The 144,179-nt window shown below is 45.5% G+C and overlaps 2 protein-coding genes across 2 annotated transcripts; one reads left to right on the forward strand and one right to left on the reverse strand.

Annotated features, from left to right (window-relative positions):
- The first annotated feature begins 25,379 nt into the window (after positions 1-25,379).
- Positions 25,380-51,959, forward strand: LOC142245320 (olfactory receptor 6B1-like). The gene is made up of 3 exons (XM_075317987.1): positions 25,380-26,296; positions 33,879-33,962; positions 51,866-51,959. Exons 1-3 carry the CDS (start codon positions 25,380-25,382, stop codon positions 51,957-51,959), a joined length of 1,095 nt encoding a protein of 364 aa, XP_075174102.1.
- A 449-nt stretch (positions 51,960-52,408) lies between these two features.
- On the reverse strand, positions 52,409-60,469 carry LOC142245398 (olfactory receptor 6F1-like). The gene is made up of 2 exons (XM_075318113.1): positions 59,567-60,469; positions 52,409-52,453 (listed from the first exon to the last, which is right to left on the reverse strand). The coding sequence occupies exons 1-2, from the start codon at positions 60,467-60,469 to the stop codon at positions 52,409-52,411; spliced, it is 948 nt and encodes a 315-aa protein (XP_075174228.1).
- Positions 60,470-144,179: the final 83,710 nt, after the last annotated feature.

Consider the following 144,179-nt stretch of genomic DNA (forward strand, 5'->3'; position numbering starts at 1 on the left):
TCAGACCAGTAAGAAAATGCCACTTTCATTGTCTGCAGGGGAAGAGAGGGGCCAAAGGAACTAAGTACTCACGCCTCCAGTAGAAATCTCAAAATCCCACACGGGGCCAAGTATTTCTCCACAAGCACCCATTTGTGAGTACTAGAATCATCATACCACTCCCTTAACGCTTCTAGAACTGCTGCTTTATGGTACAAATAAAAATTTGGGACCCCCAGACCACCATGTGAATAACTATAAAATAAGGTAGACATACCAACCCTAGGTTTCTTTCCTGCCCAAATAAATCTGCTCACAACTGCCTGCAGGAGATAGAGAAACCTCTTGGGGAACCTCAAGGGAAGACAGCGGAATAAATAGATAGTTTTTGGTAGGAACATCATCTTAACTATCTGAATGCGCGCCATCCAGGAAAGGGGTAAATTTATTTGATTGTCTATGTCCTTTCGAATGGAATCAAGCAGAGTATTAAAATTCTGTTTGACAATATTTGAAAGTTTACAAATCCTTAGCCCTAGGTACGAAAAGCCGTCCTGGGCCCAAGTATATGGGACAAGTGAGGAGATTCTATCTCTAACAGATTGTGGAACATTAACTGAGAAAAGAACCGATTTTCCTTTGTTTACCTTGTAATATGAAATCTTAGAAAATTCAAGGACAGCGTTTTTGATCCCTATCAATGAACTTTCACTATCAGTGCAAGAGAGTATTAGATCGTCTGCATATAGACCGATCTTATGTTCCACAGGGCCTATTTTAAGTCCAGAGATTTCTGGGTTGAGCCTAATGGACTCCGCCAGGGGCTCCATGACTAAAGCAAAAATTATAGGAGAAAGGGGGCATCCCTGGCGGGTCCCATTAGTCAGGTCAAATCTATCAGAATAGAAGCCTGCTGCACAGACTGAAGCATTTGTTTTTTTGTATAAGGCCATAATAGCATCCTTTATATTACCAGAGAAACCAAATGTGTTCAAAACGGCGTCCACATAGCCCCAATGTACCCTGTCAAACACTTTTTCCGCATCTAGAGACAGGAATACACCGGGGGTACCACTGGACTCAAGAAAATCCATCAAATCAATCACTCTTCTAGTGCCATCTCTAGCCTGCCTCCCTGGGACAAATCCCACTTAGTCAGGGGAGACCAGGGCTGGCAAAACAGAGAGGAGTCTATTAGCCCAGACTTTTGCATATAACTTCACATCACAATTCAAAAGAGAGATAGGTCTGAAGTTACCAGGAGAGGTTGGAGGCTTCCCCGGTTTAGGAATAGTAGTGATTGTCGCAGCCAAGCTTTCAGATTGGATATCGGATGAGTCCCTCCATAGTGAGAACGTTCTAACCAAAAATAGAGCCAAGATGTGCACAAACTGGCGGTAGTAAGAATTAGAAAAACCATCTGGCCCGGGGGCAGAAAGTCTCTTAGAGGAATTAATAACCCGAACTATTTTATCCTTAGTAAGGGGGGCATTAAGAGCAGCCAGAGCCGTGGGGGAATGTTTGGGCAAATTTAGTTTAGCAAGGAAAGAAGAAATTTTACCCTTCGTGGACTGGTGTGTTTTAGGATCTGACTTGAGATTTTATAGTTGGGAATAGTATTCTTTAAACTCACTAGCTATATGAGTAGGGTTTAAAACTTTGGATCCGTCGTGCTTAATCAAAAAGAGAATGGCCATCCGAGCCTCCCTTTTCTTCACACGACTTGCTAGGACCCTACCGGCTCTATCACCCAAGCTATAGAATTTGGATTTAAGCTTTTTTAGATTTTTTTCATAGGAATACAGCATAAATGATCTCATCTGATCTCTCAGTCCTCTAATAGAGTCAAGGAAAATGTCAGAGGGGTGGGCCTTGTTTGCCCTTTCCAGGAGCTGGAGTTTAGACAAAATATCATTAAATGTTTTTAACCTTTTCCTTTTCTTCATTGATGCAATTTTGATGAGGATACCTCTAGCAAAGGCCTTATGGGCCGCCCAAAGAGTTTCATCCGAGACCATTTGATTATTATTAATGGCAAAAAATTATTTTAATTGCAGAGCGATTTTATCGCCGGTATCTTGGTTAGTGAGGATATAATCATTCAGTTTCCATTTGGAAGGACACCGGGTAGGACCCTCGTCTGAAATTGATAACATAATGGGCACGTGGTCTGACCACGTAATGGGGCCAATGTTAATCTGGTCACAACCCAACAGTAACAAATCATCTACTAAGATATAATCTATTCTAGAGTAGGTATTAAACCTTAGGGAGTGAAAAGAGTAGTCTCTCTCTCCTGCATGAGCATATCGCCATATATCATGAAAACGAAACTCACGGATCAGGTGGCCCATCTCTTTTCTCGCCGGGGCTTGGTGGGAACAATCTAGGGATTTACACATAGGGACATTAAAGTCTCCGCATATCACCGAGGAACCCTTTGCCACTCCCCTAAAAGTTTCCAAAAATTTACGTATGAATTTTAATTGGCCCACATTGGTAGCATACACTGAAGCAATAGTGAATTGCACATTGTTTAGTAGACCAATTAAAATGACATATCTGCCCTCAATGTCCCCCACCACCCTCTCAAGCTGGAAGGCTACGGAGCTTTTAATGAGGACTCCCACTCCCGCCCTTTTGTGGACATTATTGGCAAAAAACTGATGAGGATAATTAACATTTTTCATTCTACCATTATTCTGGGCTAATAAATGTGATTCTTGAATGCCCAAAACATCACTACTCACCTTCCTTGCCTCCTTCCAGACCCATGACCTTTTATGCGGAGAATTTAATACCTTTACATTTAGAGACAAACCTTTAAACCCATGGTTTATATGGCCAGAAGTGGCTGTGATAGCCGAGAATCTGCTTCCTTTGGAGTATTAACCCTGCAGAAAGAAATGGTGCAAACAGGCAAGACCTATCAACAATTAACATGACAAAACAATTAAAGAAAAACTGAGAAACAAGTTGCTCCTCCCATAACATGACGGAGCTACACAAGGACTGACAAGCAGTCAAAACAGTAAGGCGAAAAAAGACGCTCGTGGGGCAGGAACTGCAGGTAGGCTGAATGCAGCCACAAAATTTAGTAGCCAGCACCCTCTGCAGAAACAAAAAAGAAAAAATCCGGAAAAATGGAGACCACGACCTCAAAAGGCAAAAGTTATGGGAACTTCAAGCTTTAAACCATTCAGGGTTAATTCTCCTGTTTTGGGATGAATCTTTATGCAAGGTAGATGGCGGAGGGGGTGGAATATCCCAGTCCTCAAACACTTTTCCAAGTTGCGCAGTAGAGAAGCAAACCGAGTATTACCATCTTTACTGACAATGAGCTTGATAGGCAAACCCCAATGATATATAATGCCTTTATCCCGTAGAATCTTTGTAAAAGGGGTGAATTCTCTCCTCCTCGCAAGCGTGCTAGCTGAGAGATCTGGGAACACCGAAAGGCGAGCAAATCTGTCTGGCAGGGAAGGTTTCTTCTTTAAACCAAGCAGGAAGGCATCCTTTGTTTTATAGAAGTGAATGCGGGCAATAGTATCTCTGGGAATCGAAGGGTTAAGTCCTTGAGGCTTAGGGATTCTGTGGATCTGGTCCACTAAGATATCTCTCCCTTTTGCTTCAGGCACAACAGCTTGAATAAAGTCCTGTAACAGAGGGAGCAAATCTTTATCATGTATTTCTTCTGGTATTCCTCTTATTCTAACATTATTTCCCCTGGATCTGTCCTCCAGGTCCAGCATTTTAGATGTTAACTTACGGACTTCAGCTTTAAGCTCTTCATGCTCATCTATCAGGGCATTTTGGGACCCTGTTAACTCCTCCATTTTGTTCTCCAAATGATCTGTGCGGTTCCCTATGGCTCCAACTTCCCCCTTCAGCGCTGCCAACATGCTCTTTATATCATTTTGCATAGATTTCCTGAAAGCTGCAAAGAGGGATTTCATCTCCTCCTTTGTGACAGGCTGTTTTTCAGGGCTTACCATTTCCACAGTGCCCGCAGTCTCCATGGAGCTTGTTCTGCTTGAGGTAGAGGAAGTAGCAGAGCGTGCAGGCCTTACAGGCTTTGCACCTTCAGGGGAGGCAGCAGCCATCTTAGAAATCCTCTCCAGCCTGGAGCCTCTGGCAAAGAAGTCAGATACCTTTCTGGGGGAGCTCCGGAGCCCAGTTTTGGACCACCTCATCTGATCCCAGGGTGATACTGAGTGCCTGGAAAAAGATTCACCACTGAAGGAACTGCCGGTAAGATGTGTGAGCCGCTTCACCACCTGAAGTCGTCAGAGCTCCTGGATTATGTGACCAGCACCATGCTCTGCTAGACCATGCCCCATACCCTTCTCCTTGAGGGCGCAACTGACCTTTGGTTATAGTGAAGGAAATCTTAGAGTACTCCGAGCCAGAAAGAAACAGATACCAGACCCCCGACCATCAAGACTATACCCCACTTCTGGGGACGCAGTTCGCCAAATCCCATTCCGGATCCTGCGCGTCACGTTCATAGGGGTGACCCTTAGGGTCAAAATTTACAAACGGGCTTCTTTATACTACTGCTACTGGGGGACTCTCCTGATCCCTACTTCCTATCTCTCCCTTTTATACATCTTACTCTCCTCTATATTAACTCTTTCCCTGCTCACCCAGGTGCCAGGACAGCTGTGATATAACACTGCCACCTGGTGGCTATTCACAATACACATTTATATTTTCCCATCAGACATAGACTAAATCATGTGCCGGCAACTTCTGCAGGGGGGGCATAACGCTGACCCACCTACAGAAGTACCGAATTTAAACTGGCTTTTGAAGAGTCTATAAAAATACTCCATTCATGAGGTCTTTGCTCTTGTCCCATTACATCTTGCAGAGAGTTTGCATTGTTGCAGTAAACTAGGTCCCCTTCCATTGAAAATAATTGTTCAAGCTCCTGCTACCTATGAAGGAAAGAAAATATATCAGTCCCCTTCTCCAGCAAGTGCCAGCCTTTGAGTCCCGAAGCTAAAAGCACCATCTAACTTTTGGATAGGTTCAGATCACAAACTGAGTGATTTAGATCAACTAAAGGGGGCTTTACACGCTACGACATCGCTAATGCGAACTCGTTGGGGTCACGGATTTGGTGATGCACATCCAGCAGCATTAGCGATGCCGTTGCATGTGACACCGATGAGCGATTTTGCATCGTTGCAAAAACGTGCAAAATCGCTCATCGGTGACATGGGGGTCCATTCTCAAAAATAGTTACTGCAGCAGTTACGAGGTTGTTCCTCGTTCCTGCGGCAGCACACATCGCTCCGTGTGACACCGCAGGAACGAGGAAGTTCTCCTTACCTGCCTCCCGGCCACAATGCGGAAGGAAGGAGGTGGGCGGGATGTTACGTCCCGCTCTTCTCCGCCCCTCCGCTTCTATTGGGCGCCCGCTCAGTGACGTCGCTGTGACGCCACATGGACCGCCCCCTTAGAAAGGAGGCGGTTCGCCGGTCACAGTAACGTCGCCGGGCAGGTAAGTATGTGTGACTGGTCTGGGCGATGTTGTGCGCCACGGGCAGCGATTTGCCCGTGTCGCGCAACAGATGGGGGCGGGTACCCATGCTAGCGATATCGGGACCGATATCGCAGTGTGTAAAGCCCGCTTTAGTTTAGTTTGTGAGGCTCCATGGACTCATGGCCTAGAAAATTAGGATCTTTTCGAACAGCATCTTCTTCAACCAAATCAGCGCCTGAATCTTCTTCTGGATCCAAGGTGTAAGATGTTGGTGGAGTGGGAACTGGCAGCTCTGAGCTATGTGAGACCGGCCTAATTGCTGAAGGAATGTTTGGATATTTCACTAAGTTTCTTATTTTACTTGTTATTCCAGCAGTCTTTGATATACAAAAATAGCAATCTGTAGAATGGTCTCTTGGCTCCCTCCATACCATTGGAACAGAAAATGCCATGTGCCGTGATTTACCACTGAGCCAACATTTTAGAAGTGTAACACAAATTGAGCAACAAATATGGGGGCAAAGTTTGCCTTGATCCCAAATTTTGCACTGAAAATGCAGGAAATAACTGTTCTTCACCAACAATGCTATGATTCTTCTTTGTGATTTTAAAGTCCCTTAACCACAAATATAGCGAAAGTTGTTGGGGCGGTTTACAGAACTGTGCGACATGTTTACCAGAATGTCCAACGGCACAAGAACAACAGAATTAAAATTACATTTATTTTACTACTACTAATAATAATAATTAGTAAAAGAAAACTTAGTAATAAAAATACAACTGATATTTACAAAAGATAGTGAGACAATGAAGCTTTTTGACACGTAACCCATGACACCCCAAATCGCGCAAATCCCTAACATTAGTCAGCCTTGGAAAAAACTCGGAGCTCTGTTTGTTACCAAAGTATAAGAACAAACTTGCTTTTTAAGAACAGTGCAAAGTTATTGTAATGCTTGGTATAGCAGACTCGCTAACAGGGTATGATGCAGCGGCGACTGGTATAGCAGACTTGGCCGATAGTGTATGATGCAGCAGTGGCGAGTATAACAGATTTGGCCAATAGAGTATGATGCAGCAGTGGCCGTATAGCAGACTTGGTAGATAGAGTATGATGCAGCAGCAGCTGGTATAGTAAACTTGGCCTACAGGGTACGATGCAGCAACAGCTGGTATAGTAGGTTCAGCAGGAGTGAATAGATGCAGCAGCAGGGGATACATCAGGTACTGGAACACAGACATGTATTAGCAATATGAAACACAGCACTAAACAGCAGCAGCAGTACTTAGGGACTAGAGAACTAGCAATGTATAGACCACTTTGCTGAGGCACCTCACTTATGAGGAGGATGCCTTAAATACCTGATGCCTCTCAGACATAGGCCATAGGCTGACAGGAACGTCTGAGTTAGGGCATATTGGCCCTTTAAGAAAAGGTGCATGTACCCTAAGAGAATTCCCAGGAGACCTATGCAGCATGCACAGGTCCCGGGAGATGGTGGCAGGAAACGGAGACAGAGCAGCCACTGCTGAGTGGCTGGGAGGGTGAGTGTGCCAGTGAAGGGAAGCAAGACAATGTGGAGATGCCAGTAAATAACCATCTCAGCACAAAAAAACAAAACAAAAGTAATTTACAAAGGGGCAAGATAAGCTAAATTTATTGTAAAGAAAACAAAATTATGGAAAGTTAGTGCCTGAATGGAAAATTCTGATAACAGATTAGGAATCAGCACACAAAAATACTTGAGGACAACCAGTGGCATAGCTAGGGTTTCAGCTCAGGTAGGGGGCAAAACATCTGAGTGGCCCCCTTACCAGGTAACCATGATACAGTCATATGAAAAAGTTTGGGCACCCCTATTAATGTTAACCTTTTTTTCTTTATAACAATTTGGGTTTTTGCAACAGCAATTTCAGTTTCATATATCTAATAACTGATGGACTGAGTAATATTTCTGGATTGAAATGAGGTTTATTGTACTCAGAGAAAATTTGCAATCTGCATTTAAACAAAATTTGACCGATGCAAAAGTATGGGCACCCTTATCAATTTCTTGATTTGAACACTCCTAACTACTTTTTACTGACTTACTAAAGCACTAAATTGGTTTTGTAACCTCATTGAGCTTTGAACTTCATAGGCAGGTGTATCCAATCATGAGAAAAGGTATTTAAGGTGGCCACTTGCAAGTTGTTCTCCTATTTGAATCTCCTATGAAGAATGGCATCATGGGCTCCTCAAAACAACTCTCAAATGATCTGAAAACAAAGATTATTCAACATAGTTGTTCAGGGGAAGGATACAAAAAGTTGTCTCAGAGATTTAAACTGTCAGTTTCCACTGTGAGGAACATAGTAAGGAAATGGAAGAACACAGGTACAGTTCTTGTTAAGCCCAGAAGTGGCAGGCCAAGAAAAATATCAGAAAGGTAGAGAAGAAGAATGGTGAGAACAGTCAAGGACAATCCACAGACCACCTCTAAAGACCTGCAGCTTCATCTTGCTGCAGATGGTGTCAATGTGCATCGGTCAACAATACAGCGCACGTTGCACAAGGAGAATCTGTATGGGAAAGTGATGGGAAAGAAGCCGTTTCTGCAAGCACGCCACAAACAGAGTCACCTGAGGTATGCAAAAGCACATTTGGGCAAGCCAGTTACATTTTGGAAGAAGGTCCTGTGGACTGATGAAACAAAGATTGAGTTGTTTGGTCATACAAAAAGGCGTTATGCATGGAGGCAAAAAAACACGGCATTCCAAGAAAAGCACTTGCTACCCACAATAAAATTTGGTGGAGGTTCCATCATGCTTCGGGGCTGTGTGGCCAATGCCGGCATCGGGAACCTTGTTAAAGTTGAGGATCGCATGGATTCAACTCAGTATCAGCAGATTCTTGACAATAATGTGCAAGAATCAGTGACGAAGTTGAAGTTACGCAGGGGATGGATATTTCAGCAAGACAATGATCCAAAACACCGCTCCAAATCTACTCAGGCATTTATGCAGAGGAACAATTACAATGTTCTGGAATGGCCATCCCAGTGCGCAGACCTGAATATCATTGAAAATCTGTGGGATGATTTGAAGCGTGCTGTCCATGCTCAGCGACCATCAAACTTAACTGAACTGGAATTGTTTTGTAAACAGGAATGGTCAAATATACCTTCATCCAGGATTCAGGAACTCATTAAAAGCTACAGGAAGTGACAAGAGGCTGTTATTTTTGCAAAAGGAGGATCTACAAAATATTAATGTCACTTTTATGTTGAGGTGCCTATACTTTTGCATCGGTCAAATTTTGTTTAAATGCAGATTGCACATTTTCTGTAAGTACAACAAACATCATTTCAATCCACAAATATTACTCAGTCCATCAGTTATTAGATATATGAAACTGAAATAGCTGTTGCAAAACCCCAAATTGTTATAAAGAAAAAAGGTTAACATTAATAGGGGTGCCCAAACTGTTTCATATGACTGTAACTACGGTGGTGCAGACTAATCGTGGGTATAGTGGAACCTCGGCAGATGACACTAATATTACCGCTGTATGTTGACTATACAGTGGTAGATATCGGTGCTGCAGCACATACAAGAGATCATAGTGCAGTTATAGATGGTGACTTACTGCTGACGTTCTTTCGGATGGAATTGTTCACCTTTTCTGTGTTTTCCATCTGGTCCAGACCGACATGACAACTTCTTCCAGCCACAACTCATCTACAGAAATTACAACAAAGACACATTTGACTCCTCACACTTCCGACACCGCACCCCATCTAATCCCAACCTGCACAAACTCCTCATCCTGACGTCACCCCAATACTGATCCACCACTGTTGTATGTGTTTTTATTACTGCCCCTGCTGTGTGGCACAAAAACCAACTCCTCTTACTGCCACACATAGTAATGCCACCACTGTGCCTCCACATAATAATGCCACCACTGTGCCTCGACATAATGCCACCACTGTGCCCTCCACATAGTAATGCCACCACTGTGCCCCCACATAATAATGCCCCCACTGTGCCCCCACATGGTATAATGCCACCACTGTGCCTCCCACATAATAATGATTATTGACGAAACAGGAAGTGAGTCATGTGAGCTACAGGAGTCATCAGATGACCCTGTGCTACCATGACAACCATTGGATCAACGTGATCACGTCACGTCACTTCTGGTGTCGGGCAGTGAGTAACGTTTAACCACGACCGCCATTACAATGGCGCTGTCACATCTTGACAGCGCCATTTAAGGGGTTAACAGGTACGGACAGATTTTGGATTTGCTCGTGTCTGCTAGGCATACATGTCAGCTGTAAGAATCAGCTGACATGTGCATGGATCCCCCCCGGCTGCCCGCGGCAACCGGGTGGGATTAACGCTATGACCGCTGGGACGTAGTTTTACTGCCTGCAGTCGTTAAGGGGTTAATAACTCCTGAATCACACTGCTATGTTGTTTTAAAAATGCAAGGGAAATGAATTTGAGGCACTATTTACTCCTAGTGGCGGCATCTAAAATCTGTTTTCTGACTTTAAGTGTGAACGAGAATTTAAGACTCAAGAAACCTGCTTTGCCTGATATGTCAAATTAATTTCCAAACAACTTAAAAATAAATATTGTGTCAAAAGTGACTAAACTGAAGGAGATGCAGAGAGAAGTTATTTCACTGACCTCGCAACCCCCTCATTTGGAAAATCATATCCTTCTTCCTTAAAACCCCCATAACTCAATATTCACTGTCACCACAATGAATAATAATTCTTGGAAAGTTACTTTTGTTTCACATAGGTGTATCTCTTCATTTTCTTTGCCCACATCTCCTCTCCGGAACACACTGAAACCGTTGCATATATCAGGAAACCAAAGTCTACCGAGTTGATATTATCCCATGCTGAAAAACACTTACCCCATTGTAGGAGTCCAAAAACCACTGACATACCACCAGATCAGGTGTGATATCCTTAGTGACTCAAATAAAGTGATGAGGTTCCCATACAGACATAGACGCCTTGTCCAAACATTGGGTTAAAACCCCTTTCCAGAAGATCACTTGACAATCCTACCTAAATTTACCTAAAAGAGTTTGAATTACCATTAAGGTGATTTTCTCAGACCCTAAAACCACCTAAATAAATAACTAAAGATTTAGCAATTTGTAGGTAAGCAAATGACCCCTGTGACCAAATCAAACACCAAATCTAAAAATGTAGCACTTGCGTAACCCACGGTTTTATCCACCACCATTGTAATGCCATAAACTCTAACCACCTAATAAACTCACCAAGTACTATCACCAGAAAGGTTATTGTAAGGGTACCATCTCACTAAATGACGTACCAGCGATTCCGGCCACGATATGACCTGGTCAGGATCACTGGTGCGTCGCTACATGGTCGCTGGTGAGCTGTCAATCAGGCAGACCTCACCAGTGACCAGCCACCAGCGAATTATGGAAACAATGCTGCGCTTGGTAACCAAGGTAAATATCGGGTAACTAAGCAAAATGCTTTGCTTGGTTACCCGATATTTGCCCTGGTTACCAGTGCACACCGCTTAGCGCTGGCTCCTTGCACTCGTAGCCAGGGTACACATCGGGTTACCAAGAAAGGCATAGTTACCCGATGTGTACCTTGGCTATGTGTGCAGGGAGCAGGGAGCTGGCTTCTAGAAGCTGCAGACGCTGGTAACCAAGGTAAATATCGGGTAACCAAGCAAAGCGCTTCGCTTAGTTACCCGATGTGTACCTTGGTTACCAGCATCCGCAGCTTCCAGACGCCGGCTCCCTGTTCCCTGCACATTCAGATCGTTGCTCTCTCGCTGTCAAACACAGCCATGTGTGCTTCACAGTGGGAGAGCAACGAGCAAAAAATGAACCATGTGTAACGATCAGTGATTTCACACCAGGGGCCAGGTCGCTGCTTAGTGTCACACACAGCGAGATCGCTGATGAGGTCACTGGTACGTCATAAAACCTGTGACTCAGCAGCGATCTCGCTATGTGAGAAGTACCCCTAAGACTACTTACTGATTCCAATTCTGTATAGGGTTTTTTTTTTTACTGTTGTTTTATCATCAAAAGTAAAGACTTTTCTATAGAAAAAAAATTTGATTCTTACTTGGATTTTTAAAAATTTTACTTGTTTTGATTGGTCATACTGGTAACACTCTAAAATACTTTAGTATTTCAATAAGTCTGACAGGCAGCCTACCAGCATCTGAACAAGGCAGGCCTAAAGCCCGCTTTACACGCTGCAATGTATCTTACAATGTGTCGGCGGGGTCACGTCGTAAGTGACGCACATCCGGCATCGTAAGGTACATTGCAGTGTGTGACAGGTATGTGCGATTGTGATTGAACGGTAAAACGTTCATCGCACGCACGTCGTTCATTTCTCTAGAATTGAACGTCAGCTTGTTCATCGTACCCGGGATAGCACACATCGCAGTGTGTGACACCCCGGGAACGATGAACAGATCTTACCTGCGTCCTGCGGCTCCCGGCCAGCAATGCGGAAGGAAGGAGGTGGGCGGGATGTTTACTTCCCGCTCAGCTCCGCCCCTCCGCTCTATTGGCCGGTTGCCGCGTGACATCGATGTGACGCCGAACGTCCCTCCCACTCCAGGAAGTGGACGTTCGCTGCCCACAGCGAGGTTGTATGGACGGGTAAGTACGTGTGACGGGGGTTAATTGTTTGTGCGGCACATTCAACAACTTGAACAAGCCGCACATACGATGGGGGCAGTTACGATCGCATACGATATCGTATGCTGGATCGTAAGGTGTAAAGCAGGCTTAAAAGTTAAACCTATGGAAGCTTTGGTAACTCTATCAGATTGTGGGGCTGGAGTGGAGGAAGGGGGGAGGCTATGTGGTGACATCATCAACAGAGCAGCCTAGTATGGTGGATTTCGGGAACAACATAGTTACTACATTTATGAGGTGGCAAGGGATTACAAGGATGTATTACTTACAGGGTTATTCCCATCTCCTATCCCATTACGTAGTAGGTATGATAATAATAATAATAATAATAATAATAATAACAATAATAATAGCAAGTAGCTCCAATTAGAAATGTAGTATAGTTCTCCTGAGTCGCTATGTTACTTAGCTCAAGTTCAGGGTATTGCAGGACCCTAGGTATCCATGGTTATGACCACACAAAAAAGATGCTTATGACATGACAAATCTTGAAAACTACTAAAAAACAAAAACAAAAAATAATAATAATTAAATAAACTATTATAAAAAATGTAATATAAATAATAATAATAATATCGTTAAATGTTTTGCATATCAAAACCACCATTCTCATTCCTGACCAGTAGCCATGTCACGGAAATCTTATTGTACCGGGTCGTACTCTATTTTGCTACCTCTCACTGGGTTTTAAAACCTACATGTATGGGCAAAGAGAGACCCCCATTAAAGGATAAAACACGTGTGGCTAATTGGGGAGGGGGCCTGGAAGCACAGTCAGTTAAATGGACATAATGCACACACACTACAAACAGACATAAAAGAGATTTACGTACCAAAGCTTGAAACGGCTAAAAAAAAAAAAAAACAAAACTAATAAAAAGTTCTGAGATGTTTTGCATATCAAAATAGCCATTTCATACCTGCCCAGTAGCCACGTCACGGCAATCTGATTGTATTGGGTCCTACTGGGTAGTTAGTTAGTTATTTGCTAGTGGTCATAACCATGGATACCTATGGTTCTGCAATGCCCCGAACATGATGTTAGAGACATTATGAATCAGGAGAACTATGCAACATTTCTAATTGGATGTGTTTGCTAATATTATTATTATTATTACTACTACTACTACAACTTCTACATATTGGGATAGGATCTTAAAGATGGGAATAATCCTTTAACTATAAAAATAACACCTTAACCCTTTGCTTACATTAACACCATTTCCATATCTGCTTTAGTAAAAATATTGATTTTAGCTGAAGAAAGTAGAAAGTTATTATGGGTCATGTATCAATAGTAAATTGTGCATTTTTTGTTTTCAGTATCTTCTCTAAGTATTTAATATACACGTACTTTTGAAATGTATTAGAACAGTTATAGTCATTTATAAATGTGTATTGTATATTATGTCTCAGTAGAAATATTATTTGTTAACTGTTTTCATTTTCCCACAGGAGAAAAGACTTTGCGAACAACTTAACTTACAGCCAATAACCAGTAACCTGAAGCTGTCACTGGATTAGTATAAACTGGATAAATATTCTTGTGGTTGATGTCCATGTCTTATTCCCTTATTGGAAATCTCAGCACAAGCATTTGATTTTCTTTTATGATTATATAAAGAGGAAATTTGCTTATATAGTGATACTCTATGAATACATCTTTTTGGTAAGTAATTTCTATTGTTCCCATACATAAAGCCTAAGTAAACTGTACGGAGGCGCGCCAAGTCCCTGCAAACACCCAATGTACTGCTGTATGGTGACTTTACATGCATCATATTACGAGCCATTTTCCTTTAGCCACAATATATTATTTACTTAAAATATTATATAATGTGGAACATAGCGAACATACACTGGTACAGTAAAGCCTTATAGACTTCTGTAGATTCTGCATTATTGCTAAGTATAACATGTAGCTTGTACAGAGCCATAATATATTGCTGTAATCTAAGGAAAAAACTGATGGCATATCCTACCTAGGTTTTTTCTTAGATTACAGGGTTATGCCTTCTGATTGGGCACTCGTGCTCTTCAGCTTCGGACGAGCATCGGACGATTTTGGTTCTCCATTTGTGGGTTCCTGTCCACCCATGAATTGTTGGTTTTTTTGTCCCAAAGAGAGGCATTAGTTTGATAGGTACCCAACAAAAATGAGGTTGCCTTGCTGCTGGCTGTTGGGCTCAATTTTGTGTGCTAAGTATCTCAATTTTTTACATGTTTTTTCATAGCAGTAATGCATGTCTATATCCTTATATATTCATTGTTCCACATATCTTAGCACTGCAGAGTGCTATTGTCTGTTTGACCTAATTGACCTAATTGTGATCACAATAAAACATCGTCATGTGTGGTTATTTTTAAAACCAGTTGCAAAAAACTAAATTTTAAGGTTACATTCGCCAGAATTTTTTGAGCTGGATTATTAAGTGAAACTGCACCACATCCGTCTTCAAATCCAATGGTAATTAGAATAACCAATTATTAATAACGTTTTTTTTTAATATTTAGAAACTTTAATATGCAAAAAAAAAAAGGTGAAATGTGATATCCAGAGCATTTTTCCCACAACAAAATATAAAAATCCACAGTGTTACCTAAAATCTGCGCAGTGTGATTGGGATTTATTAGGACTTGAATCCACCATATCTGAACAGTGCCAAAAATGGTTGAGAATGCTTCTTTAACACAAACATTGTACTCTTTTATGTTTCTCAACACTACTACTGATGCTCTATTATTGTGCTATGAAACCAGGCCACTAATAATCCATTAAATGGACAAAACGTTAATTCATGGAGTGAATGGATGCCTGCATGAATGTACCTTTACACTTGGCAGCCTGCTCCCATTAACACTTGAGAGTTTTTATTTCCTATTCATTTTTTTCTTTTTATTAATTTCTCCCTTTTACGACAGCCATGGTTTTGCTTTTTCTAGACAAGGGTCACCAAGCTTGTCACAGATGTCATCTCTGGAAAACCATTTTGAGGTTGAACCTTGATATGTCCAAAATGCTGTGCTGATGATTCTTTAACTATTACTGACATATTACTGAGACATAAGAAGGAAGAGTGGAACAGCGCATATATTATAGACTTGGATTGGTGTTACACCATGTCGATCAGATAATCCCCTCATCCATCCTCTGACCTCTTTAAATCATATTGACAGAAAACACATTCAATACAAAAAGATTGAATCATCCATATGCTGACAACATAGTAACAGGCCTGATCATATTGAGGGGGATCAACATGTTATAGATGTGTGGTAAATATGATATATATTGTATCATAGTATCATAGTATCATAGTTTTTAAGGTTGAAGGGAGACTCTAAGTCCATCTAGTTCAACCCATAGCCTAACATGTTGATCCAGAGGAAGGCAAAAAAAAAAAAAAAAAAACCCCAATGTGACAAACAAGTTCTAATGGGGAAAAAATGTCCTTCCTGACTCCACATCCGGCAATCAGACTAGTTCCCTGGATCAACACCCTGTCATAAAATCTAATATACATAACTGGTAATATTAAATTTTTCAAGAAAGGCGTCCAGGCTCTGCTTAAATGTTAGTAGTGAATCACTCATTACAACATCATGCGGCAGAGAGTTCCATAGTCTCACTGCTCGTACAGTAAAGAATCCTCGTCTGTGATTGTGATTTAAACCTTCTTTCCTCAAGACGTAGCGGATGCCCCCGTGTTCCAGTCGCAGGCCTAGGTGTAAAAAGATCTTTGGAAAGGTCTCTGTACTGTCCCCTCATATATTTATACATTGTGATTAGATCCCCCCTAAGCCTTCGTTTTTCCAGACTAAATCACCCCAAGTTTAATAACCTGTCTTGGTATTGCAGCCCACCCATTCCTCTAATAATCTTGGTCGCTCTTCTCTGCACCCTCTCCAGTTCAGCTATGTCCTTCTTATATATCGGTGACCAGAATTGTACACAGTATTCTAAGTGCGGTCGCACTAGTGACTTGTACAGAGGTAGAACTATATTTTTTTCATGAACACTTATACCTCTTTTAATACATCCCATTATTTTATTGGCCCTGGCAGCAGTTGCCTGACACTGTCCACTAAAGTTAAGTTTACCATCCACCCATACACCCAAGTCTTTTTCTGTGCCTGTTTTACCCAGTGTTCTACAATTAAGTACATAATCATACATTTTATTTCCTCTACCCAAGTGCATGACCTTACATTTATCTACATTAAACTTCAATTGCCACTTCTCAGCCCAATTCTCCAATTTACATAAATCTCCCTGTAATATAAACTTATCCTCCTCTGTATTGATTACCCTGCAGAGTTTAGTATCATCTGCAAATATTGAAATTCTACTCCGCATGCCCCCAACAAGGTTATTAATAAATATGTTGAAAAGAAGCGGGCCCAATACTGACCCCTGTGGTACCCCACTATGAACTGAGACCCAGTCCGAGTACGTACCATTAATAACCACCCTTTGTTTCCTATCACTGAGCCAGTTTTTAACCCAGTTACACATATTTTCCCCTATCCCCATTATTCTCATTTTATGTACCAACCTTTTGTGTGGCACCGTATCAAAAGCTTTTGAAAAGTCCATATACACAACATCCACTGCATTTCCCTGGTCCAGGCTTGAACTTACCTCTTCATAGAAGCTGATCAAATTAGTTTGACAGGATCGATCCCTCATAAACCCATGTTGATACTCTGTCATAAGGTTATTTTTCTTGAGATACTCCAGTATAGCATCTCTCAAGAACCCCTCAAGGATTTTACCAACCGTAGAGGTTAAACTTACCGGCCTATAATTTCCCGGCTCAGTTTTTGTTCCCTTTTTGAATATTGGCACCACATTTGCTATGCGCCAGTCCTGCGGTACTGACCCTGTTATTAAGGAATCTGTGAAGATTAAAAATAGTGGTCTATCTATCACAGAACTCAATTCCTGTAGTACTCTGGGGTGTATGCCATCCGGGCCCGGAGATTTGTCAACCTTAGTGATTTCGAGGCGGCGGCGTACTTCCTGCTGGGTTAAGCAGGTAATATTCAAGGGTGAATTTATGGCATCACTGGTCATGTCATCTGCCATGGCATTTTCTTGTATAAAAACCGTAGAAAAAAATTCATTCAGCAGGTTGGCTTTACCCTCATCCCCTTCCACCATTTCACCAAGACTATTTTTAAGGGGGCCAACACTATCGCTTTTCAGTTTTTTACTGTTTATGTAGTTAAAGAATATTTTAGGATTATTTTTACTTTCTGTTGCAATGAGTCTCTCTGTCTCAAACTTAGCTAACTTAATTTGCTTTTTACATATTTTATTTAATTTTCTATAATTATATAATGCCTCATCACTACCTACCCTCTTTAATTCTTTTAAGGCTTTCTGTTTTTCTTTTATTGCTTCCCTTACAGCTCTATTTAGCCATAGGGGTTTCTTCCTATTTCTAGCATGTTTGTTCCCATAGGGTATATTTTCTGCACAAGCCCTATTCAGGATGCTCATAAAAGTCTCCCATTTGCTTTGTGTACTTTTATTACTTAGTACATCATCCCAGTTTATTGCACTAAGATCATCTCTCAACCGTTTAAAATTTGCTTTCCTGAAGTTTAGTGTCCTTGTAGCCCCTCTACTATACATCTTACTAAAGAATACATGAAAACTTATTATTTTGTGATCACTATTCCCCAAGTAACCCCCAACTTGTATATTTGATATGCGGTCTGGCCAATTGGTTAGTACAAGGTCTAGTAGTGCTCCCCCTCTTGTGGGGTCATGTACCATTTGTGAAAGGTAATTATCTTTCATTGTTATCAAAAATCTATTTCCTTTGCTGGAACTGCAAGTTTCTGTTCCCCAATTTATATCAGGATAGTTAAAGTCCCCCATAATAATTACCTCTCCGAGACTCGCTGCTTTATCAATTTGCTTTATGAGGAGATTCTCAACCTCTTCCATAATATTCGGCATCTTATAACACACCCCTATCAGTATTTTATTATTCATTCTCCCCCCCTTATCTCCACCCATAGGGACTCTACATTCTCAGTACCCTCACATATTTTGTCACGCAGGATGGGTTTTAAGGATGATTTTACATATAGACACACACCTCCCCCTCGCTTATTTGTACGGTCATTCCTGAATAGGCTATAACCCTGTAAATTAACAGCCCAGTCATAGCTCTCATCCAGCCATGTCTCTGATATCCCCACTATATCATAATTTTCTTCCAACAATATTAATTCTAATTCCTCCACCTTATTTGTGAGGCTTCGGGCATTAGTGTACATGCACGTTACGTATGACTCTGTACCTGTATTCCTGCTTACTGTATTAACTGTCCTAACCCTTCCCCCCGTACCACCCCCAATTTCATTACTTGTGCCCTGGTCACTATCTGCACTACATTCCCCTTCTATAAAGTGAATACCCTCGCCCCCCATTCCTAGTTTAAACACTCCTCCAACCTTCTAGCCATTTTCTGCCCCAGTAGAGCTGCACCCTCCCCATTAAGATGCAGCCCATCCCTAGCATAGAATCTGTAGCCAACTGAAAAGTCGGCCCAATTCTCCAGGAACCCAAAACCCTCTTTCCTACACCAATTCCTGAGCCACCTGTTAACCTCCCTGATCTCCCTTTGCCTCTCTAGTGTGGCTCGTGGCACAGGTAGTATTTCCGAAAATACCACCTTGGAGGTCCATGCTTTAAGCTTACAACCTAATTCCCTGAAATCATCTTTAAGGACCTTCCACCTACCTCTAACTTTGTCATTTGTGCCAATGTGTACAATGACCGCTGGGTCCTCCCCAGCCCCTCCCAGTAATCTGTCAACGCGATCAGCGATGTGCCAAACTTGAGTGCCAGGAAGACAACATACTGTTCGGCGATCCCTGTCTTTGTGACAGATTGCCCTATCTGTCCCCCAAATAATTGAGTCCCCCACTACCAGTACCTGTCTTGCCTGCCCTGCACTCCTATTCCTCCCCTTACTGGAGCAGACACTCCTCTGGCATTCAGAGGTCATGCCTTGCTGCAGCAATGCTACCCCTGTAATGACATCCCCCTCATCTGCCAAGTTTGCAAACCTATTGGGGTGTGTCAGTTCAGGACTAGCCTTCCTAGCACTTTTCCCTTTACCCCCCTTTCTAACTGTCACCCAGCTACCTACCTCACCGTCCTGCCGCTCCCTACTACGATCCTCCCCCACATCTGACCCAGCAAGCTGCTGCTCAGTGAGCAGCAAACTCCTTTCCATATTGCTAACGCATCTCAGAGTTGCCAGCTGCTCATTTAGATCCAGTATCTGGGCTTCCAAATGTGCAACTTGCGCACATCTCGAACAACAGTATGCACCCTCGAACGGATTTGTCTTGGACATGTATGTTGTTGTTAATAAAATATAACAGACATTACTAAAAAATGTTAATATTTCCAACAAAAGCTAAATTAAGTCCCAAGTGCACTAGAATTTGTTTGGAGATATACTTATACCTTCTTAAAGGAAACCTATCACATGGATAAATACTATTAATCTGCAGGTACGGGGTTAATCTGCAGGTGAATAGCATTTAAATCCTACCTGGCGTCTGCACATTGAACCCCGCTACCGGGAGGAAATGATCTTTAATCCTCATGGCCACATTCCGATTTCAGTCTTTGGGGCGGAGCCAGTGATGCGCCCATGGGGCCAAAGGGCTACTCGTCACCGGGCCAGTGGTATTTGCTGTTGCTGGGAATGGCCTGACGCGGCTCCGTGGCCCCGTCGGTGTAAAAAAAATGGTGCAAGGTGACTGGTATGGGGGATGATGGGGGTTGGCTTTGCAGCGCCACCCGTGGTATGCGGCAAGCGATCAGCCACCGCTGCAAGATGTTGCTCTCTTCTGGGGCGGATGGTCATGCAGCTCAGATGGTCCAGCTCCCCACAGGTAGATCTTGGCCCCAGGGAGGACAATGGTGGGGGGTAGCGGCCATTGGCGCCGGAGCATGGGGTGACGGCGTCCGCAATGATGGGACGACACGAGGACTGCGGACAAAGTTCTTTTTACTCACTGTCAGGTCATCACCCTTGGAGTACTGTTTTTTGCCGTGATGGGCCCCAGCCGATCCTGGATGATTCATAGGCCACCACCGGTGTTGTGGAGTTTGAGACCTTCCTTCCTTGCACTTGTAGTATGGATCCCATGGCGTAGAGCTACTTGGAGACCCCAGTGTCCTTGGGTTTAGTTCCTGTCCTGTTTTCAGGTGGCATGAATCCCCTGTGGGGCCTGACTGTAATCACGACTCCAGACCCTATGTGCCACTGTGCCCCGGGACCTTTCTGGTGGGCAATGGGATGTGAAATCCCTCTTCCCTGCAGATTCTGATGGTGCAATGTGGTGTGTACGCCACCCTAGGGTTCTGCACCCTGACTGCGCCAGTCCCGAAGGGGCTGTTAGGCTCTCCCGTCGACTACCGTGTTGCTCCTCTGTCTCACCAGCTCGACCGGTCGTTTCCTGCTTCTTCCAGTCTGTTCGGTCCTAACTGTGGAAGTTCTCAAGCACTCTCCACAGCCATGGTGGTCCTGTAAGTCCGTAATCTTCTAGCACCCTCTCAGTCGGTCCCAGGAGAGCTCTTAAGCACTCCTCCTGGTCAGTCACTCTGAGGGGAGCTATGCAACACACCCCTCAGTGACCCTACTTCTGTGTCTCAGACTATTCTGAGGTAAAAACTGTGTGCTCTCTCACTTCCCCTGTGCTGCACACACCTTCCTGATGACTCACTGGTGGCTGAGAAAAACCCATTTTTATGGTGACCACCTTTACCCCAGTTTCTGTGTCTGGCTGCAAAGCTGGGAAAGCACCTAAACTGTGCGTGTGTTGTGTAAGTGATGAACACCAGTGGTTAACCTCTTCCTTACCCGGGATGAGTACTGCATCTTTAGTGAGATGCAATACCCTGTGATGACTGAGCCTTAGGGGCACCACATTCCCCCACAGTGAATCACAACACTCCTGGGCTGCAACAAAACATAAATGGTACAATGCAAAATTTTTGTTATGCATAGAAATACATGAACATTCTTCCCTTTATGGTAGGCAATATTACTTCAAACGTTTCAATGTTATGCAGAAAAACATGAATAGTCTTTCCTATATGGGAGGCAATATCACTTTAAACGTTTCAAACTTCATAGACTTTGCATTATGCAGGACATTTTTTTGCCACATTATGCTATAGAATTAAACATTATGCAGCATTATTTAATTATCTGTAAAACATTTACTTCAATACATCTTGTCTTGGCCGCTGGCTCCTGAGGGTCGGCTCCTGCCCCCAGGTACTGTCCATTTGTGAAAGCATCCTTGGCATAGTGTCCTGCTTTGTTACAGCGACAACAAACCGGTCTTAAGATGCTGATTATCTAGTCCTCCGTCAGGGGGTACACACGAAACAAGGTATACAGTCTCTCTTTAAAGTCAGTCAGGGTATGAGCCTCCTTAATGAACAAGTCCTTGTTTCCTGCCCTGGTTTCCGGCAGCGGGGCTCTCCTTTGTGCGATTGTCTAGGCTCCACCCACAATTGCACGCCTCCTCCTTTCCCTGTTCTGGACAGTCAATGGCAGTCATTGTTTGTTTTAGAAAACCTGGATCGCAGTCCTTAAACATTCAGTCAATTAAGCACGCAGTACCTGCAGTTTCGGGCACGAGACCCTGCTCGCAGTGCCAAGTTGATGCACCCACGGGGCCTCAGGGCTACTCGTCACTGGGACAGTGGTATTTGGGGTTACTGTGAATGGCCAGATCCGGCTCCGTGGCCCCATCAGTGTAAAGAAAAGGGTGCAAGGTGACCGGTATGGAGGATGATGGGGGTTTGCTTTGCAGCGCCACCCATGATATGGGGCCAACTATCAGCCGCCGCTGCGAGATGTTGCTCTCCTCCGGGGCGGATGGTCACGCAGCTCAATTGGTCCACCTCCTCACAGGTAAAGCTCGGCCCCAGGGAGGACTTTGGCGGGGGGTAGTGGCCATTGGCACCAGAGCGCGGGGTGATGGCACCGACAATGACAGGACGACACCAGGACTGTTGACAAAGTTCTTCTTACTCACTGTCAGGTCGTCAAACTTGGAGTGCCAGTTTCCGCTGTGATGGGCCCCAGCCAATCCCGGATGATGCAGAGGCCACCACCGGTATAGTGGAGTGTGAGACCTTCTTTCCTTGTGCTTCTAGTATGGGTCCCCATGGGGTGGAGCTACTTGGGGACCCCAGTGTCCTTGGGTTTAGTTCCCATCTCATTCGCAGGTGGTGCGGATCCGCTGTGGGGCCTGACTGTAATCACGACACCGGACCCTATGTGCCACTGTGCCCCGGGACCTTTCTGGTGGGCAATGGGATGTGAAATCCCACTTCCTTACAGATTCTGGTAGCGCAACGTGGTGTGTACGCCACCCCAGGGTTCTACACCCTGACTGCGCCAATCCTGAAGCTATGCAACACACTCCTCAGCAACCCTACTTCTTCTGTGTCTCAGACTATTCTGAAGTAAAAACTGTGTGTTCTCTCACTTCCCCTGTGCTGCCCTCACCTTCCTGATGACTCACTGGTGGCTGGGAAAAACACATTGCTATATGAGCACCTTTAGCCCAGTTTCTGTGTCTGGCTGCTAAGCTGGGAAACTAAACTAAACTGTCCGTGTATTGTGTAAGTGATGAACACCAGTGGTTAACCCCTTCCTTACCCGGGATGAGTACTGCATCTTAAGTGAGATGCAATACCCTATGGCGACTGAGCCTCAGGGGCACCACACAAGCACGAGTTCAGTCACCGCTCTGTGTTTAGAGAGTGTCGGCTTTAGCCACACCCCCTGCACTAACTGACAGCTTCATCTAATGCTGAGTGTCTGCCTGTCAATGTAGGGGGCGTGATTACAGCTGCCAATCTACATAGGGTGGTGACTGAACCCATTTCACCCCATAACTGAAATCGGAATGCTGCTAGTGGATAAAAGTTAATTTCCTCCCGGCAGTGGGGTTTAATGTATAGGCGCCAGGCAGGTTCAGAAGGCTATTAACCTGTAGATTAACCCCATACCTGCAGGCAAACAGCATTTTTATGGGTGACCAGTTCCCTTTAAAGTTTAATGAGTAGATGTACTAACCCTACTGATATATTTCCTGCCATGTTTTAATGATATGTCAGAAATGTGTTAAAAAGAATCTGTCTGCAGGTTTTTGCTCCACTATCTGAGAACAGAATGATGTAGTAGATAGACTATGATTCCAGCGATGTGTCACTTACTGAGCTGATTGCTGCAGTTTTAATAAAATCAGTATTTAAATATGCTGTAGATCCACCAGTTGTCTGAATGCTGAGCTCTGTATAACTAAATTAGAGCTTTTTGTTTACACTGTGCATACAAGGTGAACAAATATTCCCAATATTTAACAAATTTTATTACAATAAAAATTCACACCACAGTGTAAAGCAAACATATGACTGTATAAGTCATGTACATACAAATATTGTCAAATGACAGATTAATACAGGAAGGTAGCAGTGGTTCACACACAAGTAATAATGTTAGAGCATAGGACTTATCTTGTACCTGACTTCCATATCATTCTGGCCTCCTGATGAACCACACTCTCAGTGTGGGGAAACGCGTCGAGGTGGAGTTACTGAGGTGGAATTAATTTATTGGAATTATGAAGGCTGATGGTTCACTCCTACCATAAGGACCTCTGAAGAGCAATAGCATATAACTGCTTGGACTGTATGGACTGTTATGCCCCAAATCTTTTGGTACTGAACAAATAACTAATTACAGCCTACAAGATAAGTCCTATGCTCTAACATTATTACTTGTGTGTGAACCACTGCTACCTTCCTGTATTAATCTGTCATTTGACAATATTTGTATGTACATGACTTATACAGTCATATGTTTGCTTTACACTGTGGTGTGAATTTTTATTGTAATAAAATTTGTTAAATATTGGGAATATTTGTTCACCTTGTTAAACTGTAATATTCCCGGGACATTATTGATCCAATCTTATATACTTACACTGTGCATAGGCAGAAATCTATTAATCAGTGGTGGGGCAGAGTTATACAGAGCGCACGAATATCGAGGCAGGTGCACAGAATCTAAGCCATCGGTGTGTACCTAACCTTAGAGCCTTTCTTTAGGATATATCTTTGCTATTTACCAGATGTGTTAACTTATTGACTTAAATTTATCAGCACATACTGTATAATGGAATTTCTTATACTAGTACAGTCTAAGAATTATTTGGTATAATTATATTAAGCTAATTTGCAAAAAGTGTGTAAAAACAAGGAACGCAACCGACTCCAAGACTTCTCCCGAGCATCCCCAGTCTCCTGGAACTCACTGCCTCAACACGTCAGACTATCCCCTACCCTTGCAAACTTCAAACGGAACCTGAAAACCCACCTGTTCAGAAATGCCTACAATCTACAATGAACTCACTGCCGCCCAACCACCGTGCGGAGCTGCCGCCCGACCACCGTGCAGAGCTGCCACTCGACCACCGTGCGGAGCTGCCGCCCGACCACTGTGCGGAGCTGCTGCCCGACCACCGTGAGGAGCTGCCGCCCGACCACCATGAGGAGTTGCCGCCTGACCACCGTGCGGAGCCGCCGCCCTATCTACACCCCACCTACTGTCTCCTCCCCATAATCCTATAGAATGTAAGCCCGCAAGGGTAGGGCCCTCTTCCCTCTGTACTAGTCTGTCTACTGTAACTTGTGTATGTATTCTGTATGTAACCCCTTCTCATGTACAGCACCATGGAATCAATGGTGCTCTATAAATAAATAATAATAAATTATAATAATACATACATCAGCTACAAATGGGCAATGGTAGAAAAGAAAATCCTATGGTTCCCAAATATTGCAAATAGAGGTGAACAAATTTCTAACACAGTTACCATTTTACCCAACCACCTAATCTGAGAGGATATGTCAGGATAGAGATTTGCTATTGCCGAATGCATGAGGATAATGGCCAAAATGATTCTCCAGTAACATTCAATACACCAGTCCATCAGGCAAAGTGCAGAAACTAGGAGATCTACAGTAAATGTTCACCTCTCATTGCCAACATAGACGATAGAATAAAGAAAGTGAAGCTGTTAAGCACATACGACATTTATATTGTTATTATTGACAGGACTTGTTAAAGAATTATGGAAGACACCACCAATGAAACAAGAAGCGTCAGCACCTTAATCCTCCTCGGATTCCCCAGTTCTCGGCCAGTAGAAATTCTCCTCTTTTTAATTTTCTTTTTGATTTATCTTTTAACCATTGTGGAAAACCTACTCATAATAATTTTAGTCTGGACTAAATCCAAGTTGCATAAACCAATGTACTTTTTCCTCGGGCATCTCTCCTTCTTGGAAACATGGTATGTCACCGTCACTGTGCCCAAACTACTTTCCATATTTGCAGTTGAAAATCGTGAAATTTCTGTCAATTTGTGTATGTTACAGCTATACTTCTTCATTGCTTTGGTGTGCACTGAGTGTGTTTTGTTGACTGTCATGGCTTTTGATCGATATGTAGCCATCTGCAAACCCTTGCATTACGTCACCATTATGAATTGGAATATCTGTGTCCTCCTGGCATTAGGATCATGGTTCATTGGCTTCCTGATATCACTAATTAAAGTGTATTACATATCCCGCGTCACTTTTTGTAGCCTGAATGTTATAAATCACTTCTATTGTGATATCTCACCCATACTCAATCTGGCCTGTACAGGCATGAAGCTAGCTGAGCTTGTGGACTTCGTACTGGCCTTACTTATCCTTTTGATACCATTGCTGCTAACCTTTGTGTCTTACAGCTGCATTCTGAACAGTGTTCTTTCTATTCCAACCTCCAGTGGGAGAAAAAAGGCTTTTTCAACTTGTACATCTCATTTAGTTGTAGTTGTTATATTCTACGCAGCCACCCTCTTTATGTACGCAAGGCCGAATAGGGCCAAGTCTTTCAATTACAACAAGCTGGTATCTGTTATATATACAGTAATAACGCCTTTACTCAATCCAATCATATATTGTTTAAGGAATAAGGAAGTTCAGCAAATTTTAAGCAAAATGTTATTTTCCAAAAATTCAGAACCATAAAGAGTTATTTATATTTTTTTCTGATTGCTGTGGGTCAAACTGCTGGGATCCCCACAGATACCAGAAATGGGGCTCTGAAATTTCCCATCTGAATGCACCATTGGCCGGATATGAGTACCAATGTTATATTCATTCTCTATCAGAAAAATCAAAGCATTGTACTTGGCTATCTCTGGAAGGTCTCATAGCGAATGAATGGAGGAGTGATGCCCATGTCCAGCTACCATTCCATTCAGACAGGGCATTTCAGAGCCCATTTTTAGGATCAATGGTGATGTCTAAGTATGAGAATATACTTTGTATTTGTGAGAAAATACAAGCCATTTTATATTGTATAGAAACCATCTTGTCTTATAACTGAATGATATCATAGGGCTCAGCTAACACTGAAGGGCGGGGAAGTTTCACATTTCTACACACACCTGCAGCTCTTATTGGTGCATAGTAATTTCTTTGTTTGGGATACTATATAAGCTGGTCACATAATGTAATAAAACAGAAACTTTCAGTACACCACAAAGCAGTGTGTGCTGTATTGATTTCTCAAAGCGCTTATAAAACAAATCTTATGAATTTGGAGTTCCAATGGCATAGAAGGAGTGAATTTCAATTACATATTAAACTTTATTTTAATGAAGCATCTTGACTAAGGGGTACTTTGCACGCTGCGACATCGCTAGCTGATTGTAGCGATGCCGAGCGCAATAGTACCCGCCCCTGTCGCAGATGCGATATCTTGTGATACCTGCCGTAGCAAACATTATCGCTACAGCAGCTTCACACGCACTTGCCTGCCCTGCGACGTCGCTCTGGCCGGCGACCCGCCTCCTTCCTAAGGGGCGGGTCGTGTGGCGTCACAGCGATGTCACAGGCGGCCAATAAAAGTGGAGGAGCGGAGATGAGTGGGACGTAAACATCCCGCCCACCTCCTTCCTTCCTCATTGCAGGTGGGATGCAGGTAGGGAGATGTTCCTCGCTCCTGTGGCTTCATACACAGCGATGTGTGCTGCCGCAGGAACCAGGAACAACATCGTACCTGTCACTGCAGCGAAATTATGTAAATGACTTACACAACACAGATCACCGATTTTCGACGCTTTTGCGATCGTTTATCAGTGCTTCTAGGCTTTACACATTGCAACGTCATAACCGGCGCCGGGTGTGCGTCACTTTTGATTTGACCCAGATGAGATCGCAGTAGCGATGTCGCAACGTGCAAAGTACCCCTTAGACTTGGAAACTTGTTTTCCATTGCCTTTTATAAAAAGCTAGCAAAAAAAATATGTTGGCTTGCTCAGTTGCATATCTTATTATAGAGTGGTTCTACCTGAAAAGCATTTATTCGAAGGCAAAATATTTTCTATATGTAGCACCTGATGATATATCAATATGATGAGCTATGGAATCTCTCTCATTCTGGAGTGCCAAATCATAGTCCCTGTATAAGTCTTTAATGTGCGTCTGTATGCATAAAACTTTAATGTATAGGAAAGGACAATCTGAACAACTCATAACCTACAAGCCGAAAAGAATAATAAAAAAATGTGAAAATTCAAAAAAATATTTAAACTTAAAAGGTTTAAGATCAAGATTTAGAAATATTTCCAGGTTAATATTTTTTAAAGAAATTCATTTTTGACACACAACTTCATTAATGATAAATACATATTTAAAGTGAACCTGTCAGGTCCAATATGCACCCAGAACCATGAGCAGTCCTGGGTGCATATTGCTAATCCCTGCCTAACTGTTCCAGTATCTAGTAGAATACATAAAGAGATCTTTAGAAAAGTATTTCTAAAGATCTTTTAGGATATGCTAATGAGCGCAGGGACTGGTCACATGTGCGTTATTTCCCCCCGACTAGTCCATCTTCTTAGCATGTCCTGGCACTTCTGGTCATGCGCACTAGACAGACTAGACAGAATAGGTCAGAGCGAACAGCCATAGAACATGACTACCCACTGTGTGCTTCAGGCAGAGGCTGAATGAGCCGCATGATCAGTGGTGACATCACTCAGGTAAGTTGCGGTCACAGCTGGAGGTTCCCACGGTCCTCCACCTGTGATCGCAGGTAACCTGACCTTTGGGGACCTTCTGAGGTGGGGTCACTGAGTTCAGTGGGGTCATTCTGAGGTCAGGTTACTTGCAGACACACGTGGAAAGCCATGGGAATCTCCAACTGTGACCACAAAATAAACCGAGTGACATCACCGCTCATCGCTGCTGCTCAGTCTCTGCCTGAAGTTACAGCATGCGGACAAGTTTTATTGCCGCACTCTGTTAGTTCAGATGTAGCAGTGCAGGAATTGTCAAAGGACCTTGTGACCACATGGACTCTCATGGGTTAAAGTTTCTTAACATTCAGCCAGACTATTGTTCTTATGTGTGCTAAGTCATGTTTTCTTAGCTATTGCTCTCCAGACTTTTCCAGTAACCATTGTATTGTAGTTGTGTATTGATAATGTAATTACCTTAGTAGCCATTGTCTAGTCGGTGACTTGCCGACTCCATGTAGATATACTGAGTCTTTCTATGCACATCATTTAAATGAACATTATCCATGCAGCATGAAATTCATCCGATGGGAGAAGCAATCTTGTCCAACCAATCGATGAGGACGCAGTGTATCCTAAGGGACGGTTATGGCTATAAAAGGGACTTCTTTAAGCCACCAGGGTTGATGAAGGTTGATGGATGCTGATGGATCCAGTCTATGCTCTTTGGAGCTGACTAGAGGATTAGGGCATCTTATGGCTTCAATCTAAGAACTCCGGATCCGGTTGGAGACTATATCCACAGCCTAGGGATTTCGACTCCGGCTGCCAGGATTGTAACATCATACCAGGACTACCTAAGGAGGACACTCAGGTTGGGACAGTTCAGTCACCTGTTACAGACTTTGCAGACCTCACACAGCTTCCTAAATCTGGCGTTATTCCTTTCTCGGTGGGTGCCCACCAAAAGCGGGGTGCTGTTGGACTGGAGTAAGAGGCCCTGGAAGCTCTGAGGCATGGACATTCTAAATCCCTGGTGAGCCAGCGGAAGGGTGAGACTCTGTTTCCTGTTACATTTGTGTGTTTTGCTGGTTATGTGTTATGTGCCGTTAATTGTTTGGGGATCCAATAAAGTCTAATTATTGTGGTTCCCTCACCCTGTGTTGTCTGAGTAGTGTTACGCCTATGGTTAAGGAGGCCGGCGTTCAGTTGGGATGAGCCCTGAGCCACGCTGTCTTTCTAAAGGCGGCGGGTTTTAGTGGACGAGAGCACCCACTGAGCCCAGTGTCTCATGTGGATTATGTCAGATCTGGGTGCTTTTGGGGATTAATAAAGTGGTAAAGATCTTGTTTTGTTTGAATTTTATTTAAAACGAAGGATTTTTTTAGTGTTTGTGTTTATTTACAGTACTTTAACTTACAGATCAGTAATGGTGGTCTCATAGACATCTCCCATTACTAATCTAGGGCTTAGTGGCAGCTATGAGTTGCCATTAATCCTTATTATCTCCATTGCCATTGCACCAGGGTAATCAGCAAGAGTCAAGTAAAGTGCTGGAATTGTCACATCTAATGGATGCGATAATCCTGGGCAGCTGCATGCTGCTATTTCTAGGCTGGGGAGCTCAATCAGCATGGTTCTCCCAGCTTGAGAATACCAGCTCCCAGCTGCTGGGCTTTATCATGGCTGGATATCAAAATTGGGGGAGATTGCAAGCAGTTTTTTAAAATTATTTATTCAAATAATTAAAAAAAAAGCTGCATGCAGTTCCTCCTATTTTGATACATAGCTAAGATAAGCGCATGGCTGGGGGCTACAGCCTGTATCCATGGGCTTTATCTGTGCTTGTATCAGTAGATGGGGGGACCCTACGACAATTGTTTTCTTTATTTACGTATTTTATACCATGATAGTGACCCGCACACAGCGTCTGTGATTCCAATCAATCACAGACACTCTCTGGGGGTGGGGTCTGACTGCAGCCAATCAGTGATGCAGGTGGCTGGAGAAAGCAGTAAATATGGATGAGGGATAATTATCAGACCGAGAAGTACAGCCGCAGGGAGACTCAGTAAGTATATACTGCTTTAACTCTTTTGCCTCATTTTTTTTACAGTGGCTAATCACAGCCAAGCCGATACGTGACATGGCTGTGTTGGAATACAAGTAATGATTGGCATACACTCACTCAAGGTGGAGGTGCTGGTAGAGAGGACAATTATCCCACATAGTAGTTTCTTACAAATCACGCACTCTCAGGTGTAGTTTTGCAAAAGGTGCCCAAAGTAAATAGACCCAGTAATATGGGTACCATGAACCAGAGTATAACGTTAATGGCTTAGTAAGTAGGAAAAGAGGGAAGAGAAACAGAGGAAGAGCCAGAAAGTGTATACCTCAGGTATATAGTGTACAAAGTGCTTCTGTGCCTATGACCATCTGGAGTAGTCTATGTGGGCACCCTAGATAATAGAAATAAGCTAGATTTGAGGTAAGGAACATATGGAAAAGGTAACCATGGCATTGAGCGGTGGACACAAGGAAATACCTTATTATACTTGACTATAATAACTATACTTATTACACTTGCTGCTTATTTAAAGAAACACAGCAGATTTCCATTTCAGTCAGGGGAAAAATACGATTGTGTACATTAAATTAATGAAATCTCCTAACTTTTACTGGTACTGTAAAAATCAGCTTTTCATTTGTATAAAACTTATGGAAAAAACACTGCACAAAATGCAATGTATAAACATAGCCTTACTAACTATCTATCACCATATTTCGCCATTGCCTAAGACCAGGGCCACCACTAGGAATTTCAGGGGCCCATACTGGCAACATTTTTGGACCCCCTTGAGAATCTGCCCAGGCTCCACTCCAGATCCACCTCAACCCCTCTCAAACCTTCCAGTCTTATCAACTCTCTCGGAAAAATGTGAGTATGTGTATATATAAATAAATATACATATAGTGTGTGTGTATTTTATATATACAGTGCCTACAAGTAGTATTCAACCCCCTGCAGATTTAGCAGGATTGATAAGATGCAAATAAGTTAGAGCCTGCAAACTTAAAACAAGAGCAGGATTTATTAACAGATGCATAAATCTTACAAACCAACAAGTTATGTTGCTCAGTTAAATTTTAATAAATTTTCAACATAAAAGTGTGGGTCAATTATTATTCAACCCCTAGGTTTAATATTTTGTGGAATAACCCTTGTTTGCAATTACAGCTAATAATCGTCTTTTATAAGACCTGATCAGGCCGGCACAGGTCTCTGGAGTTATCTTGGCCCACTCCTCCATGCAGATCTTCTCCAAGTTATCTAGGTTCTTTGGGTGTCTCATGTGGACTTTAATCTTGAGCTCCTTCCACAAGTTTTCAATTGGGTTAAGGTCAGGAGACTGACTAGGCCACTGCAACACCTTGATTTTTTCCCTCTTGAACCAGGCCTTGGTTTTCTTGGCTGTGTGCTTTGGGTCGTTGTCTTGTTGGAAGATGAAATGACGACCCATTTTAAGATCCTTGATGGAGGAGCGGAGGTTCTTGGCCAAAATCTCCAGATAGGCCGTGCTATCCATCTTCCCATGAATGCGGACCAGATGGCCAGGCCCCTTGGCTGAGAAACAGCCCCACAGCATGATGCTGCCACCACCATGCTTGACTGTAGGGATGGTATTCTTGGGGTCGTATGCAGTGCCATCCAGTCTCCAAACGTCACCGTCTCGATCTTGGTCTCATCAGACCAGAGAACCTTGAACCAGTCTGTCTCAGAGTCCTCCAAGTGATCATGAGCAAACTGTAGACGAGCCTTGACATGACGCTTTGAAAGTAAAGATACCTTAAGGGCTCGTCTGGAACGGAGACCATTGCGGTGGAGTACGTTACTTATGGTATTGACTGAAACCAATGTCCCCACTGCCATGAGATCTTCCCGGAGCTCCTTCCTTGTTGTCCTTGGGTTAGCCTTGACTCTTCGGACAAGCCTAGCCTCAGCACGGGTGGAAACTTTCAAAGGCTGTCCAGGCCATGGAAGGCTAACAGTAGTTCCATAAGCCTTCCACTTCTGGATGATGCTCCCAACAGTGGAGACAGGTAGGCCCAACTCCTTGGAAAGGGTTTTGTACCCCTTGCCAGCCTTGTGACCCTCCACGATGTTGTCTCTGATGGCCTTGGAATGCTCCTTTGTCTTTCCCATGTTGACCAAGTATGAGTGCTGTTCACAAGTTTGGGGAGGGTCTTAATTAGTCAGAAAAGGCTGGAAAAAGAGATAATTAATCCAAACATGTGAAACTCATTGTTCTTTGTGCCTGAAATACTTCTTAATACTTTAGGGGAACCAAACAGAATTCTGGTGGTTTGAGGGGTTGAATAATAAATGACCCTCTGAATAAACTTTTCTTCACAATTTACAAAAAAAAAAAAAAAAAAAAAAAAGAAATAACATTCTTTTTTGCTGCAGTGCATTTCACACTTCCAGGCTGATCTACAGTCCAAATGTCACAATGCCAAGTTAATTCCGAATGTGTAAACCTGCTAAATCTGCAGGGGATTGAATACTACTTGTAGGCACTGTATATATATCTATATATATATATATATATATATTATGATATAATCACTGGTACTGTGCTGAGAGGGTTAAGGTGTGTTACCTGGGCCGGCTCTGTTGTGGACAGCTAATGAGATAGGTGGGACGGCTGTTCACCATATCTCCACCTCGGGGTGTGGTCCCAGGAATGAAAGTCAGGCCTCTGGACACACCCATGGCCCTGCTCTGAGTTTCCTGTGCTGGATGAAGTAGCCGGGTGTGTTTGTGGGTGGAGGTAAGGAAACAGCATCTGAGAAGGCTCTGCAGGGACTTATGGACTGAACATAATCTGAAGGGCTGAGGTTTGGGAATGTACCTGTTTTCCTGCCTGTACATGCCATGTGATATCCGTACCAGCGCGGTGCTTTATGGAGTTGAATAAAGCAGGCTGTGATCTTAAGAAACTGTGCCTCCTGTGTCTACCTGAAGCCCTCATGCTGAGCGAGTAACCCCCTATGTTGCAAGGTGCAACGTCACATATGGTGGAGAATGCGGGCAGCGTTCCCAGGAGCACGTGGTGGATATACACAGCTGTGGATCGGCAGGTCCACGAACAGTGACAGCGCCCTCAAGCACCTGGCGGCGAATCAGCAGGTGGCGGGGGTTCCGTGCTGCAGTGGCGAGAGTCCAGCGACTGGAGGTTCCAGGCCAGCCCGGAATTGCGGGGCCCTGCTTGGTGAGCAGTGATACACCACAAGCTGGAGATCCTGGTTGTACGGGCGGTACAACCCGGAAAGGTTAGTGGTTCTCTAATCCTCCCTGTCTTTGCCCACCGGGTATTACCCATTGGAGCGCCCCTCCTGTTCCTCTTCTCGTTGCAGCATGGAGGGGCTCCTGAAACAGCTGCTGCGGAGCCAGCAGCACCAACAGGATGTGCCAGGAGGTCCAGTGACAGCAGTGGGGGCTGAAAGCCGAAAAGAGGGAATGGGTCATGCAGACGTTGTGGAGGAGCTGTACCAGTTCCTGGTGCAGGGACAGCAGGAGCTGTCAGTGTGCAGCGATGTGGCAGCCATGGACCAGTTTGAGCGTTCCCTTTGGGGGCCGGTATGGACACTGGGTGCCCAGGGAGATAAGGGCGAACGGTGTGAACTGGGGGCTAAGGACATTGCATGGAAACCCCAAAAGGGGGCGGAGTCCCAAAAAGGGGTGGTTGCCCAAAAGGGGGCGGAGTCCCAAAAAGGGGTGGTTGCCCTAAAGGGGGCGGAGTCCCAAAAAGGGGTGGTTGCCCAAAAGGGGCGGAGTCCCAAAAAGGGGTGGTTGCCCAAAAGGGGGCGGAGTCCCAAAAAGGGGTGGTTGCCCAAAACAGGGCGGAGTCCCAAAAAGGGGTGGTTGCCCAAAAGGGGGCGGAGTCCCGGAACGGGGTGGTTGCCCAACAGGGGGCGGAGCCTCAGAAAGCGATGGTGATCCACAAGGGGGTGGAGCATTCACAAGCCAAACAGGTGGACTATAGCAAGGGGCAATGGGGTTCGCCTTACATATGTCCTACCTGCGGTATAGGCTATCCATCCAGTATGAGGCCACAGAAGTGCTCCGTGGACTTGAATGGGCTACGTGTGTCTGGTCTGTTAGACCCGGGGAGCCAGTTGACCTTAGTTAGACCCATGCCTGATCTCCATGTGATGGTGGGTAGGACGATAGAAGGAAGTTGTGTGCATGGGACCACTAAAGTATATCCTCTGGCCAGGGTGATGATTCAGACGGCCAAACGTTTGGGACGCCCTGATGTGGGTGTAGCGCCAGATCTGTTATATCCAGTTATCATAGGACGGGACTTTGAGCTCTTTCAGGATTTATGGAAGACAGAGGCCGGGACCAATTGCACAGGAATGAGTCGGCCCTCGCCTAAGAAAGCCTCTTTTCCGTATGAGGTTATACAGATTCCCTGTGGGATATTGGGGTGCAATGAGGAGATGGTACCTCCACATAAGGACTGTCAAGAGTTAGGGGTGACCATGACGTCTCCAAAAGGAAGTGACAGTGTGACCACTACAGTTATAGTAGCTCCAGAAAAGGGGGCCGACACCTGGTTAAGTGGGGACGTGTTAGTCCAGGACACCAGGGGGAGTGACGATGACTCCAGGAAAGACACTGACTCCAGAAAGGTGACAAACAAGTACAGTGAGGTACAGAAGTGTGAGAAGGGGAAAACTTCCTCCCGACGCCGAAGACGTAATAAGCGCCGAGAGGTGGCACAGTGTATGTCGCCTGAGGGTGCAGAGAAAGTGAAATACTTGGGTAATGAAAACACGTTGCCAGTAGCAACTGCTACGGTAGAGTCAGACAGTGATATCCTACAAAAGAAAGAGGAATCAAAGACTGAACTGACACATTGTCACGACAAAAATCAGCAGGGTGAAATTGCAGGGAAGGAACCGACCAAAGAAGTAATGGCGGTGTCTCCTATAATTTCCAAGCATGAAGCTGGTGGTCTGTCGGATGAAAGCACTGTAGGAGATGAAATCCAACAGAGTAATACAGGAGACGGAATCCTGGACAGTATTGGTGGAGTACAAATCCTCAAAGGTCCTGGTGAGCAGACCGGTAAGCCACCCAGTGTTGAAGTGATATATGTTGAAAATAGTGCCAAGGTTCTAAGAAGAACAGAGTGCCGTGCTGAAGGGCGTAACACCCTGGTAGAAGGCGATGCTGTAAACTCCCAAGAGAAGGCAGAGGGTGACACTGCAGAGAACCAAGTGGAAGGTGGAGGGAATGCAGTGAAGTCCCAAGACACAGCTGGTGCTGTAAAAGTGGAAAGAGCCTCTGAGGAAGAGGTGAAGTCTGGACGTGAGGTCTCATCAGAAGCTGAGAGCCTGACTGACTCAGTGGGTAAGACCAAGATCGCAGACAAGAAGATTGGCTCAGCTAAGAGCCTGAAACCCGAAGTCTCTGAGGCCGGGGCGGAACCCGAGGCGTGTGTAACTCAACAGGTGAAGCCTTTGGTGGAGAATATGGAGGAAGGCAAGAGACCTCAGGAACAGTCTGGTGTCCTTGACAGTGAAGGAAGCAGACCAGTCTTCAAGTGCCGGATAGACGTGCCGGAAGACTTAAGAGAAGCCTGTGCCAGTGAGAAGGTACATGAGAGATTCCAGAAGGCAGTAGGAGCCTGTAAAATGTACTTTGCCGCAGAGACTAATCAGTTGGTGGTGTGCTCTTTCCGTGATGTCACAAAGAAGCGAGTGGCAATCCTGGGTGACATGCACCTACGGTGTCTTCGTACGAAGTGGATCATCACTGCAAAGAAGGATGAAGACACCAGACGCTTGGCGCAGCTGACCGCAGGCTTTCAAGAAGTGGTGGTTGTGAAGAAAGCATTAATTGGACTGGCATTGAGAGCACTAAGAAATAATATTAAGCAAGCCAGGAAGGTTCCAGGTGTCACAGCTGTGCATTTAGATAAAGACAGTGGAACATTTTGTATCTATGGGACAACTGCAGAAGCGGTGAAGACAGCTCGACGGTTGTTGGAGTTTGTGGAAGAGATCATGCAAGTGCCCAGAGAGATGGTCTTGAAACTTATTGGACGACATGGAAGAGCCATGCAGGAGATGGTTGATAAGACCGGTGTGACGACATTAAGAATTGATATTCATAACGAAGCCAGGAGGCCCTGTGAAGTCGGTATGGTTCCATGTGCCATTGTGGGCACAACTGGGTGTGTTGAAGATATACGAGCCCTCCTAGAATACTGTTTGGGATACCTGGAAGAGTTAAAACAATTGAATCGAGAAAGACGGAGGATTGCAAACCAACTTCGCCACGTTGGTGTGGGATGGCGACCATATAGGGGCTATGGCCCCGAAGAGAAAGGTGGCCCGCTCTATGAACGTGTTGCTTCAGAGGGCAAAAGCAAGTCCAATGGTAAAAGGAGCCAGGGTCATAGAGGACCTTGGTATTCATCGGGCTATAGCACAGACTCTGAACTGTCTCAGGCCTGTGAGACACAATCCAGAGGACTGAACGAAAGTAGCGATGTGTCGTTAGCCAATGTCGTTGACAAGAGAGTGCACAATCCGAGAAACAGACGACGATGCCCGGGTAGAAGAGCCCACGATAGATTTATACACAGACCCTGCGGAGGGCCTGGATATGGCGCCTCTTCTGGCAGTTCACCGCTGAGACCCCTCGATAGTGACCCCTCTAGTGGTCGGGATAGCTCAGGGTTGGACGGAACGGTAGTATCGACTGGGAGAGAGACTCCCTCCTACACTGACCGTGGGTGGCAGCCTTGGAGAGCTGGGACTGACCAGGGGGCGTATGAGAGAGTTCGCTGGGGAGGGTCCGGTGACTGTGGTGGACGGTACATCAAGGGCTGTAGTCCGGGGCGGACAGAGCGGGTGCTATTGTCCGCTATGTCAAGGTGCCAAAACCCCCCGGCTTTGGGCAGAGGGGGAGGATATGTGATATTTTCACTGGTACTGTGCTGAGAGGGTTAAGGTGTGTTACCTGGGCCGGCTCTGTTGTGGACAGCTAATGAGATAGGTGGGACGGCTGTTCACCATATCTCCACCTCGGGGTGTGGTCCCAGGAATGAAAGTCAGGCCTCTGGACACACCCATGGCCCTGCTCTGAGTTTCCTGTGCTGGATGAAATAGCCGGGTGTGTTTGTGGGTGGAGGTAAGGAAACAGCATCTGAGAAGGCTCTGCAGGGACTTATGGACTGAACATAATCTGAAGGGCTGAGGTTTGGGAATGTACCTGTTTTCCTGCCTGTACATGCCATGTGATATCCGTACCAGCGCGGTGCTTTATGGAGTTGAATAAAGCAGGCTGTGATCTTAAGAAACTGTGCCTCCTGTGTCTACCTGAAGCCCTCATGCTGAGCGAGTAACCCCCTATGTTGCAAGGTGCAACGTCACAATATATATATATATATATATATATATATATATATATATATATATATATATATACACATACACACAGTCATGGCCAAAAGTGTCAGTGCCCTTGAATTCCCTCAGAAAATTTATAATACACCTCCTACACTGCCCCTCTCCATAATATCTCTCCCACACTGCTCCATGTATAATATCCCCCTACACACTGATCTTCTGTATAATATCCCCCCAGACACACTGATCCTCTGTTTAGCGCTACTACACACACTGCTCTTTTGTATAATATACCCCTACACAAATATCCTCTGTATAATATCCCCCCCACACACTGCTTCTCTGTATAATATTCCCCCACACACACTGCTCCTCTGTATATCTATTCTTTACCACACATACTGCTCCTGTATAATATCTCTCCACACACTGCTCCTCTGTGTAACATCCCCACACACAAACTGCTCCTCTGTATATCTCTCCACACACTGCTCCTCTGTATACTATCTCCCCCACACACTGCTCCTCTGTATATCTCTACCACACACTGTTTCTTTATATAATATACACCCACACACTCTGCTTCTCTGTATAACATCCCCAACACACAAAGTGCTCTTCTGTATCTGTCCACACACACACACACTGCTCCTCTATATATTATCCCACCCCACACTTTTCCTTTATATAATATCCCCCCACACACTGCTCCTCTGTATATCTTTACCACACACACATAAACCCACACATAAACTTGTCCTCTTTATATCTATGCACAAAAACTGCTCCTCTGTATACTATTCCCCCACACACTGCTCCTCTGTATATCTCTACCATACACACACTGCTCCTTTGTATAATATACATAGGAGCTCTCCCAAGCTGCACCAATCTTCTGGAACGCTGTACCCCAAGAAGCTAGGATGAATCACAACTTACTCAGCTTCAGATGCTCCCTAAAAACGTATCTTTTAGGGTGGCCTATCACACTTAGTAGCCGAATTAAATTCACATAGTCCCTCCACGACCTCTCAAAACATAACTCCATGTCAAACTCCACCGCACCCAAATGCATCTCAAGGTGCTGACTGGTAAAGGCATTCTTTATCTATCCCCCATTTCCTTGAGATGGCTGGATTATCATTGTAAATAAGCACTTGTACCTTGTTCCCCCCTATCTTATTGTAGATTGTAAGTTCTCACGAGCAGGGTTTTCTCTCTTCTTTTTTTTTCTCTAATTATTGTATTTTCTATAACTGTTACTTGTTTGCATATGATCCTCCTGAATTGTAAAGCACTGCAGAATATGTTGGCGTTATAGAAATAAATATTTATTATTATTATTATTCCCCCCACATACTGCTTCTCAGTATAACATACCCCCACACACTGCTCCTTTGTATAATATCCCCCCCCACACACTGCTCCTCTATGTATCTCTATCACACACACTATATATATATCCTCCCATATAAACTGCCCCTCTGTATATCACGCCACACACACAAATACACACACACACACACACACACACACACACACACAGTGCCCCTCTGTATAATATCCTCTTGGTACATATCTCCCTCTCCTGGGCCCATCCTGCTATATATTTCCTCATCCTTGTTTATTTGCGCCCTTCCTAGCATATATGTCATCCTCCTGGACGACATATATGCTACCTCTGTTACCTGCCACTCTGTTAGCTGCTGCAGTGTGCTGAACTCGCAGAGTGATGAACTCATTACAATGCTGCACGCTGGGAAGCAAGATGACATGCCTGTGCCCTGCTCTGCTCCACTTACCTTGCCTGCAGCACACATGGCTAATTTGCGTGTGATGCCTGTGAAGGGCTTCACCTGCAATCTAACAATGTGTTGTAGTAACTTAAGCTACACTGCCGGACGCCTCTGCTGCGGTTTGACTGGTGCCCGGTGAAGAGGGGAACCTGGCCGCCAGGGGCTTAATAAAGCTAAGTAATTACCCCAGGCTTGGACGAGTCCCCCCTCTTCACCGGGCCCCCTACAACAGTCATGGTTGTGATGCCCTGATAGCAGTCCTGCCTAAAGGCTACTTTACACACTTCGATATCGGTACCGATATCGCTAGCGTGGGTACCCGCCCCCATCTGTTGTGCGACACGGCAAATCGCTGCCCGTGCCGCACAACATCGCCCAGACATGTCACACATACTTACCTGCCCGGCGACGTCACTGTGACCGGCGAACCGCCTCATTTCTAAGGGGGCGGTTCGTTCATCGTCACAGCGATGTCACAGCTGCGTCACTGAACCGTCGCCTAATCGAAGCGGAGGGGCGGAGATGAGCGGGACGAACATCCCGCCCACCTCCTTCCCTCCGCATAGCGGCCGGGAGGCAGGTAAGGAGAGCTTCCTCGTTCCTGCGGCGTCACACGGAGCGATGTGTGCTGCTGCAGGAACGAGGAACAACCTCGCTACTGCTGCAGTAACGATTTTTGAGAATGGACCCCCATTTCACCGATGAGCGATTTTGCACGTTTTTGCAACGATGCAAAATCGCTCATAGGTGTCACATGCAACGGCATCGCTAATGCGGCCGGATGTGCGTCACCAATTCCGTGACCCCAACGAGTTCGCATTAGCGATGTCGTAGCGTGTAAAGTCCCCTTAAGACTACAATAGATGACATAGTAGAGGGGGAAATAAAGCTACTCCTGACCAGTAAATGTAATGTTAACTAGAGTTGAGCGCGGTTCGCGGTTCGAGGTTCTCCAGTTCGCGGCTCGAGTGATTTTGGGGGCTGTTCTAGATCGAACTAGAACTCGAGCTTTCTTGCTAAAGCTCGATAGTTCTAGATACGTTTGAGAACGGTTCTAGCAGCAAAAAAAACCAGCTAATTCCTAGCTGGCTTTCCGCTGTAATAGTGTAAGTCACTCTGTGACTCACAATATTATGACATTTCAGTGTATAGTGTGCGGGAACAGCGCATTCAGATCACTGCTGTATGTATAATGGCGATCGCCATTTTTTTTTTTTTTTCCTTGTCTTCCTTCCCTAAGCGCGCACGTGTAGTGGGGCGGGCCAGCATGTCAGCCAATCCCAGACACACATACAGCTAAGTGGACTTTTAGCCAGAGAAGCAACGGCATGTGTGATAGGATGTCCATGTCACATGTCCCTGCATTATAAAACCGGACATTTTCCTCCAGCACGCCATTATCTGCCTTCTGCGTCCTTGGTGTCAGACATCACTGGCGCAGCTCCTATCGTCGATACTGCTGTATACGCTCCATACACAGCGCTGGACAGCATAGGGATAGCACTTTCTATCATTCCTTTTAAGGGCTCATACCGGCAGGGTCAGAGCCATAGGTGACAGGTCCGTGAAAACAGAGTTTAACAGCTACACAAGATGACAGCGTCTGTGTAGCTAAGGTCAGGGATTTCCTCGCTGCATTTCCCCATTAGGAGGGATAGAAAGGCAGGCTTCCTTTCCTCTACCCAGAGACCCACAACCCTGCCACTGTACCCTCCTGCCCTTTGCACACTCAAACTCATTGTTACTAAGCCATTATACTAGCAAACACTGAGTGAACTTAGTGGCATCCTAAACGTGGCTGTTGGACTGCTGTATTGCCCCAGTAGTGCAAAGATATTTGTAGCACGTCTGCCTGCATTGCACACTAAAACTCATTGTTACTAAGCCATTATATTAGCAAACACTGAGTGAACTTAGTGGCATCCTAAATGTGGCTGTTGGACTGCTGTATTGCCCTAGTAGTGCAAAGATATTTGCAGCACGTCTGCCTGCATTGCACACTAAAACTCATTGTTACTAAGCCATTATACTAGCAAACACTGAGTGAACTTAGTGGCATCCTAACCTTGGCTGTTGGACTTCTGTATCGTCTCACAAGTGCAAAGATATTTGCAGCACCTCTGCCTGCATTGCACACTCAAACTCATTGTTACTAAGCCATTATACTAGCAAACACTGAGTGAACTTAGTGGCATCCTAAACGTGGCTGTTGGACTGCTGTATTGCCCCAGTAGTGCAAAGATATTTGCAGCACGTCTGCCTGCATTGCACACTCAAACTCATTGTTACTAAGCCATTATACTAGCAATTTATGCTGCCAGTTTAAGGGCCGTAGCTGCATTGTCAGGGATAATTATTCTTTATTATTCTGCTGTTAATAAAGCTAGACCACCGCTGCAATCTACACCACCTCTCAATTTTTACTACCACATTTTAAGTGCACAATCTTGTCGCAATCAACATGAGTGGCAAAATGACAGATGCTGGTAGAAAGGGGAAGAGGCGTGTTGGAAAAGGAAAAAAAGGGTTTGTCCGTGGGGAAGGTGGCAAAGGTCCATTAACATCTGCTGAAGATAGACCATCTACCAGCAAAAGTAAGATGTCTACTACTTACCGTGGACAATCCGATGTGCTCCCTTTTTTACGGACACGAACAACAGGAACAAAGTTAGATGATGGCCAAAAAAGGAAAATGCTTGAATGGATCTCAAGTGGTCCAACAAGTGCCCTCTCAGCCACCTCAACTACCGCATCCAAAAAATACCAGTCCTCTGAGTTGTCATCCCAATCAAACTTGCTTTCTCCCAGCTCTGAAGTCTCCATCAGCCCTGCACAGTATGGTGGAACTGAGATGGCTGAGTCTGCAGAGCTGTTCAGTCACACTATAGCCTGGGAATCAGAGGTCTGCTCCCAAGCTACAGTGAGTACAGACCAGGAAATGGTCTGCAGTGATGCCCAGAACCTTTGTGACTCTGTTTTTTAATGTTTCGCCGGGAAAGGAGATTTGTGGTCGGGAGGAGAGAGAGAGGTTACCGCAAATCCCCTGAGTGACTGCAGTGAGCTGCACGATCAGCGGTGCCGTCACTCAAGTGACCCATGGCCACTGCTGAAGTCCTCCACCTGAGAGCGGTGGCCGCGGGTAACCTGAATGAGGGCACAGCTGATCACGCGGCTCACTTCAATTGCTGTGTGAAGCTGACAGAGAGCGGTTGTGTTCTACGGCCGCTCCTGTCCACTTCATGAAGCAGAGCTGGATGCGTCGTGGGGCATCGTGGCGATTACTCCGTACCTGGAGAGGTATTTGGGGATTAATAAATTGGTGAAAAAGAGTGTTTTTTTTGTCTTTTATTCTAAATGAAGGATTTTTTTGTGTGTTCTTGTTTATTTACTTTCACTTACAGGTTAATCATTGGGGGTGTCTCATAGATGCCTGCCATGATTAACCTAGGACTTAGCGGCAGCTATGGGCTGCTGCCATTAACTCCTTATTACCCCGATTGCCATAGCACCAGGGCAATTCGGGATGAGCCGGGACTGTCACATCTAATGGATGCGGCAATTCCAGGCGGCTGCTGGCTGATATTTTTAGGCGGGGGGGCTACCCATAATGTGGGGCTCCCCATCCTGAGAATACCAGCCTTTAGCCGTGTGGGTTTATCTTGGCTGGTATCAAAATTGGGGGGGACCACATGCCGGTTTTTAAAATTATTTATTTATTTATTGTACTGCACTACATAGATCCGCCCACTGGTGGTTGTGATTGGTTTCAGTGAGGCAGCTGTCACTCAGCGTGGGGGCAGGTCTGACTGCAACCAATTATAGGTGCCGGTGGGCGGGGAAGCAGGGTATTCAAGATGGAATAATGAGCGGCCGGCATTTTCAAAAGCAGGAGAAGCCGCCAGAGCAGTGTGACAGCTGTGCAGCGCCATGCCAGTGATCGGTGAGTATGAGAGAGAGGGTGAGAGGGAGAGACCAACCGACAGAGACAGATAGAGAGAACAGGTGTGATTTTAAACGATTTAGACCTTTCTGCTGGACATGCTGAGCATGCTCAGTATAAAGTGACGGAAACCATCAGCGGATTCCGATGCTTAGAGCATTGTGGCAGAATCCGCCACCATAGACAATCATTAGACACATTGGCGTATTCTAACGGAATCCGTCAAGGTGTGTTATTTTAACAACCCAAAAAATGCTACATGTAGCGTTCTCTCCGCCCGACGCTGCATCAAAATAACGACTCAGCGTCATCCAGCGGATGCAACGCAGACACTTGCGTTACAGTACGTCGTCAATACAAGTCTATGGAGAATAGCACAGTGCGTTAACTCAGACACCCCAGGACAGCAATTGAGCCACCGCCCATCGTTAGTAACCTCCTATGAACCTCACTTTCCAAAAATTATGAGCCATAGGGCTCCTTTCCACCTGCGATTTGCATGTGCGAGTGTAATCCAATAAAAAATCAAATTGCGCTCGCACCAGTGTTAATTAATGAGGCAGTTTCCTGTTTCCGGTTATTTCTCGACACGAATTGTGCTCTTGGTGCAATCGCAGCATGCTGCGTTTGGCCGCAAGTCTTGGCTCACGCACCCCCATGAAAGCCTATGAGAGCATGTGAAAGATCGCACTGCACTCGCATGTTATGCAACTGCAGTGTGATATACGCAGAGACAGACAGCAGAGAAGATGGGGAGAAAGTGCTCCCTCCCTCTTCTGTGCACCTGTAATGCGATCACAAGATCGCATCACAGTCACATGACCCTTGGCTGACGCATGCAGCAGAGGGTCATTAGCATTTTGCTTCCGATACTGTCACATTGGAAGCGGTATGCAAGTGGAAAAGAGCCCTTATAGTCCTAATTTTGGGCAAAATCCAATATCACACTGCTGGCCTCACAGAACCCGACTTTTGCAAAATATTTTGCTCTGACAATTTTGTTAATCTCACGGTGGATGAGACAAATTCATACGCCCAACAATTTTTCAACTAAAACCCCACTTCATTTGCTAACTAGACTCCTATTGACTCAGTAGAAATTGTGACATTTTGGGGCTTTGTTCTTCACATGGGGATATTGAAGAAGCCAGAAGTTTAGCAATATTGGAACGCTGATATTTTTAACAACACTCCAGTTAATCATATGACTATGTCGCGGACACACTTTGAGTCCATCCACAAATTCTTGCATTACAACAATAACGCACAAGGTCCTCTCCGAGATGACCGACCCCAATTTTGACCGACTTCAAAATTTGTCCGGTCATTGATCACTTCAGCAACAAATTTGCTGAGGTTCACATTCCCCAAAGGGATACCTGTGTAGATGAGTCATAAATACATTTTAAGGAGAGGATTAAATTCATCAATACCTGCCAAAGTAAGAGGGCCAGGTACAGAATTATACTGAACAAGATGTGTAAGAGTACCTCAGGGTACACTCACAGATTTGGGTTTATGAAGGGAGGGACACCCTGATTGAACCCCCTAAATGCTCCCTGCCCTGGGAGTGAGTGTGAAAATTGTGTGGAATTTGGTGCACCCACAGCTGGTTTAGGGTTATCACCACTACATAGAAAACTACTACAATCGCATCCAACTCTTCAAATTCTCCTATACCAAAGCTACTGCACCATGCTGTACTATATGCATAAACCAGAGAGGACTCTGTGAGAGCTCAGAATCCATTTTGTCTTCCCCATCTCCATTTTATGTTTCAAATCCCTTCCTAGTATATACATCCCCATCCTGGGCCCCTCCTGCTATATATGTCCCCATCCTGGTAAATATAATGGCCCATCCTAGTATATACTGTATGTCCCTGTGCCGCCCTCAGGCAGCAGCCGAGCTGCTTGGATCCGGGTTCTCAGTGGCTCGAGGGTCTCTGGACCCGGGGGTCATGCGGCCACTCAAATGAAGGGGGTATTTATAAGGGATTATAAAGTTTGTGACGCCACCCGTGATGCGTGGTAATTAGGAGTACCACCGCTGCATTTGGGAGTACCCGGGGATGATGGGCAGCAAGGTGTTTGGACCCTCCACGGGTAGGGGGGAATGCCGCGGGACTCGGTGTGAGAGGAATAAGGCGTTGGGATGCAGGGATCACTCTTGTACTCAGTCCATTAAGCAGACACCGACAACCAAGTAAACCAAATCTCTGGACACTGCTGCCACTGAGGGGAGCTAGTTCGGGTCCCGTCCCTAATGGTGCTGCCTGATGATCCGTGACCTTCCTCCTGGCACTTAGTTTACTTCTCTGGTGGTCCCGGTGTCGCGGGCGGAGGAGGGGACGCCGCGCTCTCCCACTGCTCGGGTCCGGCTGCCGCTGCTGCTGCGGCTGCTGCTCGGTGGTGGTTCGAGCGGTGGGCCGGATCCCGGGGACTCGAGCGGCGTTCCTCGCCCGTGAGTGAAAAGGGGATTTTTGATTGTGGGGGTTTTTGGTTATTGTCCGTGACGCCACCCACGGTTGTGGTGATATTGGTGACACCACCGCTGCTCTGGACGGGGATCCCGGGAGCGGTGACAGGGAGCAGCTTTGTTGTTAGTTCTCCCCTCCGTGGGTAGGGGGTTGGTTGTCCCGGGGCCCGGTGATGGGGTAGGGATGGATGGCAGGCGGGTTACGGGGCCTGGTGAGGTGCAGGGTCGCGGAGGCAGCGCTGTGCCGCACGGTACGGTGGTACTCACTCAGCCAATGATGAGGACACAGTTCTCGGTAAAACACTCAGCTGGATGGACGGGTCCCACAGACGGCTGCGGTGTTGTTTTCTCCCGGCAGGTTGGTGGTGACTGCCTTTCCCTGCACCTATGTACGGTAGATGGTTCCAATGGGTTCCCACCGGTAACCCGCTCCTCAGCTTGGATATGGGCCAGAGGAGCCCCTTTTGCCCGCAGGCTCTGGCCCTGGGAAATGGTTGCCTTGGCGGTGGCGGTGTCTCCCTCTCTTGGTTGGACTGTTGCCTTCTGTCGGGACTTGGCTGCTGGGAAACCCAGGAGGTTCCCTTCACTAACGAATTTGGCAAATTCACGGCGACTCCTAGCCTTGCCGGGGTCCGTAAGCCCCTGCCAGATGGTGCTGACTTCTCTTTGTGTACCGGTCCGGTACCGCCGGGCCACCGCCCGTCCACGGTCCTTACGACAGACTCCAATCGGTCACTCCTGCAGACGGTCACCACCGTCTTCCAACCTTGCTGTACCGCCCGGGCCACACACCCGGACGCTGTCAGTTAGTTGCTCCACTACCACTTCACTTCCTTCCACTTTCACCTCCAAAACTGATCTGTTTGCTTTTTCTGCCTCCAGGACTGTGAACTCCTCGGTGGGCGGGGCCAACCGCCTGGCCCACCCCCTGGTGTGGACATCAGCCCCTGGAGGAAGGCAACAAGGGTTTTGTGTCTGACTTCGGTGTGCCTGCTGGGAGTGTGGGGTGTGTTGGTGTTGTTCTCTGTGGCCCCTGGCTTGTCCAGGGCGCCACACCGGTAGTGTGAAACTTGCCGAGTCCCGCTCCCCACTATGGCTAAGTGTGGGAGCTTGCTCTCAGGGTTAACGCTTGGGATTTTCTGGACCGTTTTGGGTGGAAAGTCCTGTCCCGTTCGTTGCGCTAGTACCCCGATTTTGGAGCGGTTGGGAACGAATCTTGAAGGCTTCATTCTCCACGGGTAAATTATTGGGTTATATGCAGCTACTCCCCGACCTAGGGTCCACGTACCCCGTTGTGCATTGGTCCCTGCCCGGTGATGGTGCAAGGCCGCCGGCTATCCTGCTAGACAGATCCGTGCACCTTGCCACGATTCTCTGCGACCGGGGGTCCAACTCCTCTAGGCCCAGATTACCGTCTGCCACCTAGACAGCCTTCTTATGGGAGTCCCTGCTCCCGGCCTCCTCAGAGCTCCTCACAGCTCGAGGGCTACTCTACAACCTCCACTCCTACTACTACCGCTCTGCTGACTACACTCCTCACCTTCCCTCCCTGACCCGCCAGGTGGGCGAGTCTATTCCACTCAAGCCATCCACTTGTGTGTCTGGTGGGTGTGGTGCAGGGTGTATCTAGGATTTGATTAGCTGATGTAGGCAACACCATTTGGTTAGGGACCCATAAACAAGAGGGAGGTGGATACTGCACGGGAGAGTAGATTGTGCAATACCCTGTGATGACCTGATAGTCCAGGAGTGTCACATTCCCCCTTGGTTAAACATAGCTTGTCCTCGAGCTACAGGACATCAAAGGTTTATTTTTTTATTTTTTTTTTTTTCAAAACTGCAAAATAGAAAAAGAAGAACATTTTTATTAACAGGTTTCATCCCACATTAGGGAGGCATATGCTTAAACATTACGGTAACTTTTGAGTTCACCATATCAACAATGGAACGCTACCGGTTATGTTAGTAGCGGAGGCTCAACCTGCTCCGTTGCAGCCTCTTCCTGCGACAGTCCAGTCCCAACGTCCCGGATCCCATCAACCTGCCACCCAAACAACCTGACCCGCTGCATACCTATCCGTGGGTCCCTGACCAGGTTGAGGTCCCAGATGTTGCAAAAGACGACTCTGGTAGGCACAGGAGGTGCAACTATTTACAACGACACAAGTCTGTGTTGGCCACAACCAGTCCCGTGGCCATGGTCCATATTTACTACTAAAATATAGATGCATAAAAGTAACAAGGTCCATGCACCTAGTGCAAACAACATATTAACTTGTCTTAATCTGATGACATTCTCTGTTGATTAAACCCAGTATGATTATTCCACATTCTTTTTTCTTTCTTATAAACACTACTCTTTATGAAAAATAAATTATGAAACATAATAAACGAAAACACAGATTCCTAGCATTCCGCAGATAACATTAGAAGGCCGGGTTCCGCAACCATGCTTCCTTTCGGCTGCGCACTACAGACGCCGGCACAAACTCTTCCTCTACCATCACTTGCTTGATCACATCCAGGGCGCACCAGCCCCGCTCGCTGCAATGTTAAGCATAAGTGACCATATCTTCTGGCTCCAAATTTCGCTCGGGGTGTCCCCTGAGGAGGTGCTGCGCCACATCCCGTCGGGACACAAACACCCCGGCTGTGAGGCCTGCTTCCCGGATAAACCCCCATCCCTGAACGGGATCAAAACGGTTCACCAGACCACGGCACCGTGGCCCTCGGACTCGGGAAGCAGCGCTTCTCACCTGTTCCTTTTCTTCTCGGTTATGGGCTGCAAGCTCCCGTTTTCACCAGTCTCGTGTTGTCATTTCCAGTTGTAGCTTCTGCTGGTGTCATTCCCAGTAAGGGCGTTAGCGTCCAGCCTCTGCTCCCTAGCTGGTATAGGTTTTAGCTGTACCTTCGCAGCTCCAACAACCGTTGGATTGCCGCGCGGTGGCGGAACCGGCAGCCCTTCATGTTCCACTTCCGCTTCTTCAGGTAGACATACCGACTGCTTCGGTGACCAGCTTCGCTCAGCCGCCATCTTTCCTCTGCGGGTTCCAGGAACATTGTGGCAGAGTCCTGGCTTCTCTTCTGCCGCCACATGCCGTCACGCCCCTCAGTTTTCGTGCAGCACTCTCTTCGATTCTGTGTCCCTCTGGGGACTTCGGGTTCTGGGCTGGCTCTCAGGACGAGGGGCGGGGCTTCTGCTTCGCATGCTTTTGCGGAGAAGATGGCGTTTTGGTGCCAAAAGATGGCGGGAGATGGCGGAAATGGCATGAAAAGGGACTTGTGACTCGTGGTTTCGACTTCTAAGGTGCACGTTACACAGGTAAGTGGGTCCTGCTCAAATCCTGTTCATGACGCCAGGAATTTGAGGTGTTCCACCCCCGTGGCAGCAGCCGAACTGCTCGGTTCCGGGTTCTCAGTGGCTCGAGGGTCTCCGGACCCGGGGGTCATGCGGCCACTCAAATGAAGGGGGTATTTACAAGGGATTATAAAGTTTGTGACGCCACCTGTGGTGTGTGGTAATTAAGAGTGCCATCGCTGCATTTAGGAGTACCCGGTGATGATGGAACGGGGCAGCAAGGTGTTAGGACCCTCCATGGGTAGGGGGGAATGCCACGGGACTCGGTGTGTGGAGAATAAGGCAGTGGGATGCAGGGATCACTCTTGTACTCACTCAGTCCATTAAGCAGACACTGACAACCAAGTAAACCAAATCTCTGGACACCCCTGCCTCTGAGGGGAGCTAGTTCGGGTCCCGTCCCCAATGGTGCTGCCTGATGATCCGTGACCTTCCTCCTGGCACTTAGTTTACTTCTCTGGTGGTCGCGTAGTGTGAAAACTTGCTGGGTCCCGCTCCCCACTATGGCTAAGTGTGGGAGATTGCTCTCAAGGTTCACGCTTGGGATTTTCTAAATCGTTTTGGGTGGAAAGTCCTATCACCCTCGTTGCACTAGTACCTCGATTTTGGAGCGGTTGGGAACGAATCTTGAAGGCTCCGTTCTCCACGGGAAAATTATCGGGTTGCATGCAGCTACTCGCCGACTAAGGGTCCATGTACCCCGTCGTGCCTTGGTCCCTGCCCGGTGATGGTGCAAGGCCGCCGGCTGTCCTGCTCGACAGATCCGTGCCCCTTGCCACGATCTCCTGCGACCAGGGGTCCAACTCCTCTAGGCCCGGACCACCATCTGCCACCTAGACAGCCTTCTTATGGGAGTCCCTGCTCCCGGCCTCCTCAGAGCTCCTCACAGCTCCTGGGCTACTCTACAACCTCCACTCCTACTACTACCGCTCTACAGACTACACTCTTCACCTTCCCTCCCTGACCCCCCAGGTGGGCGACTCTATTCCACTCAAGCCGTCCACTTGTGTGTCTGGTGGGTGTGGTGCAGGGTTTATTTAGGATTTGATTAGCTGATGTAGGCAACACCATTTGGTTAGGGACCCATAACTAATAGGGAGGTGGGTACTGCACGGGAGGGTAGATTGTGCAATACCTTGTGACGACCTGATAGTCCAGGGGCGTCACATGCCCATCCTGGAACATGCAAAAGAATAGTTTATGGAATCCTACCCCATAAGATGCTAATTGAGCAGCTGATCAGAAAGGGTAAGCAGAGCCAAATGTAGCAGCAACATGCTAATGGCAGCACCACCACTGTCCGAGGTACATTTACACAGGTCCCCAAGCCAGAATGTGTCCTGGGGCACAATAAGAACATGGAGGAGTTCATCTCTCTGATTACATACTCCAGCCCTACAGTGCCATTCGAAAAGCTAAGGTATGGTACAAAAGCTGGCCATGCACATCGTACAGGTGGCACTGTATAATGCTAATGTGCTATCATAATGTGCAGGCTAGACAGCACAATCCTTCAATTCCAGGGGGTAGAGATCAATGCCCTAATATTTGGAAGTCAGGAAGAAGTGGGCCCCAGTAGATCTGGAACTGAAGGTGCCCGTATAGTACCAGGGCAACATTTCCCTAACGAGGTCCCCCAAACTGGAAAGACAGGAGAGTGCCAAGAAAGATGCAAAGTGTGTTACAGAATGGAGATAAGAAAGGACACCATTGTTTAGTGTGACACCAGCCCCAACAAACCTGGTCTGTGTATAAAAGAATGTTTCAAAGTGTACTACTCATCCATGGACTACTAAATTTATTTATGACTTAAGGCCACTTTACATGCTGGGATCTCGTTAGTGAGATCGCTAGCGTGCGTACACGCCCCAATCGTTTGTTCATCACGGGCAAATCGCTGCCCGTGGCGCACAAAATTGAGCGGACCCTTGACACTGCTTACCTGCCTAGCAACGTCGCTGTGACCGGCGAACCGCCTCCTTACTAAGGGGGCGGTTCGTTCGGTGTCACAGCGACGTCATTAAGTGGCCGCCCAATAGAAGCGGAGGGGCAGAGATGAACGGGACGTAACATTCCACCCACCTCCTTCCTTCCTCATTGCCTGCGGCTGCAGGTAAGGGCAGGTTCCTCGTTCCTGCGGTGTCACACATAGCAATGTGTGCTGCCACAGGAACGACGAACAACATCGTACCTGCAGTAGCAACGATAATTGGGAATAGGGGGGCATGTCACCGATTAGCGATTTTGAACATTTTTGCGACGATTCAAAATCGCTCATAGGTGTCACACGCAACAACATTGCTAACGCGGCCGGATGTGCGTCACAAATTCCGTGACCCCAAAGACATCGCTTTAGCGATGTCGTAGTGTGTAAAGGGGCCTTTACTCTAATTTAGTGCATGACTGGATGTACTCTACACAACTTACTTATGCCGCCACATTATAAAATTCACATATCAGGAAAACACTAGATCAATTCCAATATAGATTCATATGTGGGTTGGTACATTCTTCTATTTCGGTACATTAATGTCTCTGCAAAGGTGTGATGTCGCTAGCGAACAATTACATCAAAGTCTTCGTTCCAAAACATCACTCCTTAAATTTACTGTAGAGCTCAGAAATGTGACCAACTAGCAGTTTTACATCACATATGTGGTATCAGCAAACCGAGGAGGAATTGAAAAACAAATATTGGGGTCCATTTTCTCATTACCCAAATAAATTTCGGCCCAAAACAACATTTTTGTGTGAAAAATTAGACATGATGCCTGCAGTCCTTTCCATTAAAGTCTGCCTTCCAGAATGTCACTCTTTCCTTTCAGAGCTCGACAGGGTGTCCAAACAGTATTTTTCCACCACATATGGGATATTGGTGTACTTAAAATAAATTGCAAAACAAATATTGAGGTCCATTTTCTTCTGATACCCTTGTGAAAATAATAAATTTGGGTCCAAATCAACATTTTTCTGGGAAAAATGGGATTTTTTTTATTTCCACAGCTCAACGTTATAACATTTTGTGAAGCACCTGGGGGTTCAAGGTTCTCACATCACGTTTACATAAATTCCTTGAGGGGTCTAGTTTAAAAAATGGGGTCACTTGTGGAGGATTTCCACTGTTTAAGCACCTCAGGGGCTCTGAAATTGTCACATCGCTATCATTCGCTATCTGTTTCCGCCAATTTTGGGCACCAAAAATTCAATGATGCTGCTTCCCTTCTGAACCCTGCTGTGAGCCGAAACACCACATATGGGGTATCAGCTTATGCAACAGAAATTGCACAACAAAGTGTATGGTGCATTTTATCCTGTTACCCTTGTGAACATGCAAAATTTGTGGCTAAAGTAACATTTTTGTTGAAAAAAGTTACATTTTCATTTTTTCCTTGCACATTACTTTAGTTGATGTGAAGCACTTAAAGGGTTAATATACTTCTTTTATGTAGTTTTGAGCAGTTTGAGGGGTGCAGTTTTTAGAATAGTGTCACTTTTGGGTATTTTCTGTCACCTAAGCTTCTCAAAGTTCCTTTAAATGTAAAGTATTCCCTAAAAAAATGGTTTTGTAAATTTTGTTGGAAAAATGAGAAATTGCTGATAAGTTTATAACCCTTCTAATCTCCTAACAAAAAATAATTTTGTTTCAAAAAATGGTTTTGATATAAAGAAGACATGATAAATGTTATTTATTAACTATTTTGTGTGATATAACTCAATGGTTTTATGGTATAAAAAGGTCAAAGTTTGAAAATTGCTACATTTTCAAACTTTTTGACAAATGTCTGACTTTTTCACAAATTAATGCAAAAAATATCATGCTAAATTTATCACTACCATGAGGTACAATATGACATGAAAAAACTGGGATCCATTGAAACGTTCCGGAGTTATGACCTCATAAAGTCAGAGTTAAAAAAAATTGGCCTGGTCAGAAAGGTGAAAACAGGCTCTGGTGCGAAAAGGTTTATTAACTGACCCTACTATCATGTTCAAAAAGAATAAAAGGGTGTATTGCATAATATGTTGCACATGGTATATAAACAATGCTCTAATTAGAGAACTATAACTTAACAGAAATAACCAGCGCCAGGTAAAGTAAGAAAAATTTAAAAAATATCAGAATTATTGTCTCATACAATGTATACATAGACTATTCAAAAGAATAAAAATATATCATTTAGTAGGAAAAGGCTACATCACCACAGGGAAGTTATTAAACCATGAAAATATGATTGTACAGAAATAGTATGTAATGTGTTCAAAACAGCTATCAAAAAAAGAGCGAAAAAATCAGAAACAAATAAAGTGTCCTGTAGAAGGAAAATACTTTGTAGAGATCAGAATAAATTGCAGTTGCTTACAAAAATTAGAGTAATACCAAACACTGTCTCTGAGGCCTAAAGCCTGCTTTACACGTTGCAATTAGTTGTACAATTGCATTTGCGATGTGACACGCCCAGGTTGCATACGGGATCTTATGAGATTGCACGTTGGTCGTTCATTTGCTGTCACACGTGCGTTAGTAGTCTATGTTAAATTGATCAATTTTGTGTGCGATCCTTTAGATCATGTGTTCTGTGACGTATGCATTGGGCACCCTTTTTTTTTTTTTTATTTATTGACTTGCCAAGCGTGTGTAATGTGTAGGGATGCATTTTTACTATGTCATCTGCCATTCAGCTCTGCTACATGGCCGCTGACAGCAGACACAGACAGCCATGTAGCAGAGCTGAATGGCAGATGACAGCAGACACAGACAGAGCCGCACTGTCAGAATTAACTCGGGTGAACTTCACCCGACTTCATTGTCATGCTGCGGCTCTGTCTGTGCCGCGTCCTGATTAGCGGTCACCTGTGAAGGGCTCACCGGTGACTGCTAATCCCCTGAGTGACTGAATTGAGCAGCCCTCTCTCATATACTCACCGATCCCCGATCTCCGGCTCGGCGCTGCACGGCATTCACACTGCTCCGGCGGCTTTTACTATTTTGAAAAAGCCGGCCGCCCATTAAACAATCTCGTATTCCCTGCTTACCCCGCCCACAGGCGCCTATGATTGGTTGCAGAGAGACACGCCCCCACGCTGAGTGACAGGTGTCACACTGCACCCAATCACAGAAGCCGGTGGGCGTGTCTATACTGTGCAGTGAAATAAATAATTAAATAATTTAAAAAAACGGCGTGCGGTCCCCCCCAATTTTAAAACCAGCCAGATAAAGCCATACGGCTGAAGGCTGGTATTCTCAGGATGGGGAGCTCCACGTTATGGGGAGCCCCCCAGCCTAACAATATCAGCCAACAGCCGCCCAGAATTGCCGCATACATTATATGCGACAGTTCTGGGACTGTACCCGGCTCTTCCCGATTTGCCCTGGTGCGTTGGCAAATCGGGGTAATAAGGAGTTATTGGCAGCCCATAGCTGCCAATAAGTCCTAGATTAAACATGTCAGGCGTCTATGAGACACCTTCCATGATTAATCTGTAAATTACACTAAATAAACACACACACCCGAAAAAATCCTTTATTAGAAATAAAAAACACAAAAATATACCCTGGTTAACAACTTTAATCAGCCCAAGAAAGCCCTCCATGTCCGGCGTAATCCAGGATGATCCAGCGTCGTTTCCAGCTCTGCTGCATGGAGGTGACCGGATCTGCAGAATACACAGCCGCTTCTGTAACCTCCACACAGCAACTGAAGACAGCCGCGCGATCAGCTGAGCTGAGCTGTCAAAACAGTAAAAGCCGCCGGAGCAGTGTGAATGCCGTGCAGCGCCGGAGATCGGGGATCGGTGAGTATGAGAGAGGGGGATAGACTGACATGGACAGAGAGTGAGGGACAGAGATAGTGACCGACTGACAGAGATTACTGAATGACAGACATTGTGAGGCGCTTCAGAACGCAGCTTTTCAGCTGCGCTCTGAAGCGGACCTTTTTTAAGCTGCGGTGCAGAGCGCACACCTGCGCACATAGCATCAGACACCAAAATCGTATGAGGGATGTCACACGTTACAATTGACTAGGTTTGTGCAACAAAACGCTCAATTCTAGACAAAGATACAATGTGTTTGCGATCAATCCTGATCGCACGTAGCTGTCACACGCAGATACCTCACAAACGATGCCGGATGTGCGTCACTTACAACTTGACCCCAACGACGGATTGTGAGATATATTGAAGCGTGTGTTGGGGGCTTTAGACACACGTCATGAAAATCGGAGCGAATGGAATGCAATTTTTTATCGCATTCCATTCGCTCTGATTTTCAGGACGTGATATTAGTCTATGTGCCAGCACCCATGAGCGATTATTTTCTCAGCCCTAATCGGACTGAGAAAACAGTCACAGCATGCTGCAAGTGTAATGCGATCCTTGTTTCTCTCGCACCCTTTCAAGTCTATGATGCGAGAAAAAAATCGCACTGCACTCGCAGTACACCGGTGTACTGCGAGTGCTGGGCGAGAATGGCAGTAACCGGAAACAGAGGAGAGAGGGAGATAAATCCCTCCCTCCTCTCCGCAACGCTGGCCCACGCGCTTGGTAACTAAGGTAAATATTGGGTAACCAAGTGCTTGGTTACCTTATAATTACCTTGGTTACCAGCGCACACTGCTTAGCGCTGGCTCCCTTCACTCGTAGCCAGAGTACACATTGGGTTAATAAGCAAACCGCTTTGCTTATTTACCCGATGTGTACTCCGGCTACGTGTGCAGGGAGCAGGGAGCCGGCACTGGCAGCCTGAGAGCGGCGGACGCTGGTAACCAAGGTAAATATCGGGAAACCAAGCAAAGCACTTTGCTTGGTTACCCGATGTTTACCTTGGTTACAGCTTACCGCAGGCTGCCAGACGCCGGCTCCCTGCACATTCAGATTGTTGCTCTCTCGCTGTCAAACACAGCAATGTGTGTTTCACAGCGGGAGAGCAACGTGCAAAAAATGAGCCAGAGCAGTGTGTAACGAGCAGCGATTTCACTGCAGGGGCCAGATCGAATCTCAGTGTCACACACAGCGAGATCGCTAATGAGGTCACTGGTGCATCACAAAAACTCAGCAGCGATCTCGCTAGCGATCTCACTATGTGAGAAGTACCCCTAAAGGGAAGTTAAAATGTATAAACTGTCAAGTACCCATAGACATATAATGTAAACTGACCAGATATGCACAATGAGGGGTTTTCTCAAGTTGTCCCTTCAGCCGTCCATTGCAATACAATCTCCTTATAGCTTCCTTATGTCTTGGTTTTTGGCAGGCTGGGCAATCTGAGTGACCGCTCTGGTGAGTAACAGAACTTTAGTAATAGTACAAAAGCACAAGTTCTGCTATAAAACATTTAGCTATGAGTGGTTTGTTTGGAGTCAACATTGTTACCTGTACATTTATACACAGAGATTATGGACATTTGAAGAAGCACACAGCTCTGGATAGAGAGCAAGAGTAAAGAGATTAAACAGATCTGTTGTAAAAGCTGGGGCTATTGATTTATGACTATCCTTTCAGAAGATGAAAGGGAGAAGAAAGAAGGTGAGCAGATAACTGCTGTATAAAAATCAATGGACTGGAAAGAGCTGACTTGGATGTTAAGACAAAAGGGTACTTTACACGCTGCGACATCGCTAGCGATCTCGTTAGCGATGTGAAATTCTAGATAGCAAGTGCGATCTTTCGAGGTCGCACATAGGTTATTTTACGCATGTGCGATCTCGAAAGATCGCACTTGCGATCTAGAATTTCACATCGCTAGCGATGTCGTAGCGTGTAAAGTAAAAAGGGTGCTTTACACGCTGCAACATTGTTAGCGATGTTGCGAGCGATAGCACCCGCCCCCGTCGTTCGTGCGACATGTGGTGATCGCTATCGTAGCGAACAATATCGCTACGGCAGCGTCACATGCACATACCTGTTCAGCGACATCGCTGTTGCTGCCAAACAATCCCTCCTTCAAGGGGGAGGTGCATTCGGCATCACAGCGACGTCACAGCAGCGTCACAAAACGGCCGCCCAATAGAAGAGGAGAGGAGGAGATGAGCGGCTGGAACATGCCGCCCACCTTCTTCCTTCCTTCTTTTCCGGTGGACGCACGTAGGATGATTTTCGCCATTCCTGCGGTGTCACACACAGCGATGTGTGGGGCCGCAGGAACGACGAACAACCAGCGGCATGCACCACGCACGATATTATGAAAAGGAGCGACGTGTCAACAATCAACGATTTTTGATGTTTTTGCGATTGGTGATCGTCACTCCTAGCTGTCACACGCTGCAATGTTGCTAACGACGCCGGATGTACGTTACAAACACCGTGACCCCGATGATATATCGTTAGCGATGTCGCAGCGTATAAAGCCCCCTTAAGGGTCCCGTTACACGTAGCGACATTCCAGCGATCCCGACAACAATACGACCTAGTCAGGATCGCTGGAACATCGCTACATAGTCACTAGTGAGCTGTCAAACAGGCAGATCTAAGTAATGGCGCAGCAACGATACGGCGATCCTCGTCGGTCTTTGGAACCCTGTCACACAAAAGCTAATCTGACGGGCGTTGAAAAGACAAAGCAAAAACACAGCGATGCATGCTGCCCAGCAGGACACCAACGATCAAAAATGAACCAGGATGTTCAGGTACGATCGGCGATATCGCAGCAGGGGGGGGGGCGGTCGCTGCTATGTGTCACACATAGTGAGATTGCTAGCGAGGTCGCTGTTGCGTCACAAAACCTGTGACACTTCAGCAATCTCGCTAACGAATTCACTATGTGGGCTCCTTGGAAACCAGATGTAAATTACAAAAGGTAAAATGTCTCATTGTAGGAGAATGACAGCAGATTGAAAAAGCAAATCAATTGTTAGCTTGTTTATTTTAATGCTGTCTAACTAATTCCGCAGTTTCAAGTTCAGAACACCCCTTTAAGCACTAGTAATAATATATAATGTGCGCTATCATATAGCACAAAGAAAAAAGGCCCTCTGGGTGAAATCTACCTATCAGTTGGTGTTGATAAGCTTTGGGCAAAGGCACTTTGGTTATGTGTAGTGATGGGTGGACCTGGACTGTAATAATCTGGATGCGCATGAGTTTAAAAATTTCCGAGCACCGACACAAGGCCCGCAATTCTCAGGGAATCCTGGTAATGATATGGGTCCTGAAACTTGGGTAATTAAATAAAATAAAAGAAATATAAAGAAAAGTATTGGAAAGCAACCACGTTATACTTATCGAATCTTTCGCGTGTCTTCTGCATTAGATGCGACAATCCCGGAACTTTACCCTGCTCATTCCGATTGCCGTGGTGCAGTGGCATTCGGGGTAATAAGGAGTTAATAACAGCTCACAGCTGCCACTAAGCCCTAGATACTAATCTGTAAGTGAAAAAAAACCCAAAACACAAATATAGAATATATTCGCAGCAGGGCAATCGGGAACAGCCGGGTAACATTCCGGGATTGTCACATCTACTGGATGCGACAATACTGGGTGACTGTAGGCTGCATATTTTTAGGCTAGGGGGCCCCAATAAGTAGGGGTCTATCCAGCCTGAGAATACAAGCCCTCAGCTGTGGGCTTTATCATGGCTGGGTACCAAAATGGAGGGGGAACGCACACCATTTTTTAAAATTATTTATCTAAATACTTTAAAAAAAAAAAAGCTGCATGCATTTCCTCCTATTTTGACACACAGCCAATGCACAGCTGGGGACTGCAGTCTGTCACTATTTGCTTTATCTGTGCTGGGTATCATAATATCAGGGGTTCCTGTGCCAATTTTTTTTATTTATTTAGTTTTACACCACAATATAGACACACACAGAGTCTGTGATAGCAAGCAGTCAGACACGCTGTTGCACAGGCTGGGCACGTGACTGATTGCAACCAATCACAGACACTGGTGGGCGTGGAAAGCAGTGAATATGGATGCAGGTAAATGAGAGGCCCCAGAAGTAGAATGACCAGTACAGAGGCAGTTTATTTTTATTTTCTTTATTCTTCCTTTTTTTTTTTTTATTTCCAGAGTTGCTGGATCCGTATTATTACCCATAGTTGCCTTAGAACTTCGGAGCCGGCACTCAGGTACTTTTGAAACCGCACGAATCTGGACTTTCACGGTCCGGGTCCACCCATCTCTTCTCGCTGGTTGTTAGTTCAGGTTTTAGTTCTGTATTTTTAAGTGTATCCCCATAAAAAGGGATATTTTAGTAGTCCATGTTCTTTCCTTTTTTTATTTTTTTGAAGAACTTTGTCACAGAGTCCTTCATGTCTTTGTTTCTTAAGCTGTAGATAATGGGATTTAACATGGGAGTCACAACTGTATATAGTAAAGATAACACTTTGTTGATATCTAATGAGAATTTAGACATAGGTTGCATGTACATAGCTGTAATTGTACCATAATAAATCATAACAACAGTTAGGTGGGAGGCACAAGTAGAAAAGGCCTTTTTCCTTCCAATGGCTGATGGAATCCGTAAAATAGTGGAAATAATGAATATGTAGGAGAGGACAGTTAGGAGAAAGGAACTAAATATAAGGCCAGAAGCCAATACAGAAATGGCTGCTTCTGTAAAGTGCGTATTACTGCAAGAAAGTTTGAGAAGAGGTTGAGCATCACAATAAAAATAATTAATTTGATTAGGACCACAGAAAACAAGCTTTGATATTAATGTGACTGGTAGGATTGGAGAAATGAAGCCCCCAATCCAAGCCCCTGAGGATAACTGGTGTGAGATCGTGTTGGTCATTTTTGAAGAATAATGCAAAGGAATACAAATAGCCAGATATCGATCATATGCCATAGCAGTTAGTAGATAACACTCAGAAGCTCCAAGGGAGCTAAAAAGGTACAACTGGGTCATGCAGCTATTGAAAGGTATGGCCCTATTGCTGGTCACGAATGTAGACAACATCTTAGGCACAATGACTGACGTATACCATATTTCCATAGCAGAAAGATGGTTGAGAAAGAAAAACATAGGAATTTGCAGTTTATAGTTTGTTATTACAGTTATAAAAATGATAAGATTTCCCGTGACTGTGAACATGTAGACAAACAGAAAAAGCAAGAACATAAAAGGGTAGAGCTTCTTCAGACTGGGGAATCCCAAGATGATGAATTCTGTCACAAATGTTTGATTTATTTCTCCTCCCATTTCATTTAGTAGTTTCTACAAATAAACAGATGAAAGATAAAGCATATCTGTCTTCTATACCGTAATGGTGAAAAGTTTCCACATCTGTTCATGCAGTGGTTTTCCTTGTTCTAATTGGATTTGGCACATTGTAGATTCAGACTGAGGGCAGCAAAATCGCAAAGAAACACATATACAGTAGAGACAAAGAATAAAGAAATGCGTGAAACAAACCAGGATATGTGTTAAACATGTGCTAAATATGTGCTTTATAGCTGTCTTGAAGGAGTTCCTAGAGGTGCTGAGCACTTGTTGGCTGTTTTGCCTTCATGCTGTGGTCCAACTCATCCCGAATCATCTAACTTGTGTTGAGATTAAGTGATTGTGGACGTATTGACATCATTTATTTTTTAAACTGTTGTTTTTGTTTGCTGCCATCAGTCTCAATCTACAATGTGCACATTCCAATAAAAACAAGGAAAACCAGTGTGTGAATAGGTAAACGTTTGACCCGTACTGTATGTATTATTCTTTCAAAAAAAAAAAAAATGTTAATGAAGGACATTAAGGCCGGTGTCACACTTGCGAGTGCCTCGTTTGTATCTCGCGTGAGTCTCGTGTTACATCACCCATCACGGACTCACACTCTCCTCACAGGAGCGAGTCGGTTGCATGCATCTCTATACAGCTGAGACGCTCCTGTCCGGAGAGTGTAAGTCTGTGATGGGTGATGCAACACAAGACTCATGCGAGATACAAGCGAGGCACTCGCACGTGTGACACCGGCCTTAGAAAAATTAGCACAGCAAACCAACCTATAAAAGTAGGATATTCCTCAGTATGGCAGATGCCTGGGTGGGAATTTCTTGCATGACTGAGGTACTTTTACAAAGTGTTGTTTTCAGATGTGGTAGATACCACAAAGAATTGCTGTCTACTTTTTCATAATTAAAGAAGCACTGCCTTCTATATTTTTTTTACTAAATGTGTGTATATGCATATAATGTAGTGGGAGTATATTAAAAACTCACCTCCCTCTACTTTCTCCAGACCCCAGCGCCATTTGTGTCTGCTTCTCATGCAATTGCAACTAGCAGGATCACCCTATGCATAAGTTGGAAGTCTCTCAGCCTATGGATCCTTGTTCTGATGCTCCATAGGCTTACATTGTTAAAGCCATTTGAGGGTCACGAAGAGTGCAGCATTACCTGGTAGTCTGCAGCGGGGTGTTGTCACTGAGAAGAGGATAAGAGCAGCACTGGACACTGGAGACAGCGGCAGTAGGTGAGTATATTTTTACACTCACACCACATTGCATGCATATGTACACCATTACAGTGCTTCTTTAAGTGTCAATTGCTTCAGAAAAAAAAGTAGTGAAGGGGTTTCATAAGGCTGGGTCCTCACAATGCAGCTACAAGTGCATCTCAATAAATTAGAATATCATCAAAAAGTTAATTTATTTCAGTAATTCAATACAAAAAGGGAAACAGAGTGATCTATTTCAAGTGTTTATTTCTGTTAATGTTGATGATTATGGCTTACAGCCAATGAAAACCCAAAAGTCATTATCTCAGAAAATTAGCAAAAATTACCACAAAACACCTGCAAAGGGTTCCTAAGTGTTTAACCCTTTCACGACCGGCCGATTTTTCGCTTTCCGTTTTTTTTTTTCGCCATTCTGAGAGACGTAACTTTTTTATTTTTCAGTCAATATGGTCATGTGAGGGCTCATTTTTTGCGGAACGAGCTGTACTTTTAAATGAAACCATCAGTTTTACCATATTGTGTACTAGAAAATGGCAAAAAAATTCCAAATGCTGAAAAATTGCAAAAAAAGTGCGATAGCACTATGGTTTTTGAGATATTTTATTCACTGTGTTCACTATATGGTAAAACTGATGTGTGGGTGTGATGCCTCAGGTCAGTGCGAGTTCATAGACACCAAACATGTATAGGTTTACTTTTATATAAGGGGTTAAAAAAAAATCGGAAGTTTGTCCGAAAAAAGTGGCGCACGTTTTACGCCATATTCCGTGACCCGTAGCGTTCTCATTTTTCGGGATCTTAGGCTCAATGACGGCTTATTTTTTGCGTCTCGAGCTGACATTTTTAACGGTACCATTTTTGCGCAGATGCTACGTTTTGATCGCCTCTTATTGCATTTTGCTCAAAAGTTGTGGCGACAAAAAAACGTCGTTTTGGCGTTTGGAATTTTTTTGCCGCTACGCCGTTTACTGATCAGATTAATTGATTTTATATTTTGATAGATCGGGCGTTTCTGAACGCGGCGATACCAAATGTGTGTATATTTTTTATTTTTTTAACCCTTTAATTTTCAATGGGGCGAATGGGGGGTGATTTGAACTTTTAGGTTTTTTTGTTTTTTTTTAATTTTTTAAAACTTATTTTTTTACTTTTTTTTTTATTTTACTAGTCCCCCTAGGGGGCTATTGCGATCAGCATTCCGATCGCTCTGCAGTATCTGCTGATCACAGCTGGAAGGCTGTAAACAGCAGATACGCTGTCTTTCTCTTTTGCTGTGCCCCGGGCACAGCGAAAGTGAAACCAATTCATGTGTAGTACAGGAGTCATCACATGACCCTGTGCTACCATGACAACTATCGGGAGTCACGTGATCGCGTCACGTGACTTCCGGTTTCGGCGGTAAGTAAAACTTTACCGCGATCGCGCTTATAATGGCGCTGTCATGTATTGACAGCGCCATATAAGGGGTTAATCGGCACGAGCAGATAACGATTCTGCTCGTGCCTAGCAGGCACACATCTCAGCTGTGAAAATCAGCTGAGATGTGTGCCGATCGCGGCATGCTGCCGCCGGAGGACCGCGGGCAGTAAGATTATGTCATTTAGGACGTAATTTTACGGCCCGCGGTCGTTAAGGGGTTAAAATGGTCCCTTAGTCTGGTAGTCTGATTCAGTAGGCTACACAATCCTGGGGAAGACTGCTGAATTGACAGATGTCTGGCAGTCATTGACACACTCCACAAGGAGGGTAAGCCACAAAAGGTCATTGCTAAAGAAGCTGGCTGTTGGCGGAGTGCTGTATCGAAGCATATAAGTGGAAGGTTGAGTGGAAGGAAAATGTTTGGTAGAAAAAGCTGCACAAGCAACCGGGATAACCGCAGCCTAGATAGGATTGTTAAGAAAAAGCCATTGAAAAATCTGGGGGAGATTCACAAGGAGTGAACTGCTGCTGGAGTCAGTGCTTCAAGAGCCATCACACACAACGTATCCAGGACATGGGCTACAACTGTCGCATTCCTTGTGTCAAGCCACTGATGACCAATAGACAACACCAGAAGTGACTTACCTAGGCCAAGGAGAAAAAGAACTGGACTGTTACTCAGTGGTCCAAGGTGTTGTTTTCAGATGAAAGTAAATTTAGCATTTCATTTGGAAATCAAGGTCCCAGAGTCTGGAGGAAGAGTGGAGAGGCACAATCCAAGCTACTTAAAGTCTAGTGTGAAGTTTCCACAATCAGTGATAGTTTGGGAAGCCATGTCATCTGCTGGTGGAGGTCCACTGTGTTTTATCAAAACCAAAGTCAGAGCAGCCGTCTACCAGGCAATTTTTAGAGCACTGCATGCTTCCCTTTGCTGACAAGCTTTTTGAAGATGAAAATGTCATTTTCCAGCAGGACTTGGCACCTGTCCACACTGCCAAAAGTACCAATACCTGGTTTAATAACCACAGTATCACTGTGCTTGATTAGCCATCAAACTCGCCTGACCTAAACCCCATAGAGAATCTATGGGGTATTGTCAAGAGGAAGATGAGACATCAGACCCAACAATGCAGACGAGCTGAAGGCTGCTATGAAAGCCACCTGGGCTTCCATAACACTTCAGCAGTGCCACAGGCTAATCGCCTCCATCCCACGCTGCAATGATGCAGTAATTCATGCAAAAGGCGCCCCAACCAATTACTGAGTGCATTTACTGTACAGACTTTTCATTAGGCGCCAACATTTCTGAGTTTAAACTCATTTTTTCAGTTGGTCTTATAAAATATTCTAATTTTCTGAGATAATGACTTTTGGGTTTTCATTGGCTGTAAGCCATAATCATCAACATTAACAGAAATAAACACTTGAAATAGATTCCTCTGTGTGTAATGACTCTATAATATATGTTTACCTTCTTGTATTGAATTACTGAAATAAATTAACTTTTGGAGGATAATTGATTATAATTGATGATTCTAATTTATTGAGATGCACTTATAGTATCCTCCATTTTTTACATGCTTATTTTGAAAGATTTTGCTGGAGATGTCCAATTCTACCCTGCACTGTAAAAGATAAAATCCTTGGGAAACAATCACTACCTCCTTGCTGCAGAATAAATATGCTGACAATTAGAAAATCCATAGCATTCTCAAATTTTAATGTGGAATTTCTCTGGAGTTTTATTATCGATAGTAAAAGTCCAGAGAAATTATGTCTTCTTCACCCTGTAACACATGTATGTATTCTTGTCCTGCAGCTGGTTTCTAGATTGGACCAACCATTAATTTTGTACTTTTATTGATATAAAGTAGGTACCACCCAGCCTTAGTCACCAAATCCATTACCTATAGGCCGGTATACAAATGAATGAAGCTGGAAATTTATATGTGATCATTAATATAAAATATGCAATGATAAATACTTGCAATTGTTTTAAAATGATACTGGAGTACCAAATAGATCACCTGTTAGAACTATGGCCTTGTAACGCTGGGGTCCTGGGTTCAAATCCGATCAAGACGCCATGTCCAAGGAGTTTGTATGTTCTCCCTGTATTTGTGTGGGGTTTTTTTTCAGGCACTAGTGTCTTCCCAGGCTCTATCAACATATTCATAGGGTAGGTCTTCAAATCATTTGAAAATAAAATGGGCATTTCAAAGGGGCTCTCAGTAATGTAAAGAGCTTTCTTAGAGACAGAGGTTTATGACTTATATATGATCCTTTGTGGAAATTGTCACTCCACTTGGAAATCTATAGAACAAATAGATTTAGCAGAGTGAACATTGTTGGGTCCCAGTAGTTATTCTTTCAATGATCAGGCTAAGGGGTACTTCACACACAGCGAGATCGCTGCTGAGTCACGTTTTTTGTGATGCAGCAGTGACCTCATTAGCGATCTCGCTGTGTGTGACACTGAGCAGCGATCTGGCCCCTGCTGTGAGATCACTGCTCGTTACACACAGCCCTGGTTCGTTTTTTTATTGTTGCTCTCCCGCTGATAAGCACACATCGCTGTGTGTGACAGCGAGAGAGCAACAATCCTGAATGTGCAGGGAGCAGGAGCCGGCGTCTGACAGCCTGCGGTAAGCTGTAACCAAGGTAAACATCGGGTAACCAAGGTGGTTACCCGATATTTACCTTCGTTACCAGCCTCCGCAGCTCTCACGCTGCCAGTGCCGGCTCCTGCTCCCTGCACATGCTAAGTTAAGCGGTGTGAGCTGGTAACTAAGGTAAACATCGGGTAACCATACCCGATGTTTACCTTAGTTACCAGTGTCCGCAGCTTCCAGACGCCGGCTCCGTGCAAGCGCAGCGTCGCTTGCACGTCGCTGCTGGCTGGGGGCTGGTCACTGGTGAGATCTGCCTATTTGACAGCTCACCAGCGACCATGTAGCGACGCAGCAGCGATCATGACCAGGTCAGATAGCTGGTGGGATCGCTGCTGCGTCGCTAAAGTGTGACGGTACACTAAGGGCGGACATATGATTGGTGCAACTTGGTGCAGCATAGGGATCCAATGATAAGGAGGCCACATACAGCTCCAAAGCAGATGGGATTTTGCATTCTGATTAAGACTGCAAAGTTCCATATACTGTTCATGCACAGGGGCCCACTTCTGTTTGTGTCCACCAGTGGACTAGATGCTGAACAAGAACAATCTGTCATTGAAAAATTCACACAAGCCATTTTTCAGAAAAACACCCATGTTTTTTTTATTACATTTTTCATGGTATTTTTACGTGCAAAATGCTGCAGTGAGATTTTTTTTAAGTCTGTAGTTTAATATAAAAATGTAGACCTGATCTATCGTGTTTTTAGGTGTGTTTTTTGAGGTCTGTAGCATGCGCTGAAGATTTTTTTTTCTGAAACTTTTCTGATAAACAACTCTATTATACAGCAAAAAAAAAAGCCAAAATAAATACATGTACTAAATAAAACAAAACATAAGAACACCACCAAAACTTGTAGATAATTGCTTGAAATGCATGGTATTTTAACACTGGAGAAAGTGGATAGGTGAAATTGGCTTGAGAATGGGTTCATGATGATGTGATCAAAGTCCCACTGATATACAGATTGGCTCATTGTGTAAACTGAATGTAGCTGAAAGCAGCTGGATTGTTAACACTAGAAGTCCCAGAAATTTCGAGGTCCCTCCTGAAGTCCCGAAAGAGGGTCAAACGACTGATGATAAATTGAATAGAACTAACTAGAAACTAAATGGCTAAACTCAATGGGAAACAACAACCTCCTGTGGTGCGACAGTAATGGCCTTAATTACAGAACAAAAGACGTTGATTATAGGATGTTAGCTAAAATCCTTCAGGTCATTCGACCCGACTCTGGGTTCCAAAGGTAGAAATGTTAAATGACCCCTCTCTGGAACTTCTAGTGTTAATGGATGTGCAGTAAAGTTCTGCTAAGATGTAAAAAAGCTCAGTAGTTAAAAATCTAGACTTAGGGATGCTTCACACACAGCGAGATCGCTGCTGAGTCACGGTATTTGTGACGCAGCAGTAACCTCATTAGTGATCTCGCTGTGTGTGACACTGAGCAGCGATCTGGCCCCTGCTGTGAGATCGCTGCTCGTTACACACAGCCCTGGTTAGTTTTTTTTATTGTTGCTCTCCCACTGTGACGCACAGATCGCTGTGTGTGACAGCGAGAGAGCGACGAAATGAAGCGAGCAGAGAAAAGGAGCCGGCATCTGGCAGCTGCGGTAAGCTGTAACCAGGGTAAACATCGTATATTTACCTTCGTTACCAGCCTCCGCCGCTCTCACGCTGCCAGTGCCGGCTCCTGCTCTCTGCACATGTAGCTGCAGTACACATCGGGTTAATTAACCCGATGTGTACTGTAGCTAGGAGAGCAAGGAGCCAGCGCTAAGCAGTGTGCGCGGCTCCCTGCTCTCTGCACATGTAGCGATGTTATAATCGCTGCTGCGTCGCTGTGTTTGACAGCTAAGCAGCGATCATAACAGCGACATACAAGGTTGCTGTTGCGTCACAGAAAATGGTGACGTAACAGCGACGTCGTTGTCGCTGTCGCTATGTGTGAACCCAGCCTTAATCAAGTTTTTCTATCATTTTGTTTGTATTGTATTTTGGCTGAATTATTTGCTGCTGAAGCAATTGGCAAAGATATTAACATATTTTCTTTTCTGCATTCATGGGGAAATGTCAGGTCCAGAGCAAACTTGTGGGGTTGGTGGACCAGACGTAAACTTCTTTGTCCACCACTTCAGCTCAACAACCCTCCAGTCACTCTTCCAATGTAAGTTGAATTATTTTTGTTAAAGATGGACATTCTAGTAAAATGGTGCTGGGATCTGTCAAAATAGATTTTTTTAACACCTCACCTTTTTGAAGGCTTAGCCCTTTCCATCTATCTTTCAGATGATATGTCAGTACACATAGACACATCCCAATACAACCCTTTGAACTCTAAAACAGTTTTTTATATACTATTTCAGGCTCTGCAAAGAATCTCCTGAGTCTCTTAAACACCTAGAACCAATTAGTGTAATTTCCCTGATGGCACTTACCTACACTGTTAATTTAGAGACTGTTTATAAACATAAATTTAATTTTAATGAATCAAAAAACCATTTACATTCCCTGCCAAAGAACAGTTGTGCTCAAAAGTTAAATACCCTGGTAGATTTTTTGCTTTCTTGGCCTTTTTACAGAGAATATGAATGATAACACAAAATCTTTTTTCCACTCATGGTTAGTGGTTCAAGGACTGTGGAGGAAAAGACAGGCGCATAGGGTCTTAACTGATAAAAACAGTGAAAGGATTATAGCGCGCACTCACCTATAGATGTTGTGAAAGGTCACAACACCTAATGAAGCATAGACGCTGGTGGAGACAGCTGCTGACCCGTCAAATGGAAACAGAGACTTCTATAGGAAATCGGGGATCATCACTGCACTTGTCACCATTCAAGCCAAAAAGTTATTATTCCAAGTCATTTATTTAAGGAACATGAACAGAGTCTACTTGAATGGTGACAAGTGCGGCGATGATCCCCGATTTCCAATAGAAGTCCCTGATCAAAAGTTCACATAACCCAGTTCTTAATACCGTGTATTGCCCCCTCTAACATCAATGACAGCTTGAAGACTTTTGTGGTAGTTGAGGATGAAACCAAAAGAAGTAGGAATGCACAACCAACTAACATAAAAATATGAGGGTGCACAGTCTGCTGAGAAACAATTGATATACAGGAGAAAAAGAAGCAGACATCGGCACTCAGCTCAGTAATAAATGCATAACAATAAATATATGAATAATCAAATATTTTATTGCACAACACACTCAATAAAAACATTTAAAAGGCAGAAAAACACCAGACAGAGGAACAACAATGAGTAGGTGTGATGTTAAAAAATGGCAAGGCATTAACCAGCAAGAGATAGAATGGCCGAGGAAACAATTCAATAAATCCCATCAAATACTGCAGGAATATTCACACAATGGCACAGCTGGACAGAAGAGATAAATAAGATAGCCCACCACTACCAATGCACATTAAGACTATGTGCGCACGCTGTGTTTTTTTGACGCTGCGTTTTTGTGCGTTTTTGGCCGCTAAAAACGCACAAAAACGCACCTGCGTCGAAAAAACACATCAATAAATGCATGCGTTATTACCGCGATTTGGTGCGTTTTTGGTTGCGTTTTGCTGCGTTTTTGATCTCTGTGTTTTGTTGCGTTTTTCCAATGCATTGCATGGGCGGAAAACGCAGAAAAACGCAGGAAAGAATTGACATGTCCATTTTTTTTTTCAAGCTCAAAAACGCAGCTTAAAAAAACAGTTGTGTGCGGACAGCAAAAATGAAAACTCATAGACTTTGCTGGGGAAGCAAAGTCATGCAGTTTTGAGGCCAAAAACGCACCCGAAAAACGCCGCGAAAAACGCACTGTGCGCACATAGCCTAATGCAAGAAGCCATAATAAGCATAGATAAGCCCAATGTCTGGTGAACACCCCATACCCAATGCGTGTCGCTCATCAAGTGAGCTTCATCAGGAGAGGATGAGGTGAGTAAGAATCAAAGAGAGTAGTTGTGGATGAGGCTCTTTATTTTCTCAGATGGTGAAGCTGCCCATTTTTCTTGGTAAAAAGCCTCCAGTTCCTGGGCATTCTTGCATATACTGTGCGCTTGAGTTTTCCCAGAGTGGCTCAATGATATTGAGGTCAGGAGACTGAGATAGCCACTCCAGAACTTCACTTTGTTCTGCTGTAGCCAATGACAGGTCAACTTGACCTTGTGTTTTGGATCGTTGTCATGTTGTAACATCCAAGTACATCCCATGCGCAGCTTCCTGGCTGATGAGTGCAAATTTGCCTCCAGTATTTGCTCATAATTAGAGATGAGCGAACCAGCCGTGGTTCGACTCGAGTTCAGTTCGTCGCACGGAGGTCTCGTTCGAGTTCAGTTCGGCGAACTGAACTCGAACCAATAGGATATTGTTACACCTCGTGGCTCTCCTGTGGCAAGGAATGAGACAGTCTCCTTGCCTGCCACGAGCGCTCCTGCTCAGCAGCGCCAAAGGTCTGCCAGACAGCGCAGAGTGCAGGAGAAACCTCCTCAGAGAGGCAGCACGAGGGTGACACCTAGTGGTACTCCTGTTGCAAGAAATGAGGCGGTCTCCCATTCCTTGCCTGCCGCAGCTCCTCCTGCTCAGCAGCCTCAAAGGTCTGTGAGGTTGCGCAATGTGCAGAGGTTTGCTGTTCAGGGAAGCAGTGAGACTCCCGTTATCTCTACACATTGTGAGACCGAGGATCCCGCCTCTATTTCCCAGAGGCAGGAGGGTGAGCATGTGCTATGCTTGGTGGATCCTGATTCGCCCACTGACGTCACACGGCTTGATGACAAGGCTGGTGACGTGGTGAATCCTGACTGGCCAGGCTGGGATGTCGTGGATCCTGATTGGGTCAAGTCCGTCATCTCCGCCTCGCGCCCGCCCTTGGCTGGAGCTACACCTCCTTAAAAGCTCCTCCTGCCATCATGGCGGCGTGCGACCGTCCTTCTATGTTTGGATGTCTGGCAGCGTGCTGCCACGCCACTGCTCAGGCATTATCGTCTTCTGTGGGCTTGGCCCTTGCTGCTTAGGCAGTACCTGGTTTGCAGGCCGTGTCCCTGCCTTGCTGCTCCGGCAGTAGCTCCTTCAACAGGCCGTGTTCCTGTCCCAGGTGAGCTCCTCGAGTCTCCACCGGACTCACCTGGTTATTGAAAGCACACGTGCGTGGGCACCTCTGTGCTACCCTCGTGCCATATTCTCGTGACTTCCACTGGCACACGTGCGTGGGCACCTCTGTGCTTCCCCGTGCAACAGGTACACCGAGCCGTGTGATCCCTGCCATACAACCCACACGGGTTAGGGCAGACCGGTGTACATAGATCGTCTGTGACATTCCAGACGATCGCTAGCAGCAACCCGCTCACTCTTCACCCACCATAGCAGCGGTCCCTTACACCGCACAGTGGACCTTGACCGGCGGAAGCTGTCCATTCCCCATCTTGGCACGCTTCCCCGGGTCCCCCTCGTAACAGGATATAATGGGAGGCAATCACAAACACATAAAAACGCATTATAAATGTACACATACAGTTAATAAACATTGCCATAACACTTACCGGTCCCCGCGATCCCTCCTGCACTCTGTCTCCTGCCGCTATTCCATCCGATGATCGCTGAATCCTCCCGGTGACCAGCACTGCCAGCAGTGATGCAGGACCTATCGTGACATCAAAATAGCCATGTGACCAGTCACGTGGCTATTATCTCATTGGCTACAGACTGGTCACATGACTATGACGCGTCATGTGTAGGACCTGTCATTGCACTCTCCGGTACATGGTGCACATTTGTGTATCGCCGTGTACCGGCGACATGCTCTAGCACACGGTCGACTCCCCGTTCCGTTAGGGACCGGCTAACACAGCCGGTCATTAACGGAGATCACTGTTGCCATAGCAACGCAGTTAGCGGTGACGTCACCGCTAACCGCGGCTTCGGGAATCACATGATCGGAGCCCTGTTGCTATGGTAACGCGTCTGTCACCGTCAGCAGCCAGCAGCACTGATCTCTCACGGAGTGAAGGCTGTACGCTGCTTCCCGTGCAGCCTTCACGGAGTGAAGGCTGCATGGGAAGCAGTGTCTTCCCTCATGCAGCAGTGATGGAGCAGAGCTGCATTTGTTGAACGAGAAAGACAGAAGACCATGGATCGTGGAGGGCTGACAGGGGGTAATAAAGATGGAGTCTCTAATGTGTCTGTGTATTTATTTCTATTAAAGTATTTTTTTTCTGTGTGGTGTCTTTTTTTTAACCCTTTATTGGAGATTCTTAATGGCTGGGTCAAACGTGCCTGACATTAAGAATCTCTGGCTTAATACTGGCTAGTAAAACAAAGCCAGTATTAACTCATGATTACCCAACAAGCCACCCGGCTCTAGGGCTGTTGGAAGAGTTGGATACAGCGCCAGATGATGGCGCTTCTATGAGAGCGCCATTTTCTGGGGCGGCTGCGGACTGCAATTCACAGCAGAGGTGCCCAGAAACCTCGGGCTAACCTGTGCTGCGGATTCCAATCCCCAGCTGCCTAGTTGTACCTGGCTGGACACAAAAATGGGGCGAAGCCCACGTCATTTGTTTTTTAATTATTTCATGAAATAAGTGAAATAATTAAAAAAAACGGGCTTCCCTATATTTTTGGTTCCCTGCCGGGTACAAATAGGCAACTGGGGGTTGGAAGCAGCCCGTGGCTGCATGCTGTACCTGGCTAGCATACAAAAATATGGCGAAGCCCACGTTATTTTTTTGGTGGGAAAAAAACTTCTGCATACAGTCCTGGATAGAGTATGCTGAGCCTTGTAGTGCTGCAGCTGCTGTCTGCTCTTCTCCATACAGACAGACAGCAGCTGCAGAACTACAAGGCTCAGCATACTCCATCCAGGACTGTATGCAGAAGTTTTTTGCCCCCTGAAAAAATTATGTGGGCTTCGCCATACTTTTGTATGCTAGCCAGGTACAGCAGGCAGGTACGGCTGCCCCCAACCCCCAGTTGCCTATTTGTACCCGGCTGGGAACCAAAAATAAAGGGAAGCCCTTTTTTTATTATTTCATGAATTTCATGAAATAATTAGAAAACAAATGACGTAGGCTTCGCCCCATTTTTGTGTCCAGCCAGGTACAACTAGGCAGCTGGGGATTGGAATCCGCAGCACAGGTTGGCCTGAGCTTTCTGGGCCCCACTGCTGCGAATTGCAGTCTGCAACCGCCTCAGAAAATGGCACTTTCATAGAAGCGCCATCTTCTGGCGCTGTATCCAACTCTTCCAGCACCTGCCTGCTATACCTGGCTAGCATACAAAAATATGGCGAAGCTCACGTCCTTTTTTTGTAGTTTTTTGGCAAAAAAAATAAAAAATGCTTCCCTGGATTTTCCATTGCCAGTGAAGGTAACACCAAGCAGTGGGGGTTAGCAGCCAGTAGCTGCTTGGATTACCCTTAGCTAGCAATACAAAAAATGCAGCGGGAGCCCATATATATTTTTTTTAATTATTTATTTAAATAACTAAAAACAAAATGGGCTTCCCTGTATTTTGATTGCTGGACATCAGAGTGCTGTAAAAATAAATCTTTAAAAAAAATGACGTAGCGCTCCGCGGTATTTTTGATTCTCAGCGCAGATAAAGCAGACAGCTATGGGTTGCCACCCCCATCTGCCTGCCGTTACCTTGGTTGGCAATCGAAATACAGGGAAGCCCATTAATTTTTTCTATTTAAAAAATAGTTAAAAAAAAAAATGACGTTGGGTCCCTCCATTTTTGATAGCAAGCTAGGGTAAAGCAGATGGATGTAGCGTGAAAACCACAGCTGGCAGCTTTAACGTGGTTGGGGATCCAATGTGGTGGTCCCCACAGGCTCTTTTTTTATAATTATTTTATAAATATTAATAATTACTCAATAAAAGTAGGGTCCCCCCCCAAATTGGATCACCAGCCAAGGTAAAGCGGACAGCTGTGGTCTGGTATTCTCAGGGTGGGAAGGTCCATAGTTATTGGGCCTTCACAGCCTAAAAATAGCAGGCCGCAGGCACCCCAGACGTGGCGCATCCACTAGATGCGCCAATCCTGGCGCTTCACCCCAGCTAATCCCATGCCCTGGTGCAGTGGCAAACGGGGTAATAAATCGGGTTGATACTAGCTGTAAAGTCACCTAAGATCAAGCCCAGCAGTTTGTGACGTCATGGCGTCTATCAGATACCCGACATCATAAACTGTCAGTACTAACAAAAAAAAAATCGACAAAAGAAATTTATTTGAAAATACAGTCCCCAAAACATTTCCTCTTTCACCAATTTATTGTAAGAAAAAAAATAAAGGGGTCCCACGACGACTCTGGACCGTCTAGAATATGGGGGGGAGACACTCAGGGAACGTATCCCCCATTTTCTAGGAGTGCAGACCCTTCATGTGAGGAGTGTGGGTGCAATGAATCTGCACTCACTCTCCCCGGGTCCACAGCAGCAGAGTCCATGTCGCAATGGTTGCTACCAAAGCTGCAATGCCCTGCTCATGAGGTAAGGGCATGCCTAATCAGGAGAACTATTCTACATTTCCAAATATTGGTATTTGCTGATATTATTGCTATTCCACCTACTATATATTGGGGATAGGATCTTGGAGATGGAATACCCCTTTAAGTCCAGTTATCCAGCTGAATGAATACTTAACAACAGAGCTCGCTATTTAGATGTGTTTTCTTGTGGCGTATAACGGACTCTCATGTTTGGTAGTCGTTCAGCAGGGAAACTATAAAAGCAAATCCCTCCATTTGGAAATGTTTGGAAATAGCTCTCCTGATCAATTATGTTCCTTACCTCATGAGCAGGGCATTGCAGTAATAATAATAATTTATTCATTTATATAGCGTTATTAATTCCATAGCGCTGTATGTCTTTGGAGTGTGGGAGGAAACCGGAGTACCCAGAGGAAACCCACACAAACACGGGGAGAACATACAAACTCCTTGCATATGGTGCCCTTGGTGAGAATTGAACCCAGGACCTCAGCGCTGCAAGACTGCAGTGCTAACCACTGAGCCACCGTGCCACCCATTTAGCTTACAGATGCATAACCACCACTCACTGTGTCTGAACACAGGAAGCTGAGCTGACAGCCGCTCTGTGCATGCGGCAGCGTCTATTGTGAAGGAGAGGGCCGTGGGGGGATCAACGCTGCACAGGTACCGTGGGACACCGGGGAACACCGGTTGGGTTATAGGGGGTGACCTGGCAGGGCCTGGGGAGGAGTTTTCTGTCACATGTGTCATGGCACATGCGACAGAAATCAGAGGAGTAGGGTGAATGCGGCCGGCGCCCTGCTGTGCATGCGGCCATCTTGGATTTCTGGGAGGGCATCAGGGGGGGCACTTTGGCGACACCGGGGGACCGGAGGGGACCGGGGAGGAGATTTATCATGTTTGTTCATGCCAGATGGGAGATAAATAATTTTTTACCGGCGCTGTCATTTACTGTAACGTGATCATCGGTATACGGTGTATACCTGTGATCACGTTAGCGGGGACCGGAAAAACCGTCCTGAATCATGATCTCCAGGGTCTCATCTAGCCCTGAAACCCCGGAGATTTTCTGACTCTGGGGGGCGTTATTCACTTATTTCTGCCTGCTGTTTATAAACGGCAGATCAGAATAAGGCTACATTCACACGACCGATCCATTTTTGTGGTCTGCAAAAAACAGTCCGTTTTTTTTCACGGGTGCATCCGTGTGGCATCCGTTTCCGTTCCGTAGACGGTCCGTATGTCATCTGTTTGTCAACCGTGTGCCTTCCGTTTTTTTTGTGTACTGCAAAAAAACTGAAGGAGGGAAAATACATAAATTTACCCAGGATCCTTAGCTTCAACCTACATGAGGCGGTCACATGTTCACTCCAGTGCCATTTTCTACTGCTTTTCACAGCGTAGAGCGCTCTGGTGATTTTCCTGTGCTTGTACACTTCATATCAGTCTTTTCTGTCATTATAATGGCAGAAAGACACATAATGTCCCACTCTGCTGCATTTTGTAATTTTGCACCCTTTGGTGCCTTTCATGTGGCACTAAGGGGTGCTTAGCTTTGTATTTAGCCAAAAAAAATGAGAAAAAAAAATGACGTAGGGTTCCCCCTATTTTTGTAGCCAGCTAGGGTAAAGCAGACGGCTGCAGCCTGCAGACCACAGCTGGCAGCCTCACCTTGGCTGGTAATCCAAAACTGAGGGCACCCCACGCTGTTATTTTAAATTAAATAAATAATTTAAAAAAAAAACATGAAAAATTGGATCACCAGCCAAGGTAAAGCAGACAGCTGGGGTCTGATATTCTCAGACTAGGGAGGTCCATGGTTATTGGACTCTCCCCAGCCTAAAAATAGCAGGCCGCATCCATTAGATGCGCCAATCCTGGTGCTTCGCCCCAGCTCATCCCATGCCCTGGTGCGGTGGCAAACGGGGTAATATATGGGAATAATACCAGATGTGTAATGTCACCTGGCATCAAGCCCTGGGGTTTGTGAGGTCAGGAGTCTATCAGATACCTGACATCACCAACCCAGTCAGTAATAAAAAAAAATAGACGACAAACACATTTTTATTTGAAAAAACACTCCCCAATACATTCCCTTTTTAACCAATTTATTAGAAAGAAAAACAAATTCAGGTCTGGTGTAATCCAAGGGGTTGCCATGACGATCCACACTGTCCCAGTCAATGAAGAGCAGGATGTTCCCCATTGGCTGGGAGAGCAGTGCAGTGACCTGAGCTAACATCAATGGGTCAGCCCAGGTCACTGCAGGGGGATGACAAGTGCTGCTGTTAGCGAGGTACATTACCTGTGCTGATCTCCTGCACTGCTGACAGCACCTGTCACTGAGTTCAATGACCGCCGCCTTCACAGCCAAGTATCGCGAGAGGCCCGTGATGTCACCTCTAGTCAGTCTCGGGTCGGAAGCGAGAGAAGGTGATGTGACAAGCGGCGGCCATGGAGGACAGTGACAGCGCTGAGGTCGGGACTTCATCACCGCAGGTAAGCCGAGCGGGACCATGTGTGCAGAGTGCCAGGAGGACGTCAGTGTCGTGGACTGCATGGCTGGGGACGTGTGTGTGTGTGTGTGTGAGTGTGTGTGTACATGCCGCGTGTAGGAGGGGGCGGAGTGAGCTGAACGGGGAAGTGTGGGCTTCCTGCACGTAACTAGGATAAACATCGGGTTACTAACCAAAGCGCTTTGCTTGGATACCCGATGTTTATCTTGGTTACCAGCTTCTGGCAGGCTGCCAGCGATGGCTCCTGCACACTGTAGCTGTAAAAAGCCCTGCTTTTTGCTGCTAGAACCGTTCTCGATTGTATCTAGAACTATCGAGCTTTAGCAAAAAGCTCGAGTTCTAGTTCGATCTAGAACAGCCCCCAAAATCACTCGAGCCGCGAACTGGAGAACCTCGAACCGCGAACCGCGCTCAACTCTACTCCTAATGTGCTGCATTCATCTTTCCTTCAAGTTTGACCCTTTCCTGTGCCTTTGTAGCTCACACATCCTCACATCATCAGCGATCCACCTCCGTGTTTTACAGTAGGAATAGTGTTCCTTTCATCATACATCTTGTTGACATCTCCCTAAATGTAACGTTTATGGTTGTGACAAAAAAAGTTTAATTTTGGTGTCATCACTCCAAATTACCTTGTTCCAGAAGTTTGGAGGCTTGTCTTGGAGCTGTTTGGTGTATTGTAGGTGAGATACTTTGTGGCATTTGCACAGTAATGGCTTTCTTTTGGCGACTCGACCATGCAGCCCATTTTTCTTCAAGTGCCTCCTTATTGTGCATCCTGAAACAGTCACACCACTAGTTTTCAGTAAGTTCTGTATTTTAGCTGATGTTATTTGTGGGTTTTTCTTTGCATCCTGAACAATTTTTCTGGCAGTTGTGGCCAAATTTTTTATTGGTCTACCTGATTGTGGTTCGGTTTTTACAGAGCCCCTGATTTTCCATTTGCTATTCACAGTTTGAACACTGCTGACTGGCATCACTTCTTTGGATATCTTTTTGTATCCCTTTCCTGTTTTATACAGTACAACTATCTTTTCCCATAGATCTGTTGACAATTCTTTTGAATTCCCCATGACTCACAATCCAGGAATGTCAGTGGCTGGATGAAAGATGCAAGGGTCTGTCTGGATCCCAGAAATTCAGTCAGATTTTATGCATACACACTGATTACAAGCAAACAGGTCACATGCGATGATGTTACCTTTATTAGCCATTCAAACCCATTTGTGTCAACTTCTGTGCATGTTATCAGGCTAAAATCACCAGGGTATGTGAACTTTTGATCAAGGTCATTTGAATGTTTTTGGTTGTCATTATGATTTAAAAAGAGAAAACAGTAGTTTGACAGTAAATGGTTTCACCCAACCACTAACCATGAGGGGAAAAAAAGTATCTGTGTTACTGTATCATTCATTATCTCTGGAAAAAAGGGTAAGAAAGCAAAAAATCTACCGGGGTATGTAAACTTTTCAGAACAACTGTATATAGCATCATAAGAAACATAACATTTTAGTACCATAAAAAGACCACAAGGTCCATCTAGTTGGCCCTTCTATTATTTCCGCTGTATTTTATTTTTTTTATTATTATCTAAGATAGATAGTTATCCCTGGCATATCAAATTTCACTTAATGTTGAGATTTCAACCATAACTAGTGGAGGCTTTTTCTTATTGCTGGTTTTGCTACATAATATTTTCTAACATTGCTTCTAATATTCCAACCTAATTGCATATATTGCTCTCTTGTTCAGTTTTTCATAAATCCCCAACTTTATTTTTTTCGCATATTTCAAGGTTGTGATAATATTCCCCTTACCTTCTTTCACGCAAACTAATCTATTTTTAACAGGCACTACTGTTTTAGCAAACTTTGTCTAAATCAAAAGTACAAGTGACTATATGGAACGTTTTTCAACATCTTTGACAAAAAATGTACTTTTTATTCACTTATTAAACCATTTTTCTCCTCCCTTCATCTTTTGAAATGATCATTCACTATTAGTTTACTGTTATAGAATGCTAAGTTTACATGGATGCGCCAATTATGGGGCAGGTCAGGTTGCTATTTTTAGGTTTGGTAAGCACCAGGAGACTAGGTCACAGATGTATGCAGGTGACAGGTTGTGGATGGCTTTATATGTCATGGTTTAGGTTTTGAACTTGAGTCATTAGACAATGGGAAACCAGTGAAAGGATTGGCAGAGAGGAGAGGTCAGGGAACAGCAGGAGGACAGGTGGATTAGTCAGGCAACATAGTTTAGAATCGATTGTAGGGGTGCGAGATTGTTTGAAGGGAGGCCATAGAGCAGGAAGTTACGTAGTCCAAGCGGGAGATAATGAGGGCATGCACTAGTGTTTTTTCTGCTTCTTGGTTAAGGAATGTACAAATCCGGGAAATATTTTTGAGTTGTAGTTGGCAGGAGGTGAAGAGGGCTTTGATATGTAGCTTGAAGGATAGAGCAGGGTCAAGAATTACCATCTGTCAATGAGTGTGCAGAACTGAGGAGAGTGCGCAGCCATCAATTTTGATAGATAGATCTTTTGGGGGGGTGGAATGAGAAGGAGGTAAGATAATGAATTCTGTTTTGTCCAGACATCAGAGGTTTTTTGAGAACATTAGGAATCAAAGAGCATCATAAAAAACAAGAAACACATGAGACAGGTCAGGGATAAAGTTGTGGAGAAGAGTAAGGCTCCTTTCACATTGCGTTTTACCTTCCGCTCACAGGCCCCGTTGGACCATCCGTCCGAACCGCCCCTCCCCCACTCTGCAAAGCGTGTCCCGGACGCATGCACCTGACAGGGCCATTCACTGTTATGGAGCACACTGCGTTTAACGTGTGCTCTGTTTTGTGCCATTTTTTGCATATATACGTTTCTGCAGACGGACACCCGAACGTAGTAATAATATATAGTAATAATATAATAATAATAATCATTGTCACCTTATATAGGCGCAGTCCTCCAGATAGTATACCAACTTCTAACATTGCAGTTCTAATGATAAGATTGAAAATGTAGATATGCAGCAAGGAGGAAGTGAGAAGGTCACATGGTTCATGTTCTATGACCATGGAAACCAAATACACAAATCGTGCCATCATAGTAAAGACCAAATACAGGTCAACTGTGTCATCCTATACATCTACAATCCTGCCGATAGTATTTATATATCTAGAGGTACAAAAGACTCAGTTTGCATATATAAAACACAAGGATAATACGTCTAAGAAAACATGGTCACTTTAATAAAAAAAAAAAAGATCTTTCTAGAGAAAGTAATAACATTATTACGTTTCAAGAAGAGGGGTATATATGCGTGTGCGCTGGTGGTCATTATTTTATCATTCACTGTATTCAATAACTCATTGAAGGATAAAACCAATGTGCATATGAATGTTGACATAGTAATGGGAAAGGGCAACAGAGTGGAATATATGCAGCAAAATAATAACAGCTGATCCACAACCTATGTAATATGGAAGCACGTATGCTAGCTGTAAATTACGCATATGCACGTATATAGATGACAAATCAGAGGGCGGAGTATAATCCATAAACCGCCTTGTGTAAAGACAAGTCATCCAAGGATGGCCCATTGTGCGGTATAGGAATAGCACCACAGTTCTGTTTCCCATATAGGTCAATGACCAGGAAGAAAAATGTCCAGACATGGCATTCTAGTGTGGCTCCTAATATGATGCCATCAAAACAAAAGTCAAGTATACATGGTACATATATGGAAACCAGCTTCATGAACCACGTGTACCATTGACTGCTCAGAATATCCCATGTCTGGTGACTGGGCTGGCCAGTCCTTGAACACCTTGATCTTCTTTGCCAGGAGGAACTTTGTTGTAGAGATGGATGTATGAGATGGAGCCCCATCCTGCTGCAAAATTTGACCCCTTTTATGATTGGGAATGTAAGAGGTAGCTAATACTTATTGATATTTTAGGCTATTGATATTGCCTTCCACCTTGCAAATGTTTTAGATACCCCCATACTGAATGTTACTACAGACCATGATCTTTCCACCACCAAATTTAACTGTTTTCTGGATCCATACGGGCTCCAGTAGGTCTCCTGCAGTATTTGCGGTGGGTGTGGTGTAATTCAACTGAAGAGAAATCCACCTTCTGCCACTTTTCCAGCGTCCATCTGTTTAGCAGGCTGTGGGACTTGGCAAATGCCACATGGTTTTGTTTAGTGCTGGCTTCTGGGCACTGATTCAACCATGGAGGCCATTTCGAGACAGAATCTTACAAACTGTTCTAGTTGACACAGTGACTTGAGGTCACCAGGCCTTTTGGAGCTCTGCTGCAGTGGTAGAGGGGCTGGCTTTGGATTTTCTAACCAACAAACGTTCCTCCTGAACAGTTGTTTTGCGGGGTCTGCTGGACCTGGGCTTGTCAACAACATCTCCAGTCTCTTCAAATCTTTTTTTAATTCTTTGTACTTGACACATTAAAGATGCCAGCCACCTCTGCAGTGGATCTGTTCTTCAGCCTCTTGATAATCAAGGCTTTGGTCGCAGGGTGGATTTTTGGCATGTTGTCAGAGGTCAAGTTGCAGTTCAAGTGAAGGTTTGGGGTGCTGGGTTTCTTTTTATACACACCCACTAATTAACCAATCATTTACTGAGCACAGATGAGGATGTAAACTAAGATTGGATGCATTATATTGCAAGGCGACAAAACTTTTGTCTTGCCAAAATCTGACCTTTCTGTGTTCATTAAATGATCAATATTTCAGCTTTGCAGCAACTTTATTTTCATAACCTAAACCAAATTTGGGAGGGTTTCAGCTTTCAAAAGAGTAATTTATAAAACCAATGGATGAATTTAAAGTCAGGTTATAAGCTTTTATTTACATAACATGGATAAGCGACAGAATTTCTGTCAGGGACTGTAGATGGTCTTACAAAGTATTGACTCAGAAGAGTCATTTTTAATTTTTGGAAAACTATGTATCATTTCCTTCACAAGTCACAAATAATTGCTACTTAGTGTTGGTATATCACATAAAATCTTAAGAAAATACATATAACTTCTTTCTGACATAGTCAGTGCGTTTCCTTGCTGTGAGAGTCGGGTCTTGGCTGTGCCCGCATGATCACCAGGACATACTCCATACGTCCTTGGTCGGATATGCACTGACCATCAGGACGTATGGGGTTCGTACAATGTCGGTAAGGGGTTAATCTATTTTTTGGGGATTTTATGTGAAAAAATAGTTTATGCAATGCTGTATTCTGAGAGCTACAGCTTTTTTTATTTTTTCATTGACAGCTGTATGTCGCAGGACAACATGACATTTTTAGCAGTACCGATCTTATTTATATATGATTTATTCATTGCATTTTATTCCACTAAAAAAAAAATAAAAAATGAAGAACAAAAAGAACAAAAAATTCCAATAAATATGTATTTTTATGTAAGAAAATAAACAAATAGTACAACATATTTGATATTGCCGCATGTGCAACAACCCGATCTATAAAGTTGTCACACTAGTTTACCTCTTCAGTGAACACTAGAGATGAGCGAACATTTCAAGTTCGATTCGCCGATCTTTACCGAGTTTCCCGCTCTTCGCCAAATATACCGAGCCCATGGAATTCAATGGGAGGCCAAACTGATGTTTTTTAATATGGTGTAAAGGGGCTGTAAAAGAAAGAAAATAAGCAAGACATGCTTACCGAGTCAGTAGTGCAGCTGTAACTGTTGCCATGGCTGTAACTGATCCTGCGGCTGTACTTCCTGGGTCGCTAATTATCTCTTATCCAAATTCACTGCTTTCCCTGCCCACCGGCTTCTCTGATTGGCTGCGGTCAGACCTCACTCCCAGACAGCATCTGTGATTGTTTTGAATCACAGACCCTGTCTGCAGGTCTATCGTGGTATAAAATCGATACATAAAATTGGTGTAGGGTCCCCTATCTATTGATACAAGCACAGATAAATCCCACGGCTACAGGCTGCAGCCCCCAGCCACACGCTTATCTTGGCTGTGTATCAAAATAAAAAGAACTGCATGTGGCTTTTTTTAAAAAAAATATTTAAGTAAATAATTAAAATAACTGGCGTGCATACCCTCACAATTTTGACACCCATCTAAGATAAAGCCCAACAATTGGAGACTGTTTCTCAGTCTGGGGAGACCCAGGATTATTGGGCCCCCTAGCCTAAACATAGCAGTATGTAGCCGCCCACGATTGTTCCATCCATTAGATGTGACAGTCCCAGCTCTTCCCAATTGCCCTGGTGCAGTGGCAATTGGGGTAATAAGGGGTTAATCGCAGCTAAGAGCTGCCTCTAAGCCCTAGATTAGTATTGGGAAGCTACATCTGAACTGATGGTGAGCGGCCATAGAAAATGACTGCACACCCTAACTTCAGGCAGAGACTAAGCTGCAGCGATAAGCGGTGAGGTTAGTTGCGGCCACAGCTGGATGTTCTCACAGTTCTCCACCTGTGACCACAGGTAACCTGACCTCAGGGACCTAAATGAACTCTCACTTAGTTTACAGACCTGCATCTCTTGGCAGAAAACTTTTTTTTTTGCCAAGAGATGCAGATTTGGTGTTGAAATTTCTACATCATATTCCTGCACACAATCTACAACTTCTGGCTGCTATTTTTAGGCTGGAGGGGCAATAATCTTGGGTTTTCCCATCCTGAGAATACCAGGCCTCAGCTGTTGGGCTTTATCTTGGCTTGGTATCAAAATTGGGGGTACCATATGCCATACTTTTCGGACTATAAGACGCATGGTTTTCCCCCCAAATTTTGGGGGAAAGTGGGGGGTGCGTCTTATAGTCCGATGGCTGTGGTGTGGTGGTGGTGGTGGAGCGGGTGAAGGCGAGTGCGGTGGTGGTGGAGCGGGTCATTAGAGGCAGGAGCAGGCTGTAGCAGCGATACTCTGACCATGTGGGCCCGCTCATTTGATATGCACGCCCATCCTGCCGCCCATCATCTCTCAGTGCTGAAGCCGGCGCTGACAGGTGGGCAGGATGATGGGCGGGGGATGCGTGCATACTAAAAAGCCGGCCAGCGTGATCACCCCAGGCAACTACAGCCTGGAGTGATAATGTGCGGCTGTATTCACTGCCCCCCATGCACCAGCATGCGAGGGGGGCAGTGAATAAATACAGTATACTCACTGTTCCCCTGCAGCATCGCGATGTCCTCTTGTCTGCCGGTCAGCTGATCTGTGTAGAGAGCTCCACACAGGTCAGCTGGCACAGATAGGAAGCGAGCGATGCTGTGTGGAGTGAGGAGAGGTGAGTATGCAGAGGGAGTCCTAAAGCTGTTACTACAAATCGGGCTGCGGCTGAAGTGACCGCGAGATCCGCAGTGACTTTAGTCAGGTGATGTGCGGTGACAGCTTGAGTCACCGCTGATCCTGGTGGCTCACTTCAATTGCGACCTGACCCTCACAGAGAGCGGTCGTGCTCTATAGCCGCTCTCTGTGATTGTCAGATGTAGCAGAGCTGGATGCGTCGTGGGACATCATGTGGATTACATCAGACCTGGGTGTTTTAGGGGTTAATAAAGTGGTGAAAGAGGGTGTTTTTTTGTCTTTTATTTCAAATAAAGGATTTTTATGTGTTTGTGTTTATTTACTTTTACTACAGTTTAGTGATGAGGGGGTGTCTTATAGACGCCTGCCATCACTAAGCTAGGACTTAGTGGCAGCTATGGGCTGCTGCCATTAACTCCTTATTACCCCAATTGCCACCGCATCAGGGCAATCGGGATGAGCTGGGAAAAGTCCCAGGACTGTCGCATTTAATGGATGTGGCAATTCTGGGCAGCTGCTGGCTGATATCTTTAGGCATGGGGGGCTCCCAATAATGTGAGCCTCCCCAGCCTGAGAATACCAGCCCCCAGCTGTGAGACTTTATCTTGGCTGGTTATCAAAATTGGGGGAATTGCACACCGCTTTTTTTTTATAAAATTACTCCCATACAGTGTTAGCAGCAGATCCTCATCCGATAACAGTGTGTCATGACCACATTTTTTGCTTAAAAATTTTATTTTCCTATTTTCCTCATCTAAAACCAGGGTGCGTATTATGGTCCGGTGCGTCTTATAGTCCGACAAATACGGTATTTATTTAAATACTTGAAAAAAATGCACAAGTCAGCATGGGGATGAGCAGTGCAGCTGAATTTATCTGTGTATCACACCTATGTGTATTGTAGTCAACTTGCAAATGCTCTACAGTGCAATAGCGGCAGGGTGTCATTATATCTCACACAGGGGTTTTCCAGACAGGTTATTCCCTGTGTGAGACATATAATGACTGCCCTGATCTCACTGCAGTGCCATTACAAGCTGCTCTGAGCACAGCAAATATACATTTAGGTCCATATATATATTAAAACAGCGATAACATTTTTCAAATTTTTGTTCTGTAGATAGCCACAATGAATTTTAAATAAAACAAAATTCAGATGCACTTGAAGTTCAGACTTTCAGCTTTAATTCAGTGGGTTGAAAAAAATTATTGTGTGAAGCCCCGCAAACGCTGTGTCGGTGCATTACCTTCAGGGACTCCACGTAGCTGGATCTGTCACAGGTAGGAGATCTTCTTCTTGTCGTGACGCCACTCTCAGTATTGCGGTCAGTGGGGGGGGACCGCCACTGCAAGTTGAGGGACGCCTGGGGCTGATGGTGAGTGCAGTTAGTTGGAATAGCCCCCTGAGAGTGAGGCAAGCCCCAGGGCCCTGTGTAGATGCGTAGAACTACAAGGCGCAGAATGACTCAACACAGGCAGGATGTCTTTCAGGGTTTTTACTCACAGTTGATGGCAGGGTGAGTGACCCGGGCGTAGCTGGGATGAACCAAGTAGGAACCAGGTGTCCTTCAGGCTGACTTGTGAGGGTGACTACTAACTCGCCTTCCTTAGCCCTTGGTGGTTTGGGGTAACCCCGACTTTGAGTCCCTATGGGGGTCACCCAGGGAAGATGCTGCAGCCTCTCTCCCCTTCGTTTGCCGTTTGCTTGTCGCCTGGACCAGGCCACTCCAGCTGCTTGCCTCCTGTGACCTATGGGCCCTAACTGTGGCTACGTGGCTGCGGCTTTTGTGGTGTTGTGGCGTGGGCTTTGAGAGCCCCACACCGGCAGGTTTAGCAAAAGAAAGCTGGATCTATCTCCGCTTCGGGATCTGCCGCCCGTTTGGGCCTGGTGCTCTCTAGCAGTCTCCTTACTTCCCACCCCGTGCCCTTTCTTTAGCTGAAGATGGATTTCGGGTAGCACTCCTAGTTGACCGTTCTCCCCCGTCAGTAGCCACTGCGCGGGCGCTGTTAGACAGCAACAGCCCCACAGGTCTGCTCCTCACTGAGCCCTATGGAGTTCTGCTCTAACTGACTCACTGCCCCTCCTCTCCTGTTCTTGCCTACGCCACCTAGCAACCAGACTCTCTTACCACACCCCTTGAGAGGAGATGGAGGCCATGCTCCTGCTTCACCCCCTCCTGGGATCCCCAGGGGTCCTCTCATGGGTACATGTGTGAGACCTGATCACTATGCGCCTGTGTACCACACCCCAGTCAGCCTTCTGGATTACCTGTGTTGTACTGTCCCCAGCATGGGTGCAGTACTCAGTGGTGCCTGACCAGGTCAGGGGCGCCACATTCCCCCTTAGTTATCACCAGCACGTCCTCGGGCTGCAAGACAACATTTTTAAAATGCATAAAACATTAAAACATGTAAAACATTTAAAAGCACCAGGTACCATACATCACCACCCTCCACCCACAAGTCCGTTAACCCACCCAAAACCCTCTCACGTTGGCCGCGCCTTCAGCCACTTCTGGCAGGATGTAGAGGCGGCTTTCATGGGCTGGTGGTTTCAGGGTATACCTGGCCTGGTGGATCCGCGCCCTCAGCCTCTTCTGGCAGGATGCAGAGGCGGCCTCCACAGTTGGTGCTGACCAGGTACCCTCTTTGTGGTGGAGAGCCAGGCCCCATAAACAGGCATGCTCTCTGGTCGCAGGCGAGCCAAGGCCCTATATACGGACGGGCTCCTCCTGGTTGCAGACGAGCCAAGCCCCTAAACAGGCTGACTCTGGTGGTGGTGGTGCCCTTTTGGTGTAACTATTTACACTGCGAGAGTTTGTGGCTATAGCCAGTTCATAGCCTTAAGGTTTATGGTTTTCTCACAATAGTTTTTGTGGGCACATGCTTAAACGTAAACGTTGCAAAACAAACTTTTCAAAAACTTTAACTTTCTAACTGCTGAACTTCTTACTTTCCTTTACTCCTCCATACCAGGGCTTTGGCCTGTTGGGCTGCGGCACCTGCTGCTTTCTTGCTCTTTGTCGTCGTCTGAGGTAGTCTCATCTGTAGGTTCCTTGTCTTTTCTTTCTTGATCTTCATCTGTTTCCTTTGCTGCATCTGTTTCTTTATCTCTGTCTTTTCTTTCTTCTTTGGGACATGGTGCTACATCTAAGGCATACCAGCCTCTTTCTCCTTGGTGCATGGTGAACTGCACTGTGTCTCCCATTTTTAAGTTTCTGCCAGGGTGTCCTCTGGGCAAGTGGGCTCTCACATCCCTCCTATTAACGAAAATGCCCTCTTTCATACCCGGTGCCACAATAAAGCCGTATCCGCTTTTCAAGTTAAAGTCTTCCACAACTCCTCTACAAAGGGGTCCTCTGACCTGTGCTTGGGCTCTTCTCAGGAACCTTTTTTCTTGTAGGTCTCTGGCCGTGATGTCATCTCTCTGCTCTGGGGATGGCGGTGCAGGGGAAAACTGAGTTCTGCTGCGGCGCTGTGTCTTGCGGCCTGAACTCTGCGTGGTACAGCTTGCAAGCTCCCAGGTGAGACTTTTAGGCAGATCTTCGTCAGCGGACGGTGTCAGGTCTTCCTCATCCCAACGGGAATAGGGCAACATCTCCGGCTCTGAGTATGGATCCACTGCTGGTGGCTCCAGAGTCAGCTCCTCAGCTTCCTGGCCTCCTCTCCCCCTTAGTTCTTCGCTGCACTCTGGTTGTGGCAGCGCTGGGGATGAGTGTTCCTCAACTGGCCCAGGCGGTGGACTCTTCGGCGTGGTCGCTGCAGGGGTTGCCTTAGGGGTGTGCGGAGGGAGCATGTATCTGTCCACCATCTCCTGTGGGAACTTGGCCTCCAGGTCAGCCTTCAGCTGCCAGTATGCGGAGTCTTCACCTATCAGGGATTTCCTAGTAGGGACTTCCTCAGACCGGGGAGCGGTATCTGCTCTGGCCTTGCAGGCCGGGGAAAATGATGAGGTAGTCTTTTCTTGGCGGGCCGCGCCTGCCATGGCGGCGGCCTGGTCTTGGCGGGCAGGGCATCGCTGCGGCGGCCTGGTCTTGGCGGGCCGCGCCCTGTATGGCGGCGGCCTGGTCTTGGCGGGCCGCGCCTGGCATGGCGGCGGCCTGGATCTGCGTCGCTGTTGCGGCCAGTTCTTGGCGGGCCGGACTGGGCGTTGCTGCAGGGACCGGGTCTTGGTGGGCCGAGCAGGGCATCGCTGCGGCGGCCGGGGCTTGGCGGGCCGAGCAGGGCATCGCTGCGGCGGCCTGGGCTTGGCGGGCCGAGCAGGGCATCGCTGCGGCGGCCTGGGCTTGGCGGGCCGCACCTGGCATGGCTGCGGCCTGGCTCAGCGTCGCCGCGCCGGGCGCCTCTTCTGGGACCGCGGTCGTAGCAGCAGGGGTCGGGGCGCTTGCGCTGGCCGGGGCAACTCTGGACTCACCCATCGGTGGCACCATCGGGATCTGAGTCGTCGCCGCTCGATCTGGCAGGCGTCGCGCGGCTCCCTCCTCGTAGGTCCGAACCGCCGCCGCCATCTCCAGAAGCTCCGTGCGTTCTTCTCTGAGCCGTCGCACAATCCTGGCCTCCAGCTGGTCGCAGAAGATAGCAAGCTCCCGGCACCACCAGGCAGCAGAGCCTGGCTCTGGGTATCCGTGTCTGGACTCCATTTCTTCTAGCACGCTACTGGCTTCTTCTCTGCTCCGCCGTCTCTGGACGCTTCCGCTCTCTTCACAAGCGAGGTCAGAACTCTGCAGGGGCTCTCTGGGTAGCCACACCTCTTCGTGGGCGGTAACTTCTCCCAGCGCGGGCTGCTGTTGTTTTTCGGCGCGCTTTTCATGGTGGCAATATGGCGGCGCTTCCAATTTTTCAAGCGGACCGCCCAGGCACATGGTCACCTGTCTGAACAGGTCTAGTCCTTATCCTGTTCGTGACGCCAGATGTGAAGCCCCGCAAACGCTGTGTCGGTGCATTACCTTCAGGGACTCCACGTAGCTGGATCTGTCACAGGTAGGAGATCTTCTTCTTGTCGTGACGCCACTCTCAGTATTGCGGTCAGTGGGGGGGGGACCGCCACTGCAGGTTGAGGGACGCCTGGGGCTGATGGTGAGTGCAGTTAGTTGGAATAGCCCCCTGAGAGTGAGGCAAGCCCCAGGGCCCTGTGTAGATGCGTAGAACTACAAGGCGCAGAATGACTCAACACAGGCAGGATGTCTTTCAGGGTTTTTACTCACAGTTGATGGCAGGGTGAGTAACCCGGGCGTAGCTGGGATGAACCAAGTGGGAACCAGGTGTCCTTCAGGCTGACTTGTGAGGGTGACTACTAACTCGCCTTCCTTAGCCCTTGGTGGTTTGGGGTAACCCCGACTTTGAGTCCCTATGGGGGTCACCCAGGGAAGATGCTGCAGCCTCTCTCCCCTTCGTTTGCCGTTTGCTTGTCGCCTGGACCAGGCCACTCCAGCTGCTTGCCTCCTGTGACCTATGGGCCCTAACTGTGGCTACGTGGCTGCGGCTTTTGTGGTGTTGTGGCGTGGGCTTTGAGAGCCCCACACCGGCAGGTTTAGCAAAAGAAAGCTGGATCTATCTCCGCTTCGGGATCTGCCGCCCGTTTGGGCCTGGTGCTCTCTAGCAGTCTCCTTACTTCCCACCCCGTGCCCTTTCTTTAGCTGAAGATGGATTTCGGGTAGCACTCCTAGTTGACCGTTCTCCCCCGTCAGTAGCCACTGCGCGGGCGCTGTTAGACAGCAACAGCCCCACAGGTCTGCTCCTCACTGAGCCCTATGGAGTTCTGCTCTAACTGACTCACTGCCCCTCCTCTCCTGTTCTTGCCTACGCCACCTAGCAACCAGACTCTCTTACCACACCCCTTGAGAGGAGATGGAGGCCATGCTCCTGCTTCACCCCCTCCTGGGATCCCCAGGGGTCCTCTCATGGGTACATGTGTGAGACCTGATCACTATGCGCCTGTGTACCACACCCCAGTCAGCCTTCTGGATTACCTGTGTTGTACTGTCCCCAGCATGGGTGCAGTACTCAGTGGTGCCTGACCAGGTCAGGGGCGCCACAATTGCATAAAAATGTGAGTAACTAAAGCATTTTTCAAACTCAATGCCTTCATTTCAGGGTCTCAAAAGTAATTGGACAAATTAAATATTTGGAAATTAAATGTTAATTTGTAATAGTTGGTTGAAAACCATTTGTTAGCAATGACTGCCTGAAGTCTTGAACTCATGCACATCACAAGGCGCTGTGTTTCCTCCTTTTTAATACTCTGCTGGCCTTTACTGCAAGGTTTTCAGTTGCTGTTTATTTGTGGGCCTTTCTGTCTGAAGTTTAGTCTTTAACAAGCGAAACGCATGCTCTTTTGGGTGACTAACTTGACCACTGAAGAATATTCCACTTATTTGTTTTATTAGACTCCTGGGTTGCTTTGACTTTCTGTTTTCGGCCATTGTCCATCTGTATAATGAAACACTGACCAATGAGTTTGGCTGTGTTTTGCTGGATTTGAGTACACAGTATGTCTCTGCAAACCCCAGAATTCATCTGGCTACTTCTGTCCTATGTCACATCATTAATAAATACTAGGGACCCAGTGCCACTGGTAGCTATGCATGCCCGGCCATCACACTGCTCACTGGAAGCAATCAAAGATCCAGAATTTTTTTGTCTTGAAAATCCCAGGATTTTAAGACACCTTTTCCGAGGTGGGGAAGTAGCGGCAGGAGGAATACACTACCACCACACAGCAGAGAAACCAAACTCTCATTGGGGCAGGTCAGGCCACCATCATTGTAACTGCTGTAAGGAATGTTCTGGACTGTTCTGCAAAGCTACAGTAAAAGGTAAAAGATCCCTGTCCTGTCTATGGCTGATTTATTCTCTGCTGCACCATCCTTACCTCAACATTCCCAGGAACCAGCCCTAGTTGGGGGTTCAGGGGACAACCCTCTGGCACTGTGCATCACCACCTATCTCCTGGGGACCTCTAGCAGTGCCTAGCCATACCAAAGCCAAACATCCTAACTGGCGTCACAAACTCTTTATTTATTTGTTTATGTTATTATTTTTCTCTTCCCCTTTCTCATATTATTTTTAACCCCCATCACAAAAGCCTGTCACACGCAATCGGTATGGCCACATCGCCACTTGGCCCACCACCGTAACATCAGAGGTCTACCAGGGGTGACACGTGAATGCCAATAACGCTAGAATGGTTTAACCACTAGAAATGAGTGATCCTGATCAGAAAAGATCGGAAAATGTTAAAATCGTACGATGTTTTGCTGGATTGGATCAGGAACAGACATCTGAACATTTATCGCAAAAATCGTCGATCTTGCCAAGGATTCGTAAATGTTTGGATAGCAAAAACCATCCTCTCCCTGCCCATCACAGCCATGTCAAGTATTGGCATGGCTGTGATTGGCCACTTTAAAAAAAAAGGAAGCAAAGGGGTTAAAGTAGTACATACTCACCAAGTCTCCACGCGGATGCACAGCTACTTCCGGGGTCAACAATAATCCCTCATATATATTCACTGGTTTCCCCATTCTCCAGTGTCTCTGATTGGCTGACATCAGACTACACCCCCACCCTCTCTGACAGCGTTATACCGATGTAAAATAAATAAAAAAATGTTGTGTGGTCCCCCTATATATTGATACCAGCACAGATAAAGCATATGGCTACATGATGCAGCCCCCAGCCGTGCGCTTATCTTGGCTGTGTATCAAAATAAAAGGTACTGCATGCGACTTTTTAAACATGATTTAAATAAATAATTTAAAAACACAGCGTGCGGTCCTCCCCAATTTCGATACCTAGCCATGATAAAGCCCAACAGCTGGGGGCTGGTATTCTTAGACTGGGAGACCCATGCTTATTTGACCCCCAGCGTAAAACTAGCAGCCTGCAGCTACCCAAGATTGTCACATTCATTAGGTTCACACTGCTCTTCACCTGTGACTACAGGTAACCTGACCTCAGGGAGCGTTAATGAACTCAGTAACCTCCCCTCAGTAGGTCCCCTGAAGTCAGCTTACCTGCGTTCACAGGTGGAGGACCATGGGAACATCCCGCTGTGACTGCAAATAGCCTGAGTGATGTCACTGCTGATCACTCCGGTTCAGTCTGTGCTCGAAGCTCACAGTGAGCGGTCATGTTCTATGGCCACGTGCCTTTAGATGTAGCAGAGGTGGAATAATTATGGGACCTCATGTAGATTACATCAGACCTGGGTGTTTTGGGGGTTAATAAATTGGTGAAAGAGGGTGTTTTTTTGTATTTTTTTTCAAATAAAGATTTTTTTCGGTGTTTGTGTTCATTTCTTTTCATCTACAGATTAGTAATGGGGGGACTTATAGACTCCTCCCATTACTAATATAGAGCTTAGTGACAGCTATTGAGCTGCCATTAACCCTTTATTACCCCAATTGCTACTGCACCAGGGCAATCAAGATAAGTCGGGTAAAGTTCTGAGATTGTTACTTCAAATGGATATGACAATCCTGGACCCCCTACTCCATTTGAAGCCCCCTACATCATTTTATAACACATACGTTTTGCCTTCCAATTAATTCAATGGGTTTGGCAAGGATCATCAATCAGATTAGAGAACCCAGGTGGGTCGATCCAGTCCTCGGCAGGATCGCTCATCTCTAGTCTCCACCAGAGGGAGTATAAGTTTTATTATTTTATTTGAGGGTAACATGTAAAATAAGAAAGGGTTGACCTATCAGTGGACATCCCCTTTAATTTACTTTAGAGGAAATGTCATTTTTTGTGGGGAGTCGACTGGTGACTTGGAGACTGTCCAGTCAGTTTTACTTGGCTATATTCTCAATTTAGAACAAAACTGCTGTGCTGCATTATCTGCTGCCTGCTGCCCTTAGATAATGGGGACTGTAGTGTTCAGGGGCTGTGTTAGGGCAGGTAACAGAACAGGGAGTTGAGCAATTAGCTTGAGCACCTGATGTTCTAGCGAGTACCAAGCAGTGCCGAGCTCGTTCACTCATCACTAATGATAGACAGTGATGTCCCAGTTCAGACATGATATACACAGTGATTACAGTGCAGGTATAGCATACACACTAATGTCACAGGGAGACAAGAGTTTCTGAATTGTTGCCATCAAATATTTGTATATTATAGTACTCATCTGCTCTTGTAATGTGAGAGAATATCATGTTATCAGTTCCTGGCTCCGGCCTCCCTGCTGCACTTTCTGTGGCACCTCCTGGTTGTATTTTTCAGATTCTGTCCTATTTGATTTGCTTTTAAGTTTGCTCTGCTATCTCTTCCTTCTTTTCTGGAACGTGTTTTTTTTAGATCCTCCATTGGCAGCTGATGAAGAACAAATACTGTATAACCTACCAAAGCTACAAAATATGTCAGTAATGACAATTTTGGAATATCCCTTTATATTTATTCTATAAAAAAACATACAACAGAATGCAAGAGTGAATGGAGGAACAATAACAACTTGAAAACGTTCGTTGCTACCTTGTGTCTGTTGTAGACTGTCAAGGTTCATGTTATCAGATGCAAGATGCAGAGGAGTAGAAAGAGGAAGAAGAGGAGGAGGAGCAGCAACAGCAGCAGCAGCAGCAGGTAGATCTGTAGGGCACATTAACTTAGCACAGGCAGGGGACATGGCTAACAGTGTGAAAAGGATGCAAATGGTGACATCAATAACTACGACACTGACCACGATAACCAAGCTTTGCGGCAGGGTGATGAAAATTAATGGGGACCTTGGTTTTGCTGGTGAGCATGGCGAATTGCACGCCAAAATGCTTGTCATGTGACAGGTGTAATATTACCATCAATGAATATTGGATAGCCATGCTTTTAGATCCTTGCTGTAAAAGCAAAATGGTGGAGCAGTTTTTCCGGCTTTTGAAAGGGAGTCCAAATTTGTTTACTACCAGGATAAGCTGTGTTGCCTGCTCTGCAAAGCTTTTGATGAGCAGAAACCTGTTGAATGCATGACTAACAAGGAGACTTCTCACCACTTCACGCAAATCCAATGCTCCCCTACGAATGCCAGTGATGGAGCTACAACAAGTAACAGAGGCAGAGCCCTATACAATGTTTGCTACTAGTTTTGAGGGAGTGTTCTTGGCACTGCTCGATACTTTATTCGGCATTGGGATGCTCAGGCATGCTCATTACTCGGCTGAGTATGGCGGGTACTCGAGCGACATCCTCGAGTCCCCGCCCCGCATGTGTTGGAGCTGTTAGACAGGCAAAAAAACATGAGTGGATTGCCTGCCATACCCAGTAATGCCGTAGCCATGTTGGCTACTGGCATTACAGGGTTTGGCCGGCTGCATCGCATCATCGGATCTTATATGACACCTAGGGCTCGATACTCAACACAATCTCACAATTTGGAAGCAGTTCAGGGAGAGTTGATGTAGAAGAGAGAACTTAGATTAGTGCAGGTTTTATACACTTGCACCCTTTAGTGCCTTTCATCTAGCACTAATGGGTGTGTTAGTCTTGCTTAATCTAATAGGTAAATAAATAAAAAAATGACTTGCGGTTCCCCCTATTTTTGATAACTAGCAAAGGTAAAGCAGACAGTTATGTGATGGTATTTTCAGGCTGGGAAAGTCCATGGTTATTGGGCCCTGCCCACCCTAAAAATACTAGCCCACTGCTGCTTCAGAAGTGGCGGATGAAGAAAGAAAAAGCCATAAGGATCTGAAGTAGTCCACAGAATCCAACATAGTTCACAAATGGGAACCTGAAAAACATACAGTAAAAAGAGAGAGGTAAATAAATAAAAACAAGTGACTGTCCTTCATTCACCACTTTATTATTAAATAAAAAATCCCTGCAGCTCCAACGTAGTCCTTGGCATTCCCACGACATCAACCAATTCTGTAGCACAACCTATGAAGCCTTGTTCTGAGAACAACACTTCATAGGTCACTCCCAGTCAAGTTGCGCTCTGCACAGTCGCTGGGTATCGCAGAGCGCAGCCTGACCGGGAGTGAACTATGAAGTATCATTCTCAGAACAAGGCTCCACAGGTTGTACTACAGAATCAGTTGACATCATGACGCCATAGACTATGTTGCAGCTGTGTGAATTTTTTTTAAAAAATAATAAATTGGTGAACTTTCTATTTTTTTAATAAATTGACAAACCAGGGCAAGATAGACCCATCTCCATTACTAACACCAGAGCTCGATGCCATGTGAGATTACACAGCTGACAACAAACCTCAAAAATACTACCTCGATTGCCACCAGCCTAGGGGAGTCACGAAGAGCTTGGCAAAGAGTCAGAAATGGTACATCTAATATGATGCTCCAATTCTGGGGCAGCTGCGGGCTGGCATTTTTAGGCTGCAACAAGAAACCAATATCCATCGACCTCCCCAACCCGACAATATCAGCCCCCAGATGTCTGTTTTATCTTGTCTGGTTATCAAATATAGGGGCATTTTTTTAACTTAGTTTCAAGCAGTGAACTGGGAGATCATAGATGCATACAGTCATCTTCTCCATGCCATTTCCATCAATTTCAGAGATTTTCCTGTCCACTAGGGCTCCTGGTAGCAGTTTTTGGAAACATGCTCAAGTTCTCCGTTGCGTTCCATTATACTCGTTATTCGAATCAAGCCCATCTGAGTGTCCGACCGGCACTATATGAGTTCTACTAGTCTCGGTACATATCAAAAATAATTAAATTGGTATTTGTAACTTCATGTCAATCAAATGTATTCAAGTTCAGCACAATGAATATGGATGAAACATAAGGCATATAGAGAGAATGTACTCATTTAACAAAATATATAAAGATTTAAAGTTTATTGAAACAATATAAGAAAAATAAAAAAGGGCAAGAGTGCAGTACAGCGAGTAGGCCTATGGGTGGCGCTGTAAGACAGCGAATAGTAACAAGATAAGTGTAAAAAAGAATCTGGACCATGTAAAGTTTAATTAAAATTCTGCAATCCATAACTAAAGTTTATAAAAATACTAGAAATAGGGCCGATGCTATCGCATCGGGAGTGCGGTGAAGTAAACATCTGTCTATGCTTAGTGGTGCTGAAAGGAGCAGTGGTGAGTAGGGCTGGGGGCATACAGATCTGGCGGGGGTGGCTGGAGGCATACAGATCTGGTGAGGGGGCTGGAGGCATTAAGTTTTGGTGAGGGTGGCTGGGGGCATACAGATCTGGTGAGGGGCATACAGATCTGGTGGGGGGCATTCAAATCTGGTGGGGAGGCTGAGGGCATACAGATCTGGTGGGGGGGCTGGGCGCATACAGATATGTTGGGGCTGGGGGCATACAGATCTGGTGGAGGGGCTGGGGGCATACAGATCTGGTGGGGGGCATACAGATCTGGTGGGGGGGTTGGGGGCATACAGATCTGTTGGGGGGGCTGGGGGCATACAGATCTGGTGAAAGGGGGCTGTGGGCATACAGATCTGGTAGGGGCTGGAGGCATACAGATCTGGAGGGGGGCTGGGGGCATACAGATCTGGTGAAAGGGGGCTGTGGGCATACAGATCTGGTGTGGGGCTGGGGGCATACAGATCTGGTGTGGGGCTGGGGGCATACAGATCTGGTGGGGTGCATACAGATCTGGTGAGGGGGCATACAGATCTGGTGAGGGGGCTGGGGGCATACAGATCTGTTGGGTGGGCTTTGGGCATACAGATCTGGTGGGGGGGCTGGGGCATACAGATCTGGTGGAGGGTTGGGGGCATACAAATCTGGTGGGTGGGCTGCGGGCATACAGATCTGGTGGGGGGGCTAGATGCATACAAATCTAGTGGAGGAGGCTGGAGGCATACAGATTTGGTGGGGGCCTGGGGGTATACAGATCTGGTGGGGGGGATGGAAGCATACAGTTCTGGTGGGAGGGGCTGGGGGCATACAGATATTGTGGGGGGGATGAGGGCATACAGATCTATTGGGGGGGCTGGGGGCATACAGATCTGGTGGGGTCTGGGGGCATATAGATCTGTTGAAGGGGGCTGGAGGTATACACATCTGGTGGGGGCTGGAGGCATACAGATCTGGTGGGGGGCTGGGGGTATACAGATCTGGTGGGGGGGATGGAAGCATACAGTTCTGGTGGGGGGGCATACAGATCTGGTGGGTGGGGATAGGGGCATACAGATCTGGTGGGGGGCTAGAGACATACAGATCTGGTGGGGGGGCTGAGGGCATACAGATCTGATGGGGGGCTAGAGGCATACAGATCTGGTGGGGAGGCTTGGGGCATACAGATCTGGTGAAGGGGGCTGGAGGCATACAGATCTGGGGAAGGGGACTGGAGGCATACAGATCTGGTAAAGGGGGTGTGGCGCCCCAGGACCTGGTCGCCACAACAGCATTGCCCTCCCAAAGGGTTAATGCTGAGCCTGGAGGTAATTGGGAGGTCCATTGGCCAGTAAGTTTAACATCCAATGCAGTTCTCTCTCCGGCCAGCAGGGGGAGCTCAGAACCTGGAATTCCAGGGAGCATTCCTTAAGTCTGACCTGAGGGAGGAAGTAGTGGTCAGTCTGTCTGAGAGAAGTGAAAGGAAGCAGACGCAGAGTGTGCTGTCCTGTGGAACTGGGGCCTAGAGCTGGAACAGCTTGGCCCAGTGAAACAGGAGGAGCAGAGAGGCACAGAGGAGACTTGGACATCGGAGTCTGTGGCCACCAGGGCCTAAAATACTCCCTGGTAGCCGAATCCGAAGGGCAGGAGAGCTGCAAGCACCTGGCCCATAAACAGCCCGAAGGTACAGCTGCATCATCAGGGCCCGGTGTGGACTCCAGCAGAGAAGTACCAGAGAGGGCCTGCACAGCCTACCACAGAGGGAAAAGGGACGTACCACCGGTCCCAGCAGAAAGAGGGCCATTGCTAAATCCAGAGAGCAGGGTCCTAGCACAGTAAAGAAAAGAACAGGAGTAGGCCTCATACTCATCTGGCCAAAACGACATCTCCGTTACTTCCAGGCCGGCCGGAGCCCTCTACCACCTGTAACGGTCTCCCAGGACTAACCGTTTGTGAAGTAAAAGAGGAGAAGGTAAAGAGACTGTTGTTTGTGCCTGGTTCTTTCATTGCCTGTCGGCCCTGCACCGTGTTATCCACACAACACCATAGACTCTCACGAGCACCAACTGTGCCCCGGGGCACCGCTCCACCTGTGGGGAGCAGTACCACCATTGCTGCCATATCATCACCCCGGAGGCTTCACACAGCAGCGGCGGCTTAATAGCCGCATTCCACAGGTGGCGTCACGAACACAAACTTTATTCACCCCAAGTCACTGAAGCCATATTTAAACTGACACCCACCAGGGCCACGGAGTCGGGCCCCGCCACCACTGACTACCCCCGGCCTAGTCCGGCCCGGCACCGGGTGTCCCATAGCCCTGGGGTGGGCGAGTCAACTTTGGCGTCACGAACAGGATTTCGTGCCCGGTCCCACCGGGTACTGTGCGCCTGCAGAAACTGTGCTTAAAAGACTGTTACTGTTTGCAAACTGCCGCCGCTATTAGCCTCACTGAGCGCAGGAAGAAGGGGGGCGCGCCTGACAAAGAGCGCGAAGGGAGCGCGCCATCAGAGCGCCGTTAACCCCGCGTGACCCAGAAGGGAATTTGAAAAGTGAACAGAGCCTGGTAAGGTTCACTAAGGGGGAGGAAGATGTCCGACACGGAGGGAGAGCAGGTGGCTGTGGTAGCTCAAGACGCAGCAGCACAGGCCGATGTAATCCCAGTCGCCATCGCCCCAGCCCCCGCTGTAGCGCCGGTAATGCCGATCACAATGTCGTACATCCCGGGAGCAGAATGGCTGCCGCAGTACTCCGGGGAGTCACATACCCTGAGCGACTTCAGAGAAAGGCTTCACAGCTTGTTCATAGTGTATCCGCTGACTGAGAGCCAGAAGGTGGGCATATTAATGGGGCAGCTAGCCGGCGCGGCCCAGCGTGAAGTCCTGGCCTGACACAGATAAAGGGACAGTAACCCAGATACTGGCCAAGTTAAAGAGTACTTTTGACACCCGCACCGCAGCAGAAATAAAGATGAGATTCTTTGGGTGCAAACAACGGGCCACAGACAGCATAAGGGACTATACCTTAAACTTGCAAGAGGCCCTGAGAGCAAATAAACAGGTGGACCCAGAGAGTGTACGTGAAGAAGACAAACTCCTAACTGAGCAGTTCATAGAGGGGCTCCTGTCAGATGCCCACAGGACCCAGCTGCGTATCATGGTCCTGCAGAATCCTGCTCTGGACTTTGCAAAGTTTAAGGACCAGGCCATCCGGGTACTGAGAGAATCTACACCGAATGACCCAGTACCCCTCCGGCCTCTTGCTATCACGTACCCCGGGGTGGTGCCTGCAACACGAGCCGCTGCAGGGGCTGAGGCGCAGTCCCTGGATAAGGATCCCGCTGCAGAGCTCAAACAGCAGATCCAGGAGCTGACCAAGACTGTAGCTGCCCTTGCCAAGACCGTGCAGTCTCTACAAGTGACCCCATCGCCTGCAAGAATCGAGTTGGCCTCCAGCCCAGATGACGTCCCATGGATGCGACAGAGGAGGATACCACCGACCCGAGGAAAAGACACAGACCGGTATGATTCAACTGGACAACCGATATGCCGCCGCTGCAGCCAGGCGGGCCATATTGCAAGACACTGTCCTTTAAATGGGCCGAGCCTGGGGCCAGGAGCCAACCCCCAGGTGTAAGGAAGCCCGGCTCAACCCCCAGTCGCAGCAAGTATGTGGGAAGACGCCCGGTCCTTCCTATTGTGCTGGATGGGATCCCTTTGAATGCCCTCCTGGATACGGGGTCCCAGGCAACCAACATGCATCCCTGTCAGGGTTAGGCCTACCAATAACACGGGGGGGGGGCAGACACTCCAAGTAGTCAGGGACAAACCCCAGAGCTACGCCGGTCCCAACGTAGCACTCGGGGACAGCCCCCTCCAAGGTATAGAACATAGAAAGTAAAATACCTAACAGAGTGTAAATAGTTATGTGAAAATGTCTGGTATGTAATGTTTTGTTTTAGGTGATTAAGTAAATGGACAATTGGGCCACTGGACTATGGGTGGCCAACACTCTAATTGTACATAGTTAGCACCAGTGTGCTCCACACCCCTGAAGAAAAACCCATCCGGCGTGCATAGAGTGGGGTCATCAATGCTCTGATGCACGCCCAGAGCCTACGTTAGGGGTTTGATTGCGGCAGGTCTCCCATGGAGCAGTGTAATGGACACCCGGCAGGAAGCCACACTGGACTCTTATAGTAGCATTTAAGTTTGTAACGTTTAAGTAATGCGCCTCCCATAATGGGATGAAATGTTCTAACATGTTATGTTTTGTTTCTACAGTCCGGGAGTACTGAATTTAACTAAGGGGGAGTGTGGCGCCCCAGGACCTGGTCGCCACAACAGCATTGCCCTCCCAAAGGGTTAATGCTGAGCCTGGAGGTAATTGGGAGGTCCATTGGCCAGTAAGTTTAACATCCAACGCAGTTCTCCCTCCGGCCAGCAGGGGGAGCTCTGAACCTGGAATTCCAGGGAGCATTCCTTAAGTCTGACCTGAGGGAGGAAGTAGTGGTCAGTCTGTAGAGAGAAGTGAAAGGAAGCAGACGCAGAGTGTGCTGTCCTGTGGAACTGGGGCCTAGAGCTGGAACAGCTTGGCCCAGTGAAACAGGAGGAGCAGAGAAGCACAGAGGAGACTTGGACATCGGAGTCTGTGGCCACCAGGGCCTAAAATACTCCCTGGTAGCCGAATCCGAAGGGCAGGAGAGCTGCAAGCACCTGGCCCATAAACAGCCCGAAGGTACAGCTGCATCATCAGGGCCCGGTGTGGACTCCAGCAGAGAAGCACCAGAGAGGGCCTGCGCAGCCTACCACAGAGGGAAAAGGGACGTACCACCGGTCCCAGCAGAAAGAGGGCCATTGCTAAATCCAGAGAGCAGGGTCCTAGCACATTAAAGAAAAGAACAGGAGTAGGCCTCATACTCATCTGACCAAAACGACATCTCCGTTACTTCCAGGCCGGCCGGAGACCTCTACCACCTGTAACGGTCTCCCAGGACTAACCGTTTGTGAAGTAAAAGAGGAGAAGGTAAAGAGACTGTTGTTTGTGCCTGGTTCTTTCATTGCCTGTCGGCCCTGCACCGTGTTATCCACACAACACCATAGACTCTCACGAGCACCAACTGTGCCCCGGGGCACCGCACCACCTGTGGGGAGCAGTACCACCATTGCTGCCATATCATCACCCCGGAGGCTTCACACAGCAGCGGCGGCTTAATAGCCGCATACCACAGGTGGCGTCACGAACACAAACTTTATTCACCCCAAGTCACTGAAGCCATATTTAAACTGACACCCACCAGGGCCACGGAGTCGGGCCCCGCCACCACTGACTACCCCCGGCCTAGTCCGGCCCGGCACCGGGTGTCCCATAGCCCTGGGGTGGGCGAGTCAGGGGCTGGAGGCATACAGATCTGGTGGGGGGCTGGGGGCATACAGATCTGGTGGGAGGGCTGGGGGCATACATATCTGGTGGAGGGGGCTGGGGGCATACATATCTGGTGTGGGGGGGCTGGGGGCATAAAGATCTGGTGGGGGAGCTGGGGGCATACAGATTTGGTGGTGGAGCTGAGGGCATACAGATCTGGTGGAGGGGGCTGGGGGCATGCAAGTCTGGTGGGGGGGCTGGGGGCATACAGATCTGGTGGGGGAGCTGGGGGCATACAGATCTGGTGGGGGAGCTGGGGGCATACAGTTCTGGTGGGGGCAGCTGGGGGTATTGGGGGTATACAGATCTGGTGGGGGGGCTAGGGGTATACAGATCTGGTGGTGTGGCTGGGGGTATACAGATCTGATGGGGGGAGGCTGATGTCCCCTGCAGCAATGAGCACATTGTTTAGTAATGTGCTCTTGCTGGTTCCCTTCTGTCCCCTATTATGCTGTCTCTCACCTGTCCTCCGTGCCCGCTGTGCCTCCAGCTGCAGCACACAAACTCCTCCGTGATAGCGTCCGGTGTACGGAGCGGCCGCTGCAGGTTGATGTCATGGCTTTACTGCAGTTGAATGCTTTTCGGCACCACCAAGCATTCAACTGCAGTAAGGGACTGACAGCAGAATCGGCGGCGGCCCCGAACAGGTGAGTATACAGCAGTGTGTGTGGCTGTGTTGTGTGCATGTGCGCTATGTGTGTGTATGTGCATGGTGTATCTATGTGTGTCTGCTATGTGTGTGTATATGTGTGTATGCATGCGTGCATGCAGTGAGGACCCGGAAGCCGGAGCATTGTTCGAACTGTGGCTGCGCAACGGACAATGCCACGGTGCATCACGTAATAGAACAGACAAAAGTGGTGATTATGTATGTAGATATACCCAGTGGAAATTCATGTCACAAGTACATTGGCTGCATATGTAAACGCAAGAATGATAAATCATGCCAAAGACAGAATCGAATAAAATTACCTGAGCTGTGATGCAGTACCACTACCCCGACGTGAATTTTGGCAAGCATGTCTTCTTCTGCGAGAGCCATTATTACCATCAGGCAAAGAGATGAGTATTGGATACACATGCATTTAGATCCTTGCTGAGAAAGCAAATATTTTTTTCCAGCTTCTGAAAGGGAGTTCAAATTGGTTTACTACCAGGATAAGTTAGTGTGCCTGCTCTGTAGAGCTTTTGTGAACAGACACCTGCCGACTGCATGACTGACAAGAAGACCTCTCCCCTTTGTGCAGACCCAATGCTCCCCTACCAGGGCCAGTGATGAAGTTAAAACATGTAGTGGAGGCAGCAGAATTAGCAACAGCTACAGTATATTTGACATGGTGCACCAGATATTTTCTGCCATTGCGCCAAGCTGCTACACTTTAGCAAACAGTGACGCACCAGCTGAACAACCAAGTCCAGTAATACCTAGACTGTGTTCTTTCCCAGGCCGATACCCTGATCACCAAGTGTACTGTAATGTTTAGCTGCCAGTATAATGTCAGAGAGAGTAATCAGCACAACCAGGTGATCCACTGAAAGCGTGGAAAACCTTACCTTTGAAAAAAATTAATTAGGCACGGATCAGTGCTGACCTGCATTCACCGATGGCTAAGGCCAATGAACAGGTGGGTCATATGACCTGACTGTTATCTGTATTCTACAGAGTTCTGCTGCTGCCAATGCTGATGGCCCACAAATTCCCTTCTGCTCTATGGACCTTGGTCAAGTATTCCGTCATGCACGAGCAAGAGACAAAAATTGCCCATCATCATTTACCCTCTTAACTTTCTTATAAGTAAGCAGCATTTTCCAACATGGTATTAACATTCCTTGCACAATACTGTGAGTAAAAAAATCTATAATAGGGAATATTCTTTGAGTACTTAAAAATGTAAAAGAAAAAAATTCAATATGTAATAAAATACAAATACGTATTCAAAAATTACATAAATGTTACATAATATTACATAAATGACAACATTTATTTCCTAAATAATTGATTCTTGTGAATATCATAAAAGGTCATATACATTTAGTTATAATATGAATGTTAACATGTTTCAAAAAATACTACTTATATTCCTCTGGGTAGAAAACGTTTGTCTATTAAAGCCTGATGGTAAAATTCTCTGCATAATCTTTTTTACAGATGTTTTAACCTCTTTGTTCCTCAGACTATAGATGATAGGATTTAGTCCTGGAGTTACAACTGTGTAAAAAACGGAAATAACCTTCTTCAGGTCTGAGGAATAGCTGGAATGAGGACGCACATACATAAATATCATTGAACCATAGTAGATCAGTACAACTGTAAGGTGAGCCCCACATGTAGAAAATGTTCTACTCCGACTACTGTTGGACTTCATTTGTAATATGGAGATGACAATAAAGAAATAGGAAACCAAAGTGAGCATTAAACAGGAAAACAACACAGCAAGGGACAGGATAAAAATGGAGATTTCTGCCAGGTAGATGTCACCACAAGACAATTCCAACAGAGGTGGGATATCACAAAAGAAGTGATTTACATGCCGAGAATTACAGAAGTCTAAATGGGAAATAAAGAGAGCAGGGATCAATCCCGTGAGAACACCAGTGATCCAGGAGCCAGCAACTAGTTGTAGACATGTACTTGCATCCATCAGGCTAGAATAATAAAGAGGTTTACAGATGGCCAAGTACCGGTCGTAAGCCATGACTAACAGCAAATAACACTCAGTGGCCCCAAATGTTACAAAGAAAAAAAGTTGGCTCATACATCCAGAAAAAGAAATATTATTACTCTTCATTGACAGGTTGGCTAGAAGTTTCGGCACTATTGTCATCGTATACCATATTTCCAGGAAAGACAGATTGGAAAGAAAGAAGTACATGGGTGTTTGAAGGGACTGGTCCATTGTCACCACAGTCAAAATAATGACATTGCCAGTGATCGTCACTAAAAATATAATAAGGAATACAACAAAAAGAGGAATGTTGCCTTCTGCTGAGTTTAATAGGCCTAGAATAGTAAAGTCATTTCCATAGCTTTGGTTGGCAAAGTGCATGTTGCAATAGGAACACAAAGGCAGAAACCATTCAAAGTACCTATACAAACAAAACATTAATTTAGGAAAATAAAATAATGTGTAGTAAAATATTTTAAAGGGTTCTCCAGTACATATGCATGGTTGGCAAATATCGTTTACCTCTCCTATTCAATAGAGTTGGACATGTTCATGGAATCTACCTATCAATCATGTTTACTGGCAGACATCTGTCAATTAAATTTCAGCGGCACTGCTCACTTTCCAATGCAGGAGTATCATTTGAGAACCCTTTTTATAAACCCTTTTCAACTGATTAAAAAGACTTGCTATTTATCTTGTGATTATAGCCAGATTATAGGTAGGGGAAAATGGGAATATAACTAAGGATATCAGCTATTTTAGGTGCTTTTATCAACCTCACCACAATAATTGACATCATGAAGATCTATGATGTTGTGCTTAAAGCTTAGGAAGTTCAGTACTGTTCTCTAGCCATTGGATAGCTTGCATTGTACTGTTCACTAATACTGCTCAGTAGGTTTTCAGAGCTAGGTTTTAGTGCCCTGCTGGTTTTCACCTTTTTGGTCCTGGTTCCGATCACAGAGTCATGGTCAAAAGTGTTGGCAACCTTGAAATTGTTCCACAAAATGTAATATTTCTATCAGAAACCTTTTTCAATTACACAAGTTTTGTTATACACATGTTTATTTATTTTGTCTGTATTGGAATAACAGAAAAAATTGAGGGAAAAAAAGAAAAATTGGACAGAATTTCACACAAAACCCCCAAAATGAGCCGGACAAAATTGTTGGCAGCTTTACTTAATTGTGGGTAGACAATTTTGTTTAAGGCCTCTGACACACTCACGAGAAAATCACGCACGTGCCGAGAGACACTTATTTCCCCTGCGTGTTGTGTGCAGGTAAGTATGTGTGTCTGGTACGTGTGGACCACGTGTGTTCTCCGCATGCTATCCGTGATAACATACGGAGAACAGGTTATTTACATACTCACGTGGTCCTTCCTGGTGTCCGTGGTGCTGATCTTCGGTCTCCAGCCCTCCCGTCTCCCCGCTGCTGCTGCTTCCGGCCGCAGTGAAGTGAATATTAAATGAGAATAATGAGCGGCGGTCGGCAGCAAGTGACAGCAGCGGCAGAGACAGGAGGGCTGGAGAAGGTGAGTTAAGGTTTTTTTTCTCTGACACGTGTGTTTTCTCCGGCGCGTAGTCACACGGGACCGCATCCACACTACACCCGTGTGGTATGGGTGCGGGCCGTGTGACACCCGTGCTGCCAGAGAAAACACTGACATGTCAGCGTGTAGAAAAACGCACACATGTACAAACGCACACGGACACACGTTCCGTGTGGTTTTACGTGTGTGTGCCTGCTCCAATAGGGTAGCATTGCTGAATGTGTCTCCGTGCCGTCGGTACGTGCAAAAAATGGCAAACACATACCGGCGGCACGGATGTGTGTCGCAGGCCTAAGAGTGTGATGCTCATTCAAATTTATCTCTGGCAAGTAACAGGACTGGTCAATATGAATAGCACAGCTGAAACTGAGAAACAGGGGAGATGTTGACTGAATGGGGAGATGTTGACTGAATCTTTACATTCTTTGTCTCTGTGTGCCACACTAAGCATGGAAAACAGAAAGAGGAGAAGAGATTTGTCTGAGGACTTGGGAACCACAATTGTTGAAAATTATCAACAATCTCAGGGTTACAAGTCCATCTCAAGAGATCTTGATGTTCCTTTGTCCATGGTGCACAACTTTATCAAGATGTTTAAAACCCATGTCACTTTATCTAATCTCCCTGAACTTTGACGGTAAAGAAAAATTGATGAAAGCTTGCAATGCAAGAAAGTCTAGATGGTGGATAAGCAGCCCCAATCAAGTTTCAAATAAATTTAAACAGTCCTGCAGGCTCAGGTTGCATCAGTGTCATTGTGAGCTATCCATTGACATTTGAATGAAATGACACACTATGGCAGGAAACCCAGAAATACCCCACTAATGACACAGAGATACAAAAGAGCTGAACTGCAGTTTGCCAAAATGTATGTGAATAAGACAAAATCCTTCTGGGAAGCGTCTTGTGAACACAAGATAGAGCTTTTTGGTAAAGCACATCATTCTTCTGTTTGCCAAAAATGAAATTAGGCCTAGAAAGAAAAGGACAAAGTACCTACAATCAAATATGATGGAGGTACAAAGATGTTTTGGAGCTGTTTTGCTGCCTATGCCACTGGGTGCCAATGGGTGAAAGGAATCATGAAATCTGAAGATTACTAAAGGATTTTTTGGTCATAATGTAGTGCCCAGTGTCAGAAAGCTGGGTTTGCATCCTAGGTCATGGGTCTTCCAATAGGAAAATGACTCAAAACATACTTCAAGAAGCATCCAGATATGAAAATAATACTCTGGTGAGTTCTGAACTGGCAAGCAATGATTCCATATCTAAACCCCATTGAACACCTGTGGAGAGATGTTAACATTGCTGTAGGGAAAAGATACCCTTCAAATATGAGAGACCTTGAACAGCTTGTAAAATAAGGGTGGTCTAAAATTCCAGTTGAGAGGTATAAGAAGCTTGTTGATGGTTATAGGAAGCGATCGATTGCAGTTATTTATTCCAAAGGATGTGCAACTAAATATTAAGCTGAGGGTGCCAGAGGCAGCAAAACAGCCCCAAGCATCTTTGAACCTCCACCATATTTGACTGTAAATACAGTGTTCTTTTCTTTGTAGGCCTCCTTTCTATTTTTGGTAAACATTAGAATGTTGTTCTTTACCAAAAAGCTCTACCTTGGTCTCATTTGTCCACAAGATGCATAACCAGAAGAATATTGACTTACTTGTGTACATTTTGGCAAACTGCATTCTAGCTTTTTTATGTGTCTGTGTCAGCAGGGGGATCCTCTTGGGTCTCCTGCCCATAGCATTTCATTTCATTCAAATGTCGATGGATAGTTCATGCTAACACTGATGCACTCAGACCCTGCAGAACAGCTTGAATTTTTTCTTTTAATTTGATTGGCGCTTGCTTATCCATTCAGTGGTGTTGCAACCTTTCATAAATTTTTCTCTGCCATCCACGTCCAGAGAGATTAGCTACAGTGTCATGGGTTGTAAATGTTTTAATTATGATGCTCATCGTGGACAAATGAACATCAAGAAATCTGGAGATGAAATTGTAATCTTGAGATGGTTGATATTTTTTCAATAATTTTCTGAGAGAAATACTTCATTTTCAGGAACAATTTCAAGGATGTTAACACTTTTGGCCATGACTGTAGTAGATCAGATGTAAGATCTTTTTGCTGCCTTATTCAAGATGTATAATGCTATGGCATCCAGGGTGCCAGCTATAAAGCCACATATCTCTTGAGTTGATATCATTCCTCTTATGCAATAGGAAATGTTTTTATGCACTGGTGAACACAGACAGAAAAGGACCCCTGTGCAAAAACAGTACATGGGTCCTTTGCAGTCCAATAACTCATCATAATATACAATTCCACCTGTTTTGGAGGTAGAAACGGGCCCCATACCTCTGGGGCTCCTGTGTGGCTGCACGAATTATATGTCTGCCCCTGTTTTAATGTTCTTTTGCTGCTTTCTGCATCATATTAATAGACTGCTTGAATTAGGTTTAGTGAGAGTGCTAAGCTAGAAAATCAATGAGCCATAATTACATAGGTCAATTTGTTTAAATTTCAATACATTTTTATCTAAATGAAGAATGAAAATTAAAAATGGCAAATGTTTAAAGCCAAGATATATACTACTTTTCTAAAAGAAACTGCATCCTTAATAAACATTTTTCATGTACAATGAAAAATTTTGAAAAATTTGGCTATGACAAAAGTTTTTACACTATAAGGAAGTAAAAATAAAGTTTCTATTGAAAGAGAACAAGCATAGCTCTTTGAAAATTGATTATTTGTAACCTTGATATTGTTGATATGTTTCAACAATTTTGGTTTTCAAGTCCTCAGACAGTTATCTTCTCCTCTTTCTGTTCTCCATGCTTAATGTGGCCCACACAGACACACAATGCAAAGATCGAGTCAGCTTATCCCCTTTTTATTTGGTTTCAGGTGTGATATTCATATTGCCCACACCTGTTGCTTGCCACAGGTGAGGTTCAATGAGCATTGTTTTCCCCCAATTTTGGAAGGAGGACAACAATTTTGCCCAGTCCATTTGGGGTTTTGTTGGAAATTCTGTCCACTTTCCCTATGTTTCTCCTTTTTTTGTGTTATTTCAATACACAGAAAGAAAATAAACATGTGTATGAGAAAACATGTGTATTTGCAATAATTTTCTGGGATAAGTGCTTTATTTTCTGGAACAATTTCAAGGACGCCAACACTTTCGGCCATGACTGCATTAGCTAGTTCAGAGGTAAGATCTTTTTGCCGTATTCAAGTTGTATCAAGTTATGGCATCCAGGTTTGCCAGCTATAAAGCCACATACAGTTAGGTCCAGAAATATTTGGACAGTGACACAATTTTCGCGAGTTGGGCTCTGCATGCCACCACATTGGATTTGAAATGAAACCTCTACAACAGAATTCAAGTGCAGATTGTAACGTTTAATTTGAAGGTTTGAACAAAAATATCTGATAGAAATTGTAGGAATTGTACACATTTCTTTACAAACACTCCACATTTTAGGAGGTCAAAAGTAATTGGACAAATAAACCAAACCCAAACAAAATATTTTTATTTTCAATATTTTGTTGCGAATCCTTTGGAGGCAATCACTGCCTTAAGTCTGGAACCCATGGACATCACCAAACGCTGGGTTTCCTCCTTCTTAATGCTTTGCCAGGCCTTTACAGCCGCAGCCTTCAGGTCTTGCTTGGTTGTGGGTCTTTCCGTCTTAAGTCTGGATTTGAGCAAGTGAAATGCATGCTCAATTGGGTTAAGATCTGGTGATTGACTTGGCCATTGCAGAATGTTCCACTTTTTTGCACTCATGAACTCCTGGGTAGCTTTGGCTGTATGCTTGGGGTCATTGTCCATCTGTACTATGAAGCGCCGTCCGATCAACTTTGCGGAATTTGGCTGAATCTGGGCTGAAAGTATATCCCGGTACACTTCAGAATTCATCGGGCTACTCTTGTCTGCTGTTATGTCATCAATAAACACAAGTGACCCAGTGCCATTGAAAGCCATGCATGCCCATGCCATCACGTTGTCTCCACCATGTTTTTCAGAGGATGTGGTGTGCCTTGGATCATGTGCCGTTCCCTTTCTTCTCCAAACTTTTTTCTTCCCATCATTCTGGTACAGGTTGATCTTTGTCTCATCTGTCCATAGAATACTTTTCCAGAACTGAGCTGGCTTCTTGAGGTGTTTTTCAGCAAATTTAACTCTGGCCTGTCTATTTTTGGAATTGATGAATGGTTTGCATCTAGATGTGAACCCTTTGTATTTACTTTCATGGAGTCTTCTCTTTACAGTTGACTTGAGACAGATACACCTACTTCACTGAGAGTGTTCTGGACTTCAGTTGATGTTGTGAACGGGTTCTTCTTCACCAAAGAAAGTATGCGGCGATCATCCACCACTGTTGTCATCCGTGGACGCCCAGGCCTTTTTGAGTTCCCAAGCTCACCAGTCAATTCCTTTTTTCTCAGAATGTACCCGACTGTTGATTTTGCTACTCCAGGCATGTCTGCTATCTCTCTGATGGATTTTTTCTATTTTTCAGCCTCAGGATGTTCTGCTTAACCTCAATTGAGAGTTCCTTAGACCGCATGTTGTCTGGTCACAGCAACAGCTTCCAAATGCAAAACCACACACCTGTAATCAACCCCAGACCTTTTAACTACTTCATTGATTACAGGTTAACGAGGGAGACGCCTTCAGAGTTAATTGCAGCCCTTCGAGTCCATTGTCCAATTACTTTTGGTCCCTTGAAAAAGAGGAGGCTATGCATTACAGAGCTATGATTCCTAAACCCTTTCTCCGATTTGGATGTGAAAACTCTCATATTGCAGCTGGGAGTGTGCACTTTCAGCCCATATTATATATATAATTGTATTTCTGAACATGTTTTTGTAAACAGCTAAAATAACAAAACTTGTGTCACTGTCCAAATATTTCTGGACCTAACTGTATCTCTTAGGCCTCTGACACACATCCATGCCGCCGGTACGTGTTTGCCATTTTTTCATTTTTTCCACGTACCGGCGGCACGGAGACACGTTCAGCAATGCTACCTTATTGTAGCAGGCACACACATGTAAAACCACACGGAACATGTGTCCATGTGCGTTTGTACGTGTGTGCGTTTTTCTACATGCTGACATGTCCACGTTTTCTCCGGCAGCACGGGTGTCACACGGCCCGCACCCGTACCACACGGATGTAGTGTGGATGCGGTCCCGTGTGACACGCGCCGGAGAAAACACACGTGTCAGTGAAAAAAACCAAAACATTTACTCACCTTCTCCAGCCCTCCTGTCTGCCGCTGCTGCCACTTGCTGCTGCTCATTTAATATTCACTTCACTGCGGCCGGCAGCAGCAGCAGCAGCAGGGAGACGGCAGGGCTGGAGCCGAAGATCAGCACCACGGACAGCAGCGCGGACCACATGAGTATGCAAATTACCGGTTCTACGTGTGCTATTGCGGATAGCACACGTAGAACACATGTGGACCGCACGTACCCGAGACACGTACTTACCACATGCCACATGCAGGGTAAATACGTGTCTCGCAGCACGTGCATGTTTTTAACCCCTTAACGACCACGGGCCATAAAATTACGTCCTAGCGGTCATAACGTTACTGCCCGCGGTCTGCCGGCAGCATCATACTGCGATCGGCACACATCTCAGCTGATTTTCACAGCTGAGATGTGTGCCTGCTAGGCACGAGCAGAATCGTTATCTGCTCGTGCCGTTTAACCCCTTATATGGCGCTGTCAATATGTGACAGCGCCATTATAAGCGCGATCGCAGTAAACTTTTACTTACCGCCCGATACCGGAAGTCACGTGACGCGATCACGTGACTTCCGATAGTTGTCATGGTAGCACAGGGTCATGTGATGACTCCTGTACTACACCTGACCTGCTTTCACTTTCGCTGTGCCAGCGGCACAGCAAAAGAGAAATGGAGCATATGCTGTTTACAGCCTTGTAGCTGTGATCAGCAGATACTGCAGAGCGATCAGATTGCTGATCGCAATAGCCCCCTAGGGGGACTAGTAAAATAAAAAAAAAAAAAAGTTAAAAAAAAAGTTTTAAAAAATTAAAAAAAAAAAATTAAAAAAAACTAAAAGTTCAAATCACCCCCCATTCGCCCCATTAAAAATTAAAGGGTTAAAAAAATAAAAAATATACACACATTTGGTATCGCCGCGTTCAGAAACGCCCGATCTATCAAAATATAAAATCAATTAATCTGATCAGTATACGGCGTAGCGACAAAAAAAATCCCAAACGCCAAAACGATGTTTTTTTTGTCGCCACAACTTTTGCGCAAAATGCAATAAGAGGCGATCAAAACGTAGCATCTGCGCAAAAATGGTACAGTTAAAAACGGCAGCTCGAGACGCAAAAAATAAGCAGTCGCTGAGCCATAGATCCCAAAAAATGAGAACGCTACGGGTCACGGAATATGGCGTAAAACGTGCACCACTTTTTTCGGACAAACTTCCGATTTGTCTTTAACCCCTTATGTAAAAGTAAACCTATACATGTTTGGTGTCTACGAACTCACACTGACCTGGGGCATCACACCCATACATCAGTTTTACCATATAGTGAACACAGTGAATACAATATCTAAAAAACCATAGTGCTATCGCACGTTTTTTGCAAATTTTTCTGCATTTGGATTTTTTTTGCTGTTTTCCAGTACAATATATGATAAAACTGATGGTTTCATTTAAAAGTACAGCTCGTTCCGCAAAAAATGAGCCCTCATATGACCATATTGACTGAAAAATAAAAAAGTTACATCTCTCAGAAAAACAATGGCGAAAAAAAAAACGAAAAACGGAAAGCGAAAAATCGGCCGGTCGTGAAGGGGTTAATGGAGGTGTGTTTCAGGCCTTAGGTTGATATAATTCGTCTTTTACACTAGGAATTCTTTACATTTCCTTTTGCTGCTTTTTGCATCAAATTAAATACACTGCTTGTACCAGGTTTAATGAGAGTGATAAGCTAGAAAATCAATAAGCCAGAATTACATACGCCAGTTTGCTTGATTTTAAATGCATTTTTAGCTAAAATAAAAAATGAAAATGAAAAATGACAAATGTTTAAAGCCAAGATACTACTACTACTACTACTACTACTACTACTACTACTACTACTACTACTACTACTACTACTACTACTACTATATAATAATATATATAATAATACTACTACTTGTCTGAAAGAAAAAGCATCCGTATTAAACATTTTTCATGTACAATGAACAATTATGAAAAAATTGGCCAGGACAACATTTTTTCCACTGGAAGAAAGAAAAAAAATGAAGTTTTTATTGAAAGAGAACAAGCATAGATCTTGGATAATTGTAATAAGCCTTGCCTTTATAACAAAAGTGTAAGGGGAGTTATAGATGGAACTGGGCTTACCCAGCTGACCCTAAGTTTGGGGACCCTACGCTGTCCCTTATCCCAACAGTAGACTTAGATCTAGTCAGGGTCAAGCCATCAGCATAACCCTGTCTCCTGTCCGGGCCCTAATAACTAAGTCCCCACTACCCAGGGGATTGACCCGGACCGGGCCCAACAACCCACCAAAACAGAAACATATGAGGTAACCAAAAACCTTTACACTCCAATAAATTGCACCAGGGAATCACCACAGAGTAATGGTAGGGTAAGGGTATAACAAAAAGGAGGTAGAAGAAACCACTTACAATAATAACAGAATAACAGCTGCAGAAGATACGTCCACTGTGTTCCCTGGCTAGAATCCAAATGAATGAATAACCAGCAACTAGTCCAGGAAGCAAAGGGCTTATATCCTGGCCACTAATAGCTTAACTGCTGCCGTCTGAGGCAATCTGCTGCTGCAAAGGAAAGTGCATTAACCCCACCAGTGCCAAAAGGAAAAAATCCATTTAAAGTGCATGGTCTAGATGGTAAGGTGAGAACTGGCCCTGAATCTGTCCTTATACACGTGACAAAAAGATGTTACCAATTGTATGTATGGGATAATACATAGCATCGTTACACGTAAAATGTTACATTCTACCTGAAAAATTAATAACATGCTGAATGTCCAAATTTCTGCATATTTATGTAATTGTAATCTTAAATAGGAAAGTATAATTTTTGTCAGGATGGAAAAAATAATCAATACTAAGTTAATAACTGTAATGAAACAACTTACTTTCACCTGGTTGTGGTTGTAAAAATACATATACACAAGGCACCTAAGGTGTTCAATCGAGCAATGTCTCAGCTGAATAGAGACAGCAGAATTTTCCTGGGGTATTTTATTGTTTTTCAAACCCTCTGGGGATAAAAATGTCAAATTCCCATAAGGTAAGAGATAAAAGAGGAGTGCGCTGACAAAGCAGTTTCCATCCTCAGCAGGATCATTAGTGCAATCAAATTTTCATTAAAATAATATAAAAAACCACATATATAAGTAAACTAGTCTCAGCAAAAGAAAAATTGGTATCCGAGGGAGAAAGCTCTAGAACTTTTATTCCTTCAAGGCAAAGCCATTTTCCTTCTGGCCTTTCGCTTCCACCACTTTTTTTTATAGAAATGTTTGAGATGTTTAGAGAGGGCCTGCTTTTTTGTGGATTATGATTTAGCTTTTATGCATGCCGTTTTACTGTCCATATGATTGTTTTGAAGTTTTTTGGGGAGGTGACAAGAAAGATAGCTATTCTGCCATTTGTATTTAATTTTCCTTTATGCTTTCACTATATTTGATAAATATTTTCAGACTTTCTTACTTCAGACAACTATGCTGTCATGGTCGTCTCCTTGTTTTCGGAGACTAGTGACAGCCTTGCATCTCTATTGGATTATCCCCATTTAAATGTGGTTTCGTTTTCTTCAGTACCTAAATGGTTAATGTCAGTTTTTCTGCTGGCAGCTTCTCCAGCAGTCTCTAGCTGAGTGTGTCAGCTGCAGTAGCTTTGTAGTCACGTCTTTCAGGTTTAAATAGATGCGTTACCCACCAATCCTTGCTGAAGATACAAAGCAAAATTTGTTCTCTGGCCGCATTGGTGTAAGGACCTGTGAAGGCTTTACCCTGTTTATTTTTCCTTTCCCTGTGTGTATTAGTGCAGTGGTGGAGCTAGCATCTGCCACCAGCCAATGCATTAGTCAGGGCCACTACAGGGTTTTTCTTAGGGTCTGAGGTTCCTGTTCGACGACAGTTAAGGTGAAGGCCTGGTTAGGAGGCAGGTAAGTGCAGGAGGTGTCTATCTACCCCACTCACTAGAGCTAGGGTTCACCATTGTTATTGTGTCCCCAGTGTTCCCCCCTACCTGTTGTACTGTTGTTTGTATTTTTGTTGTGCGTCCAGAGTTTGGTTGGTCTGAACGCATCTGCCACATGTCAAAGCGTGATATGTGCACTGAAATATGTTCATTTTTTTAGATTTCATGACAATTTTTCATGCTTGGCCATTCTGAATTACAACATTGAAATGGTCAACTCAGAGCTAGACAAAAATAAATGAAGGTGACGAGCTGTTTGGATATAAAACATCACCAATTTAGTAATACAGCTTAAAAGGTTCCAAATACATTAACAATAATGGATCAAGGCAAAAATCAACTCATTTCAGACATACAACTGTCCTTAGGTAAGAGATACTAGGGGCGCTTAAAAAAAAGGCGAAGAAAGGGTTGCTCCAATAGCAAATATCGGCACTCCACTATTATGCTGTACAGTAATGATTTTATTTCAAAATTGCTATTCTTTGCGTGTGTCTAATTGACATTTCAGCCTATTAGGCCTTCATCAGAAATATTGTATAGTGTTAATGTCCAAGAAATATGTATAAGAGGCACAATTCAAATGCATTGAATACAAGAGCTGACCAGCAATAATGGGGTTTATACTGTAGGGAAGTATGATTGACTTACAATTATATTGTGGTATTACTTTATTCAATTCTTTGTAATTTGTATGGTGATATTATTTTACGCTTTTTTATTGTTTGTATTATTTTGTGAAGCAAAAATGGTTCTGCCGTATTTTTACACTTTATTCGCTGCACTGTTTGCACTAACAGTTTAACATTGGGATCACAAGTTCACCCTTTGCCTGATTCAAACTGTTGAAAATTCCATCAAACATTTGTTATTGTTACATGATATCATTACAGAGACATTGATATGCAATGATTTATCCACCAACACATGAGATGATGATATGCAACAGGTAATAAATGGCATTATCTTATATGTTCAAAGATTGGGGAATCCTAACACATCACAACCAGCTGTAGCCACAGGTCTAGATGCCGGGTAAGGCTATGTGCGCACAGTGCGTTTTTCGCGGCGTTTTGCGCGTTTTTCGGGTGCGTTTTTGGCCTCAAAACTGCAGGACTTTGCTTCCCCAGCAAAGTCTATGAGTTTTCATTTTTGCTATCCGCACACATCTGTTTTTTTTACCTGCGTTTTTGAGTTAAAAAAAAAATGGACATGTCAGTTCTTTCCTGCGTTTTTCTGCGTTTTCCGCCCATGCAATGCATTTGAAAAACGCAGCAAAACGCAGAGGTCAAAAACGCAGCAAAACACAGCCAAAAACGCACCAAATCGCGGCAAAAACGCATGCGTTTTTTGATGCGTTTTTTTCGACGCAGGTGCGTTTTTGTACGTTTTTAGCGGCCAAAAACGCACAAAAACGCAGCGTCAAAAAGACGCAGTGTGCGAACCTAGCCTAACACATCCAAAGTCTGTATAATCTTTCTTGCAAACTATACGTCAGGCCTTCTAATTTTTTCCCCTTTTGTATATGATGTGATTACCTCATTATTTTCCCTTGCATTAAATGTGATTTTTTAGTATTACTATTGACATTAACTCTTCTTTCATTTTTTAATTTTTTTATTTTACTAGCTGTAGTAAATCAATTGTGCATAATAACACTGTGGTAGAAGAAAGAAATGGCCGCACATCCAAAATTCATAATTTGATCTAATGCCGCTATGCAAAAAATGAAATACCTGAACATGAGGTTCTTGGTTTAACTTTCTGATCAGAATGAAGTATGAAGCCCTCTGCCATGTCACGGCAAACCTCTGAGTGGGTCCCTAACTCTGACACCTTAATGGTGTGAAACCGTATGCCAACCATCGCCACAGCAACAATGCACCAGCAGGGCCTGTAACCTGGTGCCTCACAACACCCATGTTGCAAGGCTGAGTCCCCATGACTCCAGGCCAGACCGCCCCACAGACACAAAATCACTACAACAATGGCTGCCACACAGCATAAACACACTGTGAAGGGAGCAGATTAACTGCCTTGCAGCATGGGTGCTGTGAGGCACCAGGTCACCTGCCCTGCTGGTGCATGGTCATTGCTGCAGTGGTTGGCGCACGTTGCCACACTTCTTAGACATAGAATAGGGACCCACCCAGACAGTCTGATCAGAATGTTAAACTAAGAACCTCATGTTCTAGTATTTAATTTTTGCCTAGCAACATTAGATCAAAGTATGATTTTGGGATGTGCGATTCATGTCTTTTTCTTCCAAGTTTGCAATTATGCATAATAAATGGTCATATGAGTTATCACTAGTGATGAGCGAGTACTAAAAAGCTCGGGTGCTCGAGGCTCGGGCCGAGCATCCCAAGATACTCGTGTACTCGGCCCGAGCACCGAGCCCAATGTTATCCTATGGGAGACCCGAGTATTTTTGTGAAATGACCACCGGCAGCATGTAGAAACCCTAAAAATGGCACAAAAGTCTCAGAAGAGTGCTCAAATGACATGGCAACAGCATGGGGAAGACCCCTTGAAGCATTTATCACTCAAAAGTCACAGCTGTGAGCAATTTTGTCCGCGTTTTACGCCATTTTTACGGACTCACCAGAAAACCTTCCAAAATGACAACAAAATGAATTTTCATGGCGGAAATGTTAAGGGCACATACCCAATAGTGAGATAGAGCTAATGTATGTTACTTTTTGAGATCAATACATGAAAAATTTTACGTAAAACATTGTGTGGCACTCCGATGTCCCTGAGAAGAGACGTACATAAAGGCCTCTGAGTCTAATGTGCCCATTTTGAGGAACTGAGTCTTTGTAGTATTTTCCTTTGCCAGGGCAGTCCAAAATTGTGAGGTTCACCAATGACCCTGCATACAGACGTGCATGAGGGCCTGTAAACCTGAAGTGCCCATTGGAAGGAAGTGGGTCTATTGTAGTATAGCCCTTAGGCAGGGCAGCCAAAAATTGGGAGGCTCCACGTTGTCCCTGGATAGAGACGTGCATGAGGGCCTGTAAACCTGAAGTGCCCATTGGAAGGAAGTGGGTCTATTGTAGTATAGCCCTTAGGCAGGGCAGCCAAAAATTGGGAGGCTCCACGTTGTCCCTGGATAGAGACGTGCATGAGGGCCTGTAAACCTGAAGTGCCCATTGGAAGGAAGTGGGTCTATTGTAGTATAGCCCTTAGGCAGGGCAGCCAAAAATTGGGAGGCTCCACGTTGTCCCTGGATAGAGACGTGCATGAGGGCCTGTAAACCTGAAGTGCCCATTGGAAGGAAGTGGGTCTATTGTAGTATAGCCCTTAGGCAGGGCAGCCAAAAATTGGGAGGCTCCACGTTGTCCCTGGATAGAGACGTGCATGAGGGCCTGTAAACCTGAAGTGCCCATTGGAAGGAAGTGGGTCTATTGTAGTATAGCCCTTAGGCAGGGCAGCCAAAAATTGGGAGGCTCCACGTTGTCCCTGGATAGAGACGTGCATGAGGGCCTCAAAACTTTGTTCCCATTGCAAAGGAGCGGGTCTCCTGTCGTTGTAATGTCCATTCTGCAAAGAATGGGCAAAAAAATTTACCACTGGGGGTATACCTGAAACAAAGGCCTAACTCTTGTAACGGTCATCATGGTGGCGCATGAGGAGAAGGAGGAGCAGTCCAGCGATTATCCAAAGTCCAGAAGTGTGTACCCATGGGTGACTGGAGGTACATGGCAAATTCCCGTTACAAACTTTAAATTCCGCTCTCATTTGCTGGTGGTGTGGTGAAGTCTGGCCCAATCCAACCCTTGTTCATCTTGATCAGAGTCAGCCTATCAGCATTTTCAGTTGACAGGCGGGTGCGTTTATCTGTAATGATTCCACCTGCGGCACTAAAAACACGCTCTGACAAAACGCTAGCGGCAGGGCAGGCCAGGACTTCCAAGGCGTAGAGAGCCAATTCATGCCACGTGTCCACCTTGGATACCCAATAATTGTAAGGCACAGAGGAATGTCGGAGTACAGTTGTTCGATCTGCAAGGTACTCCTTGAGCATCTGGGCAAACTTAGGATTTCTTGTGGCACTACCCCGCACCTCAGGGGCTGTGGTACGTGAGGGGCTGAGAAAACTGTCCCACATCTTAAAGACTGTTCCCCTACCTCTGGCGGATTGGACTTGTGCCTCTCTCGGCTGTACGCCTTGGTTGTCCACTGATTCCTGACCTATGCCGCTAGCGTTTTGTGAGGGGAATGCTTTGCCTACTTCCGTGACTATGGCCTTCCGGAACTGCTGCATTTTGGTTGACCTCTCCGCCTCGGGAATAAGAGACATAAAGTTCTCCTTGTAGCGTGGGTCTAACAGTGTTACCAACCAGTAATGATTGTCGGCCAATATGTTCTTAACACGAGGGTCACGAGACAGGCAGCTTACCATAAAGTCAGCCATGTGCGCCAGACTCTTAACAGCCAGGACTTCAGTAGCCTGACCAACACGATGACTGAACATGCTGTCCTCCTCCTCCTCCTCCTCCTCCTCCTCCTCATCTACCCTGTCCTCTGGCCAGCCACGCAGAACCGAGGATATGACTGGTGTGCATGTCATATCCTCAATTTGGCCGGAGATTTGCTCCATGTCTTCATCCTCCTCCTCGTCATAGTCCTCCACTGCACGTTGTGATGAGACGAGGCTGGGCTGTGTGTTATCACCCACACCCACTACTGTTTCTTGCTGCAACTTATCGCGCTCCGTCTGCAATGCATCATGTTTGGTTTTGAGCAGAGACCGTTTTAGAAGGCAGAGTAGCGGTATGGTGACGCTAATAATGGCGTCATCACCACTCACCATCTTGGTGGAGTCCTCAAAGTTTTGGAGGATGGTACATAGGTCGGACATCCATCTCCACTCCTCAGGTGTTATGTGTGGAGTTTGACCCATTTCCCGACGGCTTAGGTGATGCAGGTACTCAACAACTGCCCTCTTCTGCTCACATATCCTGACCAACATGTGCAGAGTTGAATTCCAACGCATGGGGACATCACACACCAGTCTGTGAGCCGGAAGATGCAAATGGCGCTGAAAGCCGGCAAGGCCGGCTGAAGCAGTAGGTGACTTTCGAAAATGTGCAGACAGGCGGCGAACTTTTACCAGCAGATCAGACAGCTCTGGGTATGACTTTAGAAACCGCTGAACCACGAGGTTGAGCACATGGGCCACGCATGGAACATGTGTCAGCTGGCCTCGCCTCAAAGCCGCCACCAGGTTCCGGCCATTGTCACACATGACCTTTCCTGGCTTTAGGTTCAGAGGTGTGAGCCAGTGATCTGCCTGCTGTTTCAGAGCTGTCCACACCTCTTCTGCATTGTGGGGTTTGTCACCTATGCAGATTAGCTTCAGCACAGCCTGTTGCCGCTTCGCCGAGGCAGTGCTGCAGTGCTTCCAGCTTGGGACTGGTGTGGAGGGTACAGTGGATGAGGATGCGCAGGAGGAGGAGGAGGCTGAAGAGCATGACATTCCGGAGCTGTAGAGTGTGGGTGAAACACTGACTGAGGTAGGGCCTGCAAACCTTGGTGTGGGAAGGACGTGTTCCGTCCCTCGCTCAGACTGGGTCCCAGCTTCCACAATATTAACCCAGTGTGCCGTCAACGAGATGTAGCGGCCTTGCCCACAAGCACTTGTCCACGTGTCTGTGGTTAGGTGGACTTTGGGTGAAACAGCGTTGTTCAGGGCACGTGTGATGTTTTGTGACACGTGGTTATGCAATGCGGGGACGGCACACCGGGAGAAATAGTGGCGGCTGGGGACCGAGTAACGGGGGACAGCTGCCGCCATCAGGTCGCGGAATGCTTCTGTCTCCACCAGCCTAAAAGGCAACATTTCCAGCGCAAGCAGTCGCGAAATGTTAGCATTTAGAACTGTGGCATGTGGGGTGTTGGCAGTGTATTTGCGCCTGCGTTCAAAGGTTTGCTGAATGGATAACTGAACGCTGCGCTGGGACAAGGACGTGCTTGATGATGGTGTTATTTCTGCGTAGGCAACTGCAGGTGCAGGACCGGAGGAGGCTTGTTCGCAGGCAGCATGGACAGGGGATTGGCTCGCATGCACAACCAGCGAAGACGTAGCAGTGACATCAGCAAGCACTGCTCCTCGACTCTGTTGTACTTCCCACAAAGTCGGGTGCTTGGCTGACATGTGCCTGATCATGCTGGTGGTGGTCAGGCTGCTAGTTTTGGTACCCCTGCTGATGCTGGCACGGCAGGTGTTGCAAATGGCCTTTTTAGAATCATCTGGAGCCAACTTAAAAAACTGCCAGACTCGGGAAGATCTAACATTTGTACAGGCACCTTGTGTCGTGTTGTTGTTCCGGGGAACGGTTGCCTGACTTCTGCCTGGAGCCACCACCCTGCTTCTTACTGCCTGTTGGGATGCTATGCCTCCCTCCCCCTGTGCACTGCTGTCCTCGCTCTGCATATCCTCCTGCCAGGTTGGGTCAGTTACTGGATCATCCACCACGTCGTCTTCCTCTTCCGCACCCTGCTCCTCCTCCTGACTTCCTGACAATTGTGTCTCATCATCGTCCACCCCTTGTTGAGACACGTTGCCAACTTCATGAGAACGTGGCTGCTCAAATATTTGGCCATCTGTACATACAATCTCCTCATGACCCACTTCAACATTAGCTGGCGAGAGGCCAGAATGTGCGAATGGAAACGTGAACAGCTCTTCCGAGTGTCCAAGTGTGGGATCATTAATGTCCGAGGACGTGTACTCAGCCTTGTGGTAGGAAGGAGGATCAGGTTCTGAAATGTGCGGTGCAGTATCACGGCTACTGACACTTGACCGTGTGGAAGACAGAGTGTTTGTGGTGGTGCCAATCTGACTGGAAGCATTATCCGCTATCCAACTAACAACCTGTTGACACTGGTCTTGGTTCAAGAGCGGTGTACTGCTGCGGTCCCCAAGAATTTGGGACAGGACGTGCGAGCGACTAGATGTGGCCCTTTGTTGTGGCGAAATTAGAGCTTGCCCACGACCTCGGCCTCTGCCTGCACCACCATCACGTCCACTTCCTTGTTCCTTGCCAACGCCCTTGCGCATTTTGCAATGCTGTGCTGACTTGTATTCACTAGACTTGGGCGTTATATCCAAGTTTGTGCAAATCGTGCACCTGTACGCTGCCACCGACAGGCACACACGTGCGGTTTTTAAATGCAAGCACGGACGCACTAAGAACCTAACAGGTTTTAGGAGCAAAAATTAATGAGAACTCTGACACTATCAGCCACTGCTGACTGACGTGTATTATACACTACACTTGTGCGTTATATAATAGTTTGGTAAAAACGCACACTAGTGCACCTGTATGCTGCCACCGACAGGCACACACGTGCGGTTTTTAAATGCAAGCACGGACGCACTAAGAACCTAACAGGTTTTAGGAGCAAAAATTAATGAGAACTCTGACACTATCAGCCACTGCTGACTGACGTGTATTATACACTACACTTGTGCGTTATATAATAGTTTGGTAAAAACGCACACTAGTGCACCTGTACGCTGCCACCGACAGGCACACACGTGCGGTTTTTAAATGCAAGCATGGACGCACTAAGAACCTAACAGGTTTTAGGAGCAAAAATTACTGAGAAGTCTGACACTATCAGCCACTGCTGGCTGACGTGTATTATACACTACACTTGTGCGTTATATAATAGTTTGGTAAAAACGCACACTAGTGCACCTGTACGCTGCCACCGATAGGCACACACGTGCGGTTTTTAAATGCAAGCACGGACGCACTAAGAACCTAACAGGTTTTAGGAGCAAAAATTAATGAGAACTCTGACACTATCTGGACTGTTTTAGACTGTGTACACCAGCCCCAGATATGATGAAGGCTGGTATACGGTCACCACTAGGAATGGCTATATACCCTGCCTGCCTGCCTGCCTGTATACTGCTACAATAGTCCTGACAAGGACTCTTCTGGTCACTAGCCTGTATTCCGACCTGGCTATACCCTGCCTGTATACAGCAACAATAGTCCTGAGAAGGACTCTGCTACTGTACTCCGACCTGGCTATACCCTGCCTGCCTGTATACAACTAGAATAGTCCTGAGAAGGACTTTTGGTCACACTGTTTGCAGCCCTGCTACGGAAATAGCTATAAAGGGCCGCAAACCTTTCCCTGAAGCAGCGACACTCTCCCTGCACTGACTGTCTGGATGGCTGTGAGCAGAGCACAGCGCGCCGGCCGGTATAAAGGCTCGGTCACGCTGTGCGGGCCGGCCAATCACTGCAATTCCACAACTAACAGGGCTGTGGCATTGCAGTGGTCTGCCAGCCAATCCCTGCATGAGGGCTGGCTCTCAAAAGAGCGCCAACATGCAGAAATGAAGACCACGAGTACAGCACGAGTATCGCGAGATTACTCGGTCCCCGCCGAGTAGCCCGAGTACAGTGATACTCGTGCGAGTACCGAGTAGTAACAAGCATACTCGCTCATCACTAGTTATCACATAGGGCTTATTTATGGAAGTTTGATACTCAGTTTTTTATGCTATGAATAAGGATAAACCAATCTGAAACACAGTAACGCAATACGAGCTTCTATATTAACACCTTGCCTTAACAGCCAATTTTTGCACTTTTGTGTTTAACTCTCCTTTTAGAGATGAGCGAATCTCACTGATTTGCGTTCACCAATTTTAGATTCGGTATGAGCCTTGGCCGGTTCGTTCGGGCTCGGCTTACCAAATACTTTGCTCAAGAGTCAGCAATGTTCGGTAAGTGTTCATTTTCAGAAAACCCACTCCTGGCCGCATCACAGCCATGTCAAGTAGTGGCATGGCTGTCATTGACCAGGGAAATCACTGTAAAAAAAGGAAGCAAAAGGGTTAAAGCATGACATACTATGTCTCACCGCAGCTGTAGCATCTCCCGCGGCTGCACTTCCAGATCCGTTGATTATCCCTTATCAATATTCACTGCTTTTCCTGCACAAGGTGTCTCTGATTGGCTGCAGTCAGATCCCGCCCCCAGACACTGTATATCATAGTATTAAATAAATAAAATTGGTGTGGGGTCCCCCCATCTATTGACACCAGCACAGATAAACTCCATGGCTATAGGCTGCAGCCCCCAGCCGTGTACTTATCTTGGTTGTGTGTCAAAATAGGAGGAACCACATGCAGCTTTTTTATTATTTAAATAAATAATTAAAAAACAGCAGTATGCAGATTTGAGATTTTGTGGTAAAATTTTTACATCATATTCCGGCACCCAATCTACATCTTTTGGCAAAAAAACACAGCACTACCACATGCAGTATGATGAATCCGTAATGCAATTTTTGCCAGGAGGTGTAGATTGGGTGCAGGAATATGGTGTAAAAATTTCAGCACCAAATCTGCATTTCTTTTAAACAAAATGCACAAAATGGTTTTGAGGCTGTTTTGGTGCAGTTTTCTTCCATTAGGTGCAAATGTGGTGCTGAAATATGTCACATGTTGGAAGAAAACTGCACCAAAATGGTGTCAAAACCATTGCATGTGGTAGTGATGCATTTTTTTTACAGTAGGTATAGAATGGGTGCAGTAGTATGATGTAGAAATTTCAGCACAAATCTGCATCTCTTTGCAAAAAAATGCAGATTCTGCCAGGAGATGCAGGTCTGTGAACTCAGTGAGAGTTTATTGAGGTCTCCTGAGGTCAGGTTACCTGTGGTCACAGGTGGAGTACCGTGGGAACCTCCAGCTATCCCAATATTGCCATCTCAGCCAAGTAATACAGAAGTTCACTTTTGTGTTGGGTTTCTGACAGGTGTGGGCCTAGGGTTGCAAAACATCTGTTTCAAAGGAGAAGGGTACATGAAATATGAGTGATAAATCACGAGGTCATGGTGGAAGTGGGAATAGGTGAGGTGTTCGAGGTGTACATGGGAGACCTTCTGATGTTAGTCAAAGCTCTACTGAGCAAACACCGGCTCGTCCTATCCTAAGAGAACCGAGAACAACCTCCGTTACTGGATGGGCTACTCCACTGCATTTCTATGGCAGCTGCACATTGCTTTAACTTGTAAATGAGGGCCAGAAACAGCATGTTCTAGAGTGGATGGCAAGCGCTGCACAAAGTGGTCTCTCCTCCTCTTCCTACACCTCAACATGACACACAGTTCATTCTTCAGAGGTGCCACCCCAATTACACTTGTTTACCCTTGCGTCACAACTCTCCAAAAGCCCAACTGACTGGTGGGAATCACACATTGGCAAGTTTGCAGAGTTGTTTACACATTCTATCCCATGGGCATCAGAGGTCTGCTCCAAAGATTCATAGACAGAAGAGGAGGAAAGCATCTGCACTGATGCCAAAAATATTTGCCATTTGGATCCAGGGCTGGATGAAGTTAGGTCCGAGCAGGATCCAGACCCTTGTCAACAGATGTTAACCCCCGGGGTGGAAGTGATGATGATGAGACAATTGAGGCGCACCTGTACTGTACTGTGATTCAGGTATGGAAGAGAAGGAGGGTGACTGTCAGGGTGAAGAGTGGGACAACAGAGAGGATGACGATTAAATTGTAGATCCTACTTATTATGAACCCGGAGGCACACATTTGAATAGCTCAGCAGGAGAGGTGGTGGAGGAGGAAGGCAAGATGCTTCCCGCACAGACACGGAATGATGCAACCAGGACAACCACTGCATCCTCAGCCACAACTCTGACTGTGTCCAGCAGTGGCAGCAGCTCTACATTTTTTCATGGGCAGCAAGGTTTGCTTTGCCTGGATCTTTTTTGAGAGTGGAATGGATGACCCAACCCATGTTCTCTGCAAACTTTGTAAAAATGACTCTGTAGAGGCAGAAATACAAAAAATGTGTCTGCTACATGCATGAACCACCAACCTGCCCTAGACTGGGAATCTTACTGCGCTAAAATGCGACCATCCGGGCTTCTCTAACCATCTGATGCATCATCAACTGCATCTGATGCTCTGTCATCCTCAAAACTGTTCTCACTCAGGTCTTCACTAGTGCAACCTCCACTTGTTTAACAGCTACAGTTGTGGTGATGTCAGTTATTATGGAAGTTTGTATGCCTATGGATTTCGACCAATCTCACAGATTGAGCATACCACATCTTTCAAATTACATCATAACATCTCTGCCTGCACCTCCCTCACAGTGCACCAGTTTGTTGTATACAACCTACTCCACCCTCTCTCAACACACCACACAGCCCTCGTTCCCGCAGTTCTGGGCACAGAAAAAAATATTTCCTCTTACACATGCCAAAGCTAAGAGCTTGAACTTCACCATATCCAATCTCTTGGCTACAGAAATGCTGCATTTCCGTCTGGTGGAGAAAGAGGGCCTCCGAAAGCTGATGGCTGTGGAAGTCCCTCAGTACTAGTGGTCCAGTCACCTTTATTTCTCTAATAAAGCTGTACCTGTGCTACACCATTATGCCATTATGTTGCAGACAACATTACTTTTTCATTGAAAAACTCGGTGTCTTCCAGGGTGCATTTCACCAGTGACACCTGGACGAGCAAGTATGGCCAAGGGCATTACATCTTGCTGAATGGGCACTGGATTCCTCTGGTGGTTGTGGGAGCAAGCGAGGAAGGGTCCACTTACCAAGTCTTGAAATCCTCAAGGCTTGTAGGACAAACCTCTTGAACTATCGCTTCCTCCACCTCCTCTAGGGCCTCCAAGTGTGACCTCAACCTCTCCCTTAATGTAACACACATTACAATACTTCAGAGAGAATCCCTCTACCTCCACACGGTTCAGCCAAGGCTCAACACAATCAGGCAGTGCTGAAATTAATATGCATTGGTGAACACAGTCACACAGCTGCAGAGTTGTGGACCGCTAGCCAGGCCAAGTTTGATCAATGGCTGTTTCCACTGAAACTGGAGCCAAGGAGGGCTGTATGTTATAAAGGTGCAAAGCTGGTGGTGGCCCTATGCCTACAGTACATTACAAATGTGACTTGCATGTCTCACATCCTCAACCTGGTTGTACAGCATTTCTAGACCACGATCCAGACTTGGATGCGCTGCTGCAGAAGACACAGTCGCTGTGTGCTCACTTTAAAAATGGAAATGCCAGGCCACATCCTGTGTGTTGCATAGACCATGCCTGACTGCTATGCAAAGACACTTTGGTGAATTGGGGGGTGGGGGGGCATTTAATGTGAATGTCCTGCTGTCCTGCTGTCTGCCTGAAATGTTTGTAAATATCAAGACTCTAAGATGGATCTCTAAGTTATGTCTAGTCTGTATTGGCAGAGGTATGAGAGCAAGAGGCCTAATCTAGTCTCTCATTCACCTCTTGATTTTTAAAATAGAAATGCCAGGCCACATCCTGTGTGTTGCAAGACAATACCTCATGCTGTGCAAAGATACTATGGGGAAATCAAGGAGAAATTTATGCCACTGTCCTGCTGTCTGCCTGAAATGTTTTTAACCATCAAGACTCCAAGATGGGTCTCCAAGTTGTGTCTTGTCTGTACTGGCAGAGGTGTGGGAGCAAGATGCCTAATCCTGTCACTCATCCATCTCTTGATTTTTATAATGGAAATACTAGGCCAAATTCTGTGTGTTGAATGGACCATACCTCACTGCTGTGCAAAGACACTATGGGGAAATGGGGAGGGGGGCAATTTATGCCACTGTCTTGCTGTCTGCCTGAAATTAATTTTAAATGTCAAGACTCCAAGATGGGTCTCTAAGTTGTGCCTTGTCTGTACTGGCAGGGATGTGGGAGCAAGAGGCTTAATCCTGTCACTCATTAATTCGGCGAACATAAGGAACATATGGCAAGTAAGCCAAAGCTCGTCAAACCGAACTTTGAAAGGTTCACTCATCTCTAGTCATCAGTGCATCTTTTTATTGTCGCCACTGAGCGCTTAAATTATCTCAGGCCAAATCAAAGTCGAAAATTATAATCTGCATGAAGAGAGTTAGGGATTCAGTGTTCAAGAAGATGACCGAGGACCTGACAGAGGACGGTGCAGGGTGGAAGGGTAGGAAAGGTGAGCATTAAGGTGAATAAGTATGTTTTTTACTTTTTGATTTCTTTATTTTCTTATGTATGAGGCATTATATTAAATACAACGCCAAATCCAGTAATCTGTTAGGTTTTTATAAGAGCACACTTTGTATTTCTGATGATCAGTAACTTCTAATACAATACACATTGCATCATTCTTTCATTTGTTCTACTGTAAGCATTGTTCATTATATCATTTAAGTTATTCCTCATAGTAAATTACATTAACTATACCCAAGTCTGTTTTCGTAGAATATTAATTAAATCTCTTGTCATTTCTTTCCTAATTAGAACACCAGACAGTGATTCCCAGCAGAGATGCTGTTTCAAAACTTAAGCACATTAGAGATTTTGTTTCTCTATCCTTTAATTGTTTGCAAGGAAAACATTAATGAACATCAGGGGGATAAGATGTTGTGGGATTAATTAGCAATATCATAAAGCAGAATAATTACTTTTTCATGTTGGTAAAATAAGTTTTCCTGGATTTTAAGGTGAAATACAATAACTTAGCATTAATACAATCTGATATGGTGTTCTATTATTCATATTTTTATTAGAATTTAAAAGGAACAAAAATAAATTATAAGATACATGCAAATAGAGGGAATTTAAAAGCAAAATTATTTAAAAAATATATTTGAAATAATAAATATATACTAATTATATACAACAGCTGAAATCAGCTGAAAATAATGTGGAATAATGAAAACAATATATTTGCATAATGAATGTGAATAGGACCATCGAAGAAAGAAAAAATAGCATGTTTGGTCATTTTCGAATCTCCATTTCATCTATATAGAGCATGACAGCACATGCTTTGCTTGCTCTCTTTTCAAAAACACTAATTAGATGCCTTTCCATCTTGATATGGTCTCAGTTTTTCCGTCATCTAAAGGTCCCCCTAAACATTTGACCAATGTCGGCTGAACCTGCCAATATTGATAGGTTCTTTTAACCCTAGAACGCGCAACCATAGAAATCTACCATAGAAAACAAGTAACCTAGCAGGTCTGCGAGGCCCCAGGTATGCGTTCTAGGGTTAACTGACAAATGTATATGGAACCACTGGACAATTGATAGTTGGGAGCATGCCCAGAATGGCCCTTAGTGGAACAGGTGAATCTACCAGTGGGCCTCAGTGCAACCACCCATCTCATCATCTGAGTAGTGGTTACACTATACACTTCAATCACTATGTACAGACAAATGCAGCAAACTATCCAGATTATTATATAAAATCATGGGTAAATTGATGAATGAATGTTCAACAGAATGAGTGCTCCTGTGTATGAGAGAGCCTCCTCAGATGGATGCCATCTGAATAATTGGCCAAAGCGTTGTTCACCCACCAGCTATCTCATGTGTATGATCGGCTTATCTTTTATAGCCTACAGGGTTACACAAAGTGGAACAACTGCTTTAACTTAGAGACTAAATGGCATCAGTAACCACTTGTAGAGAATGTATATATCTCAGAATTTTCTATGGTGCTGGCCCATACTTCCTAAAAATATTCATCCTGACTCTCAGGATCAAAAGCTATGAATAATTTTCCAGAGGACCATTCTGATGTTTGGTGAGGCTGCAAAAATGCTGAAATGGATGGAAAAGTGATGACATTGAATTGGAACAGCATGGGGAAAATGCCTGGATGCATCTTGGAAACACAGGTCGCTTCTGACAACAATATTGTCAGAGTATTACTCCACTTTGATTTGCGATAACTAGTGCAGGTAAAGTAGACAGCTGTGGGCTGAAGCCCCTAGCTGTGTGCATTATCTTGGCTGGTTATCAAAAATAGAGACTCACCCATGCTGTTTTTTTTAAATAATTTAAACAAAAAATAAAAAACAGATGCAGGCTCCTGCCCATCTTTGATAACCTGCGCAGGTAAAGCAGACAGCTGAGGACTGGTAGTCTCAGGCTGGGAAGCTCTATGGTTATTGGGCCTTCACAGCCTCAAGTAGCAGCTCACAGCCTTGCCACAATTTCGGTATCAAATTATGGCACTTTACCTGGCTCATCCCAATTGCCCTGATGCAATGGCAATCGGGGTAATATATGAGGTTGATTTTAGCTGTGATTTGCCATCAATCACAGCTGCCATCAAGCCCTGGCTTGGTAACTGAGAGATGTCTATGAGACCCCCCCATTACCAACTTTGTAAGTAAAAAGAAAAAAAAACACCAACTCACAAAAATCCTTTATTTTAAAAACATAATAAAAAACACGTGCTCTTTCACCAATTTATTAACCCCATGAAAACAGCAGGTCTGATGTATTCTACACAATGTCCCACAACAATACTGGCACTGCTACATCCAGAAGCTGTAGTAATGGAACACATGACAAACTGCAGTTTCTGTGACACACTGAGGGAAGTAGGGGACCTGGCTGTGAGAAGTGGTGACCAAGTGTGATAGTACCAAGTGTGACCGCTAGTGAACCCGTTGCTGGATGGCCAGATTCTGGGACACAGCACCACAGCAGTCTGGTAATCCGGCACTCAGGTCACTTGAATTCACACTCGGGGGCTCTCCCACTGCCCTCAGTGAACTCAGTTGAGCCCCCTGCTGGATTACCAGACTGCTGTGCTGCCGTGTCCCGCAATCCGACAGTCCGGCAATCAAGCAGCAGATTCTCTTACCAGAGTTCACAACCTCCAGGAGTCCCAGCTGCTCGGAGCTCCAGGAACTTTGAATGCTCCCTTAGAGGCCCCCTTTAAGCCTACTTAAAGGGAGCATTTAAGGTTTGTGGTGTTCCCAGCTGCTTAAACATCTGGAGCCTGTGAACTCTAGTAAGGGTGTTTTGGGGGTTAATAAATTGGTGAAAAAGGGTGTGTTTTATTTATTATTTCAAATAAAAGATTTTTGTGTGTATTTTTTTTCTTATTACTTACAGGGTTGGTAATGGGGGGGTCTAATAGACACCTCTCAGTTACCAACCCAGGGCTTGATGGCAGCTGTGATTTTTGAATAATCACAGCTAACATCAACCCCATATATTACCCTGATTGCCACCGCACCAGCGCAATCAGGATGAGCTGGGTAAAGTGCCACGATTGGTGCATTTAATGGATGTGCCAATTGTGGTGTGGCTGAGGGATGCTTTTCTTAGGCTGGGGAGGGGCCAATAACCATTGAAGTTTCCAGCCTGAGAATATCACCAGGTGTCTGCTTTATCTTCACTGATTGTCAAAAAAGGGCAAGCGTCCATGTTGTTTTTTAAATGATTTTTTTTTGTTTTACATGGCATGGGGGAGCATCTATTTTTAATAACCAGCCAAGATAAAGTAGACAGCTGGGGGATGCATTTTTTTTCCACTGCACTTGCCAATCACAGTAATGCCAATAGCAAAGATAGCTATAACTTTACTGTGATTGGCAGATAATGTTTAGTGGCTGAGAAGCAGGCGCCAAACATGCGTGGAAGGGACTTCAAACTCATGAGGTGAATACCAAAATACTTGTTGAGTAACAAATATCCAGAATACCTTAATATATGTGCAAGTAACAAATAGTCCTGAATATATTCGCTCATCACTAGTATGTTATTAGTTATTAATATGGGCATACAGGTAATAGAGTGCTGAAAGTTATCAAACCTGCATGCCCCACATCAGATGCCTTCTTGGGGAAGAATTATCTTATATCCCTCTATGTAGAAGAGTTTTTCCAGACACTGTAAAAAAAACTGGTAAATAATGATGATTTTTCATAGTATTATAGATATTAAAGTGGAATACAACACGATCAAAAAGTCAAATGAAAATAAAAATGGTATAGCCGGAAACATCATCTTATCCCGCAAAAAAAAGCCCCACTTAAGTCCATCAGCAGAGAAATAAAAAAAACTATAGCTTTCATAATAAAAAAATGCAAAAACCATAATAATAATAATAATGCAATAATGTGTAAAAGTTGCAAATCATAAAAATCTGCATTAATGAGGCATGACTGTAACCATACTGACCTGAAAAATAGCTGTCTCATCAATTTTACTACACAGTGAATGCCATAAAAACTCCATTGTGAGCAGTTTTTGTCTACTTTTATTCTTCACACCGTTATGACAGACATGGCCTTCCTTTCTTTCTCTGTGGGGTACTACTCTTCGTTCTGACCCCTGCTATTTCAGACCTTGTCCTCAATGTTTCTGCACTTCCTTCCCCATAATACCAAACACCTTTGTCTGCTACTGGGCCCCAATGGCTTTTTTTTAGCCAGATGACTCTCTAAGCCCGTCAGGGTGAGCTGTATGCTCTGGACCTCCAGAGGTTACCTTTAGGTTCCCTGACTGGCACTAGCACTGAGAAGACATCTTCTCACTTTGCACCCACTTCTCAACTGACTTCCTTTGGAGCTCCCTCTCCTAACCATAAGCCCGGACATCTGTCACTCATCACTTTTTACTACTTTAACCCTGTTTTATCTAGCATCTCTTCTAAAACTAGCTCTACTGCCGGCTAACCCAACCGCTAGATCTAACCCGCCCGTCAGGTTACTATGGCAATGGTGGCAGCGGTGACATCACCGCTTACCAACCCGCAGCTTCTGCTCATTCATTAAGTGATTAGACTGCATGGGAGCAGCAGTGTTCTTCCTCCCATCCCGTGCGGTTTGATATAGCAGAGCTGCATGGGTTGAAGGAGAAAGAAGACAGAAGACCAGGATCATGGAGGGGTGAGAGGGAGTAATAAACATAGAGTCCCTGAGTGTGTCTCTGTGTAACAAAGTATTTTTTCTCTGTGTGGTGTCTTTTTTTAACCCTTTATTGGAGATTCTTATAGGCCGTGTCAAATTTGACCTGACATTAAGAATCTCTGGCTTAATACTAGCTAGTAAAACAAAGCTGGTATTAACCCCTAATTATTCCAGGGACACTGGAAGAGTTAGATACAGTGCCAGAAGATGGCGCTTCTATGAAAGCGCCATTTTCTGGGGTGGCTGCAGACTGCAATTCACAGCGGGGGGCCCCAAAAAGCTTGGGCCAACCTGCGCTGAGGATTCCAATCCCCAGCTGCCTAGTTGTACCTGACCGGAAACAAAAATTGGGCGAATTCATTAAATAATTAAAAACAAGGCTTTGCTATATTTTTGGTTTCCAGCTGGGTACAAATAGGCAGCTGAGGATTGGGGGCATCATGTACCTGCCTGCTGTACCTGGCTAGCATACAAAAATATGGCGAAGCCCACGTTATTTTTTTTTTTTTTTAGTTTTTTGGCAAAAAAAAAAAAGGTTTCCCTGGATTTTCCATTGTCAGTGACGATAACACAAAGCAGTGGGGGTTAGCAGCCAGTAGTTGTTTGGATTACCCTAAGCTAGCAATAGAAAATGCAGCGGGAGCCCACGCATATTTTTTTTAATTATTTATTTAAATAACTAAAAAAAATAAATTGGTTTCCCTGTATTTTGATTGCCTGACATCACAGTACTGGAAAAATAAATAAATCATTAAAAAAAAATGACAGCGCTCTGCGATATTTTTGATTCTCAGCGCAGATAAAGCAGAGGGCTATGAGCTGCCACCCTCTGCTGCCTGATTTACCTTGGCTGGCAATCAAAATACAGGGAAGCCCATTAATGCCCATTTTTTTTTATTTAAAAAAATAATTAAACAAAAAATGCGTGAGCTCCCGTCGTATTTTGATCGCCCGTCAGGTAAAGCCAGGCAGTTGAGGGCTGGGATTCTCGGCAGCCTGCAGCCGCCCTTGGAAATGGCACATTGTTTCTTAGCACTATTTGCAGGTGCTACACCCGGCTCGTCTAGCGGCCCTGATGGCGGTGACTCGCTGGGTGATAAAGGGGTTAATACCAACTTTGTATTCTCAGATGGTACTAAGCCTGAAATTCATTGTGTCACACCAAATTAGACATGGTCACCATGAATTTCTAGGAAACAGTAAAAAAAACACAACAGAAAAAATTATTTTATTAGAAATAAAACAAAAAAAACATTTAGAGACTCCATCTTTATAATAAAAAATCCTTATTCCGACGTAATCCACTGGGACAGCAATGTCAACTCTGCTTCATCACTGTGCACAGACAGTGCCTATACACAGTGAGAAGCAAAGCGAAAAGTCAATTTTGCTTCATCACTGTGTACAGACAGTGTCTATACACAGTGAGAAGCAAAGCGCAATGTCAACTCTGCTTCATCACTGTACACAGACACAATCTATACATAGTGAGAAGCACAGAGAGCCATGTCAGGTCTGCTACATTGCTCTGCACAGACAGTGTCTATACACAGTTAGAAGCAAAGCACAATGTCAACACTGCTTCATAACTGTGCACAGACAGTGTCTATACACAGTGAGAAGCAAAGAACAATGTCAACTCTGCTTCATCACTGTGCACAGACACCGTCTATACATAGTGAGAAGCACAGAGAGCCATGTCAGGTCTGCTACATTGCTCTGGACAGAGCTCTGGACAGAGCGATGAAACAGAGGCTGACAGTGAGGGGAGGATTGCACTTATGTCTCGCATTGCATCACCCCACTCTCAGGACAGGAGCACCTCAGCTGCATGGAAATATATACAGCTGACCCGCTGCTGTCGGGATATTGTGCGCCGTTATGCCATGACACTCGCATCACAGCGCACCAAGACCTTTGATGACATCATACACACGTGACCAGTCTGTAGCCAATGACGTAATACAACATTCACACGTGACTGGTCATATGGGAATGACGTCACGGTCATGGCAGATCCTTTTAGCCAGAGGAGCTTACCGGGGAAACAGCAATTATCTGATGGACGCGGAAGCAAAAGCGCTGGGAAAAAGACTCTACAGGATGCGCCATGGGACCTGTAAGTATGATCATAATGTTTTTTAATAATGTGCTTTTTTAACAGCCCCTGGATACGAACTGTAACACGAACTGTAACAGAAATGTCCCAGAAAGCTCGTGTTCAGGGTCATGAGCACGAACACCATGTATTCGGTACGGACCCCGAACTTTACAGTTCGGGTTCGCCCATCCCTACCCGTGAGTACCAAAGATCGTCCAGATTCAAACTTAACATACTGATTGCTTTTTGTACTCCCCTGCTCCAATTTGGTTGTGAAGCTCTCATAAAGATAAGATTATTCACCATCCTACCAAAATGGAAAAAAGCTTGATTAGAAAATTTTGAATTAGAAAAGAGGACAAAAGAGAAAACAATGGGGCCTGGTCTCCTTTTGTGTTAAATCAATGGACAGATGCACAAGTACACTATGGAGTCAATATACAAACATATACACACAGGCTAGGACTGACCCACAGGAAAGCTGGAGAATCCTCTGGTGGGCCCCTTTACAGTAGTATGTTAGTTACCCCCAAACATAATCAGTAGTGGGCACAATACACTTGTTTTACTATGTACAGACAAAGGAAGACTCTCCTCATCCATTTTACATCGTATTATTATACAGAAGCATGGAGTAGGTACATTTGTGAATATAATATTTTCATATAGTTGATCAGTGGGCCCTGACAGTCAGTGTTACTGGTGGTCCCCTGTTGCCCCTGTTTTACATACAAACACTGCATCAGCACACTGCAATCATTGAATACATGAACTTTGCCACTGCTGTAAATGTTAAAAACATAACAGCATTTAGTTACATTTTTGGCAAAAATAAAAAATACAAAACCATCCAAAAAATTGTCTGGGGAAGGTGTGTGGAAAAGGGTGCTAAGCCCTGGATGGGGCCATACCCCTCAATGAATACTGCATGTCCCATACCCCCAAAAAGTAGGGTCTGCACAGCTTTAATATTAAATTAATGTACAGGTGCACAAATACGCCATGTGACCAATATAAAAACACATATATACACTATGCATCAACTATGAATAACGAATGCATAAATTCTAATACTGCTGGAAACATTATAAATGTAATGTACTTGGTTAACATTTTTTGCTCAAACATTATTATTTGTTTTTTTGTACTATATATTTGGGTCCCCTCCAGGGCTCAGTACCTTTAGCCATCCATTTTTCCCAGACAAGGATTTAATTTCGAGCTACCCCTGTTTTTCAATTTCCCATTTAGATGAGGCTAGTTTGGTACATGCAGAAGTAGAACATTAATGATAGGGACCATCCATATTTAGGTACACTTTGACATGGTTGGATGCTTTTGCTTTTTGATTACTAAGTGGCTCTGTGAAGAAACCATTGAAATTTTGAGTCCATGGCCAGGAATCTCCTCAGATCGCAATTCCATTGAGGACCTGTTATCATCAATGCTCAAAAAGGAGATGGACAAGCAAAAACACAGACATTGAGATAAACACCAAGCATCGATTATTAGAGAAGATATAATTGATTTGCCAAACATTGACTTCAAGTCAAATTTCCTGAAATTCATCGCTTTACATGAATTGAAACATCTTGAGATTCTATTTGTAGTTTGCAGATAAAAAACTGGCCCAAGACCATTTTCCCCACTGCTGAAGCATCATAGATTGAATTAATGACATCTTGTGTTGTCATGTTGGACTTCCCATAATGATGGGAAGCTATGGTATCTTACAGATGATCATACCTTTAAAACAAAAAGAAGAATCAACAATATTGTTGATTCTTCTTTTTTTCCTGAAGAAGGGGACTGGATCCCTGAAACACTTGGACATATGAAATTAAAGAATTTTAATAATAATAAGCAATTCTTCATTCAGCGGCAGCACAGCATTATCCCCTTCTCTTCTTCTCTTCTCCAGCAGCGAATAATAACTCATGTGAGGCTGCGGCAGCTGCCATTACTTTACAATCCTTCATCATAGGGGTTGTGACTTTCACAACCCCGATAGGTGAGTGTAATATCGTACACACTGCGTTTTAATATCTGGTAAGACCCTATTTGTGCTCTTTTGTCCTCAGCTTTATACTATTTTTTTCAAGACACGTTGTACTTTATGTTAGTGGTAAAGTTTGTTCGATATTATTTGTGTTTAGGAAAATAGGAAATTTGTAAAAATGTTACAAAAACTTTACTTTAGCCCCAATTTTTCATTTTCACAGGGGTAATAGGAGAAAGTGGACCATACAAATTTTTGTGCAATTGCTTCTCAGTACACCAATACCCTATATGTAGTGGGCGTGTGACAAGCCTGACTCCAGGGCCTGGGGTACTTGGAACCAGGCCAGACTAGTCCGGTGATGTCAGCGGTGACGGGGTCCGACTCCGTGACCCTGGCGGTGTCTTTAAAGAAAGGGGATGATGATTATATTTACAGTGGAATAAAGTCTGTGACGCCACCTGCGCTGCGTGTTTCCCGGGGCAGGTAGTGATGACACAATTGAGGTATTATTGCTCCCCACAGGTGGAGTGGGACCCCGGGACCTTTGGAAAAGATCGAGATTTCACACACAGGGAGACAGCTTACCACACAAGTCTTGATATCGGTCTCTTGAAGGCTACTGAGATGTGGCTCCCCATGTTCAAGCAAATATAATCTGTAGTGAGAGCAGGACCTTGGATAAGTACAGTTGGAATCTTTAGTGCTGTAGTGCACATTTAGTGCTAGCTTTTTTGTTTTTTCTAGTCTGTAGTGAGAGCAGGACCTTGGATAGCAAAAACTGTCACACAAACACCGGGTCTTTCTTTCTGTACCTTTACTGATGTTAGCAGGGTTATCGCCTGGGTACAGTCCGGGTGGTCATCTGGCGGTTGGGATTTCCACATCTGTGAGTTATGAGGCCTCCTTATTGCTGTGCGTCTATTTAAGTCCTGGGCTGTTTCAAACTTGGCCCTGAACTCTACTGTGTCTCTCTGTGTCTGTCACTTGTATAGCAGGTGTAATGAACTGTTCTAACTCAGCTGCAGTCCCTGGCTCTATTGATGGCGGTGCTACAAGTGTTTCTGTACTGGGAGACTGAAGTCCCCCTCTGTGACGGGGTCCTTCTCCCATATCACACAATCAACAGAGCGAGAGATGACTGTACAATCCAAAGAGCATTTATTCCAAGCAAATCAAATGGTCCATAACACAATCCACGAAACAGAGGGTAAAATTAGTCCAATAACACAAATATAGTCCGGTAAGCAATAAATGTCCAGGTCTCTCTGATAAGCCACAGTATTTCCCTCAGAGGTTCAATCTTCCCGTGTCACTCTTGAAGTTCTCAAACAGACTGACTCTTCCCCCCAGGTAAGCAGAGAGTTTACATTAGGTGGATCCCAGGCCCCCTCCCCCAGACTTAGGGACAGGAACACTACAGGGGGTAATTACCTACAGATAATACCATGGACACACAAGCAGTACAAATAATGGACAGTGAACCAAGCTTAAAATAGGAATCAGCACAACATGATAAACCTCCCCTCATATCCTACCATCACAACCTCTCCCTCCTTCTGAATAAGTGAGTATGCAATGAGGTCTACATAGACCTCTGGCCGTCTTACTTAAGTCCATGTTGCTCAGCTGTGCATAGTCTATGGTTCTTCTTGCCGGGACAGTCCATCAGCATTCTGGTGTTGGCTTCCACGCTTGTATTGGATGGAGAAGCTGTAGATAGTCCTTTGTACAGTGGTATGGTTGGAAGGACAAGCTTCCCTTTGTGTCCTCCTTCACTCAAACTGTTTTTCCTGCACCCACAAACTGGCATTGTAGATCTCCCACATCATTTCCTAGGAGAATATCTGCAGGCAGTCCGCTCATCACTCCAACCACACATTGCTTGACCCCAAAGCCAAAGTCCAGATCTACAGTCGCCTTTGGGATATTCCTCCTTTGTCCTCCAGCCAATTCAATAACAATCCCTGGTCCATGATGTATCGCCTCTCGCCGAACCACTCGGGGATTAGCTATTGTGAGAAATGCCCCGGAGTCACAAAATCCAATGACCCTCTGTCCATCCAGCACAAACTCCTGTAAGTGCTTGCTTTGATGGTAAGAGGAACTTGGGGCTGTGGCTTTTACCCCATAAACCCCTAATGGCCGACTGTGAGTGTCTGGATCATTAGGCAAGTCAACTTGAAGGGGTGAGAACGCTTACCCCATTGTGTTCGGCTCTAGAGAATGAACAGGTCAATTTGGTGCAAGGTCATTCCTCAATCAACCAACAGAGCAAGTGTTTTCCAAATGCCCAGGCTGTCCATATCGATAACATCTCCTCTGCGTCATACTTCTTCCAGTGTGCATTCTGGAGAAGGCAGTAGGAGAACCTGGTGACAAAGGTCGAAGGCCATACACTCCAACAGGGGCATCTAAGGTGCAGGGGTTAGTGGTACACTGCGGTGGAGGTGGTGGTAACTCTTCCTCAGGCGGGATGAACTGCACAAAATGCACCGGACGAGATGTAGGTGCATGGGGTCCCTCCGAATCCTTGTGGGACAACTGGATTGCAGGTGCCCAGGTTGCCCACACCCATAACATCTCCTCTCTGTGGTTCCCCCATGCCGTGGTCAGAACTGTTGGGGCCCAGAATTGTGAGATGTAGATGTCATCGGCCTGCAGCTGGGTAGAGGGGCAGATATAACTGGAGAAGGCCGAGGCGCAGGAGGAGCAGAATGGGGTTTATTGTCCATAAACCTACTCCATTGCGGTCGGATAGTAAGGGCCTCATCAGCCGGGGCTGTAGCTCTATCCAAGGTGTACTTCGTGCGCTCTCTGACCCATTCCCGTATTACTGAGGGATACTTGTACAGAAATTGTTCTATAAGAGACAGCTTACCACACAAGTCTTGATATCGGTCTCTTCAAGGCCACTGAGATGTGGCTCCCCATGTTCAGGCAAATACAGTCTGTAGTGAGAGCAGGACCTTGGATAGCAATAACTGTCACACAAACACCGGGTCTTTCATTCTGTACTTTTACTGATGTTAGCAGGGTTATCGCCTGGGTACAGTCCGGGTGGTCATCTGGCGGTTGGGATTTCCACATCTGTGAGTTATGAGGCCTCCTTATTGCTGTGCGTTTATTTAAGTCCTGGGCTGTTTCAAACCTGGCCCTGAACTCTCCTGTGTCTCTTACTTGTATAGCAGGTGTAATGAACTGTTCTGCTGGGCACCACTAACTCTGCTGCAGTCCCTGGCTCTATTGATGGTGGTGCTACAAGTGTTTCTGTACTGGGAGACTGAAGTCCCCCCCTGTGACGGGGTTCTTCTCCCATATCACACAATCAACAGAGCGAGAGATGGCTGCACAATCCAAAAAGCATTTATTCCAAGCAAATCAAATGATCCATAACATATTCCACAAAAAAGAGGGTAAAATTAGTCCAGTAACACAAATATAGTCTGGTAAGCAATAAATGTCCAGGTCTCTATGAGAAGCCACAGTTTTTCCCTTCGAGGTTCAATCTTCCTGCTTCACTCTTGAAGTTCTCAAACAGACTGACTCTTCCCCCCAGGTAAGCAGAGAGTTTACAGTAGGTGAATCCCAGGCCCCCTCCCCCAGACTTAGGGACAGGAACACTACAGGGGGTAATTACCTACAGACAATACAATGTACACACAAACAGTACAAATAATGGACAGTGAACCAAGCTTAAAATAGGAATCTGCACAACATGATATGTGCCGCTCCTGCAGTGGTCGAACCGCTCGGATCCGGGATGTTGCTGTGGCCCGAGGGTCTCCGGACCCGGGGGCTCGTGGCCACTTTCAAATGAGAAGGGGATTATTTACAGGGGAGAGAGCGTTTGTGACGCAACCCGTGGTTCGCAGTAATGGGGAATACCGCCGTTGCTGATGGGAGTACCCGGGAGTGATGGAGTGGAACAGCCAGATGACGTTTCCCTCCATGGGTAGGGGAAGATCCCGGGACTTCTCGATGGTGATCTGCTGGTACTGGGGAGCGCAGGGCTAGTGGGATACAGGGGAGGACCATGTACTCACTCAGACAGCATCGGTGATGAAAAGCAGACTCTGACAACAAGGTAGACTAAGTCTCTGGGTGCCGCTACCCTCTTGGGGAAGCACATCCGGGTATCCGTCCCCTATAGTACTGCCGGGTCGTCCGGAGCATGCCTCTGTGCACAAATTAGAAGTGTTCGGGTGGCCCGTTGGCATAAAGCTGTCCGGGTCCCGCTCCTTACTGTTGGTAATGGAGCTGTACTCTCAAGGGCTCACGCTTGGGATTTCTGTGGGCTGTGTGGGTTGGAAAGCCATATCCCCCTCATTGCGCTAGTGCCCCTGATCTCTGAGCTTCGTGGGGACAGTCCATGAAGTCACTATCCTCCGCCGGTTAATTGCCGGGTTGCCTGAAGCTACTACACCTAGGGTCCAGTACCCCGCTGTGCTTTCGGTCCCGGACCGGTTATTAGACTCGAGCTTCTGACCATCCTCCAAGACCAAGTCTCAGTGCAAAGTCTCATTCCCCTGCGACTGGGTCTCCAACTCCTCCGGGCCTAGACCACCGTCTGCGACCCAACCTCTGACACCCAGGGAGCCACACACTCCCTAGCTCCTCACTACTCGAGGGCTGCCACAGAACTGTTCTACTTTCCTCCCACCAGTCTGCCTGACCCCTAGGTGGGCAGCCCTATTCCAGCTCAGCAGCCCACTGGTGTGTCTGACAGGGTGTGGTATGAGGTGTGGTTGAGATTTTGGATGCTGATGGAGGCAGTACTATAGGTTGGGAACCCAGAATCATGGGGGTTGGGTCTTGCACTAAGAGGTAAAGAACGTGCAGTACCCTGTGATGCCCTGACTAGTCCTGTAGCGTCACAGATACACCTCCCCCATATCCTACCATCACACCCTCACCTTCCGGATTTTTCTCCTGGGCCTCACTGAACCTGTGCAGACTCGGACTCTGATGTCCAGGTTGCTTCTTCTGAGGTGTACTGAACTGGTTCTTTTACCCTTTCTCTGTCTTGACTTGACTCCGACCCTCACTCAGGATCCCTCACACTGCTAGGCTTTTTCCCCTGGTACTGGTGCAACACAGCACCTTTTCAGGTTGCTTCCTCTGTCAGTCCTGCACTGGACCCCACTGGTTTCAACTCCTCTCTCAGCGCCCTCATTTGAATTTCTAGGAGACTTTAACTGACGTCAGCCAGTACGCCTGACGTCAGTTAAGTAGAGCTCCCCCTTCAGGCCTGGGGTGGAAAGTGTTGTATTTGAGTACTTCCAATGGGGAAATCCCTTACTGCACCAACCAGGTATTACTGTGGTACATAACTGTAGGTTGCTACAAGTGCACTGCAGGGTTCAGAATTGAAGGAGCACCATTTTGCCTGAAATATATTGCGGATGTCATGACACATTTGAAGAGCCTGTAACATGCCAAGACAACAGAAACACCCACAAGTGACCCCATTTTGTAAATTACACTCCTCTATGAATCTAAAGATACTTTACAGAATTATATAACATTAAGTCATTAACATGAAAAAAAAAAAAAAAATTCCCCACAAAGATATTACTTTTGCGCAAAATTTTTCATTTTCACGAAGATAAAAGGAGAAAATGGACATGTCATGTTGGCAACACAGCTGTGACACAGAATTTTAGATCATTGTCTATTGAAGAAAGAATAATTACATTTTTACCACTAAAATGTTGTTTTTAGCCCCATGTTTTAATTTTTTACAAAGGCAAGTAGTAAAGTATTGACCACACAGTTTGTTGTGCAAGTTCTACTGAGTGCTCCACTACCCCACATGTGATCAGGTACTACTTTTCAGGCACAGTACAAAGCATAGAAGGGAAGGAGCGCAATAGTGAAGTGCAGATTTTGCTGTTATGGTTTATGGGAGTTATGTCAAATTGGCAGAGCCCCTGAGGTGTCAGAACAGGCGAACCCCTCTTATGTGATCAGATTTTAAAATCTATACCTATCAACCAATTCATCTTAGATGCAATGGTCATATAGACACCACAGGTATGTCACATACATTTATACCCTTGAGCAGTGAAGAAAAAATAATTACATTTTTATCACAACATTTTTTTTAGCCCTAGATTTTACTTTTCCCACAGGGAAATAGGTAATATCGGCAGTAAACTTTCCACAAAATTTCTCCTGAAAGTGGCAAAACCCCACATGTGGCTATAAAGTATTGTTTAACAACATGTCAAGACGTATGAGGGAAGGAGTGCTATTTGACTCTTGGAGCACAGGTTTTCGGCCTAAGACACACGGCATGAAAATCGGAGCGAGTGGAATGCGATAAAACATTGCATTCCAATTAGACCAATCTTTGCCTATGAGTCAACACCCATGAGCGATTATTTTCTCAGCCCTAATCAGACCGAGAAAACAATCGCAGCATGCTGTGACTGTAATGCGATCCTGGTCTTTCTCGCATCCATTCAAGTCTATGGGGCGAGAAAAAAATCGCACTGCACTCGCAGTACACCGGTGTGCCGGGAGTGCAGGGCGAGAATGGAAATAGCAGGCTACGGAGGAGAGAGGGAGATAAATCCCTCCCGCCCCTCCTCAGCGCCGGCCCTCCCCTCCTGAGAGCCGACCCTCCCCCCCTGAGTGCCAGCCCTCCCCCCGCAGCTGTGGTCCGATCGCATGATCGGACCTCAGTCGCAGTGACTGCCAGCGTGAGTCGAGTGTAATGTGAGGATCACATTAAGGCTGCTTTACACGCAGCGACATTGATAGCGATGTTGCTTGTGAAAGCCCTCCCCCCTTCTTTGTGCGTCACGGGCAAATTGCTGCCTGTGGCGCACAATATCGCTAGGACCCATCACACGTACTTACCTTCCTAACGACGTTGCCGTGGCCGGCAAAAAGCCTCTTTTCTAAGGGGGCGGTTCACACGGCGTCACAGCGACGTCACACGGCAGGCGTCCAATAGTAATGGAGGGGCGGAGAGCAGCCGCATGAAGGTGACGCCCACCTCGTTGCCGGAGGACGCAGGTATGGTGATGTTCATCATTCCTGGGGTATCACATGTGTAGCGATGTGTGCTGCCTCAGGAACGACGAACAACCTGCGTCCAAAATCAGCAACGATATTTGAGAAATGGACGATGTGTCAACAATCGACGATTTGGTGAGTATTTTGCATCGTTAGCGGTCGCTCGAACGTGTCACACGCAATGACGTCGCTAACGAGGCTGGATGTGCGTCACGAATTCCGTGATCCCAACAACATCTCGTTAGCGAAGTTGTTGCGTGTAAAG

The sequence above is a fragment of the Anomaloglossus baeobatrachus genome, chromosome 1 (assembly GCF_048569485.1).
Source record: "Anomaloglossus baeobatrachus isolate aAnoBae1 chromosome 1, aAnoBae1.hap1, whole genome shotgun sequence".
Taxonomy (NCBI): Eukaryota; Metazoa; Chordata; class Amphibia; order Anura; family Aromobatidae; genus Anomaloglossus; species Anomaloglossus baeobatrachus.

Coding starts and splice junctions, on each gene's coding strand:
- LOC142245320 (XM_075317987.1), top strand. CDS start 25,380: ATGGAAGACACCACCAATGAAACAAGAAGCGTCAGCACCTTAATCCTC. Junction 26,297..33,878: donor CAGCAAATTTTAAGCAAAAT/GTTATTTTCCAA, acceptor GAGCTGTACCAG/TTCCTGGTGCAGGGACAGCA. Junction 33,963..51,865: donor AGCGTTCCCTTTGGGGGCCG/GTATGGACACTG, acceptor GTCTCTGCAAAG/GTGTGATGTCGCTAGCGAAC.
- LOC142245398 (XM_075318113.1), bottom strand. CDS start 60,469: ATGGGAGGAGAAATAAATCAAACATTTGTGACAGAATTCATCATCTTG. Junction 52,454..59,566: donor ACAAAGACATGAAGGACTCT/GTGACAAAGTTC, acceptor AGAGCCCCTGAG/GTGCTTAAACAGTGGAAATC.